The sequence below is a fragment of the Capricornis sumatraensis genome, chromosome 2 (genome assembly GCF_032405125.1).
Source record: "Capricornis sumatraensis isolate serow.1 chromosome 2, serow.2, whole genome shotgun sequence".
In the NCBI taxonomy this organism is placed as follows: domain Eukaryota; kingdom Metazoa; phylum Chordata; class Mammalia; order Artiodactyla; family Bovidae; genus Capricornis; species Capricornis sumatraensis.
In genome coordinates this window covers 120,486,789-120,606,442 of record NC_091070.1, presented here as the reverse complement: position 1 = coordinate 120,606,442, position 119,654 = coordinate 120,486,789, and the positions used below count along the sequence as shown (strand labels likewise).

Genomic DNA, 119,654 nt, shown 5'->3' with positions numbered 1-119,654 from the left:
ACTTGGAGGCTGCTGTAGATTGTACTTATGAATATTGCTTGGTAATTCCTTCTGTTTATAGGCTCTGAGGTCTTTCCTAGGGGCTCAGAAAATTCTCAGGAGGTGAGAAATAGTGGAGGAAGTTTTCATATTGGGTTTCTCAAAGCAGAATTCCTCATTCTCTTCCAACAAGAAGCAATGGAACGTCTCTGTCTTCAAAATATATTTTTCAAGAAATGCATGAGCAGTAACTGCATCAGTCATGAAGACTTCTCTGTGAGCTGCTATATGATTTCATGGAAGATAATAACTCAGTTAAATTTAGAATTAATATTAGTTAAGAGATACCGAGAAGCAAACCTATACTTATTGCATCTAGGTTGTTGCCATGGAGGTGAGCAGGTATAAGAATTGAGTAATTAAACTGACTCCATAAAACTTAATGGAAAAATGAATTGGATTACTTTATGGACACACTTGTGGGTTTTTTTTTGTTTTTTTAGTGTTACCAGTTTATTGCTACCAACCCATCTCCCTCCACCCTCATGCATGCATTCTCAGTCATGTAACCCCACGGACTGCAGCCCGCCAGGCTCCTCCGTCCATGGACTTTCCCAGGCAAGAATCCTGGAGTGGGTTGCCATTTCCTTCTCCGCTTTATGGACACACTTGTTATGTGGCTTGTTCCTTATAAGAGATTGCAAAGCAAAATTTAATTAAAAATTGTTTTTGGTCTAAGATACATTCTTTTTTCTAATTTAGCAGTGTTTGTTTTTTATTATGGTTGTAATAATTTCCAGACACAACTGTGGATGTTAAAAAACTTGAGTCATCCTTTTGAAGGACATGAGGATTAAAATCATTGTTTTACAGTTAAGGAGACTGAGGTATCCTCCAGAATTAAGTTTAAAATTTTTCAGGTGTAGATAAGTGGTCAGATTTTTGGGGGGTATCTTCTAATTGTTGGTTATATACAGTAAGAGTTAGAGATTGCACAGAGACCATCTCCTGTGATAACCAAAGAGGCATTTTTAATGCCTTTCCCACTGCCTGAAACATAAAGGTAATAAAATTTGAAAATGTGAAAGTGCCAAGATTCACCAATTTAAAATCATTTTAAAGGAGGAAAATTATTTAACCTTCATTCAGCCAGGAAATAATTCTCACTTCTAGGTTTGCATGTAAATGCATTGGTGTGTTAGTACTATGAGTCAGGTGGGAATATGAATTTCCTCTTTGCTATGCACCTGCTTCCTGTCAGCCTCTGATCTCCGCTTCTCCTATTTAGAAATCCTATTCCTAGTTTAGAAAAGTAAATGTTAATGTTTTATGTATTATGAAACTATTGAAAATCTCTGTGAAAGCTATGGATAATCTCTACCAGAAAAACACACATTTGTGCATATACACAAAATTTTGCAAACATTTTGCGGTTTAAAGCCCATTCCCATGTCTGTACATGGTCCCCAGGGAAAGCACCTCAGGTCCAGGGCTCAGACAAGATGTTTCATGTCCTATCTTCCCAGAGAGATGATAGCCTCTCAATAATCATATGAACAGGTGTGCCCAAAGAACTATAGAGTTCCTTCTTATTCTAAGTAGCTTATTATTGTTGTTGTTACTGTTATTTTATGTCTTCCTTTACCTTTGCCCAAATGTTCTTCAATATCTGTGAAAGTCCAAGCACCTCTAAAACCTGAAAGATGATCAGATAGTCTAGCTACCTCAGCCGGCTGAACTTGATACCACTGGAACTGAGGAGGTTATCTCTGATTCTCCAATCCTACAAATGAAGTGACCCTCTTGGGATGCCTGGCCCCACTCCACCTGATTCATTGGCTGTGGCTTATTGAATATTCATGTTCTCTCTGCATTTCTCAGGCTCCCTTGCAAGTGTTAGGTAGGGCCTCAAGATTGAGTCCTGGCAAATGGGAATATGGGTATTAGGTGATGGGTGATTCCCAGCCCACTTGGAGACTGGTGTGGCTGTCCTCTTCCTACTTAGAGGAATGGTAGAAACCTAATATAGAAACAGCCAAGGCTCCTAAGTCACCCCACGGAGAAGACCTGAACTACTGAGCTTTTCAAAATACATTGGGTTTTACCAGAACGACCACAAACCTTTATTGTGCTACACCTTTGAGATTCGATTAATTTGCTAATTCAGCATGGCCTGACTATACTGATAAATACATTGGTATAAAGACGATTTAAAAAAGAGGAAAGAAACTACCCCAGAACATTTTTATGGCTAAGAATGGAAATAAGTATGGTGTAGTCTTGCCTGGAGAGTCCCATGGACAGAGGAGCCTGGTAGGCTGCAGTCCATGGGTCACAAAGAGTCGGACACGACTGAACGACTTCACTTTCACTTTCACAACTTGATAGAGCTTGATATTCCCTATATCGCAGGGTTATTGTATTATAGATATGACATTATATAAAATGCCTAGGATGGCACCTGGGTGATGTTAGTTACTCCATAAATGGTGGCTTTTATTGTTAGTTCTTAAGATATCCTAGCCCATAAGTATTTAATGGGACATGATAAAACTTGACTACACTCATGGATGATAGGCTCCATATTCTGATTCTTTCTCAGATTTCTCCCCTTTAGGGTGTCTCTCCTAACTAGTTTGGGTGTGGGGCTCAAGCATCTTTTGTAAAATCACTGCAAATCATAACTTCCAAGAAACAAACTGTATACTGTCTTTAATCCAATAAAAATTGAGTCAAACCCTGTTATTTCTTCCACACGTTAACTAACAAAACAGCATAACAGGCAGAATACTATCTCTAGGTGCTAATTCTTGTAGTCCAGACAATGAAAGAATATGACATATAAAATATTGCTACATGAGGGACTTCCTTGGCGGTCCAATGGCTAAGGCTCCATACTCCCAATGCAGGGGGCCCTGGGTTTGATCCCTGGTCAGGGACTAGATCCTGTATGTTGCAACTAAAGATTCCACATGCTGCAACTAAGACCCGGAACAGCCTAAATAAACAATTTTTTAAAAATAAAGTAATGCTGCCGGAGACAGACAGTACATTCTGGATTGGTGGGGAGGATAGCTCTATGCAGGCTCAAGTCTTCAGTGAAAACTTGAAAGAATTAGGGCTCAGATCTTGTCTTAAAGCACAGGTAGCATGTAGATAAGTGAAGGAAAGGAAGAAAAACATTCCAAGTGGGCAACAGAATGATCAAGGTACTGATCAAACTCACAAAGGTTAAATATCAGGTTAAATCATATAAAATTATTGGGGTTTTTTGGTAGGTAAAAAACAGTCAAATATGGGCAATTTCATCTTGTTCAACCTAATAAAAGTGACATTTGTGGCATGGTATACTGGAAGTTTCAACTGTATTGGAAATGTTCCTGTATTTTGTACTGAATAGTAGTAGATACATAAGTTCTTTACATGACTTCTTATTTCTTAAATATTTCACAATTATTAAAATAATTAAAAGAAAAGCAAAAAAAGAACGTTAAGTCTCATCAAATAAATAACTCCTTTAGGTAACACTTTTTCTCCGGATGAAAATAACATTTCTCAGCAATCTCACATTTTCTCAGCATTCTCATACCTTCACCCTCTTTCCCAGTGTTTCTCCAAGTGTACCAGCAGGGCTTATCAACCATATGACAAAGGAGAGAACCCAGAGACCCCTCAAGTGTAGTGTCCTTTGACTCCTCTGGCCTTGGGGGCCATGTCCCCTCTCCCCCTGGCCGCTCCTTGCCCTGTTGGTGTTTGCAGCTGAAATTTGTTGCTGGAGACCATACAGCTATGATCTGTGAGGGGGCCTTCCTCAGGGTGCTCAGGCCCTGTGGCCCTCCCTCAACCTCTTCTTAGCTCTCTGACTGTGGGTCCATGAGGCCCATGCCGCCCTGGCCCAGGGTAGCCGAAGCGGGTGGTTCCCTCTGCAGTGTTCACTCCGGGGTCACCTTGCCCCGAAAGTTCACCCCTCCAGCCACCAGCCAGAGAGTCAGTCACTGTGGCTTTCCCAGGAAAGCTGAATCTCCAGGCCTCCTGCCTGAGCACACTTCTGCATGGTGTCACAGAGCAGAACAGAGCCTCCTGGGCCTCCTGACGAGGGCCCAAGTAGGACCAGTCCCTGCCATTCTCTCCGATTCTATGATGCACCCCGGTCATCTCTACGCAGAAGCCTGGAGGGGAGAAATTAGGACACACATCTGGCAGTTTCCCCCTTGTGCTTATTTCTTGTTCCCATCTTCCCATCATTCCCCAGGACCAAAAACATAGCGTCCTTCTGCCACTGAGCAGCAGGCATCGGGCCTGGCAGTCATACCCTCTGGGAGAACTTCCTGAATTAAGTTCCCCAAGTGGGGCTATTCAGGGAGGCACAGGAATTCTCTTTTTCAAAGGGAATTTAGGAAATCCTCTTTCAAGCCACTAACCTGGGCTTATAAAGTTCTTGTCTTGCCATAAAATCCCATGTTGACTGTCAGAAGCCAAATATCTCAGTTATTTCCCCCTCATTCCTTCTGTAACAAATCCTTATTTCCCCTGGGCAGATGAATGTCAAGGGCCAACTGAGGATCAAGTCATTTTCTCAGAAAGGGAAAAAGGAAAGCATGTTATTCTTCAAAAGATTACTTTTCTAATTGCACAAAAATTCTCCCCATCCCCTGTTGCTCTCCCTCAAAGAGCTCCAACAACTCTCATGACCCTTAAAGGTCAAACACCAAGATTTACTGGCAGGATTGGTACTCAAACATGAACAGCTAGCTGAAGAGCAACCCTGACCCAGGACGAACATGTACAGGAAATAAAACCAGTTAAGTAAGTTCACAGTGTTTGCTTTTCTTCTCTCCCAAAACACATCTGTGTACAGCTTTGTATACAATTTACCCAGGGGCTCCCCTTCCTACATCCACATTTGCAATGACCCCTTCCTGCCTGGTAAATAAAATCTGTGGTGCACTTCAGATGCCAGTTAACAAGGCATGACTTACATAATCTATCTCACAATTGCCTTTTAGGCAAGAGGTCTTTGGAGGAAAACACTCAGATTCCGTATTCAGTTAGTGAAAAAAAAAAAATGAAAGGAGAGACCAGGTAAAGAGTCCTGCCAATCACAAACCAGCACATTACTTACCCTCGTCTAAGCTCAGTTTCTTCAATTATGAGATAGGGTTATTAGGAGAATTCACTGACCCGATGCACGTAATTTGCTTAGCACAGGAAAGTGTTGAGAAATAGGTGTTAATGATAATCATCATTATTGTTTTATTGTTATTACTGGGCCAGTGGCCCACTACTGATGATGGAAGTGTTTCCCTGCCATCAGCACCTTTACCCACACATACATGTGAGCCTTTTGATCCAAATGTTGAACTAATGAAAATGGCAGGAATGAAGTGAGTGTGTGTAATGGGGGCAAAAACAGAAATTTCAGTCAGAGACCATAGCCCTGATTAGCACAAAAGCAAGCTTCCCCCACTGAGAAAGGACAAAGTCAAATTCAAGCACTTCAGGCTCTCATATGATTTATATAGACCAATAAAAATATTTTAATAAACAATTAGGGAAAAGAAAAATGTTTATTTTAAAGTAAACATATATTAAAAAAATAGACCCACAGGAATACTTGACCACATGATGTTCTAATAACCCAGGCTTTCAGGTCTGCACTTCCGACAGTGCTTCCAGACGTGGAATGTGTCCAGGGCCCCGGGGTCACACGGTAATAGAAGAGCCATAGAGAAAAGAGGAGCTTGGCAGAATTCCCTTCGTATTTTAAGCTACAGCTTTCTTTACTGAAATAATAGCTTTCAAGACACAAATTGTTCACAAACCATCAATAGTATATATTGAGATGGGAAGGTAAGCAAGAAGAATAACTAAGTCTGGCCTATTCTTTAAATGGGGACTTTCTCGGTGGCTCAGACAGTAAAGAATCTGCCTGCAATGCAAGAGACCCAGGTACCATCCCTTGAAGATTCCCTGGAGAGGGGAATGGCAACCCACTCCAATATTCTTGCCTGGAGAAGTCCATGGACAGAGGAGCCTGGCAGGCTACAGTCCATGGGGTCTCAAAGAGTTGGATAGGACTAAGCAATTAACACACACAGTCTTTAAATGAAACACTGCCTAAGTAGAGTGGAATGAAGTAGATGGCTTTTCAAACCCTTCTAGGTCTCTTAACATAATTCCATTGTCTATTGCAGTGGTTTTGCAGACATTTTTTTGACCACAACACACAGCAAGAAATATATTCTACTTCTTGATCCCATACATGCAAACATGATACTGGTTTCATGAAAGAATACTGACTCTTAGTACGTAATGTTTTTCTACTCTTTTACTCCGGCTCCTTCCTTCCTTTCCCTTTCTTTCTCCCTCCCTTCCTCTCTAAAATTCCTTGCCAAACTGATTTTTGCCACTTATAATCTGAAAAAATACAGGCCTAGTGGGTTTTTCTAACCACTATATATTTCTGCAGGTGAGTTTACCCATCCAGAATATGGATAGAATTCAGCCAACTTCCCAGGACAGCAGTTTCTAGGTTGGCCTTTGGTCTCTAGGATTTAAGAAGTCATTCCCAGGGGATCTTGTTTTCTCTATAGCTGAAGGTAAGGATTTAGGAGCCTGGGGGAAGAAGGGGTTCAGATGAGAATCAACAGAAAGAACTGCAAGGTCTGAAGACAAGAACCATTTATCTGGCACAATATATTTTATGTTAATTTAAGAAAAACTCTTATCTTAAATATTTAGCATCATCAAGCACCTTTTACAGTTAACCCAGCAAACGAAGCTCTGGCTTGGAGGCCCAATCATTTATTTTCACTGAAAAGAGACCTCTTTTCTAAAAGCCAGGTCCCATCCCCCGCCCCCAGAGCCCCGACCCCTCCCAGGCCTCGGGTAACTTTTCCCTCCAGTTTGGTGGAAGGTTACATTAGAAGAAAATAGTCCCTACCGTCTAGAAACTTTTCAGGGGAAAAGAGGGCGTTTGACGTGTGGGTGGGTGTGCGGAAAGCGCCAGCAGGAGCAGCGGGAGCGGCGAACGCCGGGGGCTGGGCTGCAGACGGGTGCGGAGGCGCCAGCGGCTGGGGCGGGACGGGGCGGGGGTAGCGAGGCGGGGCGCAGGGGAGACGTAGCCCTGAACTCTCCCAAAGGGCAGTGGCTGCCGGCTCTCCTCGGTTGAGCAGTCTCTGCCCGCGAGGGGGCGCTGGCGGCCGGGGAGTTAAGGATGGGGCCTTGGTCTCCCGAACCCAGTGAGTGACTTGGGTTGTCAAGACTCGTCTTTTTTTTGATAATTTCTTTTTGTCATGATGCTCTTTTGGCCTCCGACTCCGTGAAGGGAGCCATATTAAGAGTGCAGAAGGAGGTGACCTGGAGGAAAAATTAAAAGGCGACTTTTAAACATAGAGTTTTTCTTTCTTTTCTCTCTCAAATTAATTTAGATGTAAATTACATTTGGAAAGATCAGGCTGCAAGGCTCTCATTTACCCTCACCAGATACTTAGAATAAGATTTCGGTGTGATAGTAATTTTGCCAGTGGAGGCCGACTCCCCAAAACATCACCCTGGTAAGTAATGAACATTTCCATGGGTTATGACTTTGAGGTTTTGTTTTACTCCATTCTAATACATGGCCTTTCTAAAAGTGGTTAGATCATAACTCAGCCCAGGTTTAATTAAAGTTATTTTTGAAAAATCTCGATGGGTAGGTAATTTACCTAGCTTCTCATTCAGACTGAGGAAATTTTGCTTTATTGCTGCATGCATTTCTAATTATCTTTCGCCATGCTGTTCTTGGTGTGGATGGAAGACAGTCTCTCTCTTTCCTGGTTGGTATGTCAACAAACATTTGAGGAGTGTTTAGTTCAGAATACTGCTGGGTATTAAGCATTAAATGATCTGATATACCTGTCAATTTCATCAGAAACAGCATTTATGTATGCATATAGTCTATATCGGGCTTCCCAGGTGGCATAGTGGTAAAGAATCCGCCTGCCAGTCCAGGAGATGCAGGAGTTGCAGGTTTGATACTTGGGTCGGGAAGATCCCTGGAGAAGGAAATGGCAACCCACTCCAGTATTCATGCCTGGAAAATTACGTGCACAAAGGAGCCTGGAAGACTACAGTCCATGAGGTCAAAAAGAGTCAGATGCGACTGAGTGCACACACACATACACACACTCACACTCACACATCTATACCATGCTATACACCAGAACAGACACACACACGTCTATACCACGCTATACACCAGAAATCTTTGTGAAATGTAGACTCAAATTAGAGACCTTGTTTTATTTTGCAATGAAATGGAGTTAAGCTCATTGCAGTGTTGTGTAGATTTTAAGATACCTAGGATATAATAGGGACTCATTAACTGATAACTATTTATTATTTATCTAGATATGCTCCAAAGTGCTTTGCTCATGGCAAACAGTAAATACTGGTTGAATGAATGAACATGGCATGTTCCTTACTATATACGTAGGGAAAACACCAGGATGGGGATCCAGTAGCGCGATGACGTCATCAATGAAGCTTAGCGTGGAGGTGTCTGCCCTAAAGCCCTTTCACCAGATGCAGGCTCTCTTAACCTTGGAATGTGGATTACTTAAAATTTTAGGGGGGAAAAAATGTGTACCTACTTGACTAGTAGGCCCTCGCCTCTTGTTAGTATGGAGCTTGAGAAGTTTTCTTAAATGTGGAAAAGCTAAGCTCACTTGACACAAATCAGGGGGAAAAAAGGTTTCTACAAGTTATTCAAGTTATTCATGTCAAAAGCGATTAGTGGGCCCCAGCTTCCATTACATCATTCATTGGGAGAGTGTAGGCTGGGAGCTCTGCAAGTCACATGATTCCATGGAGGAATTAAGGCTGAATTTTCTTTTGTGTTTCTGCCCTTAGCTATATTCAGTAGTAAGCATGTTTGGAAAAGGTTAAAACAGAACATGGAGCTCTAGTTTATTTTAATGCTGTCAGACTGCTAAGCAGTGGAAACTTGCTGAAGAGATTTACCAAGCTGTTTCCTTAAAGACTTTAGTGAATTAATTAAAGGGATTCTGAGAGATACAACATGCCAGACCCCTACTGGCTCATAAAATTGTTCTTTCTGATTGATGTGACTTGACAGCTAAGCACAGCGCATGTAAAGCTGCAGGGAATAAAACAAGAGCAGTGCTGATGTGTTCAAAAGACCTGTGAGTGTTCCGCCTGAATGGGCTGTGACCACAGAGTCAGCTGGACACTGTGCTCGTTTCCTTTGGCTCAAGTACCCGAGCTCCGTAGAAGCTCAGATTTGGCAAGGTGCTCAACCACTGAGTGAAAATGAAGTCACAGCTTCAGAAGAGAGTCACAGATGGCGATGTGTAGGTATTCTGTTTCGCGTTTTAGTCACTGCCTTTAGAGTGCCTGCTTTAAGGTGGTACTCGGTTACGGAACCATGCCTGTGGCACGGTCTCCAGAGGGACTGAGCCACAGGTGAACTGTGTTCTTTAGTAGACAAATATCTCAGACAAGCAGATGGGTCTCAGAAGTATTCTAAAGTTTTTAGCCAAGTTCTGGGCGATGTTGGGTCTAACTGATTTAGAAAACACATTCTTTTTCAGCCAACAGTGAAGCCAAGATTGTTAACAATATGAGCCAACACTGAAAGCCTTCATCATTAATACATACCTGCAGTCAGAATTTGAATGTGACCTGGCCAAATATATTTACTCATTCAATGCTTATTTAAATAAGTGGTAGGCCTTGGAGATACCTCAGTTCTTATATTCTCTCATAGTGCTGTTTAGTAGGAACATAATGTGAGCCATATAAGTAATTTAAAATTTTCTGGTAGCCACATAAAGACATTTAAAAGAAACCAATAACATTAATTTTAATAATGTGTTTTATGTCCACCAACTATATATATATCATTTTAATATGTAGCAATATAGAAATTATTAATATTTGCATTCTTTATTTTGAATTGTTTTCTAATTCAGTGTGTATTTTACACTTAGAGCACATCTCACATTGCACTGCTCAGATTCCGCATATGACTAGTGATGTTGGGCATCCCAAGTCTAGAGGGAAGCACAGATGAGTAAAAAGGTAATTTCAGTAAGACATAATAAAGGCAATGATGAGAGAAGTTTAAGGTACAATGAGAACACATAGAAAGGGCTTAGTTCCTTTCGTCTTCCACCTGAAATTTCCATACTTTTCTCTGCTCCTCTGTATTCTTCCTGCCACCATGCCAATCCAAGCTGGCATCATCTCTTTCTTGACTTCCACAACAGCCTCCAAAATTGTCTGCCTGCATTCACCCACGGCCCTCTCTGCAGCTACAGTGGTCTTTTAAAAATGACCGTGTGGGACTTCCCTGGTGGTCCAGTGGCTAAGAATCTGACTGCCAGTGCAGGAGACATGGGTTCGATCCCTGGTCCGGGAAGATACCACGTGCTGCAGAGCAACTGAGCCCCGGCACTGCAACTGTTGAAGCCTGCTCGCCGACAGCCTGTGCTCTGCCATGAAGAGCAGCCGCTGCTCCCAGCTAGAGAAAGCCTATGCACAGCCGGAAAGATCCAGCGTGGCCAAAAATAAAGAAGTAAGTACTTTTGAAAAATGTCCACCTGATAATATCATTCCCCTGCTGCAAACCTTAACTGTATGATGAACGCACGTTGAACAGGTGTGGAATGATGGATATAAAACCCCCGGCACAAGGCTTCTGCTCACTGGTTGGTTCTCCCATCTCCCTTTCGCTGTCTTGTTTCTGTCCTTTCCCTCCCTGGCTCTGGAAAAGCCATCTGCCTCTCACTTCCTCTCATCACTTCTTAGTCCCTTATCATCTGACTTTTCTTTTTTCTTTCTTGCTTTCTTCTTTCCTTTTTTTTCTCTCTCTCATGCTTTGGTTTATTACAATATAGAATTTAAACAGGCGTAAATTTTAGTGCTGTAGTGAGTTCCCTGGTGACCTAGTGGTTAGGATTCTGGTCGTGATTCTGGACTTTCACTACCGTGGCCTGGGATCAGTCCCTGGTCAGAGAACTGAGATCCTATCACTCAAGCTTCACAGCACAACTGACAAAAACAGACAAAGAAATGTGTGCTGTAGTTATGTACTTCAAGTTCTTCATTTTATTTGTTTATTTGCTACTTGGCATGTGAGATCTTGGGCTTCCCAGGTGGCCCTAGTGGTAAAGAACCCGCCTGCCAGTGCAGGAGACATGAGAGACACAGGTTCAATCCCTGGGTCAAGAAGATCCCTTGGAGGAGGGCATGGCAACCCACTCCTGTATTCTTGCCTGGAGAATCCCATGGACAGAGGAGCCTGGCAGGGTATAGTCCATAGAGTCGCAAAAAGCTGGACACGACTGAAGTGACTTAGTGCAAACGCACTCTTGTGAGGTCTTAGTTCCCTGACCAGGGAATGAACCTACGCCCCTGCACTGGAAGCGAAGTGTCAACCACTAGACCATCAAGGAAGTCCCAAGTCTTCATTTTAAAACTTAGAAGAGATTGACCTTGTATCAGGATTAAATTAATATGCTTTTTATTTCAGCATGGCCTTCAGTTAACTCTTCTTATAGAGAACTTCTGTAGAAGCAAACGTATCCTCTCCTGGGAGGAAAGCAATCTCCTTTCATGTTTTGAGAGGAGAAAATGATGCAGCTATATACACAGTATCCTCCTCTAGTGATTTGGAACAAGTCAGAAGGAGAACCCAGGTACCTGCCCGTATCTGTGCCTTTCTTAGGTAGATTGCTGCTGCCTTCTGGCAGTAGGGCAGTGAGGCAAGTTAATTATTCAGTGTCAGTGGAGGTAAATAAATAAATGAATTACCTAATTAAATAAACCTTCGGGGTGCTAAAAGCTGGCAGTTTCCTTAACCACACACTTTTTTTTTGAGAACCAGTTCTCTTGTATGAAGGAACAGCCAACCCAGGCATATGGGCTCTTCCCTTTTACCTCTGAGAAAGTGGATTTATGACCGTCTGTGTAGTCATCTCTCTGTTTATGTCTCTGACATAGACCACTCTGCCAGTTGCAAACACTCTTTCTATCTCCACTGAGAACATGGAGAGATTCTGCCACTACAAAAGGAAGTGTTGGTCGCTCAGTCGTGCCTGACTCTTTGCAACCCCATGTCCATGAGATTTTCCAGGCAAGGATTCTGGAGTGGGTTGCTATTTCCTTCTCCAGGGGATCTTCCCAACCCAGGAATAGAACCCAGGTCTCCTGCATTGCAGGCAGATTCTTTACCAACTGAGCTACAAGGGAAGCCCCTACAAAATGAAAGAAAGTTATAATTCAAGAAGGACTTCCTGGGCTTCCCTGGTGGTCCAGTGGTTAAGAATTTGCCTAGCAATGCAGGGGACAAGGGCTCGATTGCTGGTCCGGGAGGACCCCACACGCCGCAACTACTGAGCCCACACGCCCTAGAGCCTGTGCTCCACAGCAAGAGAAGCCGCAGCAACGAGAAGTTCATGCACCACAACTGGAGAGAGGCCTCACTCGCCACAACTAGTGAAATTCCACATGGAGCCACAAACACTCAGGGCAGGCATAAACAAATAGATATTAAAATTAAAGAAAAAGAAAGGACTTCCTGCTGTCAAGGCATGACAAACACCAACACAAAACAAGTGAGGGAAAAATCTTAGCTGAGAAAAGATGTTTCTGTTATAGAAAACACCCCACCTCACCCCCTTCCCCCATCCCAAGCCTAGCTTGAGCCCTACTCCCGGAAAGGCTTGGGCGTTCAGAGTCAGAATCAGCAAGCTTTTGTTGAATAGACAGATACTGCATACAAGGCAGTCCCATGTACTTCTTTCTACTACACCCATTTAATATTTGAACTTAAGAGAAACCCTCCAACTTTTTCCTAAATGGAATTTTATTTTGAAATGAGATCCTGCAGCATGAGGACCAACTACAGAAGTAATTTAGTGTTAAGGGACCTCCACAGCCTGAAGCATTTTTCCTGACTTGGACCACGTTCCATGCACATCCACATCCTACACTAACAGCTTGTTCTTAACCTCCCACTTCAAAGATTTACTGAGAATTTCTTTCTGAGCAGAACTACTCTTGTGAAAGAAATAGTAGAAGCATGCTGTGTTAGTTAGGATAATTGCTGTAATAGAAAGATCCAAGTAAAGGACATAGCTCACATACAGTAGTTTATTTCTTGCTTCTAGGGTTGTATAACTTTTGAACTGTGGTGTTGGAGAGAACTCTTGAGAGTCCTTGGACTGCAAGGAGATCAAATCAGTCAATCCTTAAGGAAATCAGTCCTGAATATTCATTGGAAGGACTGATGCTGAAGCTGAAACTCCAATACTTTGGCCACCTGATGCGAAGAACTGGCTCATTGGAAAAAGACCCTGATGCTAGGAGATATTGAAGGCAGGAGAAGGGGGTAACAGAGGATGAGACGGTTGGATGGCATCATGGACTTGATGGACATGAGTTTGAGCAAGCTCTGGGAGTTGGTGATGGACAGGGAGGCCTGGCGTGCTGCAGTCCGTGGGGTCTCAGTCAGACATGACTGAGCGACTGAACTAAGGGCTGCAGAGCAGCACTCCTCCATGCAGCCATTTAGGAACCCAGGTTAATGAAAGCCTGCAAAAGGCGTGGAGGAAACACCTAGGAGGTTTTTATGAATCTAGAAGTAGGGCTGTTGTCATTTTTTGCTAAGTCATGTCTGACTTGGTGACTCCATGGACTGTACCCATCAGGCTCTTCTTGTCCACAGGATTTCCAAGGCAAGAATACTGGAGCGGGTTGCCAAAGAAAATTTTCATATATAGAGAGGACTGAGCCCCCAGGATGAGGGTGAGCAATGGGGAGCATATCCACCCTACTTTCATCACCCTGGAGACCACTGACGGCCATTGGCATTAGTTACCATCCAGAAGGATTTGACTGCTAAGGCCTGAAGGAAAACTGTTGTGTTTATTGACTGTTGATCTCTCACACTCAAACTTTTCTTTCCATTCTCCCAACTATGTCTTAATTCATCATTTCCTTTTTTTAAAAAAATATGTATGTATTTGGGGGCACTTGGTCTCAGCCACCGCTCACAGGATCTCTGATCTTTGTTGTAGCAATTGGGATCTTCAGCTGCAGTGCACTCAATCTTTTAGTTGTGGCATGCAAACTCTTAGTTGCAACATGTGGAATCTAGTTCCTTGACCAGGAATCGAACCCAGGCTCCCTGCATTAAGAGCTTGGAGTCTTAACCACTGGACCACCAGAGAAATCCCCAGTTCATCATTTCTTAAACTACGTAAATAGCCTAACAGAGGCCCCTACCTCTGTCCTCACGCACCTCAACCCCATCTAACATGTGACTCTCACCGTGTTATGCTTCAATAGTTCCCCGTCACTCGCAGGCTTGAGTCAACTTCCATGATAAAAATCCCATCAGGACATTCACATTCCAGTCCCTTCCTACCTCTTAGACCTCATCTCTTGGCATTGCGCCCTGGGCATTCTGTGTCCAGCTTTGTCTTCCCGGTATACTCATACTGACGTGCCTCCTTGCCCGGGATGTGCCATCCTTCCTGGGCCCACTCCCACCTGTCCATCAGTTCTCTCTTTAATGTCACTCCATCAGTGAAACCTTTCTTGATTCTCCTCAGCTTGGTGATGCACCCCTTCTTCAGAAGAATCGTAATTGATTGGTAAAGAATCGTTATCTCTCTAAAAAATGTATTTTGCTCCCTTAGACTACTAAATGAGGCCCTAGAACGTGTGTTTTCATTGTCTATCTCAAGCGCTTCATGTGGTTTCTGATGAAGTGTTGGTGTTCAGTGAAGATTCGTCAAGTGAATGAATGAATGGTTTTTAACATTTGGATCATTTAAGGATGAAGATGCTCGTTCTTATCTGTCACCCACCTAAGAATAAAGGGTTTGGAACTTCCCTGATGATTCAGTAACTAAGACTTCGTGCTCTCAATGCAAGGGACTCTGGTTCAATCCCTGGTCAGGGACATCCCATATGCCACAACTGAAAATCACACATGCCACAACAAAGACCTGGCACAGCCAAAAAGAGAAAGAAGAAAAAGAAAAGAATAAAGGGTGTGAGGAAGATAGGACAGGAAGTTGACACAAAACCAGAAGAAATGAAAGTTGGATCTCAGAAGACTGTCGAATGAGAGGACTCTGACATGTCAGTGTGTAGGGTTGGATGGGACATCTCAATGCTGTGAGAGAGGAGACTGCTCGTCAGTACCCAATCTTTCATGCCTCCTTACTGACAGAGAGCCCTTATATTATTCAAAGTGTCAGTAAGCCTAGCTTATTGGAGGGGGTTTCTTAGAACAACTTTTAAAGATGGCTGACTTCACTGGGAGGTCTTCCCTTTCCCTCAGCCTCATTTCTGCTGCTTAGAATGGATGTGGTATCTGCAGCTGCAAATCTTGTTACCAGGAGACAACCCTGAGGATGGAAGCCATGGGCTAAGGAGAGCAGAATAGAGATGTAGAAGGAGCCTGAGTCCCTGATAGGATGGAGTCACCCCACCGGGCCTGCCAGGCCTATTTTGAACTTCTTCCCCAAAAGAGAGAACTAAAGTTTCAATTTGTTTAAATCATTCTTACTCACATTTTCGGTTTTATGTGAAAGTGAAGTGAAAGTGTTACTTGCTCAGTTGTGTCTGACTCTTTGTGACCCTATGGATTGTAGCCCGCCAGGCTCCTCTGTCCACAGATTTTCCAGGCAGGAATACTGGAGTGGGTTGCCATTCCCTTCTCCAGGGGATCTTCCCGACCCAGGGGTCAAACCTGAGTCTCCTGCATTGCAGGCAGATTCTTTACCATCTGAGCTACCAGGGAAGCCCAAACTAATCCCAGCTGATACAGAGGAGATATTTACAGAGTCCTCATACATCACATATTTCATGCATGTTACTGCTTCATAGCTTCACGATAGTGCTATAAAGGTTAGCCAGCTTGCTCCTTGTCCAGCTGTGTGTTATTGGGAAAGTTACTTCACCACTCTGCGCCTCAGTTTCCTCATCTGTAAGATGAAGACAACACAATAATAGCACCTCCTCATAGAGTTATGAAGACTGGAGAGTTCCTGTATGTAAAATGCTTAGAACTGTGCTTGGCGTGTAGTCAGTGCCTACTGTTGCATGCATGCTCAATCACATCCGACTCTGTGACCCTATGGACTGTAGCCCACCAGGCTTCTCTGTCCATGGGATTTTCCAGGTAAGAATACTGAATTGGGTTGCCATTTCCTTCTCCAGGGGATCTTCCTGACCCAGGGATAGCACCTTCATCTCCTGTGTTGGCAGGCGGATTCTTTACCACTGAGCCACAAGGGAAGTTGGTGCCTACTCTTAGCAATAATATAATCACATTCAGATGCCTGACTGTAGCTCAGAAAACTTCAGTAACTCGTCTAAGGTGACACAGTAAGTGGTAGAGCCAAGCTGCAAACACAGGCCTACGTGAATCTTAAAACTCTGCATTTCTCCATGCACTTTGGAAGGACCCAATGTGGGTAGGCTGCGGGGTGGAGGGCAGGAGACTGGATAGATGAATGAAATCCTGCCTTTTGCTGTGACCTTGAGTCTTCCCCATGGAGCCAACATCCATCTCACCATCTTGTGGCCACAGGATTCACTGAGGTCTTGATAAGAAGTGACGTGGAGTCCAGTGGGGAGAGCTAAAGCTAGCCAAGGGCTTAGCTCAGCCCACCATGGGAGGAAGATGGGGAATTTAAGGAGAAGGAAGGCAGCAAGCAAGTTCAAGGGAAGCATGCTTAACCTGACTTCCCAGTCCCAAGTCCCCATCCTTAGATCTAAGAGTGTCAACCTCCCATAAAAGTGAGGCTCAGGAAACTCTAGGCAGTTGATAAGACCTTCTTAAGCATGATATGGGGCTCTCAAGAGAAGAAATGGAAGATATAGTCCCCTCAAGGAACTGGTCATACAATTATCCATTTAAGCAATCAATCAGCAGACAAAACTGTATATGGTTAAGGGCATGACTCTTTAACAGAAAACAGAATTGTATATGGTTTATTTGTCTGAAAGTGAAAGTCATTCAGTCATGTCTGACTGTTTGTGACCCCATGGACAATACAGTCCAATGGAACTCTGCAGGCCAGAATACTGGAGTGAGTCACTGTTCTCTTCTCTGTGGGATATTCCCAACCCAGGGGTTGAACCCAGGTCTCCTGCATTGCAAGTGGATTCTTTACCAGCTAAGCCACCAGGGAAATTGGACTGGGTGTGAATTCTGTCTCTCCAATTTGCTGTGTGACCTTGAGCAACTTGCTTAACGTCTCTGTGCTCCGGTTTCCACTTCTAAAAGAAGGGAGATAATACCACCTGGTCATTGAGTTCTCATGGCAAGAATACTGGAGTGGTCATGATCCTGGTATCCAGTCCTATCACTTCATGGCAAATAGATGGGGAAAAAGTGGAAGCAGTGACAGGTTTTATTTTCTTGGGCTCCACAATCACTGCAAACAGTGACTGCAACCATGAAATTAAAAGATACTTGCTCCTTGGAATGAAAACTATGACAAACCTAGACAGCGTATTAAAAAGGAAAGATATCACTTTGCCGACAAAAATTCATATAGTCATGGCTTTTCCAGTAGTCATGTATGGGTGTGAAAGTTGGACTATAAAGAAGGGCTGAGCACTGAACTGATGCCTTCGAATTGTGGTGCTAGAGAAGACTCTTGAGAGTCCCTTGGATGGCAAGGAGATCAAACCAGTCAATCCTAAAGGAAATCAACCCTGAATATTCACTGGAAGGACTATGCTGAAGCTGAAGCTCCAATACTTCGGCCGCATGATGCAAAGAGCCCACTCATTGGAAAAGACTCTGATGCTGGGGAAGATTGAAGGCAAAAGGAGAAGAGGGCAGCAGAGGATGAGATGGTTAGCACCACCACCTCAATGGACATAAATCTGAGCAAACTCCAGGAGATAGTGAAGGATAGGGAAGCTTGGTGTGCTGCAGTCCATGGCGTTGCAGAATCAGACACAATTTAGCAACTGAACAATAATACCACCTGGGCTTCCTAGGTGGCGCTAGTGGTAAAGAATCCTCTTGCAATGCAGTTGGCCCGGTTGGATCCCTAGGTCAGGAAGATCCCCAGGAGGAAGAAATGCAACCCACTGCAGTATTCTTGCCTGAAAATTTCAGAAACAGAGGAGCCTGGCGGGCTACAGTTCAGGTGGCCACAAGGAACACACACGCATAATACCACCTACTTTATAAGATCATCATGAAGATTAAATGAGGTAATATATGTAAAAGAATAGCGTCTGACATATAGTATAAATGCATAGTGTGAAAGTCACTCGGTTGTGTCCGACTCTTGATGACCCCATGGACTACACACACAGTCCATGGAATTCTCCAGGTCAGAATACTGAAGTGGGAAGCCGTTCCCTTCTCCAGAAGATCTTCCCAACCCAGGGATCAAACCCAGGTCTTTCACAATGTGGGAGAATTCTTTACCAGTTGAGCCACCAGAGAAGTCCATAAACACGTGTTGTTTAAATAAATATATACAATTCGAGAGTTATGGATAACATATAAATGAAACACTCCTTTTGTTTAGCGCCATAAAAATTCAAAAACAGGAAAAATCATAGGAGAAAAGAAATTTCACTATTTTAGTGGAACCAAATAATGGACAGAGATGTGGGCTGGATCCAGGCAAAAGTATGGAGGCAGAAACTGGCATGGTCAATGCTACGGATGAGGTGGGGGTGAGAAGGGATGGTCAGACAGTAGAACTGGGGAATAGGGAGGGAGAAGGTTGAGGTCTGATTACATAAGACTCTGAAAGCTAGATTTGCTTTAATGGGCAATGACGAGTGGTTGGAACATTTCATGATGAATGTGGCCTATCTGGAAGATTCATCTGGCAGATGAAGATTGGAGAAGAGAAAATTAGAAGGAAGAACAATTAGGAGGCAGTTACAAAAATTCTGGCTTGAGGCAGTGAGAACCTAATTTAATATTGCATTAGACATGGAGGAGATGAGGGGAAATTTTGAGATATATGGTTTTATTTATTCTTTTAATTTTTATTTTATATTGAAGCATAGTTGATTAACAATGTGTTAGTTTCAGGTGTGGAGAAGGCAATGGCACCCCACTCCAGTACTCTTGCCTGGAAAATCCCATGGACGGAGGAGCCTGGTAGGCTGCAGTCCATGGGGTTGCAAAGAGTTGGACACGACTGAGCGACTTCTTTCACTTTTCACTTTCATGCATTGGAGAAGGAAATGGCAACCCACTCCAGTGTTCTTGCCTGGAGAATCCCAGGGATGGCAGAGCCTGGTGGGCTGCCGTCTATGGGGTCGCACAGGGTCGGACACGACTGAAGCAACTTAGCAGCAGCAGCAGTTTCAGGTGTATATCAAAGTGATTCAGTTATACATGTGTCTATTCCTTTTCAATTTTTTCCCCATTTAAGTTATTATAGAATATTCAGTGGAGTTCCTGTGCTATCCGGTCAGTCCTTGTTGATTGAGATATATGGTTTTTAATTTATTTTCAAAAAAATAAAGGTAAGTTATACTTAAAGTTGATCTTCCCTGGTAGCTCAGCTGGTAAAGAATCTGGCTGCAATGCAGGAGACCCAGGTTCAATTCCTGGGTAGGCAAGTTCCCTTGGAGAAGGGATAGGCTACCCATTCCAGTATTCTTGGGCTTCCCTGGTGGCTCAGATGGTAAAGAATCTGCCTGCAATGCAGGAGACCTGGGTTTGATCCCTGGGTTGGGAAGGTTTTCTGGAGGAGGGCATGGCAACCCACTCTAGTATTCTTGCCTGGAGAATCCCCATGGGGAGAGGAGCCTGGTGGGCTACAGTCCATGGGATCACAGAGATTCACACATGACTGAGCGACTTAGCACAGCACAGGACAGCATACTTAGAGTTAAAAAAATCGAAGAGTACATAAAGGCATAAAATGAAAAACAAAATCTCCCTTCTCTTCCTCACCTCCAGTCTAGCTTCACAAAGGCAACCACTCTTAACAGTTTCTTGTGTATCTCAGAAGAGTTTTAAGCACATAGCTGTCAATAAACAGTTGACTCTCTTTTTTTCAAGGAGGTTACGTTCAATAATGTTGCTTCCAACACTGAATTAGCAAATACCATTGCTCCTGGGGGGAAATACAGGGTAGGTTCTTGCAAGCCTCTGATCAGAACATTTTCAACTAATAAATTCATAACCTTGTTTTGTGTTTCTGTTGAAAGACACCTTCTTTAATAACTATCGTTTCGTTAACTCGTGACTAACAGCCTTCTAAATCCTGCCTGAAGGAAGCTTATTTAACATCTGTTTTCTCTGTAGGGCACAGCTCAGCCTTCTTGCACCTGGAGGCGCTTAAGCACTACCGTTGGGGGCCACTGAACAGTGAAATCACCAACAAAAACCAACCTGAAAACCACACAGCTCTGAACAGACCGTGAACAGGACACTTGGCAGGATGAGAGCTGAGACAAGAGGCGGAGTGTTGCCCTGTTGGGCCTCAGCTGGAACGCAACTGTCCCATGACTCAGATTTGTTGTTGCTCTGGACTTGTCTGGGAATGACCATGAAAACCTTGTGAGTACTGATTGGGGAATTACAGATAAATTTTAGTAAGTAGGCAAATTGACAGATACAGAACTTACAAGTCATGAGGATGAACCAAAGGTAGAGAGAGGACCAGTTTCTCAACCGTGTGACTTGTCCAGTCACACAGATTGTATTCGGAAGGGCCTTGAGCTTGGTTTAATGCTCTGCTGTTGTTACTGTCCTGAAATTCCTAACTTAAAAATTATTGTTGATTTACAATATTGTGTTAGTTTCAAATGTACAGCAAACTGATTTGGTTATATATATACTATACATAATTTTATATAAAATAAAATTAATAAAGTATTTTATATAAAACAGATTATTTTCCATTATAGGTTATTATAAGATATAAAATATAGTTCCCTGTGCTATACAGTAAACTCTTGTTGCTTGTTTTTATCTATTTTATATATAGTAATGTGTATCTGTTAATCCCATACTCCTAATTTATCCCTTCCCCCCACCTTGAAATTCTTAACTTTTGAACAAGAGGCCTCATGTCATTTTCACTTTGCACTAGGTTACAAATTATGTAGCTGGTCTTGTCTTCATGTTTGTGTATGCATATTTAATTGCATGAATGAGATCATATTATAAATACCCTTTTTTCCTTCTTATAGTTTTCTTTTTTAAAAACTCAATCTTCGGTGGTATTTTTATATAGACATATATAAATCTACTTTCATCCTTTTAACATCTGTGGTGTAGATGTATCATGACTTATTTTTCAAGTCTCCAGTTACTTTGGACAATACTTTGTTTATGAATTTTTGCTTTTAGGAATTATGCCAAAAGAACTACCCTTGTTAAACACACACACACGCTTCGGCATATCATCCAATTATATTCATACACTAAACTAGCAGTAGAATTGCTGCTACATTGAAGTATATTTGTATTTCAAATAATGGTCATTACTGCCTTGTTGCTCTCTAAAAAGTTTGTACCAGTTCTCACTCATACCAAGAACATTTGAGAATTTATGTTCTTAAATACAGCTTGCCAACTTCACAAATTTCCAAACTTAAAAAAATTTGTCAATCTGGGCTTTCCTGGTGGCTCAGTGGTAAAGAATGGAAGATCCCCTGGAGAAGGAAATGGCAACCCACTCCAGTATTCTTGCCTGGGAAATCCCATGGAGAGAGAAGCCGGCTGGGTTACAGTCCATGGAGTCACAAAAGAGTTGGATACAACTTATTGACCAAACAATACCATTCTAAAAAAAAAAATAGTGGAAAAAAAATTTGCCAATCTCATCAGCTGAAGAGGTATTTTGAGCTTCCCTGGTGGCTCAGTGGTAAAGAATCTGCCTGCAATGCAGGAGACCTGGGTTCAATCCCTGGGTTGAGAAGATCCCCTGGAGAAGGAAATGGCAACCCACTCCAGTATTCTTGCATGGAGAATTCCATGAACAGAGGAGCCTGGCTGGCTACAGTCCATGGGGTTGCAAAGAGACATGACTGAGCAGCTGACAAACTAAAGAGGTGTTTTGTAGTTATTTTAATTTGCATGTATTTAATCATGTGTGAAGCTGCACATTTTTTTGCATGTTTATTTATTAATCATTTTTTCTCTGTTTTTGCATCTCCTATTGCTATCCTTTGTTCATTTTCCTATTAGGTTGTCTTTGTACTTTATATAAATTAAAGAAATTAACCCTTTGCTTGTTATAATAATTATAAATAATCCTGACTTATGAGTCTTTTGCTTTTATTTGCAGCATTGTTTTTTCCAAAACAGAAATGAAGATTTTTGTGTTATACACTGAAACTTCTGGATGAGAGATATTTTAAATTTCAAACAGGGAATTCCCTGGTGGTCCACTGATTAGGACTCTACGCTTTCACTGCTGGGGTCTGGGGGGAGCTAAGATCCTGCCAGCTGAGTGGTATAACCAAAAAAAGAACCTTTCTTAATCATTATTATTTGATGATAGCTCAGATGTAAAGGGCCTGGGAGAGGAAGACATCAAAAGACAACAGCAATGTTTCTAGATTTGGGGAATAATAATAGTGTCTTTACCAGGTTTCTCCGACAGGAGTTCTCTCAGTGATAGGTCCTTCACCACGAGCTTAGGGAGCTGAAGTTTCAAAATCAAGATTTCATTAGAGTTTACTGCTTTTATTTTTTAATAAATGATTTAGGAATAATTTTAGATTTACAGAAAAGTTGCAAAGATAGTAAGTAAGAGATGGTTCTCAGATACCCTATGCCCAATTTTCCCTATTATTAACATATTACATTAACATGGTGTATTTATAGCAATTAATGAGCCAATATTGACACATTGCTATTGACAAAGTCCACACTTTCTTCAGATTTCCTTGGTTTTTAGTCTCATATCTTTTTTCTATTCCAGGATACCATTGGTAATGTCTTTTTTAGCTTCTTATTGGCTGTGACAATTGAGTTTCCTGATTTTTGTCACTGTCATTCCACATCAGTTCACTAATGGGAGCAAAATCCTATCTGAGCTAGCCGTCCCAGGTTGGAGGATCAGCAAATAACTGACTCTAGATTCCTATCTTCCCTCTCTTCCTGCTTCAGATCCCCCTTTGCTGAGGCGCTCAGCCACCCTCCACTTCTCTGCATTAGCTCCAGTACCCCGCACATTCCTTCTTTGTCCTCTGACTTCAACCTAGAATTGGTTAAGTCTTCCTTTGAAATCAAAGACTGTTTGCTAGACTCCTTTGCCTAAGATTAGGGTTAACCCCCACATCTTCCCATAAATTTGCTTTATTTATTTATATAATTGTTCGTTTGTTTATCCCCTGAATCAGGGTAGCTGGCTAGTTTTCTTAGCAGCTAGTCTCTGGTACAGTTCTAAGCCTGGAGTTGCTCCTGATACCGGAGAGAAGGAAGACTATAATTAGCTGCTATATTACTGCTGCTGCTGCTAAGTTGCTTCAGTCGTGTCCGACTCTGTGCAACCCCATAGACGGCAGCCCACCAGGCTCCCCGGTCCCTGGGACTCTCCAGGCAAGGACACTGGAGTGGGTTGCCATTTCCTTCTCCAATGCATGAAAGTGAACAGTGAAAGTGAAGTCACTCAGTCGTGTCCGACTCTTCTCGACCCCCATGGACTGCAGCCTCCCAGGCTCCTCCGTTCATGGGATTTTCCAGGCAAGAGTACTGGAGTGGGGTGCCATTGCCTTCTCCACTATAATTAGCAGAGGCAGGGAGGTTGGGAAGGAGAACCGGTTACTGGGGAATTTAGCGCACCTGGTTTGTATGTGTCCTAAGTAAAGGTGAGATGCACAAGTGCAGACATCCTGGAGCAAGTTAGAAATACAGATTTCGTACGCTTGTGAGAGGTCAGTGTTTAAAAGAGAGCTTGGAGACATGTTGTCTACTTTTGGAGGTGTCAGTAGGAAGCATGAGAGTGAGAGAGAAGAGTCAGGGCAGAGGAAAAGACCTTGCCCACAGTCAGGGGATGGGGAAGACACTCCCACGTAGGAGGCAGGGGAGGAGCTGGAGTCGTAGATCACGGACAGACCGTCGGTGTAGGAACCCAAGGAGAAAGGAATATGGAACACCAGGAAGCCATTCAGTGTAGGGAGGACCAAGAAAAGCCTTCAGTTTCTGAACTCACCTGCAGAGGACGGACGAGAGGACTTGGAACCCTCGCATAAAATAAAGTGCTTGACTCAGACGTAGTAAACAGAAAGGAAAGAAAGACGACAGCAGCTTCAATCTGCAAAAGAATGGGGCTAAATTTCTCCTATACATCTTCAGGTCATAAGGAAGGTATCACAGGGACGAATTATTGAAGATGATAGAGAAGAAAGGGAGGTTAGTGGAAATAAGATTCTAGCTTTCAGTTGTCCTACTTCACTTAGGACGTCAACTCATGAAGGCAGGGGTTTATTCCAGAAGCCTAAAACAGTGTCTGGTACCTGATGGGTTTTCAATAAATATTGCTGAATGGTGGAAAGGAACAGAAATTATTAAGTCTAGACACTAAGAGGAGAGGCTGGTTTTAGAATGAACGATAAATCTCTCTTCCTCTGAGACCATGAGGAAAACTGAGGAGCCAGAGGGGAAGAAGGAACTTATACCTGAGGCCCTAAACTGAATAATAAGGTACCTGATGATGATGGACTGCAGGAGAGCAGATCTGGCGGGGCACTGAGGGCAAAAATCCCTTCCTGCTCTCATGCAGGGAAGCCAAGAACTGGCCTGGGACACCAGCTGGGCACTCTTCCCAGCCCTTGCATTCCAGCTGAGTACCCTACACAGTGAAGAAAGGGGGCTGACAGTGCAGTGACATGATTTAGGTTAATGAACTACTGACCATCTGCCAAGTGGGTGGGAAGTTGTTTTTGTCTGCCTGCTTCTATGGAAAAAAATTTTTATGAATGATTCATCTTGTCTCATTACTCAAGAGCACAAATTGATAACGAGAGTTTAAAATCTAGGGAGAACATAGCTACCTCCACCCTATCCCACAGCCCAGTTTTTGGTGGATGGGTACGTTCACCCTCTCACCTTCTTGATTATGAGGATTTCACAGACATGTGTGTGTGTGTGTGTGTATGTATATATATAGTCAAATTGTATATTTATATGTGCGCAGTTCACTGTGTGTCAATTATACCTCAATCAAGCTGTTTGGAAAAAGGAAAACAGAATCTTACATGTAAAATTATTTCAATCACAGAGTTTGGATTATATATAACATATATATACACAAATACATACACAGGGCTTCCCTGGTGGCTCAGATGGTAAAGAATCTGCATGCAGTGTAGGAGACCCAGGTTTGATCCCTGAGTCAGGAAGATCCCCTGGAGAAGGGAATGGCAACCCACTCCTGTATTCTTGCCTGGAGAATCCCATGGACCAAGGAGCCTGGCAGGCTACAATTCATGGGGTTGCAAAGAGTCAGACACGACTGAGCGACTCACACACACATATACATATATACATACATATATATATTTACTTGCATATATAAACTCATCTAATTTATCTTTACAATCCAAGAGAAAGTCATTTTGAAATAAATTATTTGAGGGGAAAATAAAGGTCAATCTAGGGAGACAAGATACAAAGAGAAACACTGTAAGATTTCCAGCCACATCCCAGGATAAACTAAGGAATTCCTTCTCTCAGGGGGAAGACTGAAAAGGAGAAAGAAAGTTTTTGGTTAGCTGGGGGTGAGAGTGTTGTGTTCTTTTTGTAAACTGTTTGCAATTCTTCTTGAGGTCATGCTCTCCTTATTATCTTCAATCTGTAGAAGACCCTCTCTTCCACAACCTGGAGAGAAACTTGGCTTTTTCCTAGGAAGGCCTGTTGCTCTGCCATTCTGCTGCTGCCAAGGGTCACATTTCTGCATCCTCCTGATACACTACAGAACTCGAGAGACACCGGTACGACTCGCCACATAGATGGGTCTGGGGCCTCAGCGGTGAACCAAATCCTGGCTGAGGCCAGCTTACTTTAAACTTTTCTGAAGAGGTTTTGTAAATCATTTCCAAAGGAATTAAATTTAATCGAGTAAGGCTGAAATTACTCCCACTGTGGTCTCTGCCATCACCTGGCAGTCTTAGGGTTTTTATGCCAGACAATATGCCTGACATAGTGCTGGGTGCTGTTCTTATCCCTAAAGAGGCAGGCTTGGTTCTTGATCTCGACTTGAAATTCAGAAAGCCTAGAGAATAAAAATCCCTGGGGTGGGGGTAACAAATCAATATTTACTTTGTGAGTTGGAACTGGTCTGCTTAATAAAGCTCATTCATAAGTGAGGAGGGTAAATATCAACTCACTTCCCCCAGGTCCCCCAGTTCACCAAAAATCTCCAAAGGACTAGAGGGAAAAGAGCCAAGTGTGCTAGTAATTGCTTTCTAATCCTTCAGGCTGTGCCTCCAAAGCCAGTCCCTGCTTCTGGTCAGATCAGTCCCCAAAACTTGTCACCATCATGATGCCCTTTAAAAATTGTCTTCATAGCACTTACCAGTGTTTCGTCAATTACTTTATCTGTTTATTTTCTGTCTCTCCTACACTGAAAGAGAATCTCCATGGGAGCAGGGATCTTACCTCCTGTTTTCGACATTGTATTGCCACAATCAGGTAGTGTAATGGCTTCCCCAAAATGGGCTTCCCTTGTGGCTCAGTGGTAAAGAACTTGCCTGACAATGCAGGAGATGCATTGATCCCTGGTTGGGAATGTTAGGTTGTTAGAATAGGAAAAAGGAGTCCAAAATGGTGGTGGCTGAAAGACAAAATGGGCTTCCCTTGTGGCTCAGTGGTAAAGAATCTGCCTGCAATGCAGGAGACCCGGGTTCAATCCCTGGGTTGGGAAGATCCCCTGGAGAAGGAAATGGCAACCCACTCCAGTATTCTGGCCTGGAAAATCTCTTGGACAGAGGAACCTGGTGGATTGCAGTCCATGGGGTCGCAAAGAGTCGGGCACAACTGAGTGACTAACACACACACACAAAAAAAAAAAAAAAAAGAGGAAAAAGTCCTTGAAAAGGGAGCAAAGGAAAAATTTATGGACCCAGAATGGGAACCTCAGGTGAAATAAACACTCCCCCTTCCTGATCATTGATAGGTGTTACGCTAGTCTTAATTTGCAAAGGGCAGGCTCAGGGGGTGGAGACAAAGGTATAAAAAGAGGGAGCCAAGACAGGCTGAGGCCTTTCCTCCCAGAGTTGGCCTGCCTTCATGCCTCCGGGGTGTATTATCCTTTGCTTACCAAATAAAACTCTGAGCTGTAACCCTGGTCCTTCGTTTCAAATCTTCATTGTGGCAAGACTGAACAGAGGAAATTATGCACTCTCCCGACAGGAAGATCCCCTAGAAAAGGAAATGGCAACCCACTCCAGTATTCTTGCCTGGGAAATCCCATGGACAGAGGAACCTGGTGGACTACAGTCCGTGGGGTTGAAAAGAGTCAACCATGACTGAGCGCGTGCACGCACACACACACACACACACACACACACACACGCAAGTCCCAGGGGGAGTGATGGGCAGGGTTCTTTCCTTGCCTGTCTTGTTCAGTACTGTATATCTGCAGTCCAAGGGTCACAAAAGAGTTTGATGCAAACTTAGTGACTAAACAACAAACAAAAGACGGCCACGTCCTAATTCTAGGACCTCCTGAGCATGCTATCTCAGGTCATTAAAGGGACTTTGCACATTTAAGTTAAGGATGGGGATTTAAAAGTAGGGAGAATATCCTGCATTTTCCAAGTGGGTCCAATGTAATCACAAGGGTCTTTATAAGAGGGAAAGAGGATCAGTGTCAGAGGAGATAAGACAACAGAAGTAGCTAATCAAAAGTGGGAGAGGGACTGGCAGGTGCTGTGCTGCTGGCTTTGAAGATGGAGGAAGGGGCCACGAGCTAAAGAGTGTAGACAGCTCCTAGACGCTGGAAAAGACAGGGAAATAGATTCTCTACTAGCCTTTAGAAGGAATACAGTCCTGTGGCAACATGATTTTAGGATTTCTAATCTCTAGAACTGTAAGATGATAAATTTGTTTGTTTTAAGCTGTTAAATTTGTGCTAATTTGTTACAGCACCCACGGAAAACTAACATAAATGATACCTGATGCATAACAGACTCTTAATAAACATTTATCAGTTGACCAACTTCCTCATATATGAGATCCCAGCCAACAATACAAACAACACTTTGCAAACTTCATGGTGGTGTGTAATAGCCAGGTGTGTTCATAATCCTAAATTCATTTTATTTTCACAATTATTATTCTTATGTTACAGACAGGGAAATTAAAACTCAGTTGTCCAAATTCCCATAGGTTTTAAGAGGCAGAAAGTAGATTCAGAACCAACATTCTTATTTTCTCCTTATTTTTGTGTAATCTATAAACAATGTTAACAGTAAAGGACAGGTTGTTAAAAATTCATTTGCAATCCTATTATTCTAATAGATCAATCAGTTTTATTTTTCTATGTTTTCTTCCAGGTTTTATCTATGTAAATGTAAAAAATCTTTGTAATTATAGTATGTGATATATACATATGTAGTTTTAATTTTTCCTTGTTAATACATTTTATTGCCCACGTGTATTGGTTTGGGCCTTTTGGGAAACAGATGCTAAGACAAAGTTAACCATAGAAGAAGTTTATTGGGGGTAATACCTGAGAAAGATACAGAGTGAGGAAGCAGGATTGGGCGAGGAGAATCCCAAATCATGGTGCAGCTCTGACAATCTCAGCAGGCCCAGCAGGGAGGTCTGGGACAAAGATGGCCGGTGAGAGGAGTCTATGGTGCAGAAGCTCCATGAAGCTAAAGCTCTAATACCTTGGCCAACTGATGTGAAGAGCTGACTCACTGGAAAACACCCTGATGCTGGGAAAAATTGAAGGCAGGAGAAGAAGGGGATAACAGGATGAGATGGTTGGATGGCATTACTGACTCAATGGACACGAGTTTGAGCAAGCTCCAGGAGATGGTGAAGGACAGGGAAGCCTGGCGTGCTGGAGTCCATGGGGGTGCAAAGATGCGGACACGACTGAGCAACTGAACAACATGGAGCAGAAATGGCCAGTCCTGGTACCCACATTGGGCTCAGTCGTTCCTGGGGGCTGCCTGGGAAGAATCTGGTCTCAACCTGAATATGATAATGAATCCTGAAAGTGCTGCACCTGGAAGCTGTGAGGTCATTGCATTCTGGCAGGTGAACACAAGTACTTTCCTGAAGGGAATCCACGTGGGGCACCTCCAGGGCTACGACAGTCCACCCCTTATGTCATGAGGATTCACTTCTCCCTACATATTGATTAAGTGTTCCCTGGACCTCTCCTCCTCAGGAGAAACTTGGACAAGGGAGGTTAGTGCAGTAACGTGAGGTCCCATTGCTGCAGCTCGTCTCAGGGCTGCAACTTGTGCTCACTGTTTCCTTCCTCCGCTCCGAATCCCCTTTGCTCTCAGCCATTACCTCTACTGGTCTCGGTGGCTTACCCAGTGGCACAGCCCAAACCCCAGCCCCTGTGGGGTGTGAGGTACCTTCTCAGGTCAAAATTGCTACATTTGTCCATTCAAGGTCAAAACTAGGCAAGATGTGCCCGGGTGGGTCACTGCACATATTCCTGCCTGCCCAAACTGGGTAGTAGCAGTTTACCTCTTCCCTAATCAGGGCCAATGACCCCCAGACAACATGGTCATTTCTCTTTTTGCTTGCTGCTCCCTGTGTACAAAGAATCCAAAGTGACCAGGCGGCAGCCATAGCATGAAACTCAATGTTACCCTTCTGGGAAGAATATAACCCTCTGGGGATTAGAACCGCAAACCCTGCAGAGCCCAGATTTGCAGAAACAGTCAGTGCAAAGTCCCCAGTGAGTCACTGAGAGTGATGGTGATTGGGTGCTATTGCCTGAATGTTTTAGTCCCTCCAAAATTCATAGGTTGAAATCCTCCTGCCTGGTGGTGATGGTGTTAGGAGGAGGGGTCTTTGGGAGGTGAGTAGGTCAGGAGGGTAGAGCCCTCATGCATGGTATTAAGTGTCCTTATTAAAGAAGTCCAAGAGAGACACCTCCTTGCTTCTATGTGAGCACACAGTAAAAAGACAGACATCTAAGAATCAGGAAGCCCTTACCAAATGCTGAAATCCTGGGTTTCCCAGACTTCTGAATCATGAGAAATAAATGTTTGTTGTTTATTAGCTACCTGATATGTGGCATTTTATTATAACAGTGTGAACTAAGATTTTGGGGCTACTCCTTTCCTGCTCTGGGCTCCATTCAGAGCTGGCAGTTTTTTGTCACCCAGTATGTGGGCCAGAGCACTATTCCTAGTGTGGAAAGCATTGTCTTTACAAGTTGAAGAGGCCTCCCAGGTCTGTGATCCCTTCTTTGTGATAAGGCATGGAAGATGAAGCAGTATGTCTTTTCCTTTGGAAGGGATGTCCTGGCATGTCTCTTCAACACTGGAATCTTAAGAACTTGACTGATGTGGTAGGCCCCTGCATTTCTGTAGGGATTATCTTCCACGCTGTGGCGTGCATGTGTCTTCCCGAGGCTTTTAGAGCTGTGCCAGCTCTTCTTGCTCATCCTGACCAATCGGCGTGATGTCATCAAAGCAGTAGACCAAAGGGTGCTCCGCAGGATGTCCACACAGTCCACATTGCTTCTGACTAGACAGAGTGGATCCACAGGACCCTGGACTTTGACTGGGACTCTACTTACCACCGACTCATACAGGGTCCCACCCCAGCAGTGGGGTAAGGATGATGCTTTGGGTCTCCAGGGGTCAATGTCAACTGAGATTCTGTGTCCCACAGTCCTCAATATACCAGGGGGTTCTTTCCTATCTTTACAGTCACCTGAGTAAATAGTCATAAGTCCCTTTCTGGAAAGACTGGGGAATCACTACAATATATACGTACTGTGGTGTTGCCAGTCTTGGAGACATGGACATCTCTTTAATCAGTGAATTCTGGGTCTGGAAACTGACTAAGCCTGGGGAACTAGATAAGAGATCATGATTTCTTTTTTTTTTTACTGGGACCTCCATCTTGAGTTTCTGCTCATCTATGTTTGCTTTCTTTTGATTACATATATTCAGTAATACCCTTGTTTTGACTGCCCCTAGGGATGCCATGTTCTATTAGCCATCTACACAACTCCTTGTGTCAAGCTCCTGGGCTGTCACTATGACCTTGCTGGTCATTAGGATCATTATAACCCCCAGCCTACTGGCAGTTAAATGTTGCCACTTGGCCTCTATTGCTTTGGAACCCCATTATCCCTGTTGCTGTTGGAGAGCCAGGCTGCGACAGCATCTTCTCTTGCTAGCTCTGGTTTGCAGAAGAAAACTGTCACGTGAGTGTATGTTCCTCGGTTCTTTGTCTCGTCACAACAAAGATTTGGAGCGACAGACATTAAAGTCCTCAGCGCGTCACAGCTCTCAGGTCTTGGACAAACCGTGTTATAGCTCTTAGCCAAATCAGTGTTACAGCTCTATTTTATTTAGAAGATAGCAGGAGAATCCATCCTTGAAGCGTGAGGGCATGCCAACCCATAGACTGGAAGAGAAGAGAGTGGAGGAGCGCGTGGGAGAGGGGGAGAGAGAGAGAAAGAGCGCACGCATGCAGGAGAGGGAGAGAGAGAGAGAGAGAGAGAGCACACGCACGCGGGAGAGAGAGAGCAAGCGCTTTGGCTCCTCCTTTTATATGTTTTTGCCTCCACCTGGGCCTGCCCTATGCAAATTGGGCTTAGCCAGGAGGGCTGTTCAGTCTACCTGAAGTCTTCACTCTGGTCCTCGGACATTCTTTTGTTCTATTTCCGCGGGCTTTTCCCTTCCTTGTCTTTTAGCCACCGCCATTTTGGACCCCTTTTCCCTATTCTACCTACCTAACAAAAACCAACACCGAGCTTCTTAGTAATGCGTGACTCCTCTCACCAGCACTTTCCCGATGGCACTGGTAAATGGACTGTTCTAGCCCACTCCAGTATTCTTGCCTGGAGAATCCCATGGACAGAGGAACCTGGTGGGCTACAGTCCATGGGGTCACAAAGAGTCTGACATGACTGAAGTGGATTAGCATCCACATAGACCTTCCATGGAACATCCTTTGGTAGGGTTTTTGGCCTCTTATCATTGACTCTGGCATGGTCAATCATTTCACTGAGTCATTTAATCCTTTCTTCCCCCAATTGCTGTGGCAATCCAGGCAACTGAACTTCACTCAGCAAAGGTTATCACATCCTCCATGTTCCTAGGAGCCACTGAGGCAGGTCCTTAAGAGGAAGTTAAATTATATCGCAGGAGAGGGGCGGGTTGGTCCCAGTCAATAAGCTCTTCTTTACCCAGTCTTGTATTGCAGCCCCTTGATTAAGCACCATCAAAAATCCACTTCTATAGATATTCCCCAACTCTTACAGTTCATATTGGTCAGTTGTCACAGCTACTTTGGGGGTATGTCCTTTTTTTTCCCTCATCAGGACCAGTATGTTCCCACTGGACTATGCTGTAACTTAACCCTAATAAGATCCTGGCAGTCAAGAGAGGAGGTGAAGACAAATTCTGAGGGCATGGGGGTGGAGGTGGCGGGAGGCCTCTGCAGTATCTTTCCACACGGAGGGAATGCTAGGTCCTAATAGGAAAGGGTGGGCCCCCTCTTAAGGCACTGAGGAGTTCAGAAGATTGTAGGGAGTCAAAAATCTTTGAGGGAACCCCCTAGATACCTCCATTCAGTGTGTCAGGGTCCTGGGTTTTCCTAACTAGGATCCTGACCTTGAGTACAGATCTGCCTCCCAGAATTCTCAAGTCCTGAGTTTGGTCTTCAGCATTTTTTTCTTTTTTCTTTCCTCCCCCACTACAATAGATAAGGGCCTCTTTGTAACCCATCAAAGAGGCTCTCTGGCCTTCACAGTCAATTTTCAATGTTTGGTAAGTGCTCTCAGCTTTTCATTATCTTTTGGCAGGGCTCAACACTACTTAATAACAGTCAGCCCATTCCATTGTCCTTGGATTCACTGCTATCCCTCCGCCTACCACATATGTCTGAATTGTTGCACCATAGGAATATTTTCCTGCTTCACCATCAGTGAAAGTTTTAGCAATTGGATCGCCTTCTTGTCTCAGAGACTATCTATCTGTACCCCCACAAACTATCCAGGAGGGGTTCTTTTTTTAAGGTTCAGTGAGGCAAAATGGCAAAATGGTTGTCTGAGGAGGCCTTACAAATAGCTGTGAAAAGGAGAGAAGCCAAAGGCAAAGGAGAAAAGGAAAGATAAACCCATCTGAATGCAGAGTTCCAAAGAATAGCAAGGAGAGATAAGAAAGCCTTCCTCAGTGATCAGGGCAAAGAAATAGAGGAAAACAACAGAACGGGAAAGACTAGAGATCTCTTCAAGGAAATTTGAGATACCAAGGGAACATTTCATGCAAAGATGGGCACAATAAAGGACAGAAATGGTAAGGACCTAACAGAAGCAGAAGATATTAAGAAGAGGTGGCAAGAATACACAGAAGAACTATATGAAAGAGATCTTCACAACCCATATAATCACGATGGTATGATCATTCACCTAGAGCCAGACATCCCAGAATGTGAAGTCAAGCGGGCCTTAGGAAGCATCACTACGAACAAAGCTAGTGGAGGTGATGGAATTCCAGTTGAGCTATCTCAAATCCTAAAAGATGATGCTGTGAAAGTGCTGCACTCAATATGCCAGCACATTTGGAAAACTCAGCAGTGGCCACAGGACCAGAAAAGGTCAGTTTTCATTCCAGTCCCAAAGAATGCTCAAACTACCACACAATTGCACTCATCTCACACGTTAGTAAAGTAATGCTCAAAATTCTCCAAGCCAGGCTTCAATAGTACATGAACCATGAACTTCCAGATATTCAAGCTGGATTTAGAAAAGTCAGAGGAACCAGAGATCAAATTGCCAACATCCATTGGATCATCAAAAATGCAAGAGAATTCCAGAAAAACATCTATTTCTGCTTTATTGACTATGCCAAAGCCTTTGACTGTGTGGATCACAACAAACTGTGGAAAATTACTCAAGAGATGGGAATACCAGACCACCTGACCTGCCTCTTGAGAAATCTGTACACAGGTCAGGAAGAACTGAACTTGGAACAACAGACTGGTTCAAAATAGGGAAAGGAGTACGTCAAGGCTGTCTATTGTTACCCTGCTTATTTATCTTATATGCAGAGTACACCATGAGAAACACTGGACTGGATGAAACACAAGCTGGAATGCAGATTGCCAGGAGAAATATCAATAACCTCAGATATGCAAATGATGCCATCTTTATGGCAGAAAGCAAAGAAGAACTAAAGAGCCTCTTGATGAAAGTGAAAGAGGAGAGTGAAAAAGACGGCTTAAAACTCAACATTCGGAAAACTAAGATCATGGCATCCGGTCTCATCACTTCATGGCAAATAGATGGGCAAACAGTGGAAACAGTGACAGACTTTATTTTCTTGGGCTCCAAAATCACTGCAGATGGTGATTGCAGCCATGAAATTAGAAGCTGCTTACTCCTCGGAAGAAAAGCTGTAACCAACATAGACAGCGTACTAAAAAGCAGAGACATTACTTTGCCAACAAAGATCCATTTAGTCAAAGCTATGGTTTTTCCAATAGTGATGTATGGATGTGAGAGTTGGACTATAAAGAAAGCTGTGTGCCAAACAGTTGATGCTTTTGAACTGTGGTGTTGGAGAAGACTCTTGAAAGTCCCTTGGACTGCAAGGAGATCCAACCAGTCCATCCTAAAGGAAATCAGTCCTGAATATTTGGAAGGATTGATGTTGAAGCTGAAACTCCAATACTTTTGCTACCTGATGCGAAGAACTGACTCACCTGAAAAGACCCTGATGCTGGGAAAGACTGAAGGCAGGAGGAGAAGGGGATGACAGAGGATGAGATGGTTGGATGGCATCACTGACTTGATGGACATGAGTTTGAGTAAGCTCTGGGAGTTGGTGGTGGACAGGGAGGTCTGGTGTGCAGCAGTCCATGGGATCACAAAGAGTCAGACTCCACTGAGCGACTGAACAGAACTGAACTTCAAAGTCACTTCAACATGTCAAGCTGTTTGTAAGTCTCTGGACTGTAGTCCACCAGGCTCCTCTGTCCATGGGATTCTCCACGCAAGAACACTGGAGTGGGTTGCTGTGCCCTCGTCCAGGCGATCTTCCCGACCCAGGGATCGAACCCACGTCTCTTACATCTCCTGCATTAGCAGGCGGGTTCTTTACCACTAGCACCACCTGGGAAACTACCCAATAAATCTTGTGCACTCCTAAATTTGTCTCAGCATCTGCTTACCAGACCACCTGAACTGACTCACTTGGTTCCAGGACAGGTCTGAGAAAGCAGACAAGATGGAGTTTGGGAAATATATTATTCACCACCTGGCTGGCAAAAAGAACCCCTCCTGGGCACTTCCCTGGTAGTCCAAGGGTTAAGACTCCTCATTTCTAATGCAAGGGGTACAGGTTTGATCCCTGGTCAGGGAACTAGATTCCACATTCTGTGGGTGGCCAAATAAATAAGTAAGTCCTTGCCTCACAGTTCAGTTGCTCAATCGTGTGTGACTCTTTGTGATCCCATGGACTGCTGCACACTAGACCTCCCTGTCCACCAGTTATCTGTGGTTATCTGAATTATTAAAACCTTTTTTGTATACTTCTGTGTATTCTTGCCACCTTTTCTTAATATCCTCTGCTTCTGTTAGGTCCTTACCATTTCTGTCCTTTATTGTGCCCATCTTTGCATGAAATGTTCCCTTGGTATCTCAAATTTCCTTGAAGAGATCTCTAGTCTTTCCCATTCTGTTGTTTTCCTCTATTTCTTTGCCCTGATCACTGAGGAAGGCTTTTTTATCTCTCCTTGCTATTCTTTGGAACTCTGCATTCAGATGGGTATATCTTTCCTTTTCTCCTTTGCTTTTTGCTTCTTCTCTTTTCACAGCTATTCATCCCCAAGGAAAAGAAATGCAAAAAAGCAAAATGGCTGTGTGAGGAAGCCTTACAAATAGCTGCGAAAAGAAGTGACTTTGCACAAAAGCACAAAGATATAGGGGAATGAAACACGAATGGGTAAGTAAAGTTTTCAGATGGTGATACAGATTTGATAACTGAAAGAAAAGGAAGTAGGAAGGAAAATCGGGCAAAGAGAATCTCAAACCATGATGCAGATAGAGCCTCCAAAGTTGCAGTTGACCCAATGGGCTAAGAGCAAGGCTTAGAGAAAGGCTTAAGAGAGCACTGAGCAGAAATGATCAGTGAGCAGAGAACAGTGAGCAGAGAACAGTGAGCAGAACCGGCCAAGCCCTAATGCACACACAGTGCCTAATCATAGGCTGAGAGCTGCTCAGGGGGAGTGGGGCCCCAGCTCTAACACTGCGAATGCAGTCGCTCAGTTGTGCCCGACTCTTTGCGACCTCATGGGCTGTAGCCCACCACTCTCCTCTGTCCATGTAATTTTCCAGGCAAGAATACTGCAGTGGGTTGCCATTTCCTTCTCTAGGGGTTCTTTCCGACCCAGGGACTGAACCCAGGTCTCCTGCATTGCAGGTGGATTCTTTACTGTCTAAGCCACCGGGGAAGGTGATAGCTCCTAAGGTTACGTCACTGAAGGCTGACGGCTAACAGCACTCTGGCAGTTGAATGGCATGTTTTTCTTAAAGGGAGATTTGAGTTACATTTCTCTGTGGCTGCTGCCTCAGGTGTTTTGTTTTTGAGTCCAGTGCTCTGTCCGTGTGTCATCTCGCCTCTGTATTTAAGACATATACTTTGAAAATAGTTCAGATAAAGAGCCTAAGTAAATTAACGTGAGACTCTGCTGAAACTCTTTGCCACAATGGACTGAGAGAAAGTGGGGCTTCAGGAAAGTGTGCATAGGTTTAAGCTGTCTAGCTTCTGCCTCCTTCACTGATGAGGAAAGGAAAGGAGGGGGGGAGGTGGAATCAGCTGTTGTTTGGGTGTATGGAAGAAAGCTGGTTCTCTCCTCAGAATGGCGATTTACCAGCTCAGAAAAAAAAAAAAAGTAAAAAGTATGCAGAAGGAATCTGTTCCATTTAATTTCCATTGGAATTGCAAGTATGTAGCCTTCTTGCTCTATTTTTCTTTTAAATGATACTCATATTTTGAACGTATGCTGGAGACTGAACATACTGGAATTTCATTGCTCAGAGCATTGGAAGCTGGGACTGATGAAAGGGTTTGAGGTTAAGGAGTCACGTCACAGGCTGGGAGAGAAGTCTTTCCCTTATCAGGAAATGACTCTGATTAGACCCAAAATGTTGCTTGGAATTCTTTGTCCCAAACAGTTACCTTGTTATATATCAGATATTGTTACACATATTCATGTTTCCAGCTGATAATAAAAGGAGGAGCTGCAAGACCAACATGACTTTTTCCTTCCAAGGAGCACAAAAGAAACAATATAATTAAGGAATTTTAGAATTATCTTAATTTCTCAGAAGAAACTGAGCTCCAGATTTAGGAAATTTGGCTAGGATTATAGTACTCTTGCCTGGAAAATCCCATGGACGGAGGAGCCTGGTAGGCTGCAGTCCGTGGGGTCACTAAGAGTCAGACACGACTGAGCGACTTCCCTTTCACTTTTCACTTTCATACATTGGAGAAGGAAATGGCAACCCACTCCAGTGTTCTTGCCTGGAGAATCCCAGGGATGGCGGAGCCTGGTGGGCTGCCGTCTATGGGGTAACACAGAGTCGGACACGACTGAAGTGACTTAGCAGCAGCAACATAGCTTTTTCAGACTCAAAATTAGAATACAGGTCTCTTGACTCCTGACTCATGCTCTGTCTCAGTGATGTCCACTCATAAAATCTCTGTGGACAGAGTGGAAGATGTGGGTCAGAAGAAGTGAAATCTCTCTGGGGGACTCTTGGCAATCCTGAGCCCCAAGACTGGAAGAGTGTATCAAGTGAGTATATGAAGTGACCATGTCTTATCTTCCCTAACAACACCCATAATAGAAATTTTACTCAACCAGGAAAAGCCCTAAGCATGAGTGCAATTACATGTTGTTACTGCTGTTGAAGAGCAAAATATTTGTAATGAAAGTTGTAAAGAAATGATGAGTAATGTGCTAAAAGGACATTCCTCCCTTGATCTCTACTCTAGCGCAGGGCTTACCACCTCAATCAAGACTTGCCATTGCATTCATCATCCCAACCTAGGTTCACCTTCTGAAGTACACCTTCACTTTCTTGTTCAAAATTTTACAGTAGCTCTCCGTGATCTATCAATAAAGCCCACATTCCTTACCTTGATATTCATAAAGAAAGTGAAAGTGAAAGTTGCTCAGCTGTGTCCTACTCTTTGCGACCCCATGGACTAATTCTCCAGGCCAGAATACTGGAGTAGGTAGCCTTTCCCTTCTCCTGGGGGATCTTTCCAACCCAGGGATCAAACCCAGATCTCCTGCATTGCAGGTGGATTCTTTACCAGCTGACCCACCAGGGAAACCCAGGAATACTGGAGTGGGTAGCGGTTCCCTTCTCCAGTAGATCTTCCTGGCCCAGGAATCAAACTGGGGTCTCCTGCATTGCAGGCAGATTCTTTACCAACTGAGCTATGAGGGAAGCAAGGCCTTGAATAATTTACCCTACAATTTACCTTTCTGGTCTGTTTCTCAATACTCGTCAGTCCCTCTGCTCAGCCTGCAGGATCTCCTTCCAGTGTCCACAATAAACATTGTGCCTTCCTGCTCCAAGGGCCTCTCCCTACCCTTTTACCTACCTGTTTTTTTTTTTTTTTTTTAAGGTCCATATTAGATACCTTCCCATTCTAGTTGAAAGGAAGACTTTTCAGTAGTATTTTACTTGTGCCATTCATTTGGCACTTTCCATACTCTTCCTTAGGCTTATGGGTAATTCCAACAGCTTCCAAACTTATTTACAAAGTCTCCAGGCCTCAGAATCACTCTGCTTGGGACTTCCCTGGTGGTCCAGTGTCTAGGACTCCATGCTCCCAGTGTAGAGGGGCAGGTTCAGTCCCTGATCGGGGAACTATATCCCACATGCCACAGCTGGCAGTTCATGTTCCTCAGCTAACAGATCCTGCATGCCTCAACTAAGACCCAGCACAGCGAATAAGTAAACAAATAAATACGAAAATAATAATAAATAATTTAATTTCTCCATCAATCTGGTGGGCTAAAGTTATCTGACTCAACTTCTGCAACTCCTCACTCCTTCATGTCTGGTCTTCCAATTTAAGTTCCAGAACACAAAATTTACCTTTTCTTCTATGTCCAGGCTTTCACTGCTCTCTATTTCTTGAATCTTGCTCACTCTTCTGGCTTATTCTTAAAATACAACATAGTCTCTTTTTCTTGAAAACAAAACCAACATAAAACTTCCCCTTTCTTTCACCCTGTTTTTCTTTAAGTCAAGGTACATTTTCCTCTTTTCTTGATATACTTCTGTTATTGCAGTTTGCTCTAAGGGTCTGCCACTCTGCTGAAACCAACATGTAGAAGATCAGCCATAATTTCTAAATCCCAAATTTCAGTCTCTTCTACTTAAACAACCCTCTTCTATGGACTTTTTCATCTACCTCTCTGCCTACTCCATCACTGGTTTTTATTTTTGCCTTTATCCACCTACTCCATACTTCTCAAGGTTTGTTCTTTGGTCCTGTTTAGAAACTTTCACATCTATGAGGATGATTCTTAGATCCGGTCTCTACCACTAATTTTATCTTCATTTCTAGTTGTCTGCTAGACTGCGTTTGTGTGTGAAGAAGTCTTTGGGCCTAGAAAGGAAAACAACAGTCTCAAAGGCCCTTGCTGAACCAAACTTTAGGTCCCGCCCTGATGCTCCAGGCGGGTTGTATCTACCTGGGACTTATCACCCCCTGTCCAGAAACCTTCCACCCCCTACATCTGCCAGGGACTTATCACCCCTTGCCCAACTACAAATGCCATCTCAACTAAAGAATACCCAAAACATCCCACCTGACTAACGTTTCTCTTATTGCGTCCACAAACCTCCCTTTAAATATGAAGCTTCCCTGATCCCTCTTGTGCTCAGTCTGGTCTTTGGCCAACTGTCGCCCCTCCTTGCCTAAATAAAGGTAACCTACCTCCGTTGAGGTCGTCTCTCCTCTTCTGCCTCGGCCTGAACTATACCTTACAGTGTGTGTGTGTCCCGCCTCCCAAGATGTAATTCCAAAGCTAATTTATTTTATTCTTCCTCTTTTAGGTTATCCCCAAATCCCTTCTGTCTCCTGTCCTTTTAAGCTCAGCCAGTGGCATCACTCCTTTTCAGTTATTTACTTATCTTTAATTACTCTTCGTGTGTAGCCTTCCTGCTGCTCCATTTAGGAACTGGGCACAGAATAATAGGTGAGCCCCGAGACAACGATTTCAGCAGAGTTGTTAGTGGTAGTGGTGACAGGCTTGGATAACTCAAGAAGAACCGAGGAAAGAATTGTAGGATAAGAATTTGGCTCCAAATTCACTTTTCTCTCATGAAGCCTTCTCCAGTTTACCTATATCATTCTCTTCCATTCTATTTCACAAAAGTAAAATTGCCCTCTTGAATATATACCAATGTAATTCATTTCTTCTTCCTGGATTCAATGTTTTGCTCTAATTTTCTGCCTTTGCTGTATTTATAAACTGGGGAGAGAGAACACAAACTCTGAAAAAGGCCTTAGAGTCACCTTTGCCCGGTGTGTCTGGGAAGAGTCTCTCTGAGATTGTGTGCTTCCTTGAGGAACAGGTGACTATCACTGTGACTCAGAGGCCTCCTGGTTTTTCCCTGTAATCTGTATTCATATGATTGGGGTGGGTGTCTCCTTTGTCACTAACTTTACAAGTACACTAAGTAGCCTAATGATTGAGGCGTTACCTTAGGAGAGTTTAGGCATTTCCATTTCCCAATATTTAGGACAGTTAAACAATCTTATACTAAAAAAAAAAAAAGAATCTCTTAAAAAACCACCCCAGGGGTTTGAAGGTACTTGGTCCTGAAGAGGCACTTCCTTTTCCGATCCCCAACCCCCTTGCTTTCCTTTTCTGTCCCACCCTGGGGCATGGGCCAGTTTGATGACTCTAATCCCCACCTTAAGCTTCCCTTGGAATGCAGATTTGCTTCCCAGCCTAGGAACCGGGAGATGGACTTTACTCTCCAGGACCTACACCTAGCCTTCAAAGCTTGGGGGAACGGGAGGGAAATGAGCTCCCTCGAAAGCACTACACTGTCAGCAGCATATAGGATTCCTCTTCAACGCCAAATAGGTACACAATCAATATGTGTTGAATAAATGCGAATATCGGAACCTAGCAGCGCAAACTAAGTCTATCTCTTTTTCACATACCTCAACCATTAAAATCTCGAAAGTTAGCTTTCCCGCTGTTTAACTGCAGCTAGTTGATTAGCCGGCGTGTCTGCAGTTTGCGGAGCACCCCGACTTTACCGTTCCGGGTTCTGGGGTCAATTTCCCCACTTCTTGAAACGCTAAAGTCTAAAATGGATTTACAATCTGGGGGTGAGATCCCCTTCTGTTTAGAATGAGAGTCATTCGTATTCCATGTAAATTCACCCCTCCCCTTCCCATTCATTCACTCGACAAATATTTACTAAGCGCCTAACAGACGCCTGTCCCTGTTGTAGGCATTTGGGATAAACCAGAGAACAAAACAAGAGATTTTTGCTCTGGTGGAGCTTAGAGTAGGGCGAGAGACGAACGACGAATACGAATTTTAGATTATATAATCTGGAAGGTGATACATACTATGAAGAAAAAGGTGCCAGGCTGAATGGTTTGTGGAGGCCAGGAGATTAGGGAGAAGAATCCAAGATTGGGATCCGGCTCAGGTTGGGAAAAAGGGAGACGGAGCTGAAGTGGAGGGGCTGCTGACGTCTGGGGACCGGGAAGGTATCTTCCGCAGGATGCCACGGAAGAGTATTCTGGTTTATGCGGAGGTAGGGGAAGGGCAGAAAGGAGTCTGGACAGAGGTTCCGGCCGAGAACCCGGCAGCCGAGGCACTGCTCCGCAGCTGAGGCGACAAGATGCCCTGGCGGGCGGCTCCCAGTCCAGCGCCAGGGCAGGGGCCGGTCAAGGGCGACCAGCCACTACGCCCCCAAAATGGCCTCCCGATGCCCCTCGCCGCCCCACCCCCGCCCCCGCGCTTCACCGCCCGCCGGCCCACGTGACCGCCGGCCCCTCCCGCCCACCCCGGCTGGCGACCCCGGGTCCCGGTCCCTGCGGCGGCAGCCCCGCCCCTCGCGGGAAACGGACCAACCGGAGGAAGGGTAGGGCGGGGCGGGTGGTGACGGCCAATGAAGGTGGAGCTCCGGAGGGGAGTAACAGGTTGGTGGGAGGGGGAGAAAGAAGGAGGGAGCGCCGAGGGACAGAGGGGGAGGGCCCGGGAGCTGATCGTGCAGCTCTCCCCGAGCCCGAGCCCGAGCCCGAGCCCGAGCCCGGGAGCGCCGAGCCCGGCTAGGGTGAGTGAACCGGGCGGGAGCGAGGGCACCCAAGAGGCAGGCGAGCCCTCAGGTGTACCCTTGAGGGGCGGGAGTCAAGGCGATCAGAGATACCCAGGGCACAGGTGCTGTGTTGGCGAGAGGAGGAGGGGAGGTCAAGGTAGGGTGGGAGTACTACTGATAAAGAGCTGGCTTCTGCTCTAAGATGCCAGACGCAGGTGCTTGGGAAGGTGCCAGGTGAGGGGCACCTGAGGCTAAGGCTATTCCCAGGGCATGAAAGCGTTTCAGGGCCAAGATATCTCTGGAGGTCAGACGCCAGTCCCTGGGGCAGAATTTCTCCTGGAGACCGGAATGGTAGGGGGAAGGAGTCAGTCTCGGTAGGGTAAAGGGGACTTGCTGTCTATGGTTCAGAGACGGAAGGGAGAGGGCGTGGAAAGGTGCTGTTTCTCTGAGGTTCTTTCCCCGACTGCCAGTCTGAGCCGGCCCTGATACCTCTCTTCTGGCTCTGAGATGGCTCTGAGGTGTGGGGTCTTTAACCTTTCACCTATGGGAGGAGACAGGTGCAATTAATAGACACAGAGGTAAGAGGAGAGGATACCCCCATCTCTTTGCTAGGTGTGAAACTAAGGCTTTCGACATTTGTCCTGCTTTGCTTTCTTGCCAGAGAGGATTTTTCCTTCTTCCTCTTGAGAGAGTGCTCTATGAGAGAGGGATTTGAGTAAGCACTGATCCCTAGGCCTACAAAATATGTAGAGATACTTTTTTCTAATGAGGCCTCTTTCTGGGGGCTAATGTCAAACCCTCCCTCCAAGCACACATACTTCTGGGGTTCTAGATGGAGCCGTTGGGTGAGGTTGGGGAGCCTAACCAATTTTCTTGATGCCTCTTGGAAATTCTCCAGTATTTGCTGAGACCCCACCAGGCATCCCTGACAGCTGGACGGTGGTGGCTGTCAGACTGGCGGAAAACACTGGTGCAGGAAATAAGCAGGGCTCCTCCGGAGACCCCAGGGCTAGGAGATTCAGCACCTCCAAGTCTTCAGGCTGGATGAGAGGTGCACATGAGGGCCTAGACTAAACTTCTGAGGCAGATTTCCTTGCCTTAGGCGGGTGAGGGAACCAGAGCCAGCCATAACTTGGCCCCTTTGATGCCCTGCCTGAGGAGAGTTGTTGTAATTGGGAAATAATTAGCCACCGCTATGTAGTCGACAGGCTGCCTCCACATGCCTCCATACCTCTTTTCTCATCCTGGGTATTTGGGAATGGGGGGCTGGCCCTAGGGGACTGCTAATCCCGAGATTTGCCTGACCCTAAGAGGATTCTGGCTTCCTAGAACCCTTCCTGCTTTCCCCAGGCTGACCTGCTTGTCACCACCCTTGTGGGAAGTGAGGAGAAGAGGAGGGCCGCTGGTTGTCTTCAGGCTAGGCAAGGGGAGAACTAAGAGCCAGGGAGGTGGCCCAGGTTATGTGGGATGTGGAATGCAACCTTGGGAACTCTCAAGAGGGAGGGGTAGAGGGAGACAGCCTTCCTGTCACACACTGGGCTGTCGGCTTTCTCTCACTCACCAGGCTCATTGTGTATCTGTTCGTGTCTCTGTTCCTCCTGCCTGTTCCCTTCCCACCTTCTGCCTTGGCATCTAAGCTGGACAGAGTCCCTGCCCCTGGTTTTGCCCCTCTGCCTCCTCTGTGGTGTGGAATTTCTCTGATCTGCTTCACAGACTGCCAGTGGAGTCTCCCTGGCCCTCCCCTTCCTCTTGCCTCGCAAACCTGTCCAGCCAGTTTGCAGGGGCCCAGTTCCTCATTGTGTCCCCCCCCACCCCCCCTCCGCCACTGGCCCAGCAGCTCCAGCCTGGCGCTCAGGTTTGGCTGTTTCAGTGGACTGAGCCAGGAGTACACTTGGCAGGTTCTTTTTGGATCCTCAGTCAACCTTATCTCATTACCTGTATGAGAAAACAGGAGCCAAAAGATCAAGGTCACTGAGTGGTCCTTTTCTATTTTGTTTTCCTCGTTATCTCCAAGGGGAGTCTAATCAGTGTACCTCTAGTTTACCCATTTTATGCATCTGCCAATTATATAGCATCTAGTATATTGCAAGGCCCTCTATATACCAGTTCTTCCTGGGCACACCCGAAACCACCCCACCCCCACTTCTGCCAGGAGTCCAGAGACCCTGTCACTCCTAGGTGGAAGCCAGACGCTTATGGCTGGGCCAGAGATGATGGAATTGGGGCAGGGCAGGCTAATGAGTAACTCAGGGAGAAGTGGCTGCCTGATACAGGTGCTGTGTCCGCCCCCTCCTCGCAGGCAGGAATGACAGGCACACAGATGAACTGAATTAACTTGTGGTCTAGTCTTCTTCCCAAGTCCAGTTGGTGAAGAGCGCCCTGGGCACTCCCCGGCGGTGGGAAAAGCAGGGTCAGGCATCCGGTGAGAGCAGAGGCTCTGGGCTCCCTGTTGCCTGGCACTGGATCACTGTTTACCTGCCTCTGGCGCTTACGCAAGACCTTGGAGCTGCCCTGCTCCCTGGACCCGCCCCGCTGTCCTCTGTAACTGAAGGCGGATAGGTTTCGGGTTTTCCATGTTGAATCATTTAGAGCCCTGCTTTCTGACCCACCTCAAAGATCCCTTCAGCCCTCCTGGTCCTGGATTCATATGTTCTGGGGCTGAAGAAGATTGAGTTTTGGGAGTCCCTGGGACCTAGGGGTAGGCTTGGTTCCACCTCTGAGCAACCTGATGCTTTTGGGTGGGCAAGGGGCTATGTATTCTCTGGGACTAGGCTGAGAACTCCTTGACCGGAATCTGGAAGATCAGTTGATATACTATCATGGTAGAGCCGCATCATGACTTCTGATAGCTGGCAGTCTAGGCACATTTGGTTCCAAAATTATGACTAAAGAGGGCAGGGAGTCCAGGCCAGGAAAAGGTTCTGTTACTAGGGCAAACAAGAAGTGGCTGTGTGGGATCCTTGGGACATCTCCCCACTGCTGTGTGAGTTCTCCTTGGTTCAAGATACAACTTTTAATAGATATATGTTGATGTCTACTATCTGGTAGACCCAGGGGACACAGGAGTCAGCTGAGAGCAATGTTTTTTTCCCCTCCAGGAGCTTATAATCGAGTGGAGGAAACAGGAAACAAATTGTCACTCTGATAAATATATCATTGTGGTACATGTATACAATGGAATATTACTTAGCCATGGAAAGGGACTGAATTTGAGTCAGTTCTAGTGAGGTGGATAAACCTAGAGCCAGTTATACAGAGTGAAGTAAGTCAGGGAAAAATAGATATTGTATATTAATGCACACATATGGACTCTGGAAAAATGGTACTGATGGACCTGTTTGCAGGACAGGAACAGACGTGGATGTAGAGAACAGACTTAGGGACGTGGCTGGGAAGAAGAAGCGGGATGAATTGAGAGAGTAGCACGGAAACACATGTGTTACCATATGTAAAGCAGATCGCTCATGGGAAGTTGCTGTATAATGCAGGGAGCTCAGCCTGGTCCTCTGGCATCCTAGGGGAGTGGGATGGGGTAGGGCGTGGGAGGTAGGTTCAAGAGGGAGGGGACATACATATACTTACGGCTGATTCATGTTGTTGTATGGCAGAAAGCAACACAACATTGTAAAGCAATCATTCTCCAATTAAAAATAAATTAAAAAAATAAATAAACTGAGGCAAACTCATGAGGCCATCTGTGGAGCATATAATGTGCATCTGATCTAGTCTGTGGGAGGGAAGGGTCAGGAAAGGCTTCTCTGAGGAAGTGACATCCTTTTGTAAACCAAAGTGAAGCCAGGAAGGCCCCCTTGGAAGAAGCAGCATATGTGCAGGATAACATTTGTTGACAACTTTGTGACAGGCTTTTGCTGCTAGGTGTGTTCATGTTTACCATCTTGTCATTTTCCCTCTTTTTACTGAAGTAGAATCTAAGTAAATAAAGGGCAAAAAATCTTAAGAGTATAACTTAATAAATTTTTATAGTTGCGTATACCCAAATAATTGTTATTATCTAATTCTCATGGGCAGTTACCTTGTGAGGTAGTATCATTATGTCCATCTTACAGATGAGGAAACAGGCTTAGAAAAGTTGCGATTTGTCCAAGGTAATATACATTAAGTGAAGAACAGAAACGAGGATTCCAGGTCAGATTCGGAGTCTAGTCCAGAGCCTTTTCTATCGGATGAGTGGCTTGGAGAACTTGTACCTTTGCCTTGTAGCTCCTTTTCTGGTCCCATTTCTTTTCTTTTTAAAAAAGAAGTATTTATTTATTTTTGGCCATCCTGTGTCTCCGTTGCTTCTTGAGCTTTTTTCTAGCTGTGCTGCATGGCCTTCTCATTCGCTTTCTCATTCCCTTGTTGTGGAAGATGGGCTCCAGGCTGCCTGGGCTTTAGTCATGTGGCTCCCAGGCTCTAGAGCACAGGCTAAGTAGTTGTAGCACATGGGCTTAGTGGCTCCACAGCCTGTGGGATCTTCCCAGATCCCTGAATCTGTGTCTCTTGCCTTGGCAGGTGGATTGTTTATCATTGAGTCTCCAGGGAATCCCTCTGCTCCTATTTCTTACTTGAATTCCAGCATAGGGTCCTACCAACTAAGTATCTTGCTTTCTGGGGCGTCTGAGTCAGAGGTTGGTTGGTCCAGAGAGGTTGGTCCACCCCATTGTCTGGACAGTGGAAGGATGGGGTCCTCAGGTTCATGGGTGGGCTTTGAGGACCTTTTGAGATGCTGTGCTAAAAGTTTGGGAGACCTGTCACCTGGGGGAAGGGTGCATTGCTTTCACATTTTCTCAAATACCAAAAAGGTGAAGAACCATTGCTGATAAGGGGTTCCGCCCCTCTATATCTTCCTCTGGAGGGGAGGGACTGGGAATGTTAGGAATGCTCTTCCTCCAAGCCCTGTCTCACCTAGAGCTCTGCCCCTCCTTTCCTTGCTCCCGCTGGTTCATGGGCTTCTTAGCCCTTCTATAGTCCCTGCCTGAAAGAGGCCTTGCCAAGTTTCCTTGGCCCAGAGCTCTTCTGGGGGGTTGAGTTGGGTATGTTTGTGTCTCTGGCACTTCAGAGGCTCCTCCTCCAGTTTGGTGCTAGGCCCTGGTGGAAGTTAGCAGAAGGGGCGGGAGAAGCTGGTTTTTTATTTGCTTCGAGGAGAAACTCTCCTCCCCAAGTTCCTGGAGCCAGCGCATACCTGGACTACATTCCATCTGCTGACTCTGGGCTTAGGCAGCATGGACCCAGGGAGGCGACCTGCAGGTGGTCTTGGCCCTGGCCCTCAGATGGACAAGTCTGCTTGCCCTGGGGCCTCTTGGGCTCATCCCACATGGCCTGCGGGATCTCAGTTCCCCAACCAGGGACTGAACCCTGGCCCCGGCACTGAAAGCATAACTTCTAACTACTGGACCACCAGGGAACTCCCTGGACTGGTACTCTGTTAAATGTTATTTAAATCTTTTCTTGAGTGGGCTTCCCTGATGGCTCAGATGGTAAAGAATCCTCCTGCAGTGTGGGAGACCTGGGTTCCATCCCTGGGTCAGGAAGGTCCCCTGGAGAAGGAAATGACAACCCACTCCAGTATTCTTGCCTGGAGAATCCCATGGACAGAGGAACCTGGCGGGCTACAGTCCATGGGGTTGCCAAGAGTTGGACTTGACTGGGTGACTAACACTTTTACTTTTTTCTTGAGTAGGCAGTACTCAAAAGGGACCAGCTTCAAAAGGTAGCAGATTCAAAAGGGACCAAAAAGTACTTTCCTGGTAGTCCAGTGGCTAAGACTATGTTCCCAGTGTAGGGGGCCTGGGTTCGATTCCTGGTCAGGAAACTAGATCTCATGTGTCACAGCTAAGATCCTGCATGCCACAGCTAGAACTGGCACAGCCCAGTAAATGAATAAATAATATAAATAAACAAAAAACCCCAAAGGGACAAAAAGATGTCTAGGAGAGAGCCAGTCATTCTCCCAGCCCTGTCCCCTATCCTCAGTTCCCCCACCCCTGATGCCGTCACTGCTATCGGTTTCTTTGAGTATCCTCCCAGAAATGGGATGACATACCCTGGGGTCTGCTGTATTTGAAATGAGCTCTGGGAATGGAGGCCCCTGGTCTCCACTGGGCTGGAGGCATTTGCATATAGGGATTGTGCCTTCCTTGGGGTTGGGGGAAGCATACGGTAGTGCTATATGTATATGTGTTAAGATGAAGAAAAATCTTTAAATTTTGGCAAAGCCGAGCTCCTCAGGACTGTATTAGAGGAAAGGAGTTCTTCTGGGTCAGTGGGTCTCAAAGTGTGGAATCTGGATGTGGCATCAGCATCACCTGGGAACTTGTTAGAAATGTAAATCTGCCCTTGGGGGCTACCTCCTGAGGCTGATACTCTGCGGGGGGTGGAGGGGTGGAGTCTGTGTTTTAACAGGTCCTTCAGATGCTGCTGCTCCAATGAAGTATGAGAACCACTATTTTGTATAGACGGAATTGGCAGGCAGTGAGCCTCATAGACGCTGGGCAAGTGGAGGTTTCTGGGTTTCTATTTCTGATCTCTCAGCTTAAGCTCTTTCCTTCATCTTCCAGGACCCCTCCTATCCATGGAGCAGGCGTCCACCATGGCCGAGCCCCGGGGCCCGGTTGACCATGGAGTCCAGATTCGCTTCATCACAGAGCCAGTGGGTGAGGCAGAGATAGGCACCCTACGTCGTGGTGGGCGACGGCCAGCTAAGGATGCAAGAGCCAGTACTTACGGGGTTGCTGTGCGCGTGCAGGGCATCGCTGGGCAGCCCTTTGTAGTGCTTAACAGTGGAGAGAAAGGCAGTGACTCCTTTGGGGTCCAGATCAAGGGGGCCAACAACCGAGGGGCACCAGGAGCTCTGAGCTCTGACTCAGAACTTGCCGAGAGCCCCTACTCTCAGGCCAGGGAGTTGCCTGCCCCCTCGCAGGGCAGCACCTCAGATGAGGAGCCCGGGGCCCACTGGAATGGAAGGCTACTCCGCTCCCAGTCCCAGGCCTCCCTGGCAGGCCCTTCCCTGATGGATCTGGACAATAGGAGCACCAGCCTGCTGGAGCTGGCCCCACAGGGGACTTCCCCGGGCAACACCATTGACACTGCCCCCCTGTCTTCGGTGGACTCGCTCATCAACAAGTTTGACAGTCACCATGGGGGCCAGACCCGGGGCCGGACTGGCCGCCGCACGCGGATGCTGCCCCCTGAACAGCGTAAGCGGAGCCAGAGCCTGGACAACCGGCTGCCACGGGCCACCCTCCAGGAACGGGAGCGCCAGTCCCCCGATCACTGGATCCCTGGTGCAAAGCATGACCAGCGCACGGGCAGCTCGAAACCGTCAGCCCAGAGCTCTCTAGGCGGCTTTAGCCATGCCCGTCAGACCCAGGACTGGGTCCTTCAGAGTTTTGAGGAGCCACGGGGGAGGCTACAGGACCCTGCAGTGTTACAGGTCAGACCCCACCCTTCTGTGGCTTCCAACCCCTGGCCCCTTCTCATCAGTCCTGACCCACCAGCCCTGGGCCCCCAAGTGGACTCATGACCTATAGCAGAGTCTACATTTCGTCTTCCACTTTATCCATCTGCTTAACAGATGATATTCACGTGTACAAGATACTTCCATGGGCAGAATTCTAAAGGAAGTGGAAGTAACTGTGAAATCACCATTCACAAGCCTGGAGAGCTAACTCGTTCTTGCCAGACCACTGTGTGTGCCTCAGTCACTAGCATTTGCTAGGGCTGCCACAGACGTGAAGCAGGCTTGGAGGATATGAGTGGCTCTCTGCTGCTCTGGCCAAAACTCCCACCTTTGTCTCCCACTCAGGAATGTGAGTGAGTAGGGGAGTGACGTTACTCTGAGACAAAGTTAAATCTATTTTAAAAGTAAATCATTTACACATTCTAGTACATTAACTGCCATTAGTGACAAATAGCCTGTGACACAGCTCACAACTGGTTGAGAGCTGCCTGTCGAGCAAAATCTGGTTTGCAGCAATAGTGAGAGGTGGCTCCTTCCTGGCCTGTTGCTCTGGCCTCAGAAGTATTGCCTCTGTACCCCCTTTTCAGGCTCGTTCTTCATGCTTGAAGGGCCTCATCTCCCAACTGCCACTTCTCTTCCACCTGAACCCCATACACGCTTCTGGCTTAATCTTCTCAAGCTCCCAATTTCTTTGGGTTTACTTCTTGTGTAGTTCAAATCAACTCCAGACCTTCTCCGAGACCAGCAGGAGGCCGCCCCACCAGGCAGTATGGATCACGTGAAGGCCACCATCTATGGCATCCTGAGAGAGGGGTGAGTGGGGACCCCTCCCAACAGCAGAGTCACTTTCTTTTCTAGCTTTGTTCCCCATCTTCCCTGTTCATAACCCTCCCTTCCCTCCTCTCTTCCATCCCTTGCCTCCCCTTGCCTTTACATCTGTCCTTCCATCCTCCAGAAGCTCAGAAAGTGAAACCTCTGTGAGGAGGAAGGTCAGTTTGGTGCTGGAGCAGATGCAGCCTCTGGTGGTGAGTGGCCTTCTCATGGTGGAGTGAGGGGCAGGCTTAGGGCCTTGTGCGCTCAGGATCTGGATGTCGACTCACTTCTTTCCCCCACTGTGTCTCTGGCAGATGGCTTCTCCTGGTTCTGCTAAGGCAGCGCAGGCTGAACTCACCCAAAAAGTGGAGGAGCTACAGAAAAAGCTGGATGAAGAGGTGAAGGTGAGGAGAGGATCAGAGGTGCAGGAGGGGTAAAGGACCACATGGGAGAAGAAACTCGGCCTGGATGGGCCCTTCCAAGCAGTGGGAAGAGCGCTTGTGTGTCTGTGAGATGAGACAGGAGTGTGTGCTAGTCCCAGGAAGGACTCTGGGGGTTCTCCGGAGCTTGGAGAGGAAGAACACCTTCAGCAGGGGTCCAGCTGCTTTTCTTTCTGTTCCTCTGGACGGTCCTGTCCTAGCTCCGCCCCTTGTGCTGTGCTTAGTCGCTCAGTCGTGTCCGACTCTCCGCAACCCCATGGGCTGTAGCCCACCAGGCTCCTCTGTCCATGGGATTCTCCAGACAAGAATACTGGAGTGGGTTGCCGTGCCCTCCTCCAGGGGATCTTCCCAACCCAAGGATTGAACCCAGGTCTCCCGCAATGCAGGCAGATTCTTTACCATCTGAGCCACCAGGGAAACCCAGCTCTACCACTTACTGACTGTATAAATCTTGAGCAAATTATTTACCTCAGTTCTTTTCATCATTATCATAATGATAGCAGTAATAATAGCTGTCATTTATTGAGTTGAATTATTGTAGTAGGTACTATCAGAGAAGGCAATGGCACCCCACTCCAGTACTCTTGCCTGGAAAATCCCATGGATGGAGGAGCCTGGTAGGCTGCAATCCATGGGGTCGATAAGAGTCGGACTTGACTGAGCGACTTCACTTTCACTTTTCACTTTCATGCATTGGAGAAGGAAATGGCAACCCACTCCAGTATTCTTGCCTGGAGAATCCCAGGGACGGGGAAGCCTGGTGGGGTCGTCTATGGGGTCGCACAGAGTTGGACACGACTGAAGCGACTTAGCAGCAGCAGCAGCAGTAGGTACTATCCCGAGTAATATGTAATGATTATAGTGACCCTGTAAAGTAGGTATCCTGGACCCTTGTATGATAAGAAAGTTGAAGATCAGAAAGATGAAGTGAATTGCCCAAGGTGGTAAATTGTAGAGGAATTTTAAAATTCAGGTCAGTCTTATGCTCAAGCCTTTGTACTCCTCATTTTTTTTTTTTTTTTTTGTTTTAATACTGCTTCTGCCTTGGCACAGTGGTAAAGAATCCACCTGCCAACACAGGCGGTGCAGGAGGTGGGGGGTTCGATCCCTTCCCAAGGGTTCTTCCCTTCCCAAGGGTTGGGAAGATCCCTTGAAATAGGAAATGGCAACCCACTCCAGTATCCGTGTCTGGAAAATTCCACGGACAGAGGAGCCTGGTAGTCTACAGTCCATGGGTCACAAAGAGTCAGACCCAACTGAGCATACACACAGAGTTATTACTGTGTAACAAATTGCCTCAAAACAAACATCACCCAGTATCTGAGTGTCCAAGATTTGGGAGCCACTTAACTGGGTAGCTGTGGCTCAGGGCCTGTAATGAGCTTCCAGTCAAGATACTGGCTGGGGGTCTAGTCATTAGGATGCTTGACCAGAGTTGGAGGATTTACTTCTAGCATGGCTTACTCAGTGGTGGTTAGCTGGAGGCCTCAGTTCCTTGCTACGTGGACCTCTTCATAGGGCTGCTTGAGTGTCTTCACAGTACGGTAACTACCTTCCCTCAGAGTGAGTGATTCAAGAGAGGAGGTAAAAAGGACGCTGCAGTGCCTTTTTATGACCTAGTCTTAGAAGTGATACATCCCTTCCTCCTTTTTCTGTTTGTTAGAAGAGATAGACTCCCCTATACTATACTAAGTCCAGCCTCTGCTCAAGGGGAGAGGTTTCATCTTTTGAAAGGAATGGCAAAGACTCTGTGGACATATTTTAAACCATTACAAGTACCAAGGTTTCATATGAGGCTTAAATGCAGATAATATAAGAAGGTTCCTAGTTTAGCGCCTGTCACGTAGTGAATATCAATAGGTGTTAGACGTTTCCATTATTCCTGGTCCTTCTCAGAGGCTTGACCTACCCTTCACCTGTTTTATTCTCCTTTCCTTTTCCAGAAACGGCAGAAGCTAGAGCCGTCCCAGGTGGGGCTGGAACGGCAGCTGGAGGAGAAGGCAGAAGAGTGCAGCCGATTGCAGGAGCTGCTGGAGAGGAGGAAGGGGGAGGCCCAGCAGAGCGCCAAGGAGTGAGTGCAGCTGCTGGCGCACACAGGGCCATGTGGGGCCCTCAGCCAGATTCAGAGACTCCCCCAGCACTGGGGGAGACAGGCAAATCTCCAGAAGCTGAAAGGGGCAGACAGAGATGGTTAAAGATGGGGCCTTTCTCTTTACCTTTTCTATCAGATATGCTAACAGTGCATGAGTTAGGCTGCCTGGGTTTGCCTCTGTGCATCAAGTTCTTAATCTGTAAAGTGGGGTTAATAATAATACCTGCCTCACTGGATTGTTGTGAGGATTCAATCATTCATGTAGCAGAAGTTTTGCGATGAGTATTATATAGTAGGTATTGATCTAGATTCCTGTGGTTCATCTGCTAAGTCGCTTTAGTCGTGTCCGACTCTGTGCAACCCCATAGACGGCAGCCCACCAGGCTCCTCCGTCCCTGGGATTCTCCAGGCAAGAGTACTGGAGTGGGCTGCCATTGCCTTCTCCATGTGGTTCATCAGTGAACCATAAAGATGAAGCAAAGTTTCTAGTGAGGAAAAACAGACAGTAAACAATAAGCATATTATGTAAGTAAATGTGTAACGTGAGAAGGTGGTAAGTAGAGTAGGTTAAAGAACCTTAGGAGGGCTGGGTTGTAGGGGAGCAGGTTACAGTATTAAGTCAAACAGGGGAGACATCGTTAAGATTTGAACAAATGCTTGAAGGAAGTTTAAAGGAATTAGTATAAGTATCGTGTTTAGAAAATGGACTGACACTTAATGCTCAATAATGTCTGTGATTGATTATTAGGCTCCAGAACATGAAGCTTCTCCTGGACCAGGGTGAAAGGGTACGGCATGGGCTGGAGACCCAGGTGATAGAGCTGCAGGACAAGCTGAAACAGGCCCAGGGTCCTGAAGCTGCTAAGGAGGTGCTAATGAAGGTAGGGAGGAGGGTGTATGTATTAACTGCTTCAGTCATGTGCAACTCTGCGGCCCCATGGACTGTAGCCCCCACCAGGCTCCTCCGTCCATGGAATTCTCCAGTCAAGAATACTGGAGTGGGTTGCCATTCCCTTCTCCAGGGGAATCTTCCCAACCCAGGGATCAAACCCAGGTCTCCTGCTTTGCAGATTCTTAGCCCAGGGATATCTGTAGTTTCCCCAAAGTATGAGGAGGAGGTAGCTGACTGCCTCTTTAGGGTGCTTTCAGGCAGGCTCAGTGGTGGGGTGATCCCAGAGACAGAATGGTGGGTTTCCTTTAGCCTAACTAGGCATTGTAGAGGGCAGAGAGCACCTGTTCACGTGCCTAGCAGATCGGAGGTGCTCAATACATATTTTTTGACTGACTGGATTAATGAATGGACGAATGAACAGACAGGTGGATTCTAATGTGGTCACCTCTGTACTTCCACCTTCACTTTCCCCAGGACCTGGTAGAGACCCGGGAGCTTCTGGAAGAGGTCTTGGAGGGGAAACAGCGGGTGGAGGAGCAGCTGAGGCTGCGGGAGCGGGAGCTGACGGCCCTGAAGGGTGCCCTGAAGGAGGAGGTGGCTTCGCGGGACCAGGAGGTGGAGCACGTGAGGCAGCAGTGCCAGCGGGACACCGAGCAGCTTCGCCGGAGCATGCAGGACGCGACCCAGGCATGTGGCGAGAGCAGGGCTGGGAAAAGAGGGCATCCCGGGGAAGGGGGCTGCCTTGAGGCCTTGGTATGTGGGGATTTTTTTCCTGGTCATCACCGGAACTCCTACTAAAAGACATGTGTAAAATGTAATGAAAACCTTCGTCAGGAAACCTGTAAGGGTAGAGAGAAGGAGTGCGGGCCAGAAATCCCATGAGGGTGTGTGATCGAAGTCCCATGGGGAAATAATGGAGGAGACTCCCTCTAGATGACAGAGGCACACTGTGTCTTGGGCCGAGAGCCTTGTACTAGCACTGCGCCAGGCCCCCTGGGTGTCAGGGTGTGCAGCTGGCACAGTGCCTCTGGACCTGAGCCTTACCATCTGCACTCTCACACTTTACTCTAGAGTTAGCTCTTGCCTCTGAACCTCCTGGCCCCCGACTCTCCTCTTCCTTAGGACCACGCAGCATTAGAAGCCGAGAAGCAGAAGATGTCAGCCCTGGTGCGGGGGCTGCAGAAGGAGCTGGAGGAGACCTCAGAGGAGACAGGGCATTGGCAGAACATGTTTCAGAAGAACAAGGAGGAGCTTAGAGCCACCAAACAGCAGTAAGGATAGTCCCCCCAGGAAGCTTGTCCAGGATTCTTCCATCCCTGCTCTTCCCGGTCAGCGCTGTGCTTTCCCCTCTCCCACTTCTCACACTGCCCTTCTCCATATCCGCCTTCCTCCCTCCTGAGGGTGAGGGCCCAGTGTATTAACCTCCAGGGAGGCGGTGCTCATTGTTCTGCTCGCCTCTCCCCAGCAGGTGGCCTCACTCTGTTCCCCTTCCCTTTTATCTCACCTTGCTGGGCTCAGACTCCTGCAGCTGCGTATGGAGAAGGAGGAGCTGGAAGAGGAACTTGGGGAGAAGATAGAGGCCTTGCAGAGGGAACTAGGGCAGGCCCGAACTGGTGCTGGAGAGACTCGCCAGGTGGAGGAGCTCAAGAAGGTACTTGGAGGCTGGGGGGCAGCAGGGCAGGTCAGGGTGATGGGCGCATGCCTCACCCATCCACGAGAGCCTTCATGCTGCCTCCCACGGCTTTGTTTTCAGACTTCCTCCTGCCTGCTCAGCCTTATCTTCGCAGCACACACTCCGGCAGCACTGGTCTCCTCATTCACTGTAGACATTTCTAATGGAAAGAACTCTCCGTGGCCAGCTTGGGTTATAGCCAGAGGCTGCTGGCTGCCTTCCAAGAGACCTCATGGGTAGCAACACTGAGGTGAATTTGTGAAACTCCAGGCTCATTTTTGCAAGCTTGGAAACCTCATTTGGTCAGCATAGCAAGGGTTACTTCATCTTTTAGAGGGGACTCGTTAACTACACTTATGAAACCAACATTTACAGTTAGAACACTGGCTTATTAACTTACAGTGAGCAGTGTTGTCACATGGATTGGAACACTGGCAGTACATGGCCAGCTGACCTACATGGGAAGCCAAATTGTAATTTGAAGGCTACTGCAGAATCTAGACCCAGGGAACTAAGTGTTTTTATCATGCATGGATATTTTATAAACAATCTCATAAAACTGAAATGAACACAGAAATAATTTCTTCATATTCCTGGGATTAGTTTATGAAGGACAAGAAAGCAGTGCTGTATTTCAAATGATTTGAAAGTTAGAAAATATTTTCGTTAATTATAATTATGGAGAATTGGCATTTACAGCCTCTTGAGAATCCTTCCTGGTCTACATTTCTTTGATGGTCTGTGCTTGGTATGTAGTAGGTAATCAGTTAACAAGTATTAATTAATCAATGCTTATTGATCGTGCATTTACTATGAGGCTACCTAACTGTAATCAGTAAGCATTGTATTTTTAAACGAGTAAAGAAATATACCTCTGAGTGATGATTTCCCAGATAAGTAAAAGCTTGAGCTTATAAAAAAAATTTTGGTGGAGAAAAAGATAATAAATGTTAACCAAGTATACTTTGGTGGTTGTCAAATCAGAAGTACTCCTAGTTTTTACTGTATTGTTATTAAGTTAACAAATAAAGATAGTCTGAAGTCTGTTCATTATATTAGCTGACATAGTGAACTTGGACATTCCTCTGGAGAATCTCAATTGATTATGCTAGGTAAAGCTAAAAAGTAATAACTACTGTTTCATTTATCTCATATATTAAGTACATTTTATTAAATATTTAATCAGCCTATAACATATACATTAGGAAAATAGACTAACCCAGTCCACTGTAAACCACACACTGGTAGTTTTCTTTTTGTTTGTAGTTAGTATGTTAGAGTCTTATGTAGAAGACTCACTATATATATATATAAATAACCTTTCAGCCTAATTGTGATACTTTCTGAATTTCAGAAGTAGCTACTAGATAATTAGAACCAGAAATCATATTTTAATATTTTAAAAAAGAAATCAGATCAGCAAATCACACTAATATTTATTGTGTCACATACTTTGGTTTTCAGCATTTAAAAAAAAATAGCTATTTTTATTTTATTCATACACTCATCTGTTCCACATAGATTTTTTAAAGTAGAGATTTAGTTCATGTACCATAAAAGTCACCCTTTTAAAGAATACAGTCTAGTGGGATTTTGTACACTCATACAGTTTTACAACCATCAGTTCAGTTCAGTTCAGTTCAGTCGCTCAGTCGTGTCCAACTCTTTGCGACCCCATGAATCGCAGCAGGATATTCTAATTACCCCAAAAAAGAACCCTGTATCCATTGGCAGTCACTCTCGTCATTCCCAGGAGCCACTAATCTACTTTCTCTCTCTATGGATTTGCCTGTTCTGGACATTTCATATAATTGGACTCCTATAATATCTAGCCTTTTGTGTCTGGCTTCTTTCATCTAGTATGTTTCTCAAGGTTTATCTGTGTTGTACCAAGTAACAGTATTTCATTACTTTTTGTGGCTGAATAATAGTCCACTGTATGGATATACCGCATTTGTTCATCTTCATCAGTTTTTAAATATTTTTTAATTTATGGCTGTGCTGGATCTTCATTGCTTTCCTTAGCGTTTCTCTAGTTGTGGCAGGTGGGGGCTGCTCTTTGTTGTGGTGCGGTGGCTTCTCTCTTTGTGGAGCATAGGCTCTAGGCAAGTGGGCTTCAGTAGTTGCAGCACACGCGCTTAGCACTTGTGATGCATGGGCTTAATTACTCTGTGGCACGTGGAATCTTCCTGGACTAGGAATCGAACCTGTGTCCCCTGCATTGGCAGGTGGATTTTCAGCCACTGTGCCACCAGGCAAGTCTTATCTGTTCATCAGCTGATGGACACTTGGGTCATTTCTATATTTAGCTATAATGAATAATGCCACTATGAACTTTTACTGACAGGTTTTTTGTGAACATATGTTTATATAGTTCTCTTGGGTGTATACCTAGGAGTGGAATTGCTGGGTCGTATGGTCACTTTATGGTTAACTCTTTGAAAGTGGAAGTCATTCATTCGTGTCTGACTCTTTGTGACTCCCTGGACTATACAGTCCATGGAATTCTCCAGGCCAGAATACTGGAGTGGGTAGCCATTCCCTTCTCCAGGGAATCTGCCCAATCCAGGGATCAAACCCAGGTCTTCCACATTGCAGGCAGATTCTTTACCTGCTGAGCCACAAGGGAAGCCCAAGAATTGCCAAATTATTTTCCAAAGTGGCCATACCATTTCACATTCTCTCCAGCAATGTATGAGAGTTTCAGTTTCTCCACTCTCTGGTATCCCAAGCGGTTTCTCTCTGCCCTGTCACCATTTCCCTTCCTTCTAGGAGCTGCGCCGGACACAGGAGGAACTTAAGGAGCTGCAGGAAGAGCAGCAGAGCCAGGAGGTGGCAGGGCGACACCGGGAGCGGGAGTTGGAGAAGCAGCTGAGGGTCGAGGCTGAACGAAGCCGGGGGCTGGAAGAGCAGAACCTCCAGCTACAGAAGACCCTCCAGCAACTGAGACAAGACTGTGAAGAGGCTTCCAAGGCAAGGGGAGTGGGCATAGGGCTTAGGAGGTGGAGGCTGAGGGGTCTGGAGGGCTGAGGAGCCAGAGGGCATGGAAAATTACCTATCATGGGTATGTATAGACCAAATACCACGGTCCTAGGTGTGTGCTTAAACATAGCCAGGATGTGGCTGGGGAGGCCGGGCTGTACCTTGTGACACCCACTGCTTGTCTGTAGGGTGGGGTTCTCAGGGAAGCCTCTGGCTGGCGGTACCACCCCTCTTTCAGTCGCTCTCTGTGTGGTGGTTTTCCTGGGAGTCATCGATGACTTTGAGCCCCGGGGTCTGAGCCACCTCTCTGAACCGGCCTCAGGCTAAGATGGCAGCAGAGACAGAAGCGGCAGTGCTGGGGCAGCGTCGAACAGCAGTGGAGAAGACGCTTCGGGAGACCCAGGAAGAAAATGACGAATTCCGCCGGCGCATCCTGGGTCTGGAGCAGCAACTGAAGGAGGCACGAGGCTTGGCGGAGGGTGGGGAAGTGGCGGAGGCTCGGCTTCGGGACAAGGTGCAGCGGCTAGAGGTTAGTGCTTTCGCTAACATGTTTGGCTTCCTCCCTGTCCTCTGTCCTCCCATCCCTGGCTACATACTGGTGGCTTAGATGGTAAAGAAACTGCCTGCAATGCAGGAGACCTGAGTTCAGTCCCTGAGTCAGGAAGATCCCCTGGAGAAGGAAATGGCACCCACTCCAGTATTCTTGCCTGGAAAATTCCATGGATAGAGGTGCAGTCCGTGGGTCATGACGAGTCAGACACAACTGAGAGACTAATACTTTGACTCTCATGGCTGAGATGGTAAAGAATCTGCCTATAATGCAGGAGACCTGGGTTTGATCCCGGGGTCGGGAAGATCCTCTGGAGAAGGGAATGGCAGCTCACTCCAGTATTCTTGCCTAGAGAATCCCATGGACAGAGGAGCCTGGTGGGCTACAGTCCATGGGGTCACAAAGAGTCAGACGTGACTGAGCGACTAACATGAACATGGGAATACTCAGCCATCGCTTTTATTTTGCCTGTAATGTGTTTCTGTTTGCCTCCCTAACCCTCTGTTAACCTTGGGTTTGTTTCCGGAGTGTGCTTTGGTGTGAATGTCTCAGCCTTTGCACTAGTGTTTTTGTCTACCTCCTACTCTACATGGCCTCTGATCTTGGTTGGTTCCTTTGAGCCTGTTTTCATTGTCCACCTTTTTCAGAAATATCTCTTCATCTTCCCTCCCTTCTGCTCACCTCCAAATGGCTTGAGCCTGAGCTTTGCATCCTCTTGGTCCAACATCCCTCACCTTCCCCTCTCCCAGGCAGAGAAACAGCGGCTAGAGGAGGCCTTGAATGCAGCTCAGGAAGAGGAGGGGAGCCTGGCAGCAGCCAAGCGGGCACTGGAGGCGCGGCTAGAGGAGGCCCAGCGGGGGCTGACCCGCCTGGGGCAGGAGCAGCAGGCGCTGAACCGGGCGCTGGAGGAGGAGGGCAAGCAGCGGGAGGTGCTCAGGCGCAGCAAGGCCGAGCTGGAGGAGCAGAAGCGCTTACTGGACAGGACTGTGGACCGGCTGAACAAGGAGGTGGGGCACCGGCTGGCCCCGCCTCAGGAAGAGGCTCAGCTCATACAGAAGCTTGCCTGGAGCAGTGGACAAGGGAGGGAATGGGGTCACAGCGTGTGGTGTTTGCTTTCCTCAAGTTCATTGTTGGGGAAGCCAAGGCCAAAGAGGCAGAGTGGCATCCTTCCTGTGTCCACTGAGTGTTCTCGCTCTCCCCTGCCATCCCATTCCTTTATGGTCTAATCCTCGGAGACCGTCTGTCTCCTGGTGTTCCTTTTAGAAGTTTATAAGACCTAAACATAGGAATCTTCATTGGTAGAGTTTTATATTTAGAGGAAGGGGAAAAAAGGCCTATGGTTCCTCCTTAGACATCTGTAAGACCTAAAAACAGGAATTTTCATTGGTAGAATTTATATTCAGGGGAGGGAAGGAGAAAGGAAGAAAAGGAAATAAATTGCTATTTTTTCCAGTAAGGTCATCCACCTAGTCTCTTATTTATAAAACTGGAGCAAACACCTATTTCATCAGTTCTAAAATGTATATTGTATCATCTCTGGAATTGATTTGTCTTATAATTGATGGTATGTTATAGTTCAGTTGGCAACTTTTTCTTTCAGTGGTATACCTTATAATAATCATTGGTATCATGGGTTTGCTAAAATATGGTCATTTCAGGCTTACTTTGTATCAGGCACTGCTGTAAGTATGTATGTATGTAATTAACATAATTCTCACAATAACCTTGTGAGGTACTATTATTATCCCATTTTACAGATAGGGAACTGAGATTGAGAGAGGATAAGTAACTTGCCTGTGGTCGCACAGCTAAGTGGTAGAGCAGGATTTGAACCCAGGAGATCTATATATTACTCCCAGACATTCTAGGGACCTAGGTCCAGGAGAGAGCAAGAGAGGGCTGCTTGGGCAGGAAAGAGGCTCTGGGGAGAACCTTGGGAGTCTGGGCCCAGAGAAGGGACAGAGGCATCTGTTAAAGAGTTGCAGGGTTGAAAAAGCTCTTCTGTCTGTGTCTCAGCTGGAACAAATTGGGGATGACTCAAAGCAAGCCCTGCAGCAGCTCCAGGCCCAGCTGGAGGATTACAAGGAAAAGGCTCGGCGGGAGGTGGCAGATGCCCAGCGCCAGGCCAAGGAGTGGGCCAGTGAAGCTGAGAAGACCTCTGGGGGGCTAAGCCGGCTTCAGGATGAGGTAGGAGCCTAAATGGCAGGATACTGGGAATCCTCCCAGTGTTCTTATATTGAAGGTCATTCATTACCTCTTAATTAAGTGTGTCTGACTCTTTGAGACCCTATGGACTACACAGTCCATGGAATTCTCCAGGCTAGAATACTGTAGTGGGTAGCCGTTCCCTTCTCCAGGGGATCTTCCTGACCCAGGGATTGAACCAGGGTCTACTGCATTGCAGGCATACTCTCTACTTTCCGAGCCACCAGGGAAGTGAAGTGAAAGTTGCTCAGTTGTGTCCGGCTCTTTGCGACCCCACAGACTACACAGTCCATGGAATTCTCCAAGCTAGAATACTGGAGTGGGTAGCCGTTTCCTTCTCCAGGGTATCGTCCCAATCCAGGGATTGAACCCAGATCTCCCACATTGTAAGTCGATTCTTTACCAGCTGAGCCATGAGGGAAGCCTGCCTCTTAATTAAAGCTGTTGCCAAAGGATCCTAGGGTCTGGGTTTAGGTCTAATCACTTAGGTGGGGGAGGGTGGAGGGAGTTGTCCACCCTAGATGCAGACAGAGGATGCATTCCCCAGTGGCTCAGCGGTAAAGAATCCGCCTACAATGCAGGAGACATAGGAGATGCAGGTTCGATCCCTAGATTAGGAGATCCCCTGGAGGAGGAAATGGCCACTCACTCCAGTGTTCCTGCCTGGAGAATCGCATGGATTGAGGAACCTGGCAGGCTGTAGTCCATAGGGTCGTGAAGAATCAGACATGACTGAATCAACTGAGCATGCATGCACTTAGGTGGGGCTGTACTCTGTAGTGATGCACTTACATCACTCCTGTACAGACAACGCATCCTCTACTGATGCGTTTTCAAACCCTGTTGCACACTGGGGGCACCTGGGGAGAGTTTTAAAAATCTCAATACCCAGGATGCATCCTGTCCACTTAAATCATTAACCCTGAGGCTTGGTTTCAGGATCAGTTGTCTGAAAACTCAGGTGATTTAAAGTGTTGAAGAATTTTCCCCCGCAGGGTAGACTGCTCCCACCCCACCTCCACCTCACTTTATCTGAGCTGCTGGATTTTTCTCTTCTGACCAGACTCAGAGGCTGCGGCAGGCCCTGCAGGCATCCCAGGCTGATCGGGACACAGCCCGGCTGGACAAAGAGCTACTGGCCCAGAGATTGCAGGGGCTGGAACAAGAGGCAGAGAACAAAAAACGCTCTCAGGATGACAAGAGTCGGCAACTCAAGAGCCTTGAGGTGAGGGGTTGACGTGTGGAGGCAGGGTGGGGGAAGATGGGGGGAAGTCTGGATCCTGGTGCAGGTGGGACTCCTGTGGGAAAAAAAGCCAGAACACTCCCAGCCTCTTTCTGTATTCAGTTCAGTTCAGTTCAGTCGCTCAGTCGTGTCTGACTCTTTGCGACCCCATGAATCACAGCACGCCAGGCCTCCTTGTCCATCACCAACTCCTGGAGTTCACTCAGACTCACATCCATCGAGTCCGTGATGCCATCCAGCCATCTCATCCTTTGTTGTCCCCTTCTCTTCCTGCCCCCAATCTCTCCCAGCATCAGAGTCTTTTCCAATGAGTCAACTCTTCACATCAGGTGGCCAAAGTACTGGAGTTTCAGCTTCAGCATCATTCCTTCCAAAGAAATCCCAGGGCTGATCTCCTTCAGAATGGACTGGTTGGATCTCCTTGCAGTCCAAGGGACTCTCAAGAGTCTTCTCCAACACCACAGTTTAAAAGCATCAATTCTTTGGCCCTCAGCTTTCTTTATAGTCCAACTCTCACATCCATACATGACCACTGGAAAAACCATAGCCTTGACTAGACAGACCGTAGTCGGCAAAGTAATGTCTCTGTTTTTCAATATGCTATCTAGGTTGGTCATAACTTTCCTTCCAAGGAGTAAGCGTCTTTTAATTTCATGGCTGCAGTCACCATCTGCAGTGATTTTGGAGCCCCAAAAAATAAAGTCTGACACTGTTTCCACTGTTTCTCCATCTATTTGCCATGAAGTGATGGGACCAGATGCCATGATCTTCGTTTTCTGAATGTTGAGCTTTAAGCCAACTTTTTCACTCTCCTCTCACTTTCATCAAGAGGCTTTTGAGTTCCTCTTCACTTTCTGCCATAAGGATGGTGTCATCTGATATCTGAGGTTATTGATATTTCTCCCGGCAATCTTGATTCCAGCTTGTGCTTCTTCCAGCCCAGTGTTTCTCATGATGTACTCTGCATAGAAGTTAAATAAGCAGGGTGACAATATACAGCCTTGATGTACTCCTTTTCCTATTTGGAACCTGTTTGTTGTTCCATGTCCAGTTCTAACTGTTGCTTCCTAACCTGCATATAGGTTTCTCAAGAGGCAGGTCAGGTGGTCTGGTATTCCCATCTCTTTCAGAATTTTCCACAGTTTATTGTGATGCACACAGTCCAAGGCTTTGGCATAGTCAATAAAGCAGAAATAGATGTTTTTCTGGAACTCTCTTCCTTTTTCGATGATCCAGCAGATGTTGGCAATTTGATCTCTGGTTCCTCCGCCTTTTCTAAAACCAGCTCGAACATCTCCAAGTTCACGGTTCACGTATTGCTGAAGCCTGACTTGGAGAATTTTGAGCATTACTTTACTAGCGTGTAAGATGAGTGCAATTTTGTGGTAGTTTGAGCATTCTTTGGCATTGCCATTCTTTGGGATTGGAATGAAAACTGACCTTTTCCAGTCCTGTGTCCACTGCTGAGTTTTCCAAATGTGCTGGCATATTGAGTGCAGCACTTTCACAACATCATCTTTCAGGATTTGAAATAGCTCAACTGGAATTCCATCACCTCCACTAGCTTTATTCGTAGTGATGTTTTTCTAATTGACTTCACATTCCAGGATGTCTGGCTCTAGGTGAGTGATCACACCATCGTGATTATCTGGGTTGTGAAGATCATTTTTGTATAGTTCTTCTGTGTATTCTTGCCACCTCTTCTTAATATCTTCTGCTTCTGTTAGGTCCATACCATTTCTGTCCTTTATTGAGCCCATCTTTGCATGAAATGTTCCCTTGGTATCTCTAATTTTCTTGAAGAGATCTCTAGTCTTTCCCATTCTGTTGTTTTCCTCTATTTCTTTGCATTGATCGCTGAGGAAGACTTTTTTATCTCCTTGCTATTCTTTGGAACTCTGCATTCAGATGCTTATATCTTTCCTTTTCTCCTTTGCTCTTTGCTTCTCTTCTTTTCACAGCTAGAAAACTGGCAGCCCACAGCTGATGGGTTTTATTTGACTGCAGTGCTTTAAGCAACTCTGAATTAATTGCCACTGTTTAGAAGTTTATAGATGTCAAGTAAAATTTTGGATTTCTGGCCTCTTGTTTACGTTTGAAAAATATAACAACGAGGGGCTTTGAGTCCCCAGTTGTCTGCATGGTAATAGTTGGCTGGAGCTGAGCAGCAGCTTCTCCCCTCTAGAGTCAACAGTGGTCTTCAGTTTGCTGTATTTGGCAATAACAACAACAGTAATAATAGCAGCAGCAGCAAACGCTTAATATATTGTGCTATGTGCCAAGTACTTAAGAATCATTTAATCCTGAGCAACGCAGGAGGCCCGGGTTTGATCCCTGGGCCCCGAAGATCCAATGGAGACGTGAATGGCAACCCACTCCAGCATTCTTGCCTGGAGAATCCCATGGACAGAGGAATCTGGTGGGCTACGGTCCATGGGGTCACAGAGTCAGATATGACTGAGCAGCTAACACTCATTCACTCACTCAGTCCTGAGAATAGCCCTTTGGAATGGGTAGTTTTGTTTTATCCCTTTTACAGATGTTGAAAACAGACACAAACAGGCTAAGCCACTTGTCCTTGGCTCCTTTGCTAGGAAGTGGTGAAGTGAAATGAAGTGAAAGTTGCTCACTCATGTCCAACTCTTTGCAACCCCATGGACTATACAGTTTATGGAATTCTCCAGGCCAGAATACTGGAGTGGGTAGTCTTTCCCTTCTCCAAGGGATCTTCCCAGCCGAGGGATTGAACTGGGTTCTCCTGCATTGCAGGCGGATTCTTTACCCGCTTAACTACCAGGGAAGGAAGTGGTAGATCTGATTTTTAAACCCTGGTAGTCTGGCTCTGGTGCCCATGCTCTTAGTCTGTATGTGGTACTGCCTGGCTTGAGTTTAGAAGCTTGGGTTTCTATTTTCCCATTAGGGAAATAGGGCTGCCCCAGTGAGAAACAGATTCTGGGGTTTGTCCTCCTGCCAAGGGGTCAGGATCAAAGTGGGCCTGCTCCTTCCGCTTGATGACTCACTTGGGCAGCAGAGGGCGCTAGCTGCATGGTGGCTCTGGGCAGGGGGCGGGACCAACAGGTAGTGGGATGGGGAGAGACAAGACTTTCTGGAGGCTGGGGTCTGAGAGAGTCCAGGTGAGAGTGGCATTGTGGTGTCCAGCATTTGGGGCAGAATTAACCCAAACTGTTGTCCTTCTGCCACAGGAAAAAGTCTCACGGCTGGAGGCAGAGTTAGATGAGGAGAAGAGCACAGTGGAGCTGCTGACTGACCGGATGAATCGTGGCCGAGATCAGGTAACCCCTTCCTGACCCCTCATCTATGTTTATGCCTCTCAGCCCTTTCAAAAACAACCCTACCTTCTCATCTTTCATGTCTGGAGAGATCTAGCTGCAGAATTGGTGCGTGACTAGTTCTACTGCAGAGTCTCATCTGCTTTCGGGAGGGGTTGGCAGGTTTCCTCAAGTGGAAGGAAGCCAGGAATTTGAATGGAGGAAGGAATCCTGGTGGCCTGGGCTACTGACCTGAGTCTGGACCATTACCATTCAGAAGGGATTCTGGTTCCTGGTGAGACTGAGGCCATGTTTCAATCCTTATGGCTCCTCCCATTTGAGTAGGCTGTGATTTCTTAGTTGCCTGGGAATTTGGGGGATTCAGAGAGCACCCTCCATTTACTCTGCCCAGCTTGGTTTCAGCTTGCTGGTTCATCACCAGTCCTCCCCAAGCCCATTTCCTCTGGCCTATTCCTGCTAGGTGGACCAGCTGAGGACAGAGCTCATGCAGGAGAGGTCAGCCCGGCAGGACCTGGAGTGTGACAAAATCTCCTTGGAGAGACAGGTGAGGGGGTGGGGTGGGCAGTCTCAGGGAGAGACCTTGGGAGGTGGGTAGAATGACCGTGGAAGCAATTGGAAGTAGAGTGCAAACCAAGGAGGCTTCCTGTCCCCTCTCAGAACAAGGACTTGAAGAGCCGGTTGGCCAGCTCAGAAGGCTTCCAGAAGCCCAGCGCCAGCCTCTCGCAGCTTGAGTCCCAGAATCGGGAGTTGCAGGAGCGGCTGCAGGCAGAAGAGAGGTGACATGAGCCATCCTTTCTCTCTCCCTCTGGGCTTTTCTCCTCTGGGGCCCCCCCACTTCTGCCTCAGTCATGGCAAACTGGCTTGATCTTTCGGGAGCCCTCTTCTCTTGATAGGGAGAAGAGAGAATTATGGAAATTCTGAAATGTGAATGGCCTCTGTCTACCCAGTTCTTTGGATCTGCCCTGGATCCTTCCCAGCCTAATGGTGGGGCTTGTGGCTGAGCCCTTGGAGTCCTTGGAGGCAGTATGGGGCCAGGTAGCAGCTTCTTTAGAAATGGCAACAGCCTAGACATCCCCCTACCCCGCCCTTTTAGGGAGAAGACAGTTCTGCAGTCTACCAACCGAAAACTGGAACGGAGAGTTAAAGAGCTATCCATCCAGATTGATGATGAAAGGCAGCATGTGAATGACCAGAAAGACCAGGTAAGGATGGCAGCCAGGGCCAGGCAACCATAGGGCAAGTATATACTATGCATTTTCTTGAAGTCCAGGGGAGGGCCTACCTCATATGTGTTCTATCTTAGACTTTTTTTCTATGAGGACAGAGAAACTAGAGCAAAAGGACTAGATTAGTGCATAGTAAGCATATGTACTGAGTACTTATGATACACTGGGTACCTTTTCTAAGTGATATATTAACTCATTTAATCCCCAAGGCAAACCTGTGAGGTTAGGGAACTTGCCTATGGTCATAACATTTTTCTAGGGGCAACTACATATACCTTGTCAAGATTGCTACAGGGGAGGGTCTCAGGCCACAGTAGCAGCAGCTGCTTTTCTAATGGGGGGACTTGGTATCCTGCCTAGCTAAGCCTGAGGGTGAAGGCTTTGAAGCGGCAGGTGGATGAAGCCGAAGAGGAAATTGAGCGACTGGACAGCCTGAGGAAGAAAGCCCAGCGTGAGCTGGAGGAACAGCATGAGGTCAATGAACAGCTCCAGGCCCGGATCAAAGCCCTGGAGAAGGACTCTTGGTATGGGTTGCTCTTCTGCCCCCTGCTCCGTTGGGAATGAGCACTCCTGAGCTGGGTGGGGAAAAGGGGACTTCACAGGTACTCATTCCTGGATGAAAACCAGGGTGGTTGTCTTTTAGTACCTCAGTATCCATCCTGTACCGCATCTCCCCTACTTCTTAGGGGAATCTTACGGGTAGTTTTAGGCTTTAGGAGAACTGAGTTTCCTTAGCATGAGAAGGGAGGCTGTTTAAATCTTTCTGTCATCTTCCCTGACTGGTATTCCTCTCTTTGACTCAGGCGCAAAGCTTCCCGCTCAGCTGCTGAGTCAACCCTCCAGCACGAAGGACTGAGTTCAGATGAGGAATTTGACAGTGTCTACGATCCTTCCTCCATCGCCTCACTGCTTACAGAGAGCAACCTGCAGACCAGCTCTTGTTAGCTTGTGGTTCACAAGGGCCCATAAACCACACCTGAGGTCTGGCCAGTTCTGCTCTGCTCTGTCCAGCTTCAGATTCCTCATCTCTGGCAGGGATCCAGTTATTAAAGACCTAAGATGGGAAGGGGTTTGAGTGATGGTGATAAAAAAATGCATCTGCGCTAAACCAGTAGAGGGACATTCCCCTTCCTCTGGGGGGAGTGGGCTCTTTAGGCCAACTGAGCCCCCTCCTTAAGTGCCGATAACCCCCTCCTCTGCTCCCTCATAAAAGCAGGCTGGTCAGGGGGATTGAGTGGGCTAGGAAGGGATAGAAATTGCCATGTATATAAAGCTTGCTTTCTTTAGCCCTTAACCCTAGGCTCAGGGAAATACCCTATGTGATTCTGCCCCCTTGACTCCTGCAATTCATTTCCTTCCTATTCTGGAGTGGGGTTAGGGGAGCATTATGGGTAATGGACATGCTGGCGTGACTCTGCCCACTTCTCACATGCTCTTCTTTGCACAGTCATGGGGCCCATGCGGTAGTCCCCACCTGTCTCCATTACTATATTTTTTGTCTTCCTAGGCTAGGATCCAAGGGACCCTTTCTCCTTCCCTTCCCATCTTTACCATTTCTATGTTCCTCCTTCTCAGTGCCTTAGCCAGGGTGAGGAGATACGGATGCTCTTCTTGCCCTTTATACCTGCACATTCATACCTCTCCAAAGATCACCATTTCCCCAGCTGGGGCCCTTTGCCTTCCCTGCTGCCCCAGTGGCTGGTTGAGAGATCTGCCGGCTTCTCTGCCTATGAGCCCCTGTGAGAGGGGCTTTGGTAGGGCTGTAATAAAGTGGTGGAGCCTGCTTCTGCTCAGGGTTTCTATCCTTCCTCCTCTCCCTCTGGACTATGATGTGTTTATTAGATGGTTGGACCTGGGAACCCTGACAACTGTCTACAAAACTTTGAAAAGCAAATGTTTCGGTCTCTATGGCCGTACTTGTGGTTTCACTTATCAGAGGTGCCCAAGCCCAGTAGGGAACTGAGGGACCCTCATTAATCTCAGGAGCCTGGACCTGATACAGAGGGGCTAGAAGCTGACTCTTGGTAGAAATGGGAAGAGGCAATGGAGGATTTGTTCCTGTTTTGGGATTTGGGGAGAGCCAAGTTCTGGTGGGGAGGAGGTGAGGAAGATGATTCACCTCTCTTATTTTCTAAGCAGGCTCTGTAAGGAGCCTAGAGGAGGGAGAAGCCTATTCTCATCAATGACTTGTAATTTCATGATTTAGAAAAATTCCTCTATTCTGCAAATCATGTATTCTCTCCCAATCCAATCGAGCATTGAATTTTTATTTTAAATTAAATAAAAATTATATATCTATACTGAAATCCTTGACTTGTCTTCTCATTCATTTTCCTGATTTATTTGGAGGTCTAAATTGTATGAAGAAACCATCTTACTCTGCAACTTAGAGGCTGAAACTGGAGTTTTCTTACCTCACTTTTAAAGGTCTTTTACAACAGATCAGATGGGATCTAGGGAGACTAGAAGTTTATAGCAGCTCCATTCTTGGGAATAGCAAGACCAGTAAATGCCTTCTTTGAGAATTAAAGAAGACAGGTTAGAACTGAGTTTTATTCCTATGGAGCATAAGGATACCCTAAATATTTGCCTTCCAGGTGCAAAGATACCATCCATTCCTACATTGCATGTGACCCAGTTCCTACCTGGGAAGTTTCTGTCATCCCTGCCCTTGTGTTCCCTTGAAGATGGGGTGAGGTGTTCACCAAAGTCTATTGCCAGATTCAGAAGTTCTGCCCACTCAAGAATGGGTCAGACCTCCTCCTGTCTGATGTCCATGAAGATCATAGCCCCACTGAGAAGCCACCTGCCAAGAGCGGTTGGGCTGGAAGAAGCTCCAAGGTCCTGCTTGACCAACCTCTCTTATGGGCCCTTAAGATGCTAACCTGGGCTTAGGGAGCAAATGCCACTGGAGAAATTGAGATTTATCCCTTCCCAAGAGTACAAATTCCTTTTAAGGCAATGTGTCCCGCCTCTCCCTTCTATATAAGGGCAGCTTCGATATAATAGCTTCTGCCAAACAAGCCCCACCCATAGCCAAGCTGGCATTGACTTTGGCCTGGGCTTCCTGCCAGGGAAGGGCACTTGCCAGACTGGCTTAGGCTAGTCTGAGTGAGCTGGTCCTGGAAGTCTGTAAGGTTTGCTTAGTTCCACAAACCCTACAGGCTGGCCTATATGTAGGAACAGGAGAATGTATGGGAGATTTTTCAAATCCTCATCCGCTAGGGGCTGGCAGGGTGATTCTATCTTACAAACACTGGTCTTAGAATTGAAAGGTGAAGGCAAGACTAACGTTTGAGGTACAGCCATACACACATATGTGCTTAGTCGCTCAGTCGTGTCCTACTCTTTGCGACACTCTGGACTGTAACCCGTCAGGCTCCTCTGTCCATGGGATTTTTCAGGCAAGAATACTGCAGTGGGTTGCCATGTTTTCATATAGGCATAAAACGCTATGCAAAACTTCAGTTAAGCAAATAAGTTGCTCCCAACCCATAAGCCCCACCTCTACGTAAATCAGGGCGAGCTCAGATGGGCGTGTCCTGATACATCTAGACCACACCTATTGCACGCTTTCGCCCACTCGTTGACCAATGGAGTCTTAGGGGCGTGTCCTTTCTTGCCCCCGCCCCTGACGCGACTATACAAGGTGGGGGCGGTTCGGCGCGCGCCCGCTTAGTAGGAGCCGGACTGCAGGGCAGAGGGTTGGGCTTTGTGCTGCGACCCCCGCAGGAGAAGATGAACGGGACGCGTAACTGGTGTACATTGGTGGATGTGCACCCGGAGGGGCAGACCGCGGTAAGTAAAAGTGTTCGCGCCGCCTACCTAGCTTGGTATTCTCGTTTTCGAATTCTTCCTTTCCAGTGCCCCGCGAGGAGTTCGCTGACATCACCTGATGCCGCGCTCGGTGTGGTCAGCTCCTCGCGGCGCTTCTCTTTCTTCTACCACTTCGCGGCGGGCAGTGGGGTCAGCAGGATAAAGACTCTTCTGAGGCTCGAGGACACGGGGCTTCCCTGCCCTTTGGGAGGACACTGCGGCTCCTGCCCGGGACTCGGCGCTGGTCGCCGGTGCGCGCTGCTGAGGGGTCCTATGGGCTGTTAGGTTGTGTCGTAGTAGAATGAGCTCCAGGTGCTCTTTTGGACTTTGGTTCCTATCGAGGGGGATTAGGCTTTTCTGTGGGTTCTGGTGACTTCAGGGGCTCTTCAAAGAACTTCGTAGTGCTTTGGGCGAGCAGTAGCAAGACAAAGGATACAAAGTGAAATTCTAGGGCTCGGACTGGAGGGTGGGGATGGTAGAACTCCAAGTACGCCGCGATTGGCCAAGGACTCTTACCTTTCGCTAGGAGGCTGTCTGCTTAGGGTCGCCTCTCTGCTATGATTTCTGCTCTTTCCCATGCCGCTTTTCGTGCTCCCCTCCTCCCATCGGTCAGCCGATAGCTTCCTGGGACTTTTGGTTGGTTTTGCTTCCGTCTCCAAGCACGGAGCAAGCGGATGGAAAGGATGCCAGAACCTGGGCTGAGAAGGGGAGGGAAGTGACCTGCACGAGCTTCTAGACGGAGTGAGAGTAGGGGAGCGAGGAGCCCTTCCCATCTGCTCCAGTGCTAAGCGATCTGCCCAGCTCGCCTCACTCCCTTGGTCTCCTCCCCACCACAGCAGACCATATGATTTTTCCTCATACCCTCAGAGGAGGGTAGCTTATGGCTCTGCTGGGAAACCTAACCCAGAATGAACGTGTACTATTTCATCAGTTTTCAAGCTATTCTGGAGGAGAATGAAACGGGAGCCAAGGTGACAGGGAGTTTGTATCCCTCCCTTTCCCCCACTGCACTCTGATTCCATTCTGTCTTCCTGTCTCAGCATGCTCTTGAGATAGAGCTAATCCATCTGCTCCTGGATTATCGCTTTTCAAAGTATATTTGTAGAACGTTGGTCATTTCAAGTTTAGGGTATAAATCATCACTTAATTCGCCTCACAGTCCCCTCTCCGTTTCTGTCCAGGCTGTGTCTATCAGATTACAATTCAAGTATTGCTACTGCCCAATCCCAATACCCCCATCCCTGTCTTCTGTTATTTACCACTCCCCCAGTTCTGGGACACAGCAGAGATGGGGAAAAAAATCCATCCTCTATTGTGTTAGACCCAAGTCCTTTTCCACATGCTGGCTCACTGTTTTGGAATGGCTGAGGCAAGGAACAGGATATGAGGGAAATAAAGGAGAGGGACGACTGGACTTTTTGCTTGTTGTAGAAAAGAGATTCAGAGAAGTCTTAAGTCTGAGGCATCGGCAGTGCTGAGAATGAATTGACAGTCTCTTCTCTCCCTTGATGTTTTGCTGCTTGTCTGGTGGGGCAGAAAGAATGGATTGGAAAATAGCAAGAAATTCAGACATTCTCCAGCTGTAGATTAGTTTGAAGCTAATCAGAGGCCTCTAGAACAAGAGAGAGACAGAAATTCTCTTTTATTCCTTCTTACCAGGCTGAACTTGAAAGTTATTTGACTTCAAAGGTGGGAATGAATTCACTATTGCCCATATCTGGTGTTGGAGACATTCCTGAGCTCTTACGGAAGAGGAGATGGTAAACAATCAATCAGTCAGGAGACAGGCTTTGTCCTGGATTCCTTTCCTCTGAGCCATCTCGAAGACAGAATTTATGGCTCTGGACAGTCCCCAGAAACCTCTCATATATTCACACTGTTGAATGAGTGCTCAGTGCATGTGCAAAGTGAGTGAGTGAATAAATGAATGAAGAAGTTGTTTCTTTTGGTGTTAGCAGTGCAGACAATTTAATTGACTGGTGTGTCCTGCTGAGCGTCAGGACCCTGGGACTGTGTTGGTGTTTCTCCAACAACCAGGCCATGTGCCTCAGTGCACCACACATGGTCACTGGAAATATGGCTGCTGTGTTCTCTGGGTTGTTTTTATTGTTGGAGGCAGTTGCAGCAGGTACAGGGAGCCAGTGCTTTCCAGCTGCTGATCATAATCACATAGTCACTAAAAATCAACTTAATGGGTCAGAACCAGCCTTAAAAAAGAAATAGATGTGCTCAGAGCAGGAGGCCTGAAGAAATGGCCCCTCTATTTGTAGCACACCTAACAGGGATCTGGGTTCATTGTAACAAGAGGCACAAAACTTGTGGCCTTCCTGTGAATAAATACCCTACACATGTCTGCCTGCACCTCCACTGGGCAGGGACAGTGGGACAGGGCTTAGTATTGGAAGAAAAGTTGCAGTATTTAGTGGAAGAGCTTACCACCTACAGCCTGTCTAGCCCGTGCATGGGTGAGCCATGAATGGTCTTATAGTCATAAAAGCTTTGAACCTCTCTTTTCAGGAAAAAAGAAAGAAATTCCAACTGTATGCTATTCTGGAAATGGTAAAACCATTGAAACAATAAAAAGATCAATGGATGCCAGGAATTTGTGGGGAGGGTACAGATGAATACACAGAGTACAGAAGTTTTTTAGGGCAGTGAAAATACTTTGATAGTATGATGATGGATATATGCCATTATACATTTGTCCAAACCCATGGAAGGTCACTTGACTTAGAGTGAATCTTAAGATGATCTGTGGATCCTGGGTGGTTATGATATATCAGAATATGTTCATCTTTGGTTGTGAAGTACCATTCTGGTGAATGACACTGATAATGGCTATGCATGTGTGTGGGGAGGGGTATATGGGAAATTTCTGTATCTTCCTGTCAATTTTGTTACAAACCTAAAACTGCTCTAAAAAGCAACAAACTTCTTATTTCTTAGAATAAGAAATAAGAGTTAACGGGCTCAGAGTGTTAGGGTAGACATTTTTGGTGAAACTTTTGTTTCAGTTATATCTTTGTTTACATATTATATATGTGTATGTGTATTTATCTGATTGTGATGTAAAATGTGTTTTTTAAGGCTAAAAAACTTTGCAAGCCGCTGTACTAAATTGTACTGGCAAATAAAAGCACAGATTAACCTCATACTCATTTTTTAAAAAGACATTTCCATTAAGTTCCCTTATTATAAACAACAGAGAGTGGCTTCAACTAACTTAAGCAAAGGAGGAATTTATTAGAAGGAAATGGGCAGCTCACAGAATTTAAGTTTAAAAAGTCCAAACCAAGGGAGTCCTGGGGCCTGGGTAAATGGAAGGAGAGAATGGAGGGTTTCTAGTTCTGGGTACACTGTTTCCAGCTGTGTTAGGTCTTTTTGCCATTCTGTTCAAGATTCCAGGGAGAAAGTGTCATTGGCCCCTTTCCCGCTTGGCCAGGGCTTGGGGTTCCTTGATTGACAGGCCCACCAGATAACCCAGTAAAGGAGGGAGATTCTCTGAAACAAAACCCAAGTGCTGTTATCAGTGGAGGAGGATGGAAATTGGTAACAAGGGCAGCAATAGACTTAATTTAAATGATCTCTGATTGTCTTTCTTTTCCTTTTTTAATCATTTTTAATCAAAGGAATATATGTGTATGATTTTAAAAAGATCTAGTAATATCAAAGGCCTTTAAAAGAAAATAGTAAGCAATTCCCTACCTATGGCCAGCTGAGCAGTAAAAAATCTGCCTGCTGAGGCAGGAGATGCAGATTCTATCCCTGGGTAGAGAAGATCCCCTGGAGAAGGAAATGGCAACCCACTCCAGTATTCTTGCCTGGGAAATCTCATGGACAGGGGAGCCTGGCAGGCTACAGTCCATGGGGTCGTAAAGAGTCAGACACGACTTACACTTAGCGACTAAAACAACAGCCACCCAAAACCACCCAAAGTGGAAGTTTCCGCTCTTAACTCTTAGTTCTGTCTAGTCTTTATGGCCATGTTTCCAAATAGTTTGCTTATGATTTATCAGTTTTAGACACTGTTGACTTCCTGTTGTAGGAATTATAGGAAGGTTTATACTGGCACCCCTTACATGCTTCCTTTTCCTTCTCCCTTCTTCCCAACGAAATTATGTCACAGTTTTTGAGTAAATTGTGGTTCTATTCATAGCATTGCAGGCAAGAGCCTGGTTCTGGGAGTCTGACCCACTGGACTATAGTCAGAGCCTCAGTGTTTGCTTTGCCCCAGATCACTTTGATAAACTACTGTATCTCTTTAGTCTCAGTTTCCTCATTTGTAAAATGGGGGTAATAATTACATCATTTTCATAAGGTTGTTGTGAAGAATGCATATGAAGTATTAAGTACAATGCCTGGCGCGTGGTAAGTGCTCAGACGTTAGTCATTATTTTCTCTTTGTTACTTACAGCGAGACTGTTTTAACTCCCCCTGGTCAAGGGATGGAGAAAGAACACTCTGGTCTGGTCAAGTTTTGCTCCTTCTCATTATGTTGGTGTCTGCTTTTACCTGTTCGTTTCCCCTTTCCTCTGCCAGTGGAGGGTCTTGAGGGTCAAAAGGGACATCTAGATAGACCCAGAGTGAAGACCTGAGTAAGCTCGGCTAATCTCAACTCAGCTGGGACTGTCTTAGAGTGATAGTCAGGGTTCATGTTTTAGCATCCTGTTCTGGGCTCTTTTCCTCCTCCTCCTTTTTCCAAAATCATAGCCAAGGCAGCTGGTGTCCCATGATGCTCTGGACTCTGATAAGGTCCCTTTAAGCATCTTATCAGTGTTACCCTTCCTTAGAATATCTTCTCCCCACCTCCACCCCAGGACTTCCCTGGTGGCTCAGATGGTAGAGAATCTGCCCGCAATGGGAGAGACCCAAGTAGTTCAGTCCCTGGGTTGGGAAGATCCCCTGGAGAAGGGAATGGCTACCTACTCCACAATTCTTGCCTAGAGAATTCCATGGACAGAGGCTACAGTCTGTGGGGTTGCAGACAGTTGGCCAGGATCGAGCAACTAACACTCCCCTCCACCAGCACCCAGTCCTCTACGTGTTTTATATTGGTCAGTCTAGCTAGAGAGGTTTTCTCCATATCTAAGTGGATTTGAAATTTTACATCAGCTGCAGTCTGAACCCTGAAATAGGTGTCATTCCTTTAGGACCTCAGAAGCTGCATTAGTTTAATGCCAAGTCTTTCCTAACTTAGACTTTTTTTTTTTTTTTTGCTAAAGTTATGATTTACTGAAGGCTCACTATAGGCCTCATTTTCATTTTCTTTTTATAATAGCTTTATTAGTTCCCAAGCTTACCAAATGGCTCAGAGGTTAAAGTGTCTGCCCGCAATGTGGGAGATCTGGGTTTGATCCCTGGATTGGGAAGATCCCCTGGAGAAGGAAATGGCAACCCACTCCAGTATTCTTGCCTGGAGAATCCCATGGACAGAGGAGCCTGGTGGGCTACAGTCCATGGGGTGGCAAAGAGTCGGACACGACTGAGCGACTTCACTTCACTTCAGTAGCTTTATTGAGATAATTCACATGCCATACATATCACCCATTCCATATACAATTCAGTGGGTTTTAGTATATTCACAGAGTTGTATAGTCATCAACACAGCTGATTTCAGAACATATTTCACCACCCCATAAAGAAATCCTGACCCATTAGCAAGCACTCCCCATTTTCCTCCAATAGTCCCTGACCGCAACGCTAGCAGTCTACTTTCTTTCTCTATGACTTGCCTATTCTAGATATTTTATGTAAATGTAATCATATAATATGTGATCCTTTGTGACTGGCTTCCTCTAGTTGGCATGTCTTTAAGGTTGACCCATGTTGTAACGTGAATCAGTATTTCATTCCATTTTATGACTGAATAAAAATATTACATTGTATGAAAATATTTTGACATGTTCATCATGGATAAATGTCAGTGGGCTTTTGGGTTGTTTCTTTAAAAAAATGTTTTGACATTGGAGTATTGTTGATTTACAGTGTTGTGTTTATTTCAGGTGTATGGCAAAGCAAATCACTTACACATATATCCACTCTTTTTTAGAATCTTTTCCTATGTAGGCCACAACAGAGTATCGAGCGGAGTTCCCTGTACTATACAGTAGCTTCTTATTAGCTGGTTGTTTCTTCTTTTCTTCTTTTATGAATAATGCTCTTGTGAACATTTGTTGACAAGTTTTTATGTGGACTTATGTTTTAATTTCTCTTGGCAAGAAATACCTAGGTTTGGAATTGCTGGGTCCGAATATTTGCATTTTAAAAGAGGATTCTTCTGGAGCCATTGAGGCTTACTCCGAAGGAATGAATGAACTCTAAACCGGTGGCAACCCTGGCTCTGTGACACCTGGGTGGGGAAAGAAACTCCTGGGCAGAGGAACTGCTCAAGTTCGGTGACTGCCTGTTCCTTTCACTCATAAGCTCCGCCACAAGCTCAGCCCGTAAATTCCTCCTCACACCATTCCATCTCCCCCATTCGTTGCCAAGTTCTTACCTTTAGGAGCACTACGGCGGCTGAGGATGTCTCCAAGCGGCTGAGGATGTCTCCAAGCGTGCCGGGAATTTGGGGAATGCTGGGCTCTGTGGGAGGATCTGAGAGGGGAGGCTTGCGGAGCCACCAGGCACTGGGCGCCAGCGTTTGCACATACTTCTCGCAGGTGGGAGTGGTGGGGTGGAGTGTGCACCCAGATGGTTTCGGTTCCATACACATGTACTCAGAGCAGGTGGGACAAGCTTCCTCGCCTGCTGGTAATTATGGTATGTGCCTCTTTGGGTCACGATTCAGTCTTGTGAAATACCTTTGTCTCCTGGGGTGGGGAGGTTTAGTTGAGGGAACAAGTATGTGCCAGGGAGACTCTTGGCCCAGACTGAAGCCTGGCCAACAGGGGCAGGAAGAGGAAAAGAAAATAGAGAGGAAGGAAAAGGAAATGGTCTTGTAGGGCTTGGGGGCAAAGAAAGCAAAAATCACAAAGCAAGGTAATCAGAGACTGGAGAAGGGCAGGGGGTGCCAGGGAACTGGGGAGTCCAGGCTGGCTGGGCACAAGGTGGGTTTCCTAAAGGAAGATTGGCTGAGCAAAAGGGTGTCTTCCTCAGAGTTGAGAGTTCCGGAGCCTACCTACCTCCCTCTCACTGCTGGCCCCTGTGTTTTGCTGTGCCAGTGGTCCAGAGAAAGAACAGCTGCCCCGATTTAGGGTGCCACCCTAAATCCCTTTTTCTCATTCCACCTCCTAATCACCTTGTTCAGCTCTCTGCATAGAGCTTGTCCAGCCCATGCCTTTGGGCAGGGAACCAGACAAAAAGCAAACAGCTGTTTTGTTGGTTACTCTGTGGGGAGGAGCAGGAATGCAACAAAGGGCCAGCTCTGACCGAGAGAGAGCCCTGCAAGCGGAGGACAAGAGTGCCCTGGGAGACCTGGGAGCCAAGTGGGTTAGGAGTCTCGGCCGGGAGAGAGGGGTCCCCCAGTCGCTGCACCTGACCTCTTGGGAACCATTGTTTCAAGAGGCTGGCTATTTCCATTTCTCAGAAGGGAAACATTGAGGTGGCTGCTTGAGAGACCACGGACATTCCAAGTGGAAACAGGGAACAGGGTCAAGGGACAAGATGGTGGAGGAGTGGCTTATAGGGTACGGATAAATTAAGGATGCTGGTTTCCAGCTGAGGGGCAGTCTTACTCAGAGGCCCTGACTCTCACCTGCCATTCAGTCCTCCTGGCCCTCGTAGCAGCCTGGGGAGTGGGAGCTGGGGAGACATATTTTCCCATGGATCTTTCCACTATTCACGTGAGCCTGAGGTGTCAGAAGCTCTGGGGCCTCCCTGTTTATCTCCCTATCACTGTTCCTTAGCGTCTTGATCTCTAAGCCCTTAGCTATGTGTTTACCCCCTCCCCGCTCTGAGGAGTGAGTCACAGCTGGAGATTTGTTTGAACAGAGTGGAGAGGCTGCCTATAATTTAGAGGTGGCTGGGCTTCTCCCCAAGAATGTTTATGAGGTTAGAGGCTGCTTACCTTGTGATTAGCTCTGTTCCTTTTTCCCTGGAGAAGATGGCTCCCCTTCCTATCTTGGTGTTCAGAGAGTCCCCAGAGGGGACCCCCCTGCTAGATATTTTGGGGTATTCCTAAAGCTCCCTGAGGCCCGCTCGCAGCCCTGGGGTCCCTCCAGCCCCAGAAACCAGTGGCACCAAATAGAGAGGGGCCTGGGTTTTCCTCCTTGGCTATGGTTTGGGGTTGTGGGGCGAAGTCTGTGGTCTTACAGACTGGATCCTCTGGTTCTGGAGGATGAAGTGCCAGAAAGAACCCTAGATTTATTCATAGGCTCCTTTTATTTTTTTTATTGTATAAGGCGCACGGGCTTAGTTGCTCCATGGCGTGTGGGATCTTCCTGGACCAGGGATAGAACCCGAGTCTCCTGCATTGGCAGGCGGATTCTTTACCATTGAGCCACCAGGGAAACCTTCACAGGCTCCTTTTAGACAATTGGTTTCACCTACTCCCCTCCCTTGAAGTTTTCCTAGAGCTCCTTGGGAAAGTCAATGCTGCCTCACTTTTGGGAAGTGATTTATGGTTTGCAAAGTACTTTCACACTGTTTCTAAACATCTACTACCTACTTGCCTAAAGTACAGGCAAGGTAGGTATTACCCCCTATTTTGCAGATGGGAAATTTCCCAGAGAGATAAAATGATTTGCTCAAGGATTAGTAGGTGCCATTTGTACTCAAACCCCACCTCTGTCTCGAAGTTTAGTACTTTTTCTTTCCTTCTCTTTCTTTTATATATTTTATATAGGAATGTCACACAAATACATTTTTGTTGCAGACATTCAAAATGCTATAGAAGTATTGATATATGAACTGAAAGTCCCTTTACTCCTCTGACTTTTTCTGTGTGTTCAGTCATGTCCAACTCTTTGTGACCCCACGGACTGTGGCCTGCCAGATTCCTCTGTCCATGGGAGTTTTCAAGCAAGTGGAGAGGGTTGCCAGTTCCTCCTCCAGGGGATCTTCCCAACTCAGGGATCAAACCCGAATCTCCTGTGTTGCAGGCAGATTCTTTACCACTGAGTAGACTTTTTCTAGCTTAGTGTGTATGAGTTCAGTGCTTTTCTGTTGTGCTTACTTTCAAGAAATGCCAGTGTGGCATGGTGGTTAGGAGTGCAGTCTCTGGAATCACAGGGCCTGGGTTTGAATCCTGACTCTTCTTACTAATTATGTGACCTTGGGCAAGATACTTATGTGACTCAGTTTTCTCATCTGTAAAATGGGGATTTATACCTAACATATAGTTGTCTTGTGAGGATTAAATGAGTTAATACCTATAAAGCACTTATACCCAGTTGGGCTGAGCATGTAGTATTCGCTTTATTTAGGAGTTGACAATTACTAATACTCTGAACATATATATGCGCTTAAGTAAATAGGAGGTCATATTTTATGAATTAAATTGTGACTTGCTTTTTTCACTTACTATGCCTTTTTAATACCTATGTGGCTGCATCTGGTCTTAGTTGTAGCCCGGGATCTTTGCTGCATCACGTGGGACCTTTGTTGCGGTGCACAGCCTCTCTGGCTGCGGTGCATGCAGTCTCTGTTTGTGGCGTGCAGCCTTCCTAGTTGTGGCACTGGGGCTCCAGAGCACACGGGCTTCTGTAGTTGCAGTGCACAGACTTTGTTGCTTCATGGCATGGGATCTTAGTTCCCCGACCAGGGATCTAACCTGCATCCCCTGCATTGCAAGGTGGATTCTTAACTACTGGACCACCAGGGAAATCCCTCACTTAATAAATCTTGGAGGTCTTTTCCTGTCAACTTGCAGAGGTTTACTTATCAGCAGTGTAGTATTTCATAGCATGGATATTACCATACTTAATTCACTCACTCGAGACTATTTATGCTGTTTCCAGGTCTTTAAGTATTGTAAAGAGGATTGCAGTTAACGTTTTTACACACATATCTTTGGGTAAATGTGCACGGATTTTCATAGGGCATATTCCTAAAAGTGGAATTAGTCAAGGGTTTAAAAAAGTATGCACTCTTAATATTGGCCAAAGTGAAGTGAAGTCGCTCAGTCGTGTCCGACTCTTTGCGACCCCATGGACTGTAGCCTATCAGGCTCCTCCATCCATGGGATTTTCCAGGCAAGAGTGCTGGAGTGGATTGCCATTTCCTTCTCCAGGGGATCTTCCCAACCCAGGAATCGAACCCAGGTCTCCCGCATTGCAGCCAGACACTTTACTGTCTGAGCCACCAGGGTAGCCCATTGACTTCTAAAAATACTTTTATAATCTCTGATGATATACATGTGAAATTAGTCTTTTTTCCTGCATCCTCACCAATCCTAGGTATTATCAGTATCTTTAAAATTTGCCATTCACTTGATCTAAAAATGATATTTCTGCAGGATTTACATGAAGTAACTCACTAACTTTACTGAAAAGCAAGAAAGGATACCTTTGTATATGGGAAGTTTTTTTTTTTTTTCCTGTCACACCATGTGGCATGCGGGATTTTAATTCCCTGATGCCCAGGGATCGAACTCATGCCCGTGCCCCTGCAGTGGAAGCACAGAGTCTTCATCACTAGACCACCAGAAAAGTCCCTATATGGGAAGTTTTAAAACATAGCAAATAAAATGGTCACCTGTCTACTGAACAGCCACCTTCAGAAACAGAACATTACCAATACTTTGAAGCTCCCTGGGGTCCCTTATGGATCCTAACCCTTCTGCTTCCTCCACAGAATTTTGTGTTTTTATATTTTTGCTTATTATTATACTTTTACTACATACGCAAGTAATGTATTGCTTAGTTTGATGTGTTTTGAACTTTGTATACATGGTATCATCTGTATTCTACTGCTTACTTTTTTGCATAATATTAATTTTGAGATTCTTCATGTCGATGCATGTAGCTGTAGTTCATTTATTTTCACAGCTGAATATACTGGTTCGTTGTATTACTGTGACAGAGTTTATTCATCCATTTCCTTGTCAGTGCACCATTTGGGTTGTTTCCAGTGTTTTCCCACTGCAAGCAGTGCTGCTGTGAGCGTACTTCTATGTGTCTTATCTTATACTTTTCAAATCAAAATTTAATGAAATTCCCCCCAAATGATAACTCATTTTAATTTTTGCATTTCCTTTATTACTGGACTTCCCTGCTGGCGCAGACGGTTAAGCGTCTGTCTACAATGTGGGAGACCCGGGTTCGATCCCTGGGTCAGGAAGATCCCCTGGAGAAGGAAATGGCACTCCACTCCAATACTATTGCCTGGAAAATCCCATGGACAGAGGAGCCTGGTAGGCTACAGTCCATGGGGTTGCAAAGAGTCAGACATGACTGAGCAACTTCACTTTCACTTTATTACTGGTAATGTTGAGCATTTTTAATATATTTTTTAGCCATTTGTATTTCTGTTTTAAATTTATTTATTCATTCATTTATTTATTTGTTGGCTGTGCTGGGTCTTCATTGCTGCCCGTGGGCTTTCTCTAGTTGCGGCAAGCAGGGGCTACTCTTTAGCTGTGTGCATGGACTTCTCATTGCAGTGGCTTCTCCTGTGGGAGAGCACAGGCTCTTGGGTGCCTGGACTCAGTAGTTGCCGTACACGGGCTTCAGTAGTTGTGGTTCATGGACTCTAGAGCACGGGCTCAGTAGTTGTGGCGCACGGGCTAAGTTGCTCTGCAGCATGTGGAATCTTCCCAGACTAGGGACTGAACCCATGTCTTTACTGGCAGGCTAATTCTTAACCACTAGACCACAAGAGTAGTCCCTGTCGTTTTTCTTAGTGTTGCCTTTCTTGGTCTTTGCTCATTTTTTCTCTTGTTTCCCCCCTTTTCATGTCTGCTTTTTTCCAGTGTTCCGTACCGCTTCTCTAAACTGAGGAGTCTAATGTTCTCAAAAGAAAAGGAATTGGGACGATCCCACATATTCTTTGACGTGCCTACTCTAAGCAAGGCACTGTGCTAAAAAAGCCATCAAAGTCTTCAGGAGCTTATGATTTTAGCGGGGAGAAGAGTGAATAAGTAGTGATGAAAGGATGGGGCCTGTGTTACAGTGTAGGGTATGTAGGGTGCAGTGGGCGCAGGAGCAGGCTCTGACAGAGGGGTGCTGGGGTGGGACTGTTAGAGCGGAGCCTTAAGGTTGAGTGCAGTTCTCCAAGGAGGCAAGGGAGGGGAAGGGACTCTCAGAGGAGAAAACGACGGGCACACCTTTGGGGAGGTGGAAACATGTATTGCATTGGAAGGCTCATCAACAGAAATTTGGATTTGGGTGCTTTGCTACAGTTGGATCAGGAAAGTTTGGAATAGCTCATGTCGGGTACAGGTGAGGTCCTAGTGGGAGTCAAGACATTATGTGATGCAGACAGTGATAATAGGTCTGATCATAAGGGAATTTTAATGCTATGATGAGCAGTTTTTAATTTTTTTGTTTGCTTTTAAAAAAGGCATACATTTATGTATGTATGCAATAACATACATACATAAATGTACAATCAAGTAATTTTCACAAACTGGACACTAACCGTCACCCAGATCAAGAAACAAATCATTACCAGTATCAGGGAGTCCCCTTCTAGTTATTACCTACCCTCTGTCCTCACGGGTAACCACAGTCCTGACTTCTGAAAGCATCCTTAATTTTGCCTGTTTTCATGCTTTTTGTAGAAATGGAATCATACGGTATGCTTTATTGTCTGACTTCTTTTGCTTAACCTATCTAAAAACATCTCCAGAACATATCCATGTTGCATGTCCATTAGATCCTTCTTTTCCACTGTTGTGCAGTGTTCTGTTGTGTGGATGGCTATGTCACAATTAATCCATTCTGCTCCAAAACATTGCTAATTTTGGCTATTGTGAAAAATGCTACTATGAACATTCTAGTGTGTGTATTTTATGGGGAAAGTATATGTGCATTTCTGTTGAGTCAATAACCAGGGGTAGAATTGCTGTGTTATAGGATGCTTATACAGAGAAGACAGTGGCACCCTACTCCAGTCCTTTCATCTGGAAAATCCCATGGACGGAGGAGCCTGGGAGGCTGCAGTCCACGGGGTCTCGAAGAGTCAGACACGACTGAGCGACTTCACTTTCACTTTTCACTTTCATGCATTGGAGAAGGAAATGGCAACCCACTCCAGTGTTCTTGCCTGGAGAATCCCAGGGATGGGGGAGCCTGGTGGGCTGCTGTCTACGGGGTCGCACAGAGTATCGGACACGACTGAAGCAATTTAGCAGCAGCAGCAGCAGGATGCTTATAAGATTGAAGACAGGAGGAGAAGGGGACGACAGAGGATGAGATGGTTGGATGGCATCGCCGACTCGATGGACATGAGTTTCAGTAAACTCCGGGAGCTGGTGATGGAGAGGGAGGCCTCGCATGCTGCAGTCCACGAGGTTGCAGAGAGTCAGACATGACTGAGCGACTGGACTGAGGGTGTCATTCATGTGTTCATCTGTGGTAGATACTTCCAAAGTGATTGTGATTGATTGTAATAATGAGCAAACCCTCCAGCAGTGTATGAGAGTTCTGATTGTTCTACAGCCCCTAACACTTGGTTGTTTTTTTTTTAACCCGTCATTCTGATGGGTATTTTGTGGTATTGCCTTGTGATGTTAGTTCCTAGTTCTTTGATGACATGGCTAATGAGATAGAACCCTTTTCATATGTTTTATTGGCTATGTGAATATCCTCTTCTGTGATGATTCTATTGAAGTGCTTTGCTCATTTTTCTTTTGGGCACCACTCTTTCTCCCCTTCATGTTCCCTCCCTCCCCTTCTTTCTTCTTTTAAATATGCTCTTTATTTTGAAATAATTTTAGGTTTACAGAAAAGTTGCAAAGATAATACTCATATACTCTTCACCCAATTTTCTCCAATGCTAGCATCTTATGAAACCATGGCACATTTGTCATAACTAAGAAATTTTTAATTGATATAATATTGGTTAACTAAATTGTAGACTTTAATTGGATTTCACCGGATTTTTCACTAATGTCCTTTTTCTGATCCAGGATTCAGTCCAGGATATCATGTTGTTTTTTGTCTTATAGGAATTCTTAATGTATTCTGAATATCCTTTGTCAGATAGTCATAGAATGAATGTCTTCTACTCTGTGGGCTGTCACGCACTCTCTTAATGGTGTCTTCTGATGAATGAAAGTTCAAAATTTTAATATAGTCCAATTTATCAATTTTTTACAAGAAGGATTTTTTAATGCTATGTTTATGAAAAATTTTGCCTTTGTCAGGGCCATAAAAATGTTCTGAAAGAAAGAAAGTGAAGTTGCTTAGTTGTGTCCAACTCTTTGTGACCCCATAGACTATAGCCTGCCAGGCTCCTCCATCCATGGGCTTTTCCAGGCAAGAATACCAGAGTGGGTTGCCATTTCCTCCTCCAGATCTTCCTGACCCAAGGATCCAACCCGGGTTTCCCACATTGCAGGCAGACTCTTTATCATCTGAGCCACTAGGGAATCCTAAAAAAAAAAATTCTATAAAAACCTTTATTTTTCTGGGAATTTCCTGGTGGTTCAGTGGCTAAGACTCTGCTCTCCCGATACAGGGGGCCTGGCTTTGATCCCTGATCAGGAAACTAGATCCCATGTGTCACAACTAAGACCCAGTGCAGGCAAATGAATAAAAATTAAAAGAACCTTTATTTTTCTGCTTTTCACATTTACATCTGCAATCCACTCAGAATTAATGTTTGTATATAGTATGAAGTAGGAATTAATATGCATTTTTTCCCATAACAAGGCATGTTTACTTTAACCTATATGCTTAATGGAAAATATTTTAAGGAGGAGCATTGTCAAATTTTGAGGAACTGGCATTTTTGTATGTCTATGTGTATTAGTCACTGTGTTCTCACTTAAATGTTGTACTGTCCATCTTACCAACTAGTAAAGTAAGGCTGAGGGAGAATAAAATTAATACATGCAACAAATGAAAGTCAGAGCTAATGTTTGGGCCAAGGTCTAACTGTTCTAAATGCTATTCTTTTTCTGCAAAGAAGGTGGAAAATCAGTTTGGGCTTGAGGGATAATGGAGTAGGCAACAGGCCTGGTGGTGATTTGGGTACTGTTTGTTATGTATCATTTCATTCTATGGAAGTAAAATATATTTTCTAAAATAAAAAATAAGTATATGAAAAATAAAATGAAAGATTTTGATCATATCCTACACTGAAGTTGGGGGTCAGTTAGGCTGAATAAATTAGTTTGATCTATTCATGGAGTATTAGTACTAATGGTCATTAAAAGCCAATTTTGAAGAATGCTTAATGTGATGGAAATTAATGATGAAATATTAAAGGGGGGAAAAGCAAGTATCTAACTGTATATAGTAGTATGCCTTTCAAAAATGTGCATAGAAAAATTGTAAGGAATACATTTTAATAGTGGCTATTTTAGAGTAGTAGGATAAGAATTACTTATTTCCTTCATCATTTCTTTAATTTTTATCTCTGTAGGTATTTTTTTAACAGTTGTAGATTCATGTGCAGTTATAAGAAATAACAGGGATCTTTTGCATTTACTTGGCATTCCTCAGTGGTAACATCTTACAAAACCATAACGCACTGTCACAGCCAGGATAGTGCCATCAATGCAGTCAAGATACAGACTATTTCCATCACTACAAAGATACTTCAGGTTGCCATTTTAGAGTCACACCCACTTCCTTTCCACCTCCTTCTTCTCCCTAACTCTTGAACCCCTTTGCCTGTTCTCTGTTTCTGTAATTTTGTCATTGCAAGACTATTAGATTCATGGAATCATATAGGATGTAACCTTTTGTGATTGGCTTCTTTCATTTAGTTTAATTCTTGGGAAATTGGTGTTGCCTGCGTCAGTAATTAGTTCCTTTTTATTGCTGAATAGTAAGCATTCCATAATATGGCCCTCATAGTTTGTTTAATCATTCACTTACCGAAGGGCATCTGGGTTGTTTCTGGTTTTGGGGTATTACAAGTAAAGCTGCTTATGAGCATTAGCATGCAAGTTTTAAAAAAATATTTATTTTTAATTGGAGGATAATTGCTTTACAATACTGTGTTGGTTCCTGCCATACATCAACATGAATCAGCCATTGGTATACATATGTCCCCTCCCTCTTGAACCTTTCTCCCACCTCCCACCTCAAGTGTGCAATTTTTTGTGTGAACATAAATCTACATTTCTTTGGGATAAATGCCCAGGAGTATAATTCCTGGGTCGTATGGTGATTGTATGTTTAGTTTTTAAAGAAGTTCCAAACCATTTTTCAGAGTGGCTGTGTCACTTTATACTCCCACCAGCAACGTGTGAGTGATCCGGTTTCTCTGCAGCCTTGCCAGCCTTTGGTGCTGTGGTCTTTGTTTTAGCCATTTTAATAGGTGTGTGATGACACCTCACTGTGGTTTTAATTTTCCTTTCCCTAGTGACCAATGATGTTGAACATCTTTTTACATGCTTATTTGCCACCCATATATTTTCTTCAGTGAAATATCTTTTCATGTCTTTTACCCATGTTCTAACAAAATGTTAGGGAATAAAATCTTTGTATTTATGAGAGATATTGGTTTGTAGTTTTTTTTTGTTTTTGTTTTCTTTTTAAAATTGTCTTGGGTCTTGGTGCCACAATAAGATTAGCTTCATAAAATGAATTTGAAAGTGTCCCTCCTCTTATTTTCTGGATGAGATTATGTAGAAATAGTATTGGTGCTAATTTTTAAAATACTTCATAGACTTCTCCAGTGGAGTCACCTGGGCCTGGATATTTCTTCTTAGAGAACTTTTTTTTTGGCTGTGCCATGTGGCTTGTGGGATGTCAGTTCCCCAACCAGGGACTGAACCAAGGCCATGGCGGTGAAAGCCTGGACTCCTAATGACTAGGTCACCATGGAACTCCTCTGAGAATTTTAAAATTATGATTTTAATTTCCTTAATAGTTATAAGGCTTTTCATATTACCTTTGTCGTATTAGATGAAGAACTTCAATAGTTCATTTTTTTTGAATAATTGATTTATTTTTCTAAATTGTCAAATTTATGCTCATAGAGTTGTTCATAGTATTACCTTATACTTTTAATACCTCCAAGTTCTGTAGAAATATTGTGTTTCATTCCTGATATTGGTATTTATGTCTCTCTCTTTTATTCTTTGTCAGTCTTATTTGAAGTTATGAATTTTATTGATCCTTTCAAAGAATAGCTCTTTGTTTCATTGGTTTTTCTCTATTGTTGTTCTGTGTTAAATATTATTTATCCATGCTCTTATTTTTATTAAGTCCTTTTCCCTGCTTGCTTTGAGTTTTAGTTTGTTTTTGTTTTTCTAAATTCTTGTAGTGGGAACTTAAATTATTGATTTGAGACTTTCTTTTCATCTAATGGCAACCCACTCCAGTACGCTTGCCGGGAAAGTCCCATGGACAGAGAAGCCTGGTAGGCTACAGTCCATGGGGTCGCAAAGGGTTGGACATGACTGAGTGACTTCACTTTCACTTTCATCTAATACATATATTTAGTGCTATGAATTTCCCTCTCTTTAGAGGGAGTTTAGAGAATTTCTCTCCCTTTCCCTCTCTAAAGAACTACTTTAGCTATATTTCACAGAATATGATGTTTTGCTTTTTCATTTTCATTCAGTTCAGCGATTTTTAAAAATTTCCTCTGAGAGTGTCTTTTTGACCCAAAGATTATTTTTAAAAGTATATTGTTTAGTTTCCTAGTGTTTGGAAAATTTCCCATTATCCTTCTGTTATTTATTTCTAGTTTGAATCCATTGTGGTCATATAACGTACTCTGTATGATTTCAGTTCTTTCAAATTTGTTGAGATTTTTCATAGTCCAGATTATGGTCTGTCTTGGTATATGTTCCATAGATCCATGAAAACAATGTGTATTCTGCTGCCGTTGGGTAGAGTATTCTATAAATGTTGATTAGATCTTGTTGGTTGATGGTGTTGTTGAGTTCTTATATATTCTTGCTAATTTCCCCCACCCCAATTGTTCTATTAGTTGTTGAGAGATAGGTATTGAAGTCTCTAACTACAATTGTGGATTTGTGTACTTGTTCTATCAGTTTTTGTTTCACATATTTTGCAGCTTGGTGTTTGGTGAATATACTTTTGGGATTGCTCTGTCTTCTTTGTGGATTATATTACATAATGTCCTTTTCTATTTATGGCAATTCTCTTTGCTCTGAAGTCTACTTTATCTGATATTAACATAGCACTCTTGCTTTCCTTTGATTAATATTTGCATGATATATCTTTTCCCATTCTTTTACTTCAACCAGTCTATATTTTTATATTTAAAGTATTGAATATGTTTCTTATTGACAGCATGTAATGAGTCATTTTAAAACATCTATTCTGCCAATCTGCTTTTTATTTTTTGGTTGTGGTTGTACAGCTTACTGGAACTTAGTTCCCCAATCAGGGGTCTAACCTGGAGGAAAGTATGTAGTCCTAACCATTGGACCAGCAGGGAATTCCTGCCAATCTGTATTTAAGTGATGTATTTAGACTGTACATTTAGCGTAATTATTGGTATGGTAAGCCTGCTATTTTATTTTTGTTTGTTGTTTGTTTTCTCTGTCTTTCAGCGATTATTTCTTTCAGCAGGTGAGTACTTCTTCAACTTTCTTTCTTGTCTCCAACTGAGATTCTGATGACATGAATAGAGGAGATGACCCTCTCAAGGCCCAAATCCAGACTCGTCGTCTGTGCTCTTCCAGTTAAAATGCCATGGCTGAACCCGGGACATGGCAGTGAAAGCATCAAATCCTAACCATTGGACCATCAGGGAACTCCCGAGACTATGCTTTAATCAAAGTGCATTTCTGTGTACTGGGGAAAAGAGTTACCAGCCACTTTGGCTATTTTGGGCTTCACTGGTGGTTCAGTTGGTAAAGAATCCGCTTGCAGTGCGGGATACCTGGGTTCGATCCCTGGGTTGGGAAGATCCCCTGGAGAAGGAAATGGCTGCCCACTCCTGTTTTCTGGCCTGGAGAATTCCATGGACTGTATACTCCTTGGGGTCACAAAGTCAGACGCAACTGAGTGACTTTCACTTTCACTTGGCTATTTTGAAATCATTTTTTCTTTCTTTTGTAATGTTCTCTTGACCTAGATGTCATGGAACACTCACTATGCATTCAGAAAAGGCTTTCCTTTGTTAGGGGCTGTGGCAGGCAGCTGCCCACAAGGAGTTGACAGCTAGAAGATCACATGGCTCACAAATCAGTGAGAGGCACTTGCCACCAGAGGCCTTGTGAAGCAGAGGGAGCACAGGGAAGGCAGTATGTGTTTCCCGCAGGATCTAGGGAAGTGTCATGGAAGGTGTGGCAATTGAATGCAAACTCTTGAGGGACTCACAGCTGCCCCTGGTGAAAATGAGAAGATAGAACATTTAGGCAAAGGAAATTAGGAGAGCGAAGTTACTCAAGTAGGAAAGCATGGGGCATTTTGGACCAGGGGCAATGAAGACCAGTGACAGCAGAGGCGAGTTGACTCAGATTGTAGAGAGCCTTAAATGCCACACTAAGGGTCTGGCTTTATTTGGTAGGAATTAAGTGTTTTTGTAAAAGCTAGCTACATTGCCAGGTTTGGTAAGTCTTAAGGGCCATGTGGGAGTGTCTTCAATCTTTCTTACATCTGGGCTTGTTCCAAGAAGCGGGAAGAGGCTAATATTTGAATACTTTCCTCCTATATGCCTTCCCCAACGGCTCTGCTGGGAAAGAATCCACCTGCAGTGCAGCAGACACCAGAGACTTGGGCTCTGTCCCTGGGTTAGTAAGATCCCTGGAGAAGGAAAGAGCAACCCACTCCAGTATTCTTGCCTGGAGAATTCCATGGACAGAGGAGCCTAGCAGGCCACAGTCCATGGGGTCTCAAAGAATCAGACATGACTGAGCGACTAAGCACACATTCCTATGTGGCAGAGAACAACCTCCATATATTTTCAGTTAATCTTAAACAAAAAAGTTCTCAGCTGGATGGTAGCTTCCCTGGTAGCTTAGAGGTTAAAGCGTCTGCCTGCAATGCGGGTGACCTGGGTTCGATCCCTGGGTCAGGAAGTTCTCCTGGAGAAGGAAATGGCAACCCACTCCAGTATTCTTGCCTGGAGAATCCCAAGGACGGAGGAGCCTGGTGGGCTACAGTTCACGGGGTCACAAAGAGTCGGACATGACTGAGTGACTTCACTTCAGGGTAAACACAGTCCATCTGATTACAGAGACTGATTACTTCTCCCCCATTTGTTCTTTCTTGTGTAGGAAGATCTGTTGCCTCCCAGAGAAGCTTCTCCCAGCCTTCTGGGCAGAGCCTATTCTTTCTTCCTCCGGTTGCTCCATCAACTATTTGGAAGGTTAGGAGGATTCCTCAAAACTGTTAAGAGTTCAGTTAAGTTCAGTCACTCAGTCATGTTTGACTCTTTGTGACCCCATGAACCGCAGCACGCCAGGACTCCCTGTCCATCACCAACTCCCAGAATTTACTCAAACTCATGTCCATTGAGTTGGTGATGCCATCTAGCCATCTTATCCTCTGTCGTCCCCTTCTCCTCCTGCCTTCAATCTTTCCCAACATCAGGGTCTTTTCAAATGAGTCAGCTCTTCACATCAGGTGGCCAAAGTATTGCTGTTTCAGCTTCAACATCAGTCCTTCCAATGAACACCCAGGACTGATTTCCTTTAGGATGGACTGGGTGGATCTCCTTGCAGTCCAAGGGACTCTCAAGAGTCTTCTCCAACACCACAGTTCAAAAGCATCAATTTTTCGGTGTTCAGCTTTCTTTATAATTCAACTCTCACATCCATATACAACTAGTGGAAAAACCATAGCCTTGACTAGACGGACCTTTGTTGACAAAGTAATGTCTCTGCTTTTTAATATGCTGTCTACGTTGATCGTAACTTTCCTTCCAAGGAGTAAGCATGTTTTAATTTCATGGCTGAAATCACCATCTGCAGTGATTTTGGAGCCCAGAAAATATAAAGTCAGCCACTGTTTGCACTGTTTCCCCATCTATTTCCCATGAAGTGATGGAACCAGATGCCATGATCTTCGTTTTCTTAATGTTGAGCTTTAAGCCAACTTTTTCACTCTCCTCTTTCACTTTCATCAAGAGGCTCTTTTCTTCTTCACTTTCTGCCATAAGGGTGGTGTCATCTGCATATCTGAGGTTATTGATATTTCTCCTGGCAATCTTGATTCCAGCTTGTGCTTCTTCCAGCCCAGCATTTGATGTACTCTGCATGTAAGTTAAATAAGCAGGGTGACAATATACAGCCTTGATGTACTCCTGTTCCAATTTGGAACCAGTCTGTTGTTCCATGTCCAGTTCTAACTGCTGCTTTCTGACCTGCATACAGGTTTCTCAAGAGGCAGGTCAGGTGGTCTGATATTCCCATCTCTTTCAGAATTTTCCACAGTTTATTGTGATCCACACAGTCCAAGGCTTTGGCATAGTCAATAAAGCAGAAATAGATGTTTTTTGGAACTCTCTGGCTTTTTCAATGACCCAGAGGATGCTGGCAATTTGATCTCTGGTTTTTCTGCCTCTTCTAAAACCAGCTTGAACATCTGGAAGTTCATGGTTCACGTATTGCTGAAGCCTGGCTTGCAGAATTTTCAGCATTACTTTACTAGCATGTGAGATGAGTGCAATTGTGTGGTAGTTTGAGCATTCTTTGGTATTGCCTTTCTTTGTGATTGGAATGAAAACAGACCTTTTCTAGTCCTGTGGCCACTGCTGAGTTTTCCAAATGTGCTGGCATATTCAGTGCAGCACTTTCACAGCATCATCTTTTAGGATTTGAAATAGCTCAACTGGAATTCCATCACCTCCACTATCTTTGTTCATAGTGATACTTCCTAAGGCCCACTTGACTTCACATCCCAGGATGTCTGGCTCTAGGTGAGTGATTACACCATCGTGATTATCTGGGTTGTGAAGATCTTTTTTGTATAGTTCTTCTCTGTATTCTTGCCACCTCTTCTTGATATCTTCTGCTTCTGTTAAGTTCATACCATTTCTGTCCTTTATTGAGCCCATCTTTGCATGAAATGTTCCCTTGGTATCTCTAATTTTCTTGAGAGCTCTAGTCTTTCCTAGTCTATTGTTTTCCTCTATTTCTTTGCATTGATTGCTGAGGAAGGCTTTCTTATCTCTCCTTGCTATTCTTTGGAACTGTGCATTCAAATGGGTATGCTGCTGCTGCTGCTAAGTCACTTCAGTTGTGTCCGACTCTGTGCGACCCCATAGACAGCAGCCCACCAGGCTCCCCCATCCCTGGGATCCTCCAGGTAAGAACACTGGAGTGGGTTGCCATTTCTTTCTCCAGTGCATGAAAGTGAAAAGTGAAAGTGAAGTTGCTCAGTTGTATCTGACTCTTTGCGACCCCATGGACTGGAGCCCACCAGGCGTCTCCGTCCATGGGATTTTCCAGGCAAGAGTACTGGAGTGTGGTGCCATTGCCTTTTCTGTCAAATGGGTATTTCTTTCCTTTTCTCATTTGCTTTTCGCTTCCCTTCTTTTCACAGCTATTTGTAAGGCCTCCCCAGACAGCCATTTTGCTGTTTTGCATTTATTTTTCTTGGGGATGGTCTTGATCCCTGTTTTCTATACCTCCATCCATAGTTCATCAGGCACTCTATCTATCAGATCTAGTCCCTTAAATCTTTTTCTCACTTCCACTGTATAATCATAAGGAATTTGATTTAGGTCATACCTGAATGATCTAGTGGTTTTCCCCACTTTTCTTCAATTTAAGTCTGAATTTGGCAATAAGAAGTTCATGATCTGAGCCACAGTCAGCTCCCGGTCTTGTTTTTGCTGACTGTATAGAGCCTCTCCATCTTTGGCTGCAAAGAATATAATCAGTTGGATTTTGGTGTTGACCATCTGGTGATGTCCATGTGTAGAGTCTTCTCTTGTGTTGTTGGAAGAGGGTGTTTGCTATGTCCAGTGCGTTCTCTTGGCAAAACTCTATTAGCTTTTGTCCTGCTTCATTCTGTACTCCAAGGCCAAATTTGCCTGTTACTCCAGGTATTTCTTGACTTCCTACTTTTGCATTCCAGTCCCTTATAATGAAAAGGACATCTTTTTCAGGTGTTAGTTCTAGAAGGTCTTGTAGATCTTCATAGAACCGTTCAACTTCAGCTTCTTCAGCATTACTGGTCGGGGCATAGACTTGGATTACTGTGATATTGAATGGTTTGCCTTGGAGACAACAGAGATCATTCTGTCATTTTTGAGATTGCATCCAAGCACTGCATCTTGGACTCTTTTGTTGACCATGATGGCTACTCCATTTCTTCTAAGGGATTCCTGCCCACATATTGGTCATCTGAGTTAAATTCATCCATTCCAGTCCATTTTAGTTAGTTGATTCCTAGAATGTTGACGTTCACTCTTGCCATCTCCTGTTTGACCACTTCCAGTTTGCCTTGATTGATGGACCTAACGTTCCAGGTCCCTATGCAATATTGCTCTTTACAGCATCAGACCTTGCTTCTATCACCAGTCATATCCACAACTGGGTGTTGTTTTTGCTTTGGCTCCATCCCTTCATTCTTTCTGGAGTTATTTCTCCACTGATCTCCAGTAGCATATTGGGCACCTATTGACCTGGGGAGTTCCTCTTTCAGTATCCTTTCATTTTGCCTCTTCATACTGTTCATGGGGTTCTCAAGGCAAGAATACTGAAGTGGTTTGCCAGTCCCTTCTCCAGTGGACCACATTCTGTCAGACCTCGCCATCATGACCCCTCTCTCTTGGGTGGCCCCACACGGCTTGGCTTAGTTTCCTTGAGTTACACAAGCTGTGGTCTGTGTGATCAGATTGGCTAGTTGTCTGTGATTGTGGTTTCAGTCTGTCTGCCCTCTGATGCCCTCTCTCAGCGCCTGCCGTCTTACTGGGGTTTCTCTTACCTTGGATGTGGGGTGTCTCTTCACGGCTGCTCCAGGAAAGTGCAGCCGCTGCTCCATTCTTTCTTCCTCCTGTCGCTCCATCAGGTATTTGGAAGGTTAGGAGGATTCCCCAAAACTGTTAAGAGTAAGATGGCATTTATACTTCTGGACCTCATGGCAGGATATGACCAGATGACCTGAAAGTCACTATTGTCTTGGCTAGTTCAGCACCCATCTTCCCATCTAGCTGCGAGAGGCATGTACTCCTCTTTTATGCTGTTACAATATCAAATATGGAAGGAGGCTTAGAGATACTTAGTTCAAGCCTTATTTTTCCAGTGAGATCCACAGATCCAGAATCGCTAAGCCTCTTGTCTGCCTGTGCGTGTTACACGGGTTCCTGGCAGGGTTTGGTGCATTCTGCCCTGCTGATCCTCTCTCATGTTATCTCCCCAGATCTCCAGCCCCCCACTTTTCCCTCTTCTTGCATGTTTTCCCCCTCAGGCTTTCTGTTTTCCTCACAATGAAAAGAAGGTCTTTAAGTTACGAAAGAACACCTGCTTCTTCCTTTGAAATTAGGCTGATCTATTGTATTGCCTGCTTTCTTCTGGATAATTTCTGTGTGGCTCATAGAAATAAGGGTTTGGATTCAGGTACCTTCCTGTGATTTGGTTCAGGAAAGATATCCTAGTCTTGCAAAGGGAATCAGTAACTTCGTGGGTGGATGTCAGGTACATAAATTCTGAACTGGGGATGACCAATCCAGGGATGCCTTCCAAACAGTGGGGAAAGGAGAGCACACACAATGTGCTGTGTAAAGAACACTGTCAGAGTCCCTGGAGACATCCTCATCACCCAGGAGTGAACTGACCTTGGGCAAGCTGATGTACCTCTCCAGACCTCAGCTTTTCTTGCCTATGAAATGGCAATAATAAAACCCACTGTACAGGACTGGCAAAACTGCACGTGTACTGGTAGCAGACTGTAAAGGTGAGAGATTATTGTTGCTGTGATTGTCATTATTAGGGCAGCGTGGACGTGCTCAGGCTGACTCTCCAGAGTGAACTGACAGGAGATGAACTTGAACGCATAGCCCAGAAGGTATCGAGGTTGCTGGTGGAGCGAGGCCTCCTCATCTCCGCCAGTTCTCCTTCCTTGCTGCTGACCTCTCAGCCCAGTGCTGGCTGGAACCATCTCCTCTGCTGCCTGGGAGCATCTCCTTTCAGACACAGCCAGCCGACCTCAGCATCATGCCTTGCTTTGGGGATGTAGAGGCCCCCATTACAATTAAAACTAACCTGCAATTTCAACTAATTCTCCCCATCCTGTGTTCTTGCTGCTGCTGCATTCATCCTGTGGCTTTGGGTTGAGGTTCTGAGATGAATTTTTGGTGGGAAACATTGGACTAACCCTTCAAGTCTTTTGAGCAGCAGTTCTGCATTGGTTGAGGGGCAGAGGTTCAGCGCCGGTTGTATGGTTTCTGATCCACTTTTCTTTCTCTCTCCCTGGCAGGCGGGCAGGAAGACCTATGCCATGGTGTCCAGCCGCTCAAGTAGTCATTCTCTGGCCTCAGAACTGGTGGAGTCCAATGATGGACACGAAGAGATCATTAAGGTAGGCTTAGCTCCCCTGCACGGTTTCTCCCTCCTCTCTTTTTCCCTGCAGGCAGAGGAGAGGAAGCGGCTGCCTTCACCAAAGGCCCCTTGTGGTTTGACTGGGAAGAACCAGATCTGTGATGCTGGGTCTTGGCTGGCTGTCTCCTGGAAAGATCTTAATTAACACCAGGAGACCACAGTCAGGCTGTAGTGGCTCTAGTGCCACCTGGCACTTGGCAGGGGAATGGATGAGATGACCTTTCAGGGTGCTTATCTACTGTCTGTATTCATTTCAGCTGCTGAAAGCTGTGGAGACAGGTAGAAAGTGTGTTTACGGAACTTGTTATTTTTAATTAAAATAATTTTTGTTTAATTAAGGCAATTAAAACAATTTCAAAAAATTAAAAGTTTCTTTCCTAAAAACAACTTTTTGAGATGTAATTCACATACCATACAATTAACTCAGTTAAAGTGTACAGTTCAGTAGTGGTTTTTAATATATTCACAGAGTTGTGCGGCCATCACCACTACTAATTTCAGGACTTTTTCAGTCACTCCTTGTAGCCCCTGGTGATCACCACAGTCTATCAGTACCTTCTGTCTCTGTGGATTTGCCCTTTCTAGACATTTTATATGGGCCTCCCTGGTGGCTCAGAGGTTAAAGCATCTGCCTGCAACGTGGGAGACCTGGGTTCAATCCCTGGGTCGGGAAGATCCCCTGGAGAAGGAAATGGCAACCCACTCCAGTATTCTTGCCTGGAAAATCCCATGGACGGAGGAGCGTGGTGGGCTACAGTCTATGGGGTCGCAAAGTGGTGGGCTACAGTCTATGGGGTCGCAAAGGGTCGGACACGGCTGAGTGACTTCACTTCACTTCAGACATTTTATATAAAAGGAATCACAGCACAACATGTGGCCTTTTGTGTCTGGCTTCTTTCACTTAGCAGAGTATTTCAGGGATCAGCCATATTGTAACATACATCAGTATTCACTGCTTTTCTGAATCATATTCCCTTGAATGAATATATTATATTTTGTTACCCATTCATAAATTGATGGGCATTTGGGTTGTTTCCACTCTCTTACTTTTATGAATAATGCTGCTTTGAATATTCATGTACAAGTTTTTAGGTGAACATGTGTTTTCAATTCTCTTGATATATACCTAGCAGTAGTGAAATTGCTAGGTCATATGGTAATTCTATATTTATATTTAATCTTTTGAGAAACTACCAGACATTTTTCCAAAGTGTCTGCTCTATTTTGTATTCCCACCAGTTATATATGTGGGTTTCAATTTCTGTATATCCTCATTAACACTTGTTATTATCCATTTTTTTGATTATTGCCATCCTAGTGGATGTGAAGTGGTGTCCTATGGTGGTTTTAATTTGCATTTCCCTAATGGCATCTTTTCATGTGCTTATTGCCTGTTTGTATATCTTCTTTGGAAAAATATTTATTCAGATCCTTTGCTCTTTAAAAATCCAATTGTACTTTAATTGTTACAGTATAAGGGTTCTTTTATATATTCCAGATAGTAAGTGCTTCTCAGATAAATGTTTTGGAAAAAATTTTTAATTTTTTCCCATTCTGTGGGTTTTTTTTTTTTTTTTTTTGCTTGCTTGATGAGGTCCTTTGAAACAGAAAATTTTAATTTGTTAAAATCCAATTTATATATATTTTTTGTTTTGTTACTGTGCTTTTGGTATTGTATCTAAGAAGACTTTGCCTAACCAAAGGTCACAAAGACTTATCCCCATACTTTCTTCAGAGAGTTATAGTTTTAGCTCTTATGCATAGGTATATAATCCATTTGGGTTAATTTTTGTGTATGATGTGACTTCATTCTTTTGCACATGATGTCCATTTTTACCAGCCTCGGTTGTTGAAAAGACTGTTACTTGGCACACTTGTCAAAAATCAGTTGACAAAAATCAGAGTATGTAATTATTTCTGGACACTTTATATACCATTGATCTACATGTCTATCCTATATCAGCCTCACGCTGTCTTGACTTCTATACCTTTGTAGTAATTTTGTGTTTTTTCAAGAATGTTTTAGCTATTTAGGGTCCTTGGCATTTCCATATGAATTTTAGGATTAGTTTGTCAGTTTCTGCAAAGAAACCAGCTTGGCTCTTGATAAGAATTGTGTTGAATTTGTAGTTCAATTTGGGGAGTATTGCCTTCTTAGCAATATTAAGTTTTCTAATCCATGAAAATAGGATGTTTGTTCACTTTTTAAGGTCTTCTCTTATTTCCTGCTCTGTAATTTCTTGCCTCTGTTATGTTCTATAATTTTCAGAATGCAGGTTTTGAACTTTGTTAAATTTATTTCTAGATTTTTTTTCTTTTGGATTGTTCATTGCTATTAATAGTGTGTAGAAATACAACTTTTTTTCATATATTGTGCTTGTATCCTACAACCTTGCTGAATTCATTAATTTGTTCTAATAGTTTTTTTTATTGAATTCCTTAGGTTATTCTGTAGGCATGATCTTGTTATCTATGAATAGTTTTACCCTATCCAATCTGTATACTTTCAATTTTCTTTATTCAAAGTCATTACATGGCCTTTACATGGCCATTACATTACCACCCCATAATTCTATTAATATAATCATTGTTAACATTTTATTGTGTATCCTCTCAGACATTTTCCTATACATTTGTATTTTTAAAAAATTGTATTGTATATTTATACTACAATTTTCTTGCCTCCAGGGATTCCCTGGTGGCTCAGACTGTAAAGCATCTATCTGCCCACAATGCCGGAAACCCGGGTTCGATCCCTGGGTCAGGAAAATCCCCTGGAGAAGGCAATGGCAACCCACTCCAGTACTCTTGCCTGGAAAATCCCATGGACAGAGGAGCCTGGTAGGCTGTAGCCCATGAGGTCGCCAAGAGTCGGACGCGACTGAGTGACTTCACTTCCACTTTCACTTTGCTTGCCTCCCTTTAACGGTAGTTTGTAATAGCTTCTGTATCCATAAATGACTTCATAGTATTCTATTATACACATACCCTATAATTTCTTTAATCCCTTATTGTTGAACATTTTGTCTATTTCTACTTTTTGCAGCCATAAATGATATTTTGTCAAGTATATATATTACTAACTTGTGTATGTGTTTTATAGTATGAATAATAAAGAAATATTTTCTCAGTTGTAAAAAATTCAAGCATGGTATACAGAGAAAAATGTGTAAATCCCCTTTACAATCCCCTTTTCATGAGTTTACATGTATGTACGTAAGTATTTATACTAGTTTATAGCTAAATTTATTTCATTAGGATAAATTTCCAGAAATAGCTTTGATAGGTCAAATATAGTTTTAAGTCTTCTGATCAGAACCACCAAACTACCACCCAGAAAGGTGGTGACAGTTACCCTCCCACCAGCAGTGTGAGATTCGGACACGACTGAGCCACTGAACTGAACGGCAGTGTATGAGGCTACCTGTGTGGAGTTAATTTAACTGGAGGTTTCTTTTCTTTTTCTAAAATTTTCATTGAAGTATAGCTGATTTATAATGATGTGTTAGTTTCAGCAAAGTGATTCAGTTAGAGATACATTTTTCAGATTCTCTTCCCTTATAGATTATTACAGAATGTTGAGTATAGCTCCCTGTGCTATATAGTAGGTCCTTGTTGTTTATCTGTTTTATATATACAAGTGTGTATATGGAGAAGGCGATGGCCCCCCACTCCAGCACTCTTGCCTGGAAAATCCCATGGACAGAGGAGCCTGGTAGGCTGCAGTCCATGGGGTCACGAAGAGTCGGACACGACTGAGCAACTTCACTTTCACTTTTCACTTTCATGCATTGGAGAAGGAAATGGCAACCCACTCCAGTGTTCTGGAGAATCCCAGGGACGGGGGAGCCTGGTGGGCTGCCGTCTATGGGGTCGCACAGAGTCGGACACGACTGAAGCAACTTAGCAGCAGCAGCAGCAGTTTGTATATGTTAATCCCAACCTCCTAGTTTATCCTTCCCTCCTTCTCCTTTGCTAACCGTAAGTTTGTTTTCTATCTGCAGGTCAATTTCTGTATTGTATATAAATTCATTTGTATCATTTTGTTTTTCTAATTTTCACAAGTAAGTGATCTCGTGATATTTTTCCGGCTTACTCCACTTCGTATAATCTCTAGGTTCATCCATGTTGCTGCAAATGGCATTATTTCATCCTTTTTTATGACCGAGTCATATTTTACTCTGTGTGTGTGTGTGTGTGTGTGTACCTAACACCTCCTTTTCCCCCCAATTTTTATGTATTTATTTAGCTGTGGCTGTGCTGGGTCTTTGTTGCTACTTGGGCTTCTCTCTAGTTGTGGCAGGCGGGGGCTATTCTCTAGTGTGGTACGTGGGATTCTCATTGTGGTGTCTTCCCCTGTCGTGGAGCACAGGCTCTGGTATGTGAGGGCTTCAGTAGTTGTGGCACACTAGCCTAGTTGCTCCACGGCATGTGGGATCTTCCCGGATCAGGAATTAAACCCGTGTCTCCTGAATTAGCAGGCAGATTCTTTACCACTGAGCCATCAGAGAAGGCTCTGTACCACATCCTCCGTATCCGTTCATCTGTCAATGGACATTTAGATTACTTCCACCGGAGATTTCTTAATTAGTGTTGTTTTCCTTATTTCAGGTGTACTTGAAGGGGAGGTCTGGAGACAAGATGATCCATGAGAAGAATATTAACCAGCTAAAGAGTGAGGTCCAGTATATCCAGGAGGTGGGCACCCCTTCCCTTTGTGGAAATGACCAAAGTCGTTTCTCTAAACCTCACATTTTTTGGCTCCCTTCTTTCATAGGTTCCGATGTTCTCCCTTCTGCTTCCTTCATATCTCCAAAGTGCCACCATGCCCCCTCATGTGTTAATATCGTTTCTGACCCTTCCATTAATCAACAAATACTTATTAAGCACCATACACCTAGCGCTGTCCCCCAGTCATCCTATCTAAAGTGCCAGCCTTGCTTCTTCACTTTTCTTAAGCCTTAACCAGTCTCGTATTTCTTCTTGGCACTTGTGGCCATAGCATATCACGTTGGGTTGTGTGTCTCCCCAACTGGAAAGTTAAATACACCGAGGCAGGATTTTTTATTATTTTGTTGCTTCTGTAGGAGATACTGGACTACAGCCCCACTTGAGTAGAGTCTCTGCTTTCCCAGCCAGTACTGAGAACAGTACTTGACTCATCGGAGTATGGGCTGGGAAAGGGCACAGAGGTGGGTGAGTTGTTGTGCTCTCTTTCCCGAAGCTAAAGCCTCTTGCCCTCTCCTCCCAGGCCAGAAACTGCTTGCAGAAGCTCCGGGAGGATATAAGTAGCAAGCTTGACAGAGATCCAGGAGATTCTGTCCATAAACAGGAGATACAGGTAATAAGAAATGGTCCATAGTTGGGTCCAAACTAAGGAGGTGGAGTTGTGCCATTTACCAATCACCCATGGGTTCCCAAATCTAATGCCAGTGCTGGGAAAGTTGAGAATACGGGTGATGCTGGCTTCTCTGAGCATTCACACCTTGTTAGGGCTGTCCAAAAGATGGACACTTGTAATCACACATGTCAACCTATATACAACCACACCTGTCCCTAAAATATGTACAAAAGAAATTGAATTTATATCAATAAAATTATCATTCAATTAATGGCAAGCCATCTTGTCCATAGGGAGTCTGTGACCAATCTTCTTATAATACAAAGTCTTATAAAGCAGACAGTCACCTAGAAATCCAAACTTCTCGTAAGTTGATCTTGCTTAATTTGGTGATGCTTGTGGTGTAAATTGGAAGTCTTGGTCCTGGCCTGTTACTGTGTGTGCCTAGAGCTATCTCTTCCCTAGCACAGGAAGCTTCTCCAGGTGAGAGTTCATCCTCCCACCCTCGTCTCTGTGCCCTCACACCCCAGCCCAGGGTCTGGGATACACAAAGTGAAAGTCTCTCAGTCATGTCCGACTCTTTGCAACCCCATGGCCTATACAGTCCATGGAATTCTCCAGGCCAGAATACTGGAGAGGGTAGCTGTTCCCTTCTCGAGGGGATCTTCCCAACCCAGAGATCGAACCCAGGTCTCCCACATTGCAGGCGGATTCTTTGCCAGCTGAGCCACCAGGGATGCACAAGGTCATCCGTAAATGTTTGTTGGACCAAACTGATTGGAGAGTCCTTCTTGGCATGGATGGTCCTGGGATCCTGCTTTTCAGTCCTTCAGAAATTTGAGGATAGAAATGTCCCCAGGAGAGCAGAACTGTCTCTTCCATGAGTTCACCCTCATCCTCCCTTAGATTCCGGGCAGTGTCTCCTTCGTCTGCTTTCAGTTTGGGTGGGGTGGTCCTTCTCCAGTAGCCCCTGCCTTTGTTCTCCTAAGGGGAACAGTGACCTTGCAGCTAGAGCCGGCACAATTACCCTTCGCCTTGGGGATGTGCCAGGCTTGTGTGGCGGACACCCCCTAATTCACTTTGCTTTGGCTCAAGGTAAGACTTTCACTGCCTGAGCTCACATCTAACTGGTGGGTGGTGCTTTGTTTTGTGATTGAAGAGCCTAATGTGCTCAGAGCCCAGAAGTCCAGGGCCGTTGTTTATATAAACCAGCAGTCATATGATGACTAATTAGGCTTTGGGTTGGAAAGAATGGCAGCAAACTCCGCTTCCCGTTTGATTTATGTTTTGTCAAACCTTGTCAGGATCCCCGAGGGGCAAGGGAAACTCTTTGTTTATGGCAGGCAGCTGCTTGTGTTTCCTGGGCTTCGGGGAATGGGCCGGCACATTTTCCAGTCTGCTGAAAGGTTTTAGCCTGGGGTTTCCTTCCTCCTCCTGATGAGGCTCAGGTATTTTCTCTCAAGGCTGTGCGCGCTTCTCCACTCCCTCTTTTCTCCATTTTCCTGCAGAGCACTAGATGTCTTTTCTTCTTTTCTTTCCTCCCTTCTTTTCCTTTCCTCTTCCTCTCCCACCACTCCTCCTTTTCCCTTTTAATCTTTCTAAGATTTGGACTCTTAGAAAAATAATGCTTCAAGATATCATGTAATATGGTTTCTATGGAATCTTTAAAAAGTGATACAAATAAACTTATATACAAAACAGAACTAGACCCACAGACATATAGAACAAACTATGGTTACAAAAGGGGAAAGGAGAGGAGGGATAAATTAGAAGTTTGGGATTAACATATACACACTACTCTATATCCCTGGAGGGGAGAACATGGCAGCCCACTCCAGTATTCTTGCCTGGAGAATCGCATGGACAGAGGAGCCTGCTGGACTGTAGTCCATGGGGTCACAAAGAGTTGGCCATAACTGAGTGACTAAACAACAACAGCAATTTTCACTACCAATTTGATTTTTCTTTGAACAGGTGGTGCTAGAAAAGCCAAATGGCCTTAATGAAGGTCCCCTGACCACGGATAGCAGCCCACCCGAGGTAGGTAACAGGGAAAGTAGTGGCAACTACTGGTTAGCCAAGAGGCAGGAAATATACCTTCCTTATCTTTTTGTTTATTGCTTGCTCTCTCTGTCTCACTAAATATGAAAGTAATGTTTACTGGCTGTAAAATGCAAACAAAGGAGAAATGTATGAAGCGGAAATTCTGCTTCCCCAGTTCTACTCCTTGTAAATACCCGTGGTTAACAGAAGTGGGTGGGTCCTTTTATTTATTTATTGTTTTGGCTGCACTGCATGGCTTATGGGATCTTAGTTCTCTGACCAGGGATCAAACCTGTGTCCTCCTCAGTGGAAGTGCAGAGTCCTAACTAGACTGTCAGGGAAAACCCATGGGCGGGTCCTTTTAGAGCAGTGCTCACCGTTCATTATTATGATGGCCTTGGGAGCTTTAAAGGATGCAATACCTGTGTGCCGTCCCTAGAGACTGTAATTTAACGGACCTGAGATGTGGCCTATGCCTCAGGATTTAAAAAAAATTTTATTGACCACGCATGCCACGCAGCATGCAGGATCGTAATTCCTGACCAGGGATCAAAACTTCACCCCTGCAGTGGAAGCAGGGAATCATAACCACTGGACCACCAGGGAAGTTCTGCACTAGGACTTTTAAAAGCTCTTTACTTGATTCTAATATTTAGCCTGTTCTATTAGTTCTAATATTCTAGTTTAAAGTTCTAGAGTGTTTTTCTGTACATAGGCATCCATATTTAAAAGCCATATGTGTGTGTGTGTGTGTGTATACTAATATATAGACATGTATCATATATATATATATATAAATATATGTATATAATATGCACATGCTTTTTTACAAATACAGGGTTGTGATAAATAATACATTATTTCTTCTTGTTTTTTTATTTCTTTAAACTGCAGAGTATAGCCTCCTTTCCATGTTAGTACATGTAAATCTGGGGCTTCCCTGATGACTCAGAGGGAAAGAATCTGCCTGCGATGCAGGAGACACAGGTTCGATCCTTGGGTGGGGAAGATCCCCTGGAGAAGGAACAGGCAACCCACTCGAGTACTCTTGCCTGGGAAATCCCATGGACAGTGGAGCCTGGCAGGCTACATACAGTCTGTGGGGTTGCAAAGAGCTGGACACGACTGAGCGACTAAGCAACAACGATATATAAATCTGTCTCATTCTTTTAAATAAGAACATAGTATTTTTAACCCCCCCCAAGCTTTATTAATGTATAATCAACAAACACATGGCTATACTTTTTTTAAAAAGGACTTTTGTTGTTATATTTCTTGTGATTATGTAATAATACAAGACATGCACACTGTAGAAAATTATGAAAGAAGAAAAAGATATCAATTGTAATCTGCTCAGAGAAGAATCAGTTTGGTGAACTTTCCTTTGTTTTCCCTCCAGTGCAAATATGTATTTACGATATTGAGATTAGACTGTCTATAGCAGTTCTTTGTACTTATTTCTTAGGCGGTTATTTTTTGTGTTGGGTGTGTCTGGCCCTCAAGTGCAGAGCTGACTCAGACCTTCCCTTCAGTTCAGGGCTCGTTATCATCACTGGGCCCACAAAGGCCTCTCACTGCTTTGGTTTTTTTTTTTTTTTTTGGTCTCCCTGACCGAAAGGTGCTCACTCTAACATATTTAATATATAATTTAAATATGCCTATTAAGTACGTTTTTAATTTTCATAATAGACTTGCACTCTATTTTTTTCCTTTTTCATCCAACACCATATGTTTTAGGGCTCTGTTTACATTGCTGTGTTAAAATCTGTTTTGTTGTCTTTAGCTCCTACATGTAAAATTTTATAACTCCCTTTTATTCTCTTCGTACTGTATCATGAAATTTTTCCATGTCATTAAAGAGTCTTACGAGAATGACATTTGGATGAATTTTTTTTTTAATTAATTTTTTTGGCTGCCCCAGATCTTGATCTCTATTTGCAGCATACAAACGCTTACTTGTGCCATGTGAGATCTAGTTCCCCGACCAGGGGTTAAACCCAGGACCCTGCATTGGGAGCACAGAGGCTTAGCCACTGGACCACGAGGGAAGTCCCTAATGGCTGGACTGGGAATGTTATGAGTCTAGCCCCTCACTTTAGATGTGCAGTTTGGATTTTTCCCTTCCCCTGAGTCACCATATTCAGCAAATATGCTGTTAGCAACAAGTTATAGTAACACCTGGCACTGTCTGTTCAGCCTTTCTGCTTCCAAGCTCCAAGATATTATCTGGCTTAGTTTTGAGGCAGCCTTGAAGGCAGGGTGTGGTAAGGAGTGTTCTTGTTTCCCAGTTAGAGAAGCAAGGCCCACAGTACTCAGTGATAACACACCACCTGGGACACTGTCCTCTCCTCCCCGCTGAGCTCTGTGCTCTGGTTTGAAGGTGCTGCTGCCTCCCACTGTGCAAGGCAGGGAGAGACTCTCCTGTCAGACTCGAGGGAGCTGGTAACTGTGTGGCAGAAATGGAGGCGAGATCCTACACGCCAGTTCAGCCCTAACCACCCCCAGTTTGGGTGTGTCTGGGGGAGATACTCACAGTAACATCAGTGAGACACCTTTTCCTACATCGCATCTGATTCCTGGATTCACTGGGTCTTTTGCCCTAAGCTGCCTATCTGTCAGTAACCCTTAATCTGCTGATCTCTGTGCTCAGCGCAGAGAACCACAAAAGATGTGCCTCATGGGCTGCGCCCCTCTTGACCAGCATGCCACAGCCCTTGCCCTTGGGGACTGAAGTCTAGAGAGGATCATGGTCCCTGCTCTCAGAGGGCCCTAGTCTGGAGGAAAAGCAGGACACACGTGTAAAGATGGGATAAACATACCTGGTCATCAGTCCGTTGACAAGTATATAAAAACTACTGCAGTGTGTCCTAAAATAATGATTGGAAGCCAGTTGAGTTCTTTAGGGTACAAGTATGTTTTCACATGAATAACGTAGAATGCCTGGGTGCCTAAGACTAACTTTACTCCCTTATGCGATGTAAATTCCTTCACGAGGGTGGTCTGGGCCAGTCGGTCTAACAAGTGTGTATTATGGGGCAACCTTGTCCTACCAAGTCACATAGTGGTTTCAGCTTCTCGTCCCTCTCCTGGCTATAGGTGGACACCTATATAAATGAAGATGTTGAGAGCTTGAGGAAGACGGTTCAGGACTTGCTTGCCAAGCTGCAGGAAGCTGAGCGGCAGCACCAGTCAGACTGTTCAGCTTTTAAGGTGAGATTTGGGATTTGAGGAGAAAGTGCCCTAAGGGCAGGGCCACTGGATGCAGGTGCAGATGAATTTCTTCCTGGCGGAATGCCATCAATCAACTGGAAAGGCTAGGTTTGGTGGCCCGGGGCACTTCCTGTCAACTTTGCTCTTTCTTGGATATCTATAGTTTTTGCTGTCCAAGGCTAGCCCATAGTTTGAAGGTCAGCTTTTGAGTCTCTGCTCTTCTGGAGTGGAGAAATGGCGCTGATTTAGGAGAGCAGGTAAGTCAGAAGTCCTTTCTGCCAATTCATGGAAAGAACTGCTGGGCTGGATGTGCCATGCAGGCAAAGATTGTTGCTGTAAAGTTCACCATTGCGTCCCCAGTGTCTGGAACAATTCTAGGCATTGGGTGGGTGCCTCTTAAGTGTAGATAGGATGAGTGGATGGATTGGTGTGGTCTTAAGAAGAAATGTGCCTGTGGAATCAGGAACCTTTAGATCAGTCTTGGCTTTACTACACAGAGCTCTGTGATTTTTTTTTAAATTGAGGTATAATTTATTAACAGTGTTTCAAGTGAAAGCAAAGTCACTCAGTTGTGTCTGACTCTTTGTGACCCCATGGATAGTAGCCTATGAGATTCCTCCATGCATGGAATTTTCCAGGCAAGAGTGCTGGAGTGCGTTGCCATTTCCTTCTCCAGTGGATCTTCCCGACCCAGGGATTGAACCCGGGTCTCCAGCATTGCAAGCAGACAATTTTACTGTCTGAGTCACCAGGGAAGTTCCCCAACAGTGTTTTAAGTGCACAGCAAAGTGATTCAGTTACACACACACACGTACACACACATATATATATTCTTTTTCAGCTTCTTTTCTATTATAGATTATTATAAGATATTGAATGTTCCTGTGCTATATAGTAGGCCCTTGTTGTTTATCTGTTTTATATATAGTTAGTGTGTATCTGTTAATCCCAAATTCCCAATTTATCCTTCTCCCCACCCAGAGCTCTGTAACCTTGAGTATCTCAATTATTGTTATAAAAGGTTATTACAGAAGATTTTAAAAATACAGAAATCTATATATATAAAGCCCCTTCCCCAACTATTAAAAGTGTGCGAGGTGTTCCATGGTTTCCAGAAAATTCTTGGGGTAGAAGATGAGGTACGCAAGACGAACATAGAGCACTTTCCCTACTGCTCTGTGTGAGAAGAACCATCTGGTATCTGCGTTGTTCACTCAGTCATAAATAAGTGATGATAGGATTCTGCCCTGCCCAGGCTTGCCTGGGGCTGATGGAAGGAGAACTCCCAGCCTGAACTCCTCTCTTTCATGGACTAAAGAGAGAATTTTTGAGAGATGTTTTGAGGGTGTGGACCAAAGGTAGTGAGAGTGATTAACTGCCTCAAGAGTAGTTAAAGTCTTATCTGGGTAATTTAACCTCCCTAACCATCAGTTTTAACTTTCGTAAAAAGGGGTTATGAGTTGTGATTATTTAGGAATATAGTATATGATGGAGGTGTCCTTTTAAACCAACAGAGATAGATGAGAATATTCAATAAATGAAGATGGAATTAACTAGTATTAAAAATAAACTACATAGATCCTTAATATGTCACTGTTTACAAAAATAGAATCCAGTTGGATTAAAGAGTAAATGCAGAAAAATAAGATTATGAAGATATTAAAATATATATAAGGACTTTTTTTTTTTAAAAAAGGTCATGAAATATACCTCGCAAGTTTGGTGCATTGATTAAGTGAGGTAATATTTGTAAATATATTTATTACTTGAAAGAGTTTTAGAAATAATAAATACTCTACATTTTTCTTAGTCATCAATTTAACAGGTGGGTTTTCCTGTCGTGAATAAATTAGACTTAGGCTCCCCAGTGGCTCAGTGATAAAGAATCCACCTGCCAGTCCAAGAGAAGGGGGTTCAGCCCGTGGTTTGGAAAGATCCCCTGGAAATGGAAATGGCAACCCACTCCAGTATTCCTGTCTAGGAAATCCCGTGGACAGAGGAGCTGAGGGCTATAGTCCATGGGATCACAAAGAGTTGAGCACGACTTAGTGACTAAATAACAACGACAACAGGGTAATACTAAGATTAATTTGGTCTCAGAACAAAGTAGCTGTGTGGTAAAGGAGTTTATTGACTCTATTTCAGATTCTACAATTTGGATAATTCAGTTGATAATGAATCAGTTTAGTGACCCTTTCTTACTTTCCTAGAATAGAACAGGAGGAAGGGGAGGGTGAGGCTCTAGCACTGACCAGGCTGTGAATGTTGGAAATGAATTTCTACATTGAGAAATACTGTGAAGTACTAGTTGGTTTTGGCAGCAAATGGGAGAGCTCTGCTAACCCTGGGTTTCAAAACTTGAGCAAAAGTATCCTCAGTAAAAGCCCAAGGCTGTAAGGCCTGTGACTGCTGGTAAACACACACTCGTGGCTTCTTACGAGGAGCTGCCCTTTAACCCCATGACGTGTAGCACAGATCCACAGTAGGAGATGGTCCTTGGGCTGCTCGCACTACTGGGGTAGGTCCCCACACCCTCATGATTAAAGGGCTCCTTTGGGCAGGGCTGGCTGGAACTGTGGGACCGACGTAGCAGAGTGTGGCTTTTTTCCTTTGTGACTTTACAGCTGCGTGTGAGGATCATCTGTGGCCCGTTGGTGCTGTGCTCCGAGCACACAGCAACCTGGGTGCAATGTTTGTGTACAGAAATGAGAGGCCTTCTTTTTATACTTCTGCCCAAGGAACGGGCCTGTTTCAGGCTAATATGGGACGTTGGAAGGCTTTTCTCAGTCTCTCCGGGTGGATTAGACTCTCTGGTCTGTTTTTCTGAAGCTGGGGGGCAAGAAGGGCAAGGTCGTCTATTACCACGAAGACAACCTGTCATTAAGCGTGGGTTTCCCGTTCTACTGGCTCCTGGCTGTCAGGAAGGATTTGCTCTGGATGGGGCCGTGTACAATGTGGACAAGTCCCATTACACGTCATCCTTTGCTTTGCTTTCTTCTCCTTGATTCTGACTTTGGGAGGAGCCAGACAAACTGGTTGCTGGTGTTTCGTTTTACCAGGCCTGGTTAGGCTTTCCAGAGGTTACCCGAATTCTTTTTTAGTCTCTGACTGGGGAGTCAGAGTGGGGTACCTGGAAAGCATTGAAATCGATGATGAAGCAACTGAGTTTACTGTCATTTACTGGCTGTGTAATCTTGAATAGGTCATTTTTCCTTTAGTTGTGAAAGGAGAGGGTTGGACTAGATGGTCATCCAGTCCATTCATGTTGCAGAGCTCTGGCTGTGTGCTCAGTGCTGTGCTAAGCTCTGGAAAGGTAGTGGTACCCAGCGTCTCTGCCGTCATGAAGCTGACGGTCTCCTGGGGGGTGCGCACAAGCGACCAGGCAAAATCTGCTCGGTGCATAAGAGGGTAGACACACAAAGGACACACACCTCATCCGAGCTCCAGCTCCCTGGAAGAAGGGTGTCTAAGCTGAGACCTGAAAGATGATCAGGAGTTGGCAAAATGCACACAGGAGGAAAGGAGGCAAGTTCTTATTTTACTTTTTTACTCTAAATTCCACTTCTATCCTTTCCATATTGCAAAATTCTTCCTGGTGCTAGTAATGCTCTGGGTGCTGTTTTGGCCTTTCCAGGATTGCTGGAAGTGAGGATGAGGAAGAGTGGGAGACAGAAGGAGGGACACAGAGATTCCTCCATTGGATTCTTTGTATTAGAAAGAAAGTCATGGCACTGGTTTAAGCTTGGGTGACCCTGGAGGGCTGGTGGGGATGCTGAAGACGTCAGCTATCTGGAAAGTGGAGCTTGTGGGTTCCAGGTGTCACTCTGATTATGTGACAGTTATCCTTGGGAGTGGAGTTAATCTGCTGGTCTCCTGAGTGGTCCTGGAACAGTGATGGGGAGACGGTGGTGTGCCCATCAGGGTTGCCTCCTCCTCCCATCCCTGCACCCTCATTCCTGGGTTTTTTCCTTTTGATCTACGTTTGTCCTTCCACACAGTTCACAAAGTCCCCATCCTGTGTCCCAGGTCACACTCAGCCAGTACCAGAGAGAAGCCAAACAGAGTCAGGTGGCCCTACAGAGAGCGGAGGACAGAGCGGAGCAGAAGGAAGCAGAAGTCGGGGAGCTGCAGAGGCGCTTGCTGGGAATGGAGACGGTAACTGCTGGGGTCTTGCTCTTCAGCACCCATACTCCTGGGCCGGAAGGTGCGGGTGGACTGCCTGAGATGGTTGCAGAGACCTTCCTTTTCTTAGCGGTTCCAGAAAAGCGCATTTCACAGCTTCATTTGGAGTACTGTTTAGCCCTTAAGGAATGGGAAGATTTTTTTTTTTTTTTTATAATCTTTTATTTATGTATTTGGCTGTGCTGGGTCTTAGTTGCAGTGTATGGGATCTTTAGTTGTGGCATGCAGGATCTAGTTTCCCAACCAGGTATTGAACCTGGATCTCTACATTGGGAGCACAGAGTCTTAGCCACTGGGCACCAGGGAAGTCCCAGGGAAGGTCTTTCTTTATCTAACTTAGCTCTTGGTAACTCGACTTGAACCCATTTCCATTTTAGGTGGGTTCTGGTAGAGCTGCCCTTTGGCCTTTGAAGACAGCTCTTCAGGAGCCACTCAGCCTAGTTCCCTGGGGATCAGTAGCCAGAGCTGGCAGGTGGACCCAGCTGATGCAGGGACAGATTCTCCCTTCGGGCAGCTGGGCGAGGCTGAGAAGTTTCTATGTGCTGAGGGTGGGAAGGGTTATCCCTGTCAGGGGAGAGCACCCCATCAAACCAGCTTGACCTGCTGCTCCCTGGCAGCTGTCCCAGGCCCCGCAGGGGCTGAGTCCCAGCCCTTGGTGCCCATCTTACCCTGAACACAGATACTGTCACCGTCTCCTCATTGTAGATTTTCTTTCCTTTGGCCCACCAGGAGTATCAGGCCTTACTGGCGAAGGTCAGGGAAGGGGAGACAGCCCTGGAGGAACTTCGGAGTAAGAATGTTGACTGCCGAGCAGAACAAGAAAAGTAAGGGCCCTGGCTCAGCGTGAGGTCGGGGTGCGGGGAGGAGAGGGTGCTGTCCTGGGGAGGAAGCTGGTGCTGATGTCAGGTCTTCCAGCTCTGACTCACTGTGTGCCTGCTCGGGGTGGGGCCCTGCCCAGGGAGATACTGTGGGGAGGCTGCCATGTCTGAGGCACTCATTTTCCAATACCTGAAGAAAAGGCTTCTGTGGTTGTAGGGACAGGGGCAGGCGGGAGCGAGTGAAGTGTCTACCGTTGCTGCACATCATTCTGAGATTCTGAGGTTGTTACACTGGATGTGTTACTGGATTGCACCATAGCCTACTCCCCCGTAAACACAGTGTTAGTTGCTCAGTCGTGTCTGCTCTTTGTGACGCCATGGACTGTAGCCCCCCAGGCTCCTCTGTCCATGGGATTCTCCAGGCAAGAATACTGGAGTGGGTTGCCATGCCCTGCTCCAGGGGAATCTTCCTGATGCAGAGTTTGAACCCACATCTCTTACATCTCCTGCATTGGCAGGTGGGGTCTTTACCACTTGCACCACCTGGGAAGATCACAAATGGTAAATCAAATGTAACATTAGCATACTGGGGGACTTCCTGGTGGTCTAGTGGGTAAGACTCCACACTCCCAATGGAGGGGGCCCAGGTTCAATCCCTGATTGGGGAACTAGATCGTACATTCTGCAACTAAGATTTCACATGCCACAGCTAAAGATCCTGCATGCTGCAATGAAGTTTGAAGATCCCGGGTGCCTCAACTGAGACTTGATGCAGTCAAATAAATAATTAAAAACCTGGACCTTTCTAAGCTCAACAGACATTACCTGACGGGCCTTCTAAGGCATTCCAAGATGAACAGACACAATCCTTGCCTTCTTGGACCCTTGGTCTGCTAGGGTCATCATCTCTCCTTTGGGATAACCTGATCTAGGCCTTCCTGGCATGGTAAATACAGACATCTTATTGTAACCTTCTTTCAGACTTCATAGCAGAATTGCTTTAAATTACTCAGCGCTCCCTCACCACTCCTGTGGTGGAGGTGCTCACAGGTGGGAGCCTGAGTGGAAGGAGCAGAAGAGACAAAGAAGACCAGATAACCGAGATTTGGGGTGGGCAAGTGACAGCTGCACATCAGAAACACTGATTTTCTCAATGAAAGGAGACCAAGGAATAGAGCGCTGGAGAGCTGAGGGTAGGAACTTAGAATGCTTGAAATTAGGAAGCGTGAGTTGGGCTCGGATTGCATTGTCCCCCACCCCTAGAGCTGCCCATCTTCTAGCAATGCGCTCTTGTCTGCTTCCTCAGGCAGACCCACAGAATAATGGGTATCAGCAATTCTTAAATGCCGTGAACTCCTGGGCACTCTCCCCAGCCGCCTGACCTTTGGAGATCTTGACCCAGTTTGCTTAGAAGATGCAAAGGAATCAGCAGTGTCTGGGAACCAAGAGACTTAGACTTGGGACTTCCCTCGTGGTCCAGTGGTTATGACTTCTCACTCCCAGTGCTCTGCACTGGGCATGGGTTTGATCCCGGGTCAGGGGACTAAGATCCCACATAACTGCCCGGCACAGCCGAAAAACCAAACAAAACCAGACTTGTGTGAAGAGGCATTAAGGGTCCTCAAATCTTATCTCCCTCTTGGTATAAAATCCCTGCTAACAGCTTGATGGTCTTGGGTATCATAATCCCAGCTCGTACATGAACCTTTCCAGGAATAAGGAGCTCATCAGACATGAGGCAGTCCACTTTCTGACAACTTTAATTCTGAGAATGTCTTCCCTATGTTATTAAATAACCTTGGTACATCTACCTATTGGCTCTAGTGGTGAAACTTTCCAGAATGATTTATTCTGTCTAACCTTTCTGAGCCTCAGTTCCCTTGTTTGGACTGGATGATCTCTAGTATGCTTCTGATGTGTGTTCCCATTGCCTCCTCCTTACAGCAGAGCTGGGGTAGAAGGAAACACACCTGACTGGAACCCCCTGAACTCAAGGTCCTTACTGTGACCAGGTGGAGAAGGCATCTTTTCCTCTTACCTCACCCTTTCGGTCTTCATTCCCAGGGCTGCTAACCTGGAGAAGGAAGTGGCTGGGTTGCGGGAGAAGATCCACCACTTGGATGACATGCTTAAGAGCCAGCAGCGGAAGGTCCGGCAGATGATAGAGCAGGTACATGGGTAACCCTGCTCTGGGGGCCCACTCTGGGAGTCTCTGCGTTGTGTCTAGCCCTGTTTTCCTGTCAAGCCTACACCTTTATTTATTTATTCTCCTGAGTATCTTGTCTTACATTCTTGAGTGTCCCATAAAACACTCAAGTCTGCCTATTAAATTAGGGTGATTGGGATTTGCTGTTCTTCCATCTTTCCCCTACTTTTTTGGTCATTTGCCTTGTGGTTTTCCATGGGAAAAGAAGGAAAAGGTTAGTCTTCCTTGCTCATTAAAAAGTGCTGGTAAATAAGTAATTAAGTCGCAATAAACTCACTTATCTGTGTGTAGATTTTCAACCTTTGCACCTCGTGATGTAGTTTCTGCTTTTCCTTGCCTGAACTTCCGGCGGTCAGAATGTGCTGTTTTGTGGAGTTGTTCTGAGAATTTCAGAGCCCCTAGTTGGGGGGGCGTAGCTGTGGCACGCCAGCTCCATGCGCGCTAGGATTTCTTCCATCTTGTTCACTGCTGTTTCCCATTGTCTAAAACAGGGACTGTCATATAGTCTGGCATTCAGTATCCCTTTCTTGAACCAATACATCATTTGCATTTCCCAAAGGCAAATGAAATGGTTTTTGAGCCATCCATTATTTTAGATTATGAGGGTGGTGTTCCCTCTCACCCCCCTCACACAAATCTGGAATAATCAAAGAGTTTAGTGTTTACTGAAAAGCGAAGGAAGTCACGTGAGAGGTGCAGTACTCTGCCCTTTGTCTCCGCTGGCTCCTCCAGCAGCCGGGCAAAGTTGGATGAGTATGTCATGAGTCATTTCAGAACGAGCCCTAGTGTCTCCCACATCTTTGCAGCTCCAGAACTCAAAAGCTGTGATCCAGTCCAAGGATACCACCATCCAGGAGCTCAAGGAGAAGATTGCCTACCTGGAAGCCGAGGTGTGTGTTCCGGGCAGCCCTGGGAAGGGAACAGACTCTTAAAGAAGAATCTAGACATGGGGAAGGGGAGATTCTGGAGGGGTCTTGGTTGTGTCTTGCTGCTGCTCAGAAGTGAGTATCTGAGGTGGTTGGTTGATCTCCAGCTTTTCTGCTGACTGAACGTTTTCTGAGACTCTTCAGGGATTGCGGGCAATGGTAAGACCTGTCCCCACTCTGAAGGGATCGTCCTTGTAGTGCCACCCCTGTGCCACAGCAGCATGGAGGCCGGCCCTTCATTCTGATTCTGTGGGCTTAGCAGAGGAGCTGACAGTGGAACTGAGCCTTGAAGGAGAACACATCCTATAAATGGAGGCTTCTCCACGGCTAAGGTGATGGGCTCGATTGGCTAAGGAGTTCTTCTTGGTCTGATGTCCACCGTCCTTCAGAGGCCTTCCTGTCCATTGACTGGCTCCCTGAGATTGCTTTGCAGCCATTGTGTGAGGGTGTCTCAGATAGAGGGGGAGATCAAAAGAAATAGGAGACAGAGTTGTTTATCTCCAGGGAGTCTGCAGTCTAGATTTAGAGATAAAATCCTTTAAACATATACCTAAGGATACTTTATAGAAAAGCGTATCAGCAAATGCAGGTAAATTTCTCAACAGACTCTAGGAGATTATATGTAGGAAATGTGTAGAGGGGAAGTACAGGAGATGTTCGGTGTTTAACAGTTACCGAGAGAACACATCCTCAGGGAAGGAGGCTGGAGCAAGTACTGAAGGAGAGTGCAACCTGGAGTGCTGAAGATGAGGGCTTCCTGGTGGTGGCAGGCGCAGTGGGGTGGGGGTGACAGCAGCACCTAGAGCTGGAGACCAGGATGAGCTGGTTAGATGTGACCCACAGCAAACCGGAAGAGACCCAATTCTAATCTCATAAACTTGCGTTACAGAATTTAGAGATGCACGACCGGATGGAACACCTGATAGAAAAACAGATCAGTCATGGCAACTTCAGCACCCAGAACCGGGCCAAGACCGAGAACCTAGGCAGGTAAGTGAGTGCGCATGGAGCGGAGCCCAGGAAGGAAGTGAAGGAAGGCGGGGCAGAGCCACAGGAAGGAAACCTTCAGTACCAAGGCCAGGACAAGGCTCTCCAAAGTCCAGTTTCTTTCTCTCTGACTCTCATCTGACCCATTCTCCACCTGAACCACTTTCTAACCAGGTTAGAGTAGAGCCTGATACCACAACCCCAGGGAGGCCCATGGACAACACCAGAGGCATATGAACCCCTGAAATTGGAGGCAAAAATTGTGACTGTTAGCAAGGGCATATGGAGCTTCCCAGGTGGTACAGTGATAAAGAACCGGCCTGCTAATGCAGGAGGTGCAAAGAAATGCAGCCTCGATCCCTGGGTTAGGAAGATCCCGTGGAGTAGGAAATAGCAACCCACTCTAGTATTCTTGCCTGGAAAATTCCATGGACAAAGGAGCCTGGCGGAGGACAGTCCATGGGGTCACAGAGTCGGACGTGATTGAGCACACACATACACAGCAAGGGCTTATGTCTAGGGAGAGGGCTTTTTGTTTCTGCGAGAGTCATAGAAAGGTCTAAAACTTTGAAAAAAAAAAATCAGGAATCACAGCCATCCTGTTCCTTAGGTGTTCAGCTGCACCCTCCGTGTTCCCCACCCTTGTCATGAGATAAAAGCACCAGTCCCCTGGCCGCTTAGCCCTGGCAGTGATGGTTTCAGGACATTAGAACCAAGAGATCAGTGGGCCCTGCAGGGTGGGACCTGGAGGCAAGCCAGAGGGGTGGCTCTGGGAAGGCTGGGCCATGACAGGGCACTCAGCATTTCTGACTTTCTTTTCAGCATCAGGATATCCAAGCCCCCCAGCCCAAAGCCCATGCCTCTCATCCGAGTGGTGGAAACATGAGCCCAAGGAGGTGGACGTTGCTGCCGCCTCTGGCCTGCGGAGGAGCCCACCGCCCCTGGAGGCCACCAGCCCTGACTTTGACCTCCCAACTGCTCCCTGGCTGTGCTCAGGCCCGGGCTTCACGGTTCTGTACACTGGACAGACGGAGGACTAACGCCCCTTTGGACACTGTGGCCTCTGGAGGCTGGTACCCGGCCTGCAGGAGCCAGGGCAGTAGCCTTGTTCCCGTATTTACTATTTCTCTCTGTAGCAGAGCCTCCCTTCTGTTGTAGATTGGAGTTCAGCTGCCCCAGAAGCAGGCCCTCCGTGGGTCAGGTCGAGAGAGGTGGTGAGATCTGCCCTAGAAGCTGGAGTCCTGGGGGAGCAGAGTTCCTTCCGTAAACATAGCTCAGTTCTCAGCAACAAACTGTTTTTCTACTTGCTCCACCCTCAGCCCGTGCTGAGCAGGGCCTCCTGCAGACAGACTGTGGGGCTACCTGTCATGGCCTGGTCAGGGTCAGTGAACCTCAACTTTGACCAGATGGTCTTGTCTTTGGGGGAGGGGAAATGTCCTTCAAGGCGTAGCTGTGAGCAGAAAGGTTCTGTGAGGCCACGGACAGTAATGGGCAACTTCTCTCTGCTGTGAAGGCTCCCAGAACCTCTTAGGGTTTCCCCCTAAGTGGAGGTGCAAGATACACCTCATTCTTCTTGACTCAGAGCCTAAAAACTGTTTTCACTGGGTTACATCGATCTCAGCGAAGAAACTCTGTGGTATTTATTTTGCTAAGTTATTGGTGTTTTTCCTTCCATCTCACAACTGATTTAATCCCAGAGTTCTGCAGTCTTCTCTTGCGGTGTTTGGATTTACTTGACAGAGGGAAAAGAGCATTTCTAATGGACTCATCGATTTCAGAATGATGCTATAAGTCTTTTCCTCCCTTTCCTCTACCTGCTGTCTTTCCCTTCCTCCTCCAAACCTCAGGAAGGCAAGTATATTTACCCTGAGGCATCAGGGTTCGCATGTCTGTTGTTTGGGGAAAGACAGCAATCAGGAGGGATTGAATCCCTCTCAACCCTGCTGTGCCCGGGTGCTCCACCGTCAGTTTGTTATCCTGGCTCTGAATGAACCTGCCACTTGTCTGTTTTCTTTAGGGCTCTTCCTGCAGCCTTAAGAAGGAGTTAAGCAGCAGAATGTGGTACTCTAGGACACAGAAAAATGAAAAATAAACATTAAGTCTCTTCAGGTTCTCCTTGGCTCAAAACCAGAAGCCTTAAGTCTGTGGTTTCTGTGCACTGGGGCTGAGCTCCCATGCTAGCTTTGTTCATCGTGATGTTCTGGTGTTCTTCACACCATTCCCATTTGTACAATGAGGGGGTTGCACCAGATAACTTCCATGGGTCCTTCCAGTTCTGATACTCTTTCCCATGGCATATTCTTTGTATGGTGAGTTTAATAAATTATGCTAATGTGTCTCTTTGAGCTCCTGGTGTGGTTTCTTTTCACTTTTCAGGGAGGATGAAAGAACATAATTCTAGTGCTTCTTGCAGGTGGGCACCCTGTTGTCCATATCTGGAAGGTGTGGAGACATCCCCAGTACTATGATTTGGGGACTTAGAGGCATTCAGAGGAGTTAGAGTGCCTCTGTTAAGCAGCTCAGCTCCATGGTCTGAGTCCTTATTGTAGGAGGTAGCCCCTAACTTTTGCTCTGACCCATCTGGGGTTGTGGCCTTGTGGGATCCTTAAGCTTGGCCAGTTGGAAAAGAGCTGCTCGTAGACAGAGGTCTCGTGATTATTCAGAGATTTACTGATCTCAAAACTTAGAGATTTATTTGCAGACAGAGGTCCTGTGATTACTTAGAGTTTTACCAATCTCAAAACAGATTTACCGATCAGCACTGGAGAGAGGTGACTAACACCATATCCTTCGCAGAAATGAAAAGCTGACTGCAGCTGTTTGAGGCTTTAGGTTTTGGCATCTCTAGGTATTGCATTCAGTTAATCCAATGATTATCTTTTTCTTTCTGCCAAAAAAAAATGTAGTTGACTTCAGGGCCCAACTGGGACATAGCTAAATTTACAGGAATCTTCCCTGGACCAAAGGAACTAGAAACCCCCTTCATCTCTGGCCCCAATTCCTCTCTCGTCCCCTTTCTCCTTCAGTCAGAAAAGTATAATATTTTTCTCTTGTGACTTTTCTTCCCCTTTTTGTTTCTCAGCTAATTCACGGCTTCAGAATGCACTGGAAACCTCCTTCCATTCCAGACCTGGGTTTGTCTTTGAGCAGCCTGAGCTCTCTGCCTCCTCTGGCAGTCTTGCCTGGCATGGGAGTATCTAGACTGTGCTTGTTTTCAGAATATTAAGAGGGTGGAAGCAGGGTGGGGTTGC

At 45.3% G+C, this 119,654-nt stretch overlaps 2 protein-coding genes and 1 non-coding gene across 4 annotated transcripts; all 3 read left to right on the top strand.

Moving 5' to 3' along the window:
* The first annotated feature begins 42,391 nt into the window (after positions 1 to 42,391).
* CGN (cingulin) lies at positions 42,392 to 69,616 on the top strand. Its single transcript, XM_068963646.1, has 21 exons — positions 42,392 to 42,503; positions 49,043 to 49,917; positions 50,657 to 50,757; positions 50,900 to 50,969; positions 51,072 to 51,161; positions 53,141 to 53,268; positions 54,038 to 54,170; positions 54,656 to 54,868; positions 55,304 to 55,452; positions 55,700 to 55,832; positions 58,626 to 58,826; positions 59,158 to 59,364; positions 60,135 to 60,392; positions 61,402 to 61,572; positions 62,654 to 62,815; positions 66,037 to 66,126; positions 66,584 to 66,667; positions 66,781 to 66,899; positions 67,217 to 67,325; positions 67,710 to 67,873; positions 68,153 to 69,616. Exons 2-21 carry the CDS (start codon positions 49,057 to 49,059, stop codon positions 68,292 to 68,294), a joined length of 3,585 nt encoding a protein of 1,194 aa, XP_068819747.1. The 5' UTR covers positions 42,392 to 42,503; positions 49,043 to 49,056; the 3' UTR covers positions 68,295 to 69,616.
* A 1,434-nt stretch (positions 69,617 to 71,050) lies between these two features.
* On the top strand, positions 71,051 to 118,650 carry TUFT1 (tuftelin 1). Of its 2 annotated transcripts, XM_068965046.1 has the most exons (13): positions 71,052 to 71,147; positions 96,083 to 96,157; positions 96,569 to 96,670; positions 101,302 to 101,388; positions 101,942 to 102,031; positions 104,006 to 104,071; positions 107,171 to 107,284; positions 111,311 to 111,439; positions 112,196 to 112,290; positions 114,349 to 114,454; positions 115,297 to 115,380; positions 116,306 to 116,406; positions 117,226 to 118,650. In XM_068965046.1, the coding sequence occupies exons 1-13, from the start codon at positions 71,088 to 71,090 to the stop codon at positions 117,287 to 117,289; spliced, it is 1,173 nt and encodes a 390-aa protein (XP_068821147.1). In that variant the 5' UTR covers positions 71,052 to 71,087; the 3' UTR covers positions 117,290 to 118,650. The 2 variants fall into 2 exon arrangements, with proteins under 2 accessions (XP_068821148.1, XP_068821147.1); XM_068965047.1 differs by lacking the exon at positions 96,083 to 96,157 and having other exon boundaries at positions 71,051 to 71,147.
* Positions 73,386 to 73,515, top strand: LOC138074774 (small nucleolar RNA SNORA11). Its single transcript, XR_011144584.1, has one exon. It is a non-coding gene; the product is annotated as a small nucleolar RNA SNORA11 (small nucleolar RNA).
* Positions 118,651 to 119,654: the final 1,004 nt, after the last annotated feature.

Excerpts from the sequence above, each read along its gene's own strand:
- TUFT1 (XM_068965046.1), top strand. The coding sequence starts at position 71,088 with ATGAACGGGACGCGTAACTGGTGTACATTGGTGGATGTGCACCCGGAG. Across the intron at positions 96,671-101,301 it reads GACACGAAGAGATCATTAAG|GTGTACTTGAAGGGGAGGTC; the intron begins GTAGGCTTAGCT and ends TCCTTATTTCAG. Across the intron at positions 115,381-116,305 it reads TTGCCTACCTGGAAGCCGAG|AATTTAGAGATGCACGACCG; the intron begins GTGTGTGTTCCG and ends CTTGCGTTACAG.
- CGN (XM_068963646.1), top strand. The coding sequence starts at position 49,057 with ATGGAGCAGGCGTCCACCATGGCCGAGCCCCGGGGCCCGGTTGACCAT. Across the intron at positions 53,269-54,037 it reads GCCCAGCAGAGCGCCAAGGA|GCTCCAGAACATGAAGCTTC; the intron begins GTGAGTGCAGCT and ends ATTGATTATTAG. Across the intron at positions 67,874-68,152 it reads GCCCTGGAGAAGGACTCTTG|GCGCAAAGCTTCCCGCTCAG; the intron begins GTATGGGTTGCT and ends TCTTTGACTCAG.